This window comes from Sprattus sprattus (genome assembly GCF_963457725.1).
Source record: "Sprattus sprattus genome assembly, chromosome: 6".
Classification (NCBI taxonomy): domain Eukaryota; kingdom Metazoa; phylum Chordata; class Actinopteri; order Clupeiformes; family Clupeidae; genus Sprattus; species Sprattus sprattus.
The window spans coordinates 16208331-16352097 of record NC_137925.1 but is presented as its reverse complement, the minus strand read 5'-3'; the positions used below and the strand labels follow the sequence as shown (position 1 = coordinate 16352097).

General features: G+C 42.9%; 12 protein-coding genes across 15 annotated transcripts; 4 read left to right on the top strand and 8 right to left on the bottom strand.

Moving 5' to 3' along the window:
* Positions 1-9956: 9956 nt before the first annotated feature.
* Positions 9957-25292, bottom strand: cenpi (centromere protein I; the record flags this gene model as incomplete). Its single annotated transcript, XM_080841445.1, has 20 exons — positions 9957-10133; positions 10325-10366; positions 10933-11151; positions 11829-11880; positions 12804-12928; positions 13202-13337; positions 14150-14259; positions 14596-14660; positions 14979-15096; positions 15534-15628; positions 16383-16503; positions 18959-19090; positions 19906-20037; positions 20772-20861; positions 21283-21329; positions 21742-21790; positions 22157-22264; positions 22485-22603; positions 22931-23068; positions 25121-25292. The coding sequence occupies 20 exons, from the start codon at positions 25290-25292 to the stop codon at positions 9957-9959; spliced, it is 2247 nt and encodes a 748-aa protein (XP_080697571.1).
* A 1850-nt stretch (positions 25293-27142) lies between these two features.
* Positions 27143-28710, bottom strand: tmem35 (transmembrane protein 35; the record flags this gene model as incomplete). Its single annotated transcript, XM_080841057.1, has 2 exons — positions 27143-27505; positions 28591-28710. 2 exons carry the CDS (start codon positions 28708-28710, stop codon positions 27143-27145), a joined length of 483 nt encoding a protein of 160 aa, XP_080697183.1.
* A 1457-nt stretch (positions 28711-30167) lies between these two features.
* On the bottom strand, positions 30168-34516 carry arl13a (ADP-ribosylation factor-like 13A; the record flags this gene model as incomplete). Its single annotated transcript, XM_080840844.1, has 9 exons — positions 34416-34516; positions 33897-33967; positions 33151-33400; positions 32197-32302; positions 31637-31842; positions 31370-31463; positions 30897-31173; positions 30601-30714; positions 30168-30295 (listed from the first exon to the last, which is right to left on the bottom strand). Exons 1-9 carry the CDS (start codon positions 34472-34474, stop codon positions 30168-30170), a joined length of 1305 nt encoding a protein of 434 aa, XP_080696970.1. The 5' UTR covers positions 34475-34516.
* A 5225-nt stretch (positions 34517-39741) lies between these two features.
* Positions 39742-47874, top strand: xkrx (XK related X-linked). Of its 2 annotated transcripts, XM_080840532.1 has the most exons (4): positions 39742-40568; positions 40697-40762; positions 45131-45393; positions 46020-47874. In XM_080840532.1, the coding sequence occupies exons 1-4, from the start codon at positions 40426-40428 to the stop codon at positions 46901-46903; spliced, it is 1356 nt and encodes a 451-aa protein (XP_080696658.1). In that variant the 5' UTR covers positions 39742-40425; the 3' UTR covers positions 46904-47874. The 2 variants fall into 2 exon arrangements, with proteins under 2 accessions (XP_080696658.1, XP_080696657.1); XM_080840531.1 differs by having other exon boundaries at positions 39742-40762.
* A 407-nt stretch (positions 47875-48281) lies between these two features.
* Positions 48282-54308, top strand: nox1 (NADPH oxidase 1; the record flags this gene model as incomplete). Its single annotated transcript, XM_080840375.1, has 13 exons — positions 48282-48326; positions 48453-48548; positions 48822-48932; positions 49060-49144; positions 49775-49920; positions 50165-50346; positions 50970-51096; positions 51339-51431; positions 51645-51886; positions 52427-52589; positions 52809-52955; positions 53926-54050; positions 54182-54308. The coding sequence occupies 13 exons, from the start codon at positions 48282-48284 to the stop codon at positions 54306-54308; spliced, it is 1689 nt and encodes a 562-aa protein (XP_080696501.1).
* Positions 54309-55928: 1620 nt separating this feature from the next.
* Positions 55929-66750, bottom strand: cstf2 (cleavage stimulation factor, 3' pre-RNA, subunit 2). 2 transcript variants are annotated; one of them, XM_080841029.1, is made up of 14 exons: positions 66670-66750; positions 66035-66113; positions 65652-65827; positions 64905-65041; positions 64269-64388; positions 63811-63933; positions 63320-63419; positions 62987-63049; positions 60853-61003; positions 60097-60272; positions 58951-59090; positions 58768-58839; positions 56700-56823; positions 55929-56238 (listed from the first exon to the last, which is right to left on the bottom strand). In XM_080841029.1, exons 1-13 carry the CDS (start codon positions 66746-66748, stop codon positions 56701-56703), a joined length of 1539 nt encoding a protein of 512 aa, XP_080697155.1. In that variant the 5' UTR covers positions 66749-66750; the 3' UTR covers positions 55929-56238; position 56700. The 2 variants fall into 2 exon arrangements, with proteins under 2 accessions (XP_080697155.1, XP_080697156.1); XM_080841030.1 differs by having other exon boundaries at positions 65658-65827.
* An 18627-nt stretch (positions 66751-85377) lies between these two features.
* On the top strand, positions 85378-94956 carry bcorl1 (BCL6 corepressor-like 1). Its single transcript, XM_080840341.1, has 11 exons — positions 85378-85475; positions 85780-88392; positions 89216-89363; positions 89874-90365; positions 90785-90987; positions 91291-91539; positions 91684-91850; positions 92228-92373; positions 92811-92888; positions 93364-93541; positions 93862-94956. The coding sequence occupies exons 1-11, from the start codon at positions 85470-85472 to the stop codon at positions 94271-94273; spliced, it is 4692 nt and encodes a 1563-aa protein (XP_080696467.1). The 5' UTR covers positions 85378-85469; the 3' UTR covers positions 94274-94956.
* Positions 94957-107194: 12238 nt separating this feature from the next.
* Positions 107195-109247, bottom strand: mid1ip1l (MID1 interacting protein 1, like). Its single transcript, XM_080840358.1, has 2 exons — positions 109118-109247; positions 107195-108657 (listed from the first exon to the last, which is right to left on the bottom strand). The coding sequence occupies exon 2, from the start codon at positions 108571-108573 to the stop codon at positions 108097-108099; it is 477 nt and encodes a 158-aa protein (XP_080696484.1). The 5' UTR covers positions 108574-108657; positions 109118-109247; the 3' UTR covers positions 107195-108096.
* Positions 109248-110522: 1275 nt separating this feature from the next.
* tspan6 (tetraspanin 6) lies at positions 110523-115767 on the bottom strand. Its single transcript, XM_080840339.1, has 8 exons — positions 115589-115767; positions 114373-114561; positions 114156-114230; positions 113954-114049; positions 113377-113532; positions 112610-112693; positions 112282-112384; positions 110523-111565 (listed from the first exon to the last, which is right to left on the bottom strand). Exons 1-7 carry the CDS (start codon positions 115673-115675, stop codon positions 112316-112318), a joined length of 756 nt encoding a protein of 251 aa, XP_080696465.1. The 5' UTR covers positions 115676-115767; the 3' UTR covers positions 110523-111565; positions 112282-112315.
* A 2237-nt stretch (positions 115768-118004) lies between these two features.
* Positions 118005-127369, top strand: srpx2 (sushi-repeat containing protein X-linked 2). 2 transcript variants are annotated; one of them, XM_080840540.1, is made up of 10 exons: positions 118005-118324; positions 121341-121418; positions 121668-121859; positions 121990-122166; positions 122861-122984; positions 123075-123196; positions 123635-123814; positions 124535-124668; positions 125496-125617; positions 126685-127369. In XM_080840540.1, exons 1-10 carry the CDS (start codon positions 118252-118254, stop codon positions 126863-126865), a joined length of 1383 nt encoding a protein of 460 aa, XP_080696666.1. In that variant the 5' UTR covers positions 118005-118251; the 3' UTR covers positions 126866-127369. The 2 variants fall into 2 exon arrangements, with proteins under 2 accessions (XP_080696666.1, XP_080696667.1); XM_080840541.1 differs by having other exon boundaries at positions 125496-125639; positions 126685-126823.
* Positions 127370-127481: 112 nt separating this feature from the next.
* sytl4 (synaptotagmin-like 4) lies at positions 127482-134913 on the bottom strand (the record flags this gene model as incomplete). The annotated part of the gene is made up of 16 exons (XM_080841442.1): positions 127482-127850; positions 128200-128408; positions 128525-128633; positions 128830-128935; positions 129796-129957; positions 130703-130805; positions 131374-131552; positions 131784-131873; positions 132044-132141; positions 132224-132323; positions 132458-132575; positions 132774-132902; positions 133189-133315; positions 133615-133724; positions 134239-134454; positions 134807-134913. The coding sequence occupies 16 exons, from the start codon at positions 134911-134913 to the stop codon at positions 127708-127710; spliced, it is 2106 nt and encodes a 701-aa protein (XP_080697568.1). The 3' UTR covers positions 127482-127707.
* A 2740-nt stretch (positions 134914-137653) lies between these two features.
* On the bottom strand, positions 137654-140131 carry trmt12 (tRNA methyltransferase 12 homolog; the record flags this gene model as incomplete). The annotated part of the gene is given in 7 exon segments (XM_080840843.1): positions 137654-137710; positions 137714-138067; positions 138461-138488; positions 138490-138595; positions 138735-138783; positions 138785-138848; positions 140079-140131. Coding segments are annotated over 7 exon segments (711 nt in total).
* Between the last annotated feature and the right edge of the window lie 3636 nt (positions 140132-143767).

The following is a 143767-nucleotide window of genomic DNA, read 5'->3' as shown; positions in this document are numbered from 1 at the left end:
TCCTAAGTCCCTGGAATCGCAACTCTAAAATTATGTAATATAAACGGCAAGTGTGTGGTCCTGAGTCTTGACTGAATCATCTGGTGTGTGTGCTCCCTTACCCTCTACCCTGCTCTAAGCTGGTCTGAACTGAAACTGCCCAAATGATCAAGTGTAAGGGGTTAACCGACATAATCTTGTCATCGACTTGATCGGAGTCTCCCCAATTTCAAATCGGTGATAGCCAGTGTGAGCGAACTGATTGGGAAGCATCGCCAACCAAAGCACAGTAATATTATGGAAAAATCTAATCTATGAAACAGCATCTCCATGGCAGTGGAATGTGAGAAAATGTATAGAAACAACAACATTCACGCCTCCACGTTTGCTTGTTGCTTTGAAGTCACAAGACACAGAAGTTTCTGTGAGATCCTAAGTCCCTGGAATCGCAACTCTAAAATGATGTAATATAAACGGCAAGTGTGTGGTCCTGAGTCTTGACTGAATCATCTGGTGTGTGTGCTCCCTTACCCTCTACCCTGCTCTAAGCTGGTCTGAACTGAAACTGCCCAAATGATCAAGTGTAAGGGGTTAACAGACATAATCTTGTCATCGACTTGATCGGAGTCTCCCCAATTTCAAATCGGTGATAGCCAGTGTGAGCGAACTGATTGGGAAGCATCGCCAACCAAAGCACAGTAATATTATGGAAAAATCTAATCTATGAAACAGCATCTCCATGGCAGTGGAATGTGAGAAAATGTATAGAAACAACAACATTCACGCCTCCACGTTTGCTTGTTGCTTTGAAGTCACAAGACACAGAAGTTTCTGTGAGATCCTAAGTCCCTGGAATCGCAACTCTAAAATGATGTAATATAAACGGCAAGTGTGTGGTCCTGGGTCTTGACTGAATCATCTGGTGTGTGTGTTCTTCCAATTAAAATATTTAAAAAGTCATAGTGTCTGATCTCCCACATTCTTAAACTCGGTTAAGATCTAGTGTGCACTAGGCATAAGGGAACGAGGGAGAGTCATGAAGGAGCTTGAAGAAAATAGGCTTCCTTTGACGCAATTAAAGCACTACCTCCACCTTCGCCATCAGCCCTCATCAGTCAGGCACGAGACACCGATCGCTTGCGCTTCAGATGCACAAAGATCCGCGCAATTATGAATGGTGCGGAGTCAAAAGGAGAACGAGCAGGTCTCTGCTTCAATAACTCTCTGGGGCAGCTTGTTATAAATGGGCCGCATTAGAGTTAAATTGCTTTTTGAAAAAGGGGGAAGACTACAGGAAAAGCGATTAATATGAGGCCTCTCATTTTTAATAAGAAAGGAATTATGAGTGTAATGATAAAAAATCAAGACCATACCCCAGAGACTAGGAGGATATGGATGTGATGGATGCGGGAAAACAGGGTAATCACCTTCCCTTCCCAGCTACTACAGAGCATCATCTACATGCTGGAACACCGCTGTTATCAATCCCCAAAGCTTTGGGCACATGCGGGCCAGCCCACGGCTAACAACTGAGAAAACAGCTATATATACACATCTCCCAGGGTCTCTGGCAGTTCAGTCATAATTGAGGTTGAAATATGCAGTATCGAGAGCGCTCAACAGGTCCAATACGTCCTAATTAAAACTGCCTCGACCCAGTCGCCATTCATCTTCTTTCACAAGAGACAGAGAGAGAGAGAAGAGGGACCGAGAAAGAGAGAGTGCAATGTACATCCTTCTGCACATGTGACTAACTGCCGTCCATCCATCCATCGTATGTTCGGAGACACCTATGCAAACGCAGCATCCCCCCTTTGTCCCCCTTTCCCCCTGTATTGCACTGCATTCCGGTGGGCTGACAAACAGAGTGGCAACACATGCCACTAATGGAGCAAGCGCTTGTACGTCCCCAAATGAAAGCAGACAGAATTCATTACCGCGCCAGCGGAGTGACCTTTTCAGTTTGATAAATCATAAAGAGCTGTAGCGGGGGGGGGCCCCGAGCGCCACTAGGCCCGCTGGATGAGTGGGGAAGGCCGGGCCCGTGATAAACGATCTCTTTCCCCAGGTCTGGAGCGGTTATCGACCAGGCCAGCGCACCGGCACACACACACACACGCTCTCTCACACACACACACACATACACACGCTCTCACACACACACACACACATACACATCAGTGAAACTAAATCCAGGCCTGAGAGAGAGAGTCCTTATGTCCATCTTCTCTCCTCCCTGTGTATGGCCATTCGGCGAGGGTCCGCTGTAACCACTGCTCGAATGTCAGCCAACACTGGAAAAGGCACAACACTGAAACACAGCCTTTCCCTGCCATTCAGGCATACTAAGCCCCTCCGAAGGCTACACAACAACGTGAAACCTGTCATGTTCTTTCACCCCCCCCCACCCCCCCCCCCCATTTTTGTCTTTCCAACTCTTGTCTGTTCCGCTCTCTCATCCATTCTCTCTCATTCACTCTGGATTAATGCTCTTTTGGGGAAGCATAAAAAGAGCTCCCCGAAAAGCGCTTCCTTTTTTCCTTGGGGAAGACATAAAATGGGCTTCCCTACCCCCTCCAATGCAATTGTTCAAAGCTTGAGTGGCCTGTTGCAGTTAATTTGATCCAGTCAGCCTTTGAATGGAATATTTCAATCACCACCCAAGTAGAACACTGAACTAATGACATCCACCACTAAAGGGTGGGGGGGGAGACCTTCTCCACTCCATGCAGACTAATGGATGTTTAACAATAAACAACATGCCGAGCTCAAAAACCTTGATTCCTTAGAAGGCGCAGACCGACCCATGCCATGTTATTCGCGCTGCTCCGCAAAAGTCAGTTGGAAGAGCAGATTAATAAATCACAACACGCAATATCTCAATCGGTGCGTGTGATTCGAAGATGGAGAATGTATTTCTTTGTCACATCATGCCAGCCAATGATCTTTAATCATTTCTCTGACAGATGGGCTTTTGAAGACATTTCCCGTAGTCTTGTCTGCCATCCAAAGGCACGCTCACGCTGTTCTTCCTCTCACACACACAGAAACTTTCAACCGATAATGCACAAATTTCCAATACATTTGTTACCCTATTTACACAAAGGGTCATTGTCAAATTGCCATAAAAATGCTCCTTTCTGCCTGAACAGATCAAGAATGGAATTGAAAAGAGAAACATAGGAATGAAAAGCAATTATCCTTCATGTGCACCTCTAGTCACCCATCTCAGAACTTTACGGAATTGCCAAGGCTTTGACAAGAACAAAACATGAACCAGATTACATATTCATCTAGCATACACACAGGCACACACATACACGCTGCCAAGAGCATACTGCGTGAATATCAAAGACAAGAGCTGGGGTTGGCTTGTTTCTTAGAGATGAGAGGTGGAGGGGTGGGCAGGGCAGAGAAGCAAACCAGCTCCATGAAAAAAGAGTTGCCATTCAACTCCAGAATAGTCATATTCAGATATGGCATACTCCGTGTGTGTGTGTGTGCAACAGAGCGAGAGAGCGAGAGAGAGTGAGACTGTGCACCTAAGCTACAATGCACAACACAAGACGAATAGGATGAGACTTAATTTATTAAATACCACTCACCCCTCACCACAAAACACACTCAAATAATTTAGCTTTGTTTAATCTTTAATTTGCACCAATCACATTGTTTAAATATTCATCTGTGTTTGCAGACTAATAGGTTGCTGGCGTTGCTTCCCATGAAAGCCATTAGCAAGGCAAGGCAGGGGCGTCTCCTGCTAAATCCAGAGGCCATTAAGACAAATTAAAAGCAGGCCACTGCGGCAGCCAGCTCCCTTACCCTCTACTCTGCAACCCTGATACTGAAATTGAGCGACCGAACCAGTCACATCGAGGCACTCACATCTCCACAGAGGCAAAGCTGCTCCACTTGAAGTTTCTGTGAACTACAGTTCTCTTCATGCCGCATCTGTGGCCTAAACTTCTAATGATAGAATGAGGGATTTCGCTTTACTGCCCATTGCCAACTAATTATTGCCATTTAGCGAGAGAGCTGCGAGCACCCAAAAATCTGAAACTTTCCATTTCTTTTATCCAGCATTCTGCATTAGATGTTAGGATTTTTTAGAAAATGTGGTGGAAGACGTGTTAGAAAGCACAGAGGGATAGTGAGCCTGAATAAATATATATTCGCCCAGCAAGCCGAAGCATTATTCAACCCCCACCGTTTTTGAAAGGCTGACAAAACGCCAGACGAAAAAGGCGCATACGTCAACACGCCCCGGGGTGGCAGGGGGGATGCAGGAGCACGCCGGTGCCTCACCGCAGCTCAAAGTGCTGCTGTCGCCTGACAGACAAAAGAGCGGATGCATGCCCTGTCCCACGGCTCACGTCAGCGAGGTGGGGCAGATGGGATCTCTCACTCAGAGCACAACACTCCAAAAAATAATGCTCCGGCAAAAAAATATATATCCAGGGTGAATGGGGAAAAAGCAGTGTTTGTATCATGATTATTCTGTGAAATACAGAAATGACTGTTCGCGCTATTTTCATATATCAGGGCTGGCAAACACTACAGGCTGGTAGATAAACTTCTGTGCTTCTAAGCAAGTCCTAAAGAAATAAAAACAAAAAAACAGGAAATGCTAATTCTCAGCTGCTTGTCAATTTCATTCTGCTCCTCTTCCTTCCTGTCACTCTGCCAAGTTCTCCAACCATCCCTCTCTTACTCTCTTGATTTCCATTTCCGCCCTCTCTACTACAATCTCTCAGTCTCTCTCTCTCTTTCACTCTCTCTACATCTGCCTTCTCTTCGATCTCTTGCGGTGAGGGAGCAGAGCACTGCCTCTGCCAGCCACCTCCCTCCCCTTCCAGCTCCTTCACAGCAAGGCCGCTTCTGGCCAGCCCCGTAAATAAGCCACATAAACGTGTCACCACAGACAACTGGCGCACAGCAGCACCATTCAGCGCTAACAGGGGGATGGAGGGAACACGGTGGTGAGGGTGGGTAAGGGCAGGGGATGTCGGTTAGCAGATTTTAAATGACGGCCCCTGCGGTCACCACAGACCCGGGTCACCAGCCCCACAGGCGTGTGGATTTATAGAGTTAGCAAATTGCTTTTCTATCCCCATTCTTTGCCCCTCTTTCTCTCTCTCACCCTCTTTCTATCTCCATCCATCCTCTTCCTATCACACACTAGCCCTGTTTCCACCATCTGGCCATCTTTGGGCCAACGGGGCCAAATAGCCTGGGGCCTCAAGACATGAGAACAAATAGCATTTTTGACAGCCCCGCAGTATTGCCCTTAAACCCGCCCATAACATGTCGCTTTGGTGTAACAGTCAACCATCACGCTTCCCGTGGGAAGTTCAAGTTGAGGTATCATGCGATAAAGTCTGGATGCCAGGCACCTATGACCTACAGCAGAGAAAAATTCAGAAAAATTATATAATGGAAACCAAATTGGCTGTTAATTTAGCAATCCATATCACAGGCAGCCTGAAGACGTAGATATAATAAAAGACAGCTATATTCATAGTTCACTGTTAGATAGCAAGCTAGTCTCAGCTGTCTACATAAGTAAAGTAAACGTTAGACTGTGTTTTTAAGCACACCATGGCTAGCATAACATGCTTATCAATCCTTGCAATAAATTAGCTTTCACAATCACACAATAATTTGATATTAATTAACATCCATACATATTATGTTCATACATATTGAAATCATATATTCCGTATTTAAATACGTTGAGATTTGATCCAAGCTATACAACCAAAAGCCATGTGATTTGTTTTGTTTGTAACAATGGGCAAATTCACTTTTAAGACTTTAGGTCCTGATTCCCCTTGCTGAACAGCTCCACCAATTCTCAATGTTGTATTATCTGTTGTTTATTTGGTAGCGTGTAGGTTATTTAATAGCGACTAGTTATCTCGATTGGCACTGAACCTCTCGGACCATGTAATGAAGCGTCAGAATTGACAGCGTTAATGCAACTGGCCTTCATTTAGCCTCACTGGCTCGCCCGCATTTGGCACGATAGTGGAAACGTGGTTACTGGTTGTGACAGACAATGTCAGAGGGCAGCTGACTGGATTGTTTTATGCTTTCACTTGCTCTTCTCCCGAGCCTGAGTTAAAGCGTTACATATCAAGGCCAGAGAGATGCAGGCACAGGGAGATCGATGTTCGATGACTGCCCTGCCACCTCTTTGTAGAGTGCAGTGGCCACTCGGTACGTCCATCCTCTTGACATGCCTCTATCTCTTCAAGAGGACACAGTCGAGGAGTGGAGTGGCGCAAGACACTGCTTTTTGACTGCCTGCCTGCCGTCAGCAACTGTGACTGTGATGACTAAAGACGTGGCTCTGTCTTGCATCTCCTGAGGGGAAACTTCAGTCTGTCTTGACATCTTATTTCCCTGACTAATTCCACACTCCAAGAAGCAGAAGAGAGGCAGAAAAAAATCCTTAAGGTCAAGAGTCATGACCTGAAGCCTGCACTGGAGTTGGATTGGAGGTGGTGGTGGGGAGTGGATAAACTTTTGCTTGACTTTGTAAGCTACACAGGTGGCTGGAACATTCCAGCACAGTTGGAAGCTACCTGTTTGTCTGATGGTGAGTGTAAAATTAGTAAAAGTGCCTGATAAGATTGGATTCCAGCAGAGTAAGCAGGAAGCCAGGAGAATATCTAATGGACTCAGGAGTGCTTTCAGCCTGCTGGCGAACGCCCACATCTAGGCACCCATTCAAGAACCTTACCTGAGCAATCTCACACAGGAAACGACATTTTCATAGATTAAAAAATGGGCATTGATAAACAACTAAATGTAGCCCACTCCTACTGAGACAAAACAAACCACCCACACACACACACACACACAACAGCCACACCACACACACACACACACAACAGCCACACCACACACACACACACACAACAGCCACACCACACACACACACACACACACACACAAACACACAACAGGCACACCACACGTCATCCATGCAGGCATGAATAATACAACTCTTAAACTACACTCTTAGAATCAGTTCAAGCATTAGAAAACAAAGCTTGTACAGAAAGGGCTGAGCTCAGTTTCTGGGCCACAGAAGCTCCCTGTTTGACATTTTACACACTCTCACTCCTGTCAAAACATGGCAAGCTCTCCAAATAACAAAAAAGACTGCCATTTATTATTAGACGACATTGACAGTGTGGCTCCTATCTCTCTTAGCTGGAGGCTTTTACAGTAATGAGATTAAGTGGTTGTAAAATATTCATCGAGCATATCTGAGCAGTCTCAGCATGCAGAGAGTGAATGAGAGACTTGTGGGAATGTTGAACCTAGGAGGAGAGGCTGAGTGACAACTGCACACACCCTCTTGATGCTTCTGACATGACAAATGAACAGAATCTCTTTTTTTCTTCCAGCATCGTCACTAGAAGAACAGAATAATTAATGTATTATTTGGCGCGAAAGAAACACACAGAAGAACTTGCTTGTAAAGATGCAACATTTCTCACAAACAATCTACATCGCCTCATCCCAATCGTCCAGAAAAAGAATGTCATACCCTCTTCATAGGCCATGGAACCACTTTTTCAATGCTCATAGGATTTCCTTTCCCAGACAGATACAGTATGTATGCTCACCGGCTGCTGGGGCTGAAGCGCCAGCAGCACGAGAGGCTGTCGAGGGCTTTAACGAAGATCAAAGGATGTCTCACAATGGAGTTTTTAAAGAACCTTCAAACCCGTATTTAAAAGCATTGTCAGTCTATAGACACACGTAAATCTTTGAGCCAAAAGTTTAATAAAAGATACATTTCCCACCCCTTTTTACACTGTGTCAATTTATGCTTCTTAATCCTATTCTACACCGTGCCTGCACGTGCGTGGATTGAGGTGGCAATGCATGGGAAGGGATGGCTGAAGAAAAGTCTTCAAATATAACTCAATGTTTCAGTCGTCTTTGTATGCCAATTCGCACTTCAGCGGAACTTCGAAATATATGCGTTTCTAACTAAAATAAATAAACAGCTGTGAACATGCTATCCAAAGAATCTTGCGTTAGAAGCAAAGCCTACGCCAGTCTTTGCGACGCATCAGGAAATTATTGCTTGCTGAACAGCTCCACAGCAAGAGCCTGTGACAAAAATCTGGGGAGAAACCAGTAAAGTCGTATGTCCCCGTGCCATATCTCACGCACTGCATGAAGAAATCAGTGGCATACAGCCTAATAAAGTCCTGAATATTTGAACAGCACAATCTAGCCTACTCCGCCAGTTTCATTAGGCTAAATGTAAATGCGTTCCCTCACGACAGCCCGGTTTAAGCAGTTACATATCGTACATCGCACGGCATCCAGTTAATTTATATTAAGCGTAAAGACAAAACCGGGGAACTGCCGTCAACGTTGACGTATGTTGATTATTTAAGAATGTACCAAATTTCTTTCAAGTACAATTACAAAGAGCCTATGACATTAATTAATCGTGGCTTAGTTTTCATCAAACATCACGACCACTTGACACTTTTATCATAAAGTCTTACCTTGTTCTTCTCAGGCGGAGTATTTCTCCCTTGAAAAACCTCGAAGTGCCATGGAAAATAACTGCTCGCACGACTGAAATAATCTCACATGAGGAAGGCAAATAAGCGGAAAGTGAGGCGAGACTTGCTCGTTGACTAACATTTCAAATAACGGCACACTTCTATTCAGGTCTCGAGAGCGCTGCTACGTCGGAGGGTCTGTCACATCAACGTTGACATCAGAGAGGTTTAAGGTGGATCTTCGTGCCATAAGATCTTCCGTTCCTCCGCGGGATGTTCTCAAGGTTTTTCATCGGCAATGTACTGAAAGACAGAGCCCATCCTTGTTAACGGCGAAATCCTCGGCAATTGCCCATTTGTCTTAATCTAAAATTCAATAGTAGCCGTTTGTGTAGTTTTGGAGAAATATGTGCAATCCCTTGCTGCGTAATCTTAGGAGCTCACCACTCTGTATGCCCAGCTAGGGCTTGAAGAGTATGCCAGTTTCACCCTAAATAGTTGACGAACATAGACTAGGCCATTTCATTTCGGCATAAATTAAAATTCGTGTGCCATTATATCTCGTATTCAATACGTATAATTTTTATTAGAACATTATTGGTATTTGTTTTGGATGGCGGAGGGCTTTGGTAGAAAACTGCATTCTCATGCATTTAAAATGCATTTGTTTGCATACATTTAGTGATCCGTTGATGGTTGGCGACTAGAGTAAGGATGAAATAACGCAAACAAGAAAATTAAACCTCATGTGCATGCCAGAGAAGCGGCTGTGGAAATCCCTTCTGCACCTGAGACTTTCTGTCATCGGTTACATTTCTGCACACTCACAGCACCTTTTCAAGATGGTGTGTTCCTACGAGCCAAGTAATAGTCCAGATGGATGTGTCAATTAGGGTAAAATGCTGTTTTCCAGATGGTTGAGTCAGTGAGTGCAATAGATATTGATGTTTTCCCCCAAATCGAATTTCAGCACATACATTTTTCAGTACAACACAACTCCACAATTCACTGAAAGGTTGCAAGGACCCAAGAGGCAAAAGAAATTAATGTAAAAACACTTTTATGGAAAAGAAAGTTTATTGTTGTTATGATGCCGACTAACTTGTATGAAATGCTTCTAATTATTGCAGTTAATTGACACAAAAACAGTAGGAAATAAGTAGACAAAGTGAAGAACACAAACATGAATATCTCACAGAGCAAGCAGTGTTGAAAAATAATTACACAGAAATGTACACGATACAATACAAAAGCTATTTACACATGGATCTCTCAATAAATAGTCTTTGATGTGACCCCAAGGAGCTTGTAATAAATTATGTACAGGTTCAGAAAACCTGGTGATGTGGTTTAGTCAGGTTGCCATGTTCCATTCCGACTTTTAACTCCAGCAGAGAAAGGTTGAGAGTAAAGTTAGGGTTACTGTTATTGCTCCTACGATGACGACGACGCCACTGCCGTCGGCTGGCTGGGCTGCGCGGGCTGGCTGAGAGGCTGGCCGCTGCTCTGCCGGGCCGAGGCTTGGTTGATGTTAACCTTAATGAAGTCCCTCAGGCCGTCAAAGCCTTGCGTGAAGAGGAACTCCACGTACCAGTCCCAGTACTTCCCTGCCTGGAGAGAGAGAGGGAGAGAGAGAGAGAGAGAGAGTGAGAGTGAGAGAGAGAGAGAGAGAGGTTAGAGACACAAATCAGCACTAGTGACTCTTGACAACCCCTCAGGGGCTGCTGCCGATTCGAGTGCGAAAAGTGGGCCCCTGACATCAGACGTTTTAATAAATGCAAGTGATAATTTAGCAGGGTTACCTTGATGGAGTTCAGGTCCACGTCGGTGCGCTCCGGCCAACACTGATGATGAAGAGAATGTATAAATATTCATAGTCAGTCTCCCTCTCTGCCCTCCTTCTTTTAAATCTCAGTTGAACACTGCTGGATGTTGCAGCAGGCCCAAAAAAGGTGCCTGTATTATTAAACATGACGAAAGAAACTGCTGGGTTCATACGACGGCATGAATAATAAAAAGTGATTCTGTATTAATGGAGCCTTCTATGAAAGATACATGAATACTGCATTCATCTCCATGTCCAGCCTTAAAACTTATTAACCAAACTGGCCTCCGCCTTGTCTCCTCTGGCACAGAGCACCTCTGAAGATCAAAGCCTATAACGACCGGGCCTATCGCGTCTGAGTGGCCTCTGGCATGAAGAGGCTCGCAGACAGCTGCCATGGTTGACTCTGTACTTGAAATGTTCCCCATTTCATTATATATTCATCACAGACAGTGATAAAGACATGGAGGACAGATAGAGCACATAATGAATACACAGGCACTAAAAGGCAGTAACCTCTAAAGTGTACATGTGCAGGACAAAACAGAATTCCCGAACACAAACATATGTACATATATGTGGTACCTGCTGGTGAAAGTCTATGGCGTAGTTGAGGAATGCTGGGTGGTGGATGAGGTCAAAGCTCTTTGAATAGTCGGCCACTTTGGTTCGCTCCAGCAGCGCCTCGCTGACCTCGATGCCCGTTCTCGGGCTGAAGCTCTTGGAATTCCACAGGTGGGCCACCATGGCAACCAGATAGGTATTGAACTCTTTGTATACGCTCCGGTTGATATGAAGAGACAGCTGTGGAACAGGGAAAGGGGTCTCCGTGAGTGAATGCATAAATGAGTACAGCCGCTCACTCCTCATTGAAATACATGCAAATCTGAAGTAACGAGTCACGGTGCAAACATTTTAAAATTCTGTTCCTAATCCCTGCTATTACAGCAAGTGGAGCAGATGTCTAAAACACAGGACATAATTCATGGGCAGCATGGCTCTGGACCCGATGGGTGGCCAGCATCCTGCCTGAACCATGAGAACTTAGAGCCTCTGCATGTCAGGTTTTTTAATGGTAGTGTGCTTTCATGTACAATGGGAAAGGTAAGGGACTACAGCAGATGCCTGAGGGGGCTTCATTATGGATTCATAATGCACAGCTGGAAGGCTTTACAACTTTATCCATTATTACTGAATTATGCAGCAGCTGAACTCACAAAATCACAAAAATAAAAAATGATGTCTGTCTGTCTGTCTGTCTGTCTGTCTGTCTGTCTGTCTGTCTGTCTGTCTGTCTGTCTGTCTGTCTGTCTGTCTGTCTGTCTGTCTGTCTGTCTGTCTGTCTGTCTGTCTGTCTGTCTGTCTGTCTGTGCGTGCGTGCGTGCGTGCGTCTGTGCGTGCGTGCATGCGTCTGTGCGTGTGTGTCAGTGCGTGGGGGGGGGGCTTCTGCTGCTGCTAAAAGATTTGTTTTTGGTTTCTACCTCTCTTTGCTTTTTCTGTTGCTCCTTGGCAGAGGTCAGATTTTGCCTGTACCTGTGAAAAAAAGAATATAAAGGAATTCATTACCCTTTTGTTCCCCGGAAACACATTCACTTTGAACAAAGGGTTAACACTGATGCAATAACTCAGGGAGCACGCTGGTGCTCTCCTGTGTTGCGAACACCAGTAGTCAGTATGTACTGCATGATGGTAAACATTTGTCTCTGTGATTATGGCATGTATAGCACAGCACGCCAGACACTTCAAAAGATGTCCTTAGGCTTTTATTCAATAAAGACAGAGAGTAGAGGTAAAGCACAGCAGTCTCTGCATTTACTCGCTTTTAAGTGCACTGTGCACACCATGGCTTATGGCAGTGGAAGAGCAAAACAATTTGCATCATTCAGGTACGTCTTAATGCATTTGGTCAATGCTAATGGGCTTTTTTAGCAGGGAATGTACAATAATTAGTTATGCTTATTATTCAGTGATACCCTGACACTTGTAACCCCATTTCAATCGAGGCGGATAAAATCATTTTTTTTTTTGCACTTTGTAATAATGCCAGACGGAATTTTTCGGCTGGCTTCCGGTGTCAAGACGAATTAGCGCAACAAGCTAATGAGTCTGCAAATGACTGCACAGCGCTTAGCCTTGACGTGCCCGACGGACTACTTCCGCCGCAACCATGAACTCTGGGGGCAGCATGTCAGCCAACAATTAAGTTCGCCTCACTAATTTCTCCCAGACACCCCCTGGACCAGCAGCGAGGGCAAGACGGCCACCCTCGGGGTTATTTAATTCTCGAGTGCATGCTCATCAAACAGACAATTCACGAAACTGAAACTGAAACTGGATAAAGGTGCACTGTTAAACCATGAATACTGCAAGGGTAAAGGAGTGAACGAGGGTTTGTGCCTGCTGTGTGTGTGTGTGAGTGTGTGTGTGTGTGAAAGAAAGACATAGGCGATCACTACCTGAACATGATGTACCCAAGCCGATCTATAGAGACAGGGTCTGTGGCCAGGAGTGCTGGGAAGAAGACACCGGGGGGCAACATGACAAACAGGGGCAAACTGTACTTCAGGAACATGTCGGACACCTGAAGACAGTCAACGCGTCAGTGACAAAAGAAAGAAAATGGAGTGGACTCAGAGAGACACACACACGCACCTAAGGTAGAGAAGAACAGTGATAGAAGCACATTCTACCAGTAACATTTCCATCACAAAGTACTGCCAAGTCGACTTAACACTAACACGAGAGGAACAGAAGGATTATACATAAATCATATCTAAATATACTACTCCAGTGAATGTTATGAAGGGCAACACGTGATGTAGACTAAATCAGCCTTTTTGGTGGTTGTCATTACCGTCTCATAGAAGCCTAGGGCATGGTGGAGCAGCAGGGTGTGGCCGCGCTCCAGCTGCAAGCCCACGGAGGTCAGGCGGCCCACAAACTGCACCAGCTTTAACACTGAGTCAAGGAAACCCGACAGACTCAGGCTCCTGTAGGAGAGAAAGACACACACACACACAAGCACACACACACACCAAAGAGATGCACTGAGTCAGCTCCATCACACAAAACATAGACCTTGAAAACCCCCTCGCTGTCACACACACACTCCCACACGGACCTTTGATACTCATTCATTCACTCACAAACACAGCATACACAGTCAATAACACACACACACTAATACCTCAATTCCACAATATGCAACAATGACACACTCTCAAGCACTAACTCTTGTATGGCTTCATCCAAGCAGATCTATAGCTCATAGCTTATATTCCCTCACTTAGATTGGGCTTTCCCTTTGACCCGCAATTCTCCTTCAAATGCCTATGGAAGTTACGCAACAACAAATCAAACCAAAAAAGCAGTGTGTGTGTGTGTGTCTTTAGACACAGAGGGAGCATTGAGATATGATGTGCTCAATAACCCGGGGTTAACAGAAAAACGTAGACACAAAAAAAAAAAAAAAAAGAAAGAAAACAGTGGCACTGAAAACAAGGCGGCCGTGTGGGGCAAGGGTGTTAATCATCCATGACATCTTCACCTCACTGTTGCCTTGAACCCGTGGGCCCTTCTGGCAAATATGACACCAGAGGCAAAGAGGCGACCGTTTGTGAAGACAGCCGTGGAAGCACACGCACTGAACTGCTGACCCGGGCTCGTCATGCCTTTCAGCAGAGATATTAATTTCTCCAAAAGGAAATCGAAAAGAGAGCGCAACAGAGAAAGAGTGAGAGAGACAGAGAGAGGGAGGGAAGGGGTCAAAGAGAGAAAGAGAGAGAGAGAGGGAGTGACTTACATGGTGCTGCGGTTGTTAAGGCTGATGTCCAGCCCTTCCTCCTGGGCACAGACGGAATGCCAGGTCAGCCACTTCCGCAGCATGCTTGTCAGACACTCAATGACACTGCACTGCAAGTGGGAGACGGAAACAAGACGTAGGGAAGGGAAAGGAGATGGAGGGATGGGTGGATGAGGAAGGGGGGAGGAGGGGAGTGGGGGATTGATGGTAAAGGTTAAGAGAGATATTTGGGAGCAAAATGAATGGGAAGATGATGATAAACAACAGAGGGGGGAAAGTTCCCCAGACTGTTATGAGTGGACTCTGGTGAGGAGGTCCTTAATAGGGCCGCTGTTCAGCATGAGAATGACTGGAGGGGCCAAGCCAGCCAAGGTAACAGACAGTCTGGAAGTGCACAAGCATAGTGAGTGAAAAGATAAATTAAAGGTGGAAGAATATTAACTCACCTTGAAAAACACAGAGGAGGTGAAGTACAGCTGCATCAAAGGCTCAAAGAGAACATCCTTAATGTCTGCATAGAAATATAAAAACACATGAATACAGAGACTGGACTCACACACACACGTTGCACCCACGCAGACACACACGTAGCACTCACACACACACACACACACACACACACGTAGCATTCACACACACACACACACACATAACACTCACACACACACACACACACATACATAACACACGTAGCACTCACAGAGACACACAAACACACTTAGCACTCGCACACACACACACACGTAGCACTCACACACACACACACACACACACACACACACACACACACACACACACACACACACACACACACACACACAGCACTCACAGGAGCTGGGCACCAGTGGAATGTCGCTGAGCAGCTCCAGTATCTGCGGCCGGTGGAGGAAGCCGTCCCACATGGTGAGGAACTTGTAGAGGAAGCCCTCAGTGCTGGAGAAGCCCTCCTGTCAGGACACACACACAACCACGGATGAGCAGGAGCCTGCCTAACTGCCTAATCAGTTATTCACTAATGTGGCTGAGGATGGCGTTGGGCGTTATTCAGACTGACAGGGCTTACCCACAGGGAAGAGGGGGGCTCAGGTGAGGGAGACAGAGAGATAAACCCAGAGAGAGAACGAGGGAGGAAGAGAGCGAGCGAGAGAGAGAGAGAGACAGAGAGAGAGAGAGAGAGAGAACGAGAGAAGCACACTTTTTCTAGGCCACCTGGCTTGTACAACAACTTCTTGTAAAGGGAGAGAAGTCCAAAAGTACACTATGGTCCCTCTTTGCTGGGTAATGGCTTTCAGGTAAGATATGATTGTCAGAGAGATTTGGGAGACGGCTGTTAGAGGAGGTGGTTGTCAGGAGTCATGGGGAGAAGGTCTCACAGGACACTGACCTGAAGGAAGTGTTGTGTGGAGACGAGCATGCTGAGGAAGTGAGCCGCTTCGGCCATGCTCTCCGAGCTGCCGTCCACAGGACCAAAAAGGAACTCTATTTCAAACGAAGACAAAAGTCAAAAAATCATTATTTCTGTAGTGACGCAGTCCCCCAAATCGTCTATGGTGGATCTAATGCTGTGCTTCTAAACAACATTCCTAAATGTGCTTTTTTTTCAGCAAGTTCCACACTCAATACACCTGAAAATCAATTCTAAAAGTGATTTAAGCGAGTCAGCCATTGGCTAAAAAGTTTTAGTGTACTGCTTCCACTTATAATGGACCTTCTCCTCCCAAGGGTTGGTCACCTGCTTCTGACTATTTTCTGTTGCCAAGGGCAGGAACAAGGGCAGGAGGACAGGAGTAATGTGCATTACTTTGTTTCACTGGCAAAGTCCACTGGGGAACTTAAAGGGATGTTCTCTGCTTGACCATCTGTTACCAGCAGATACCAATCTCATCTCCGATATCTACAGAACTACAGAGGGGAAGTTTTACTTTGCGGTCACAAGCACAAGAGTAGTTCAGGGCAGCATAACACTGTAAGCATTTAATGTAGTTTTATTTGACAGATGACAGTAATTACATCCGGTTCCCACATGTCACATGTAAATAACTCTATTGGAGCATTGTTTCTGGTTTACGCTGGTGTCTGCTTTGTTTGTAGCAGTAAGCATCAGATTTCATAGTAATAAATAATTCTAGCGTCATTTCTAAAGTGAAGTTGAAGCTGCTAATTACATCCTCCTTGTGGAGAGCTCATGTGAAGAAAGAGTCATTCATAAAATGGATTAATGAAGAGACGATACCTTCATGCAGTGCGTGTCCCAGCCAGAAGTTGAGGCGGAGGAATGCAGACTCGTCCTGCACACAGTCCAGGTAATGCAGGGCCAGAGCTGAGCTGAGCAGCGAGCCCATCTGAGCTGGGAGCTGCAATCACAAACAAACAAACAAACAAACACACACACAGGGCGGAATTAGAAATCTACCAACCAATCTGGGGAGTGTGCGAAAAGGTGAGAAAAGTCACTACCTCGAGATAGAAGTACGAGGGATGGGGGTGACTCTGAAAGACAGTTTTGACACTGACTGCAAAGCCATGAGTTTAGGGCCACAACAGCACCTCTTCGCTCATTACACCAAGAAAAAAAAAAGTGGAACTAGAGTCCTCGAGCGATGCACAGAGCTCCACAAGAGCAATGCACCCTAGAACCAAGTGGGAGAGACAGCTCCGTCTGGGGGGCGCGCCCGGCGCTTACCCGGAGAGAAACAACAGCAGTGCTCATACATAATCTCACATTCCACCACAACTCACTGAGCATTGCACTACACCCATTTATTCAACAGTATGCCATCGCAATTCATCTTCCTGATGACCACCACACACACACACAAACACACAAACATACACACTCGATTCGTTTTTTTCTGCAGACAGTCTCTGCCCGTTCGCCAGCCCTTAACAGGCGCTCACTGCTCAAACAGCTGTGTGACAATATGGGTGACGTGTGTTCCGAAATAAATAAATAAATGCGCACGGGTGGCAGATTATCATTGGACATGGGCAAGCCGGTTCATAATGAAGGTACAAATGCATCCGTCATTATTACAGGAGCGGTGGGAAATGGGGGTGGTTGTTGTGTGTTGGGTAGGGGGGATGTGAATCAATGATCCTTAGCTGGGGCACTGTGACTGATTTGTTTTCTGCGCCGAGATGGAGTGCTGTGCGCTTGGCTGCTCTGAATCGCCTCTCCCCATTGAAAGCGGCCTGCAGACGCACAGCAGACAGGCACAGTCTCAGGCTCGGGCAGGGTGTGCGCGTGTGTGTGTGTGTCTGTGTGTGTCTGTGTGTGTCTGTGTGTGTCTGTGTGTGTCTGTGTGTGTCTGTGTGTGTCTGTGTGTGTCTGTGTGTGTCTGTGTGTATGTCGGTTGGGGGATGATGAGAGAGGGAGCCTGTCGCAGAGGCTTTTGGCACGTACTTGGGTGGGTTTGGGGTTTATGTAGCGTGAAGCGTCCCATAGCTTCTTAAAAAGAGATTCGTCAGCTCTGCCCGGGTCAGCTCAGCTGGTGCCAGGTCACTGTTCAACAACGGCCCTCTGATCGGAGTTTACGTGGTTTCATTTTCCCACGACGTGTCGTGTGCTTGTTCTAATCACATTTCTAATTAGTCTACTCATTGATGCATTGCCGTGGAGCGTAATTGATGTGAGGAAGGATATTAGCTGTCGCTGATGGACTGCGGCTAAATACATGCATCAATTTTACATGAACAAAGTGACAAGATGGGCTGCTCGGAATCTTTTTTTAGCCGCTGTTATGCTCAAGAGTGTCAAACACAGGCAGACAAGAGGGGCGCAACATCTCGGTCTTAAAACTCCTGGTGACACAGCGCCATCTTGTGTTTATAAGGGAACATCACAACAGCACATAGTCTTGAGTCCTGACTTAAGTCATAAATGTGTGTCTCCCTTAAACCCAATTTATAGTCGTCCGTTGACAAGGACCGAGACACGGACCGAGACACGGAGACACGCAGAGCCCACTCCGTTGTTGCAAGCCCTCTAGGAGCACCTCTCCGTGCACCTCCCAAGTTTTGTAACTATCCGTTGAAACGACAGCGAGCCCGACAGAGACCCCAGGGCTGTTTACCTTAGATTAGATAGCGGACTCAGAAACCTAGCAAATCCCCCCAGACTTATTTTTCAGTTACAATAACAGTTTTTTTGCATTTTGACACCCACCAACCGACGGAGAACTATAAATGTTCATGAGTCTGTCGAAGCAACTGCGTGACCATGCAGTAACGGAGTCGTAGAAGTATATTAATATAATATTAAATCACAATTCTCTCTCCCTCACACCACACACACACGCATCAAATGCACACAAATAAGTAGACACCCAAACAGCGATGCACTGTAGATCCATCTTAACATGAAACTTTAACAAACTCAGAACGTCTACCACACACACACACACACAGTGTGTCTCTCTCTCACTCTCTTTCAAAATCCCTCCTCCTCATAAGAAGCTGAATAAGATTACATTTTTCTTCCCTTCAACCCTTTCCTTGATCAAACAAGAGCCAATTCCAATTGAAAAATGTTGGTTACAGCTGCATTTCTACTGGCCGACAAGAATAAATAAATGAGAATAAAAAAATACATTTTAAAAAACGTCTTTGAACGTCTTGTGAACTGGGGCTGCCCTCTTCCGTAGACCTACTGACGTCATTTTGAGTTGACTTTATGTCTGTTAACTGGCTCCTTTGGTTTTATGGCTGGTAGGTTGATCAAAATTCACCCTGGTGCTTATTTCCAATCCGAGTGCAAGTGTGTGTGTGTGTGTGTGTGTGTGTGTGTGTGTGTGTGTGTGTGTGTGTTACCTCAATGCTGTTGAGGTTGTCCAGAAGCTCGGCAAAAGAGCTCAGCTGCTGCAAGCACACCCCCTTCCTGCTGTTGGAACGTGAGCTCTCCATCATTGGGGTTAAGGCCGGCACCTCCAGGTGATGGAATTTCTGTGTGAGAGAGAGAGAGAGAGAGAACAAGTGAGTGAGTGAGTGAGTGAGAAAGAGAGATAGTGAGAGAGAGAGAGTGAGAGTGAGAGTGAAAAGAGAGTGAGAGAGAGAGTGAGAGACTGAAAAAGTTGCAGCGAAAGAGAGCTGAAGAACGAAAGGAAGGTGTCAGCAACTCCTTTTTTCCTCCATCTTTCTCCCTGGTATTTCCTCTTCAGCTTTCCTTCACAGGTCATAGCCCATCAACTCCAGGTACTTTGAATTTACACCGCATTGAAAAGATATTAGATGAGCCGCTGAGTTGCAAAACGACTCGCCCAGCTTTCATCAAAATTGAGCTCAAAGCTCAACGCCATGCCTGGCTGGCTCGGAAAATGACTTGCGGCCAGCCAAAAAAAGGTTATCATTGAAATTCCCAAAGGACATAAACACAAAAATCTCCTAGCTCACCTTGTTTTTAAAAGCTTTATAGCATTCATCTCATTGATCAAGGTCCGTCAAGGGGCCATCCACACCGACACGAGGAGAAACTTAAAACCCCTGTGGTTACCTGAGACATAGGCCTAAAGTAGCAGTCTGAACTTTTCAATTCCTTTTATTCACACACACATAAATGCGAACACCCACACACAGTATAAATGCAAACATGCACATGCACATGCACCCACACACAATCTCTCTCTCTCTCTCACACACACACACACACACACACACACACACACACACACACACACACACACACACACACACACACACACACACACACACACACACACACACACGAGACTGTAGTGTAAGTGCTTGCCATCTCTACACACCCTTTTCCTTCGGTGCGGATGCTGCCGGACACCTAGTGTGAGCTCCATGCTGTGAGTCTCTTTGCTGATGTTCCTTTTCTGCAGCGCGGCCAATGCAGCCTTCCATGTGGAGTTGTGGTTTTTGAAACCAGCCTATATGAGGAGAACACACAGCAGGGCTTCAACAGAGCACAGGACTTACACGCTCAGTCTAGCTTAAATGTCTTGGATTTATCCTTTACATACATTCAGAGTTAATGTATGTAACTGCATTGCCGTACACCTACTCTACCCAATACCCTATGCTAGCATCTATGTACAATATACATTATTGCCTCCACCGAAATGTTTCTCTGTCCCTACATCCCCTACCCCTGTAACAGTAACCCTATTGCCACAGTAATCTGGTCTTGTCTGTATCATGTATTTACCACCAGATGTATGTACACATATGTCCAGTGACCAAATGCTGGCTGTGTATTGCCCCTGTTGCTTCCTTTCCCCTTCTGCCACACTACCCTTCCCCTTCCCCCCTTCCCCCCGTCCCACTTTCCTGTCTCCACCCGGCCGACCTCAAGCAGATGGGTCCCCCCTTATGTGCCGTGGTTCTGCTCAAGGTTTCTTCCTGCCTAACAGGGAGTTTTTTCTTGCCCCTGTTGCCGTTGTGCATGCACTAAGGGGGTTCAGGCTCTGGGCTCTGTTAAGCGCCGAGAGGCAATTGTATTGTTATGGCGCTATACAAATAAAATTGAATTGAATTGAATTGAAGTTAAAACAGCGTCTCATTTCAAAAAAAGGGGTGCAACAGATCATGTTCAACTTTACGACATTGACACAGTATGTGCGGAGTTAAGTTAAGTTGAGGAAATAAATTCAAACAGACGGACCCTCATCTTGGACGGCATGGTGAGTGTCACCATCTCTGGACAGAAGACTTTGTAGAGGGCCAGTAACTGCATTAGGAACGGCTGCTTGCCCTGTTTTCGGAAGAACACACAAAAAAAAACTTAAATTCTCCAGAATGAGAGAAAAAAAAACAGGGTCTTTCGATGTTATTTCACATGGTTTGATGAAATAACATAGAAAGTGTTTTTTTTTTATAAACATAACAACACATATTATGATGTGTCTGGAAAAGGCAAGTTTCTCTCCCTTGACCCTTTCCCAAAATGCATCTTGTGTGTTAAATTTTTCATTTTTTTTCTTTCTTTTTTTTTTCTTTTTTTACTAACACTGATCCTTTTTTTCTATTGTTGCAAAATACATCATTCCACTTTAGGATAGCTGTATTTTTGTAGTTGTTAAAGTGCACCCTGAAAAGCCTGTTCATTCAGTGCCAGGGGAAAAATCAATAATACAAAAATAAACACTTTAAAAACCAATTTCAGATTTATTTACCATTCTTCCTTGAATGTCCAACAGCTTTCGAACTCTGAAGGGCTTCACTGTGAGACACAATAACACACGCAGGATGATGAGGCATGGGTGAGAGTCATGATTATGTCACTCAAAGAGAAAAGGAATATATGGATTGCATTGTTGCATTGCTGGCTAGCAAGGCTTGGGGTCACACCAGCTTAATAAAACCAAGTATAACTAAATGCCTCCTTTACTTTGCTGATTACATTACATGAGGCTGGAGGCTTTGGTGATTTTTGATTACATCTATCCAAGCCAATCTAAAAAAGTAACATTTGGCATGTAGTGGGTACAACATTAATCCTACAGACAAGTTTACACACTGGGAAACCAGAGGAGGAACAAAGAACCAAGTCACAATAAATAAATCCATTCCATTCCTGGGCCAAAGGTAAACCATTGCCTACATTAACAAAGACCTTCAGAGTTATTTGTTACCGTGTTCTTTTAGGGTAAGAAGGTACAGCAGGTGGCAGATGAAGGGACACTGTGGGGGAAGAAAAAAAAAGATTCCATTAAGAGCTGGAGTGGAGGACAAAGTGTGTACCAAAAGTCTGCTTCAGAGAAAAATTCCAGTAAAAGCTGTTTGTAATGACTCCCACAAAACACCAATGTTCATTACATAACTTATGAAATCCTGTGCAAATCCAAATGAATACCATACTGTGGATAGCATTTCATGGAAATGTTGAGGGGATACTCAGAGTTGGACCTTTTTAGCTGTTTTAGCTTATGAGCAAGCACGATTTTATATACTTATTACCCAATCTGCATCAGCAACTATCTCCCCATCCCATCCCATCCCATCGAGTGGAGTGGTTGTGGGCCCATTCATAACGGCCACTGGACTTACCATAGTTTCATCAATAACGAAGCTAAAGATGAAACCGTAGATGGCCCTTAGGTTGTCCTTGGAGTCAATCATGTCAAACATGCTCAGCACCCAGCGGAGGAAAAGAACCTGGAACCAATCAGAACAGCAGTTAAGGTCACCAAGAATCACAAAATGAGGTGAGAACATGCAAAGGACATTAATAACAAGTGATCACCAATAAAATCACGACATAGAATCATATTGAAATAATTGCATAATATGTAGTTGTTATTGATAAATAAACTAAAACACGTCAAGATATACAGTACAAAGGCTACAGGATGAACCATTTTAGGGTGACCTTTACCTGGGTGGGCTGGGACAATTTCTGCATGCACAGCCATGAGAACCCTCTGACCACAGCTTCCTGGGGCACTACTGAGGCAGGGATCAGGAACCTCAGCACCCGTGCGGATATCACACTCGCTGTGTACGGAACACAGTTAGCTTAATTCAGACTGCTGTTGCAATCAGCCAAAACAAAAACAAAAAAACAATACAAAAACGACCACTCTTTTGTGCTTCATACTAACGAAGCTCTGTTCAACTGTTTCAGGAACATTGTTGTGAGAACAGTTCCCTCTTGTCAAACAGCATTAGTTCACACAGAGTAGGAAAAATGTTAATATTTTTCAGAGACCATCGTCAGCCATGTTTCAATAGCTACATCCACTATCCCATAAAGGACTGTATACTTAAATTACATGCGCTCATAGTAAAGGGAGGAATCCTCATACAACACCAGATACTTACTCATGCGCAGACTCATGGCAAATTCCAGCATGATGGAGACGGCCTCTGGGGAAAGTCCTTGGGCCAGGGCCTCCCTCTCCACTTGCTCAAGATAGCCATTCAGCTCATCGTTCCCATTCCGAGGCGTACCTGTTTTCACTGAGACCAAAATCAGAAAGCAAACTCAAGTAGCATTTATATTAAACCTTACTAAGCATATCAGGTAATGGTGGAAAAGAGCCAGACTGATTATGATATTCTAAAGCTGAATGGCAACTGTTGTTACTGCAGACTGTATGTCAAAGCCTTTTATGTAGTGCAGTCCAGTCTAATATCTATTGTATTTTCGAGACTATTAACCACATATAAAATGAATGACAGTATTTTTATTTAACGTTATAAAACAAACCAGTGAATTTAAGGTGTGGTGTGAACGCTACTAGCCATTTAAAAGCTGTATAAAGTAGGGATGGGCATTTCAAGCTAAATTTCTACACCTACATCCCCTCCCCACACACACACACACACACACACACACACACACAGGGAGAGAAAACCATTTATTGAGCGTTTATTTAGTGCTATGGGAGGGGGAATGAATGTTTAAGTTGCTGGTGCCCTAGTACCATAAACGATGGCGAGTTCATTACATGCTAGCAGCTGCCAACTGATTAGATGGTTCCCTAAACTAGAGAAGGCTAGTTTAAAAGACTACATTAGGTAAAAGCCCTCTGTGTGCCTGTACAGGTTCATATTCAACTTCATATTATAAATAAGTTCATACAACTACAAGCTGTTGAATGGTTCCCTAAGTTAGAGATAGCTAGGATAGTTCATAGCCAGGTTAATTGGCATGGGACCTCTCACACTATAGCATCCAGTCAGGAGGGAATACACAACTGCTATTACTTTAGTACTATGGAAGACTGAATGTGAATGAAAATGCGTTATCTATCCGATTTAGTTTTTACCTGATTCAGTAATGGGATACGTATGTGATAGGAAGAGAAAAAGACCAGTTCAGGCTTTACCTGGCAGAGTTACTGTGCATGTTAATAACTACCAGGCGAAAACAAACTGCATTCCTGTGTATAGGATGCACCTGAATATTAAAGGGCTGCAGAGATTTTTCAATGTCAATGTATAAATTGTGGTCAATAGTCGGGGAATGATGATACTACAAGTACCAAGCCCTTCATTGACCAATATGCAGTTGTTTCATCTAAATTAATTCCTGTACATGATGCTTTCAAAATACCAATCGCAAATTCCAGTCCTCTGTGATTATACTGAAATAAACAGGAGTCCTGATATGATGTTCATGACATTACAGAATGTCATTTCGAGTAAGTGTACACTGAGCGCATGGTAGGATATTCTTGTCTAACATGTAACGATAATTAAACAATTAGAGCTGTTTACAACAGCGCTAACTACAACAGATATAATAAAGGATCGTATTTCCTGCTATTATTAATATGGCAAGTAAACGCTTAATAACGACGAGCCTTTTCGACTTTTACTTTTTCGAATCTTAGCTCTTACGTGTGGTTTCAATCACAGAGCCTATGAGCAGCCTATGTGCATTAAACCACATCACATGAGTGCATCCCATACATCAGATGTGGGAATCACAACACAACACGCACTCACCCATGCAAATAATGGACACGAAAACATTTGTAAAATTGGAAATTCACCTTAAATATGTCATTCAATCAACTTTCCGTAATGCTGTAGTTAGATGTAACATTTACTAATGCTATGGTTAGCAACGTTAGCCAGACCAGTGACACACAAGGCTAGAAAGAGTGATACACAACGTTAAATACTTGGACGTTGTGGCAGCTTTCATTTGGCTGGCTATAAGCTTACATCCCTAGACATAATATGATGTAAGCTACATTCAATTAAATTATAAACAAAATAGGACAGTTGAAAGTACGCATTAATTGTGTAAACAAAATAGGTGCGTTAAATGCTTTAGCCAGTTTCGTACATGATCCATAGAGTTTGCTAACACTTAAGATTAGCCAGTTAGCTACCATTGGGTGACGTTAGCTGAGCGATATTAGGTCATGTCAAATAATGTGATTTCAAGGAGCAATACAGTTGTTAACAGCAGACACTGTTTACTGAAATCCACTGTTAAGTAGCTGACAACAGTCTCCCCAGAACGTAAAAGACAAATGTGATCAAGAGTAATGTTACCTTGGGAGAAATACTTCAACGCCGACAAAAGAGGAGCCTCCGCCTGACGTTTTTTCTTTGCATTTTCTGCTATACGCAAACTTTTGTTGCTTAAATCACTACAAGAAGAATCATTTTCATTTGAACAATCTGCCGCTCCACCTAACCCGGGCAGAGTAGATGCCTCAATCATTGTTGATAAAGCAAAACGATAACATTAGCCTTTCTGAACTACATCTTCCTATTCTCGACCGAACGAATTCAAACAAATATCAAATCCTTCCCGCGACCGTTTGCGCAGGCGCACTACGACTCCCAATGGTCACGTGGTAATGTGACGTTAGCCTATGTTAGTTCAGTACACAAATTGTAGGCATCTGGTATAATCGGGATTCAAATTTACAATAAAGCCTAAACGGCAAATACTAATGATTTTGCTTTGGGGATATGTACATGATCTTCAAAGCTCTGGTAGGTTTAGCATATTTCATAAAGATTTGTGTCAGAAACAGCCCATCAACAATGGAAAAAGTAGCCTACATTGTGACAGACCTTGAGATTCGTATGTCTATTATATTATAGACATCCACTGCACAAAAGGTATTCAATACATCGAACTATTGTCTTCCTGCCATCAAGCAAACGTATGGGACCATAGGTTATGGGTCGACCTGCTTATCACAAGCAGAATAAATAGCTGTTTTGGTGGGATACGTCTTTATTAGGTGCCCATTTCCAAATGGCAATTGAATGTGGTACAGCAGAAGCATAATTGTTCCCACCTATCTTCCAGTATGATCTATGTATGCTGACCTTTGTAAAAAGTAAACATTTTAAATGATTAAATCTAGAGATGAAAGGGGTTCTTGGTTCAACTAAACATATAACGTTTTACATTTAAAAACAAACCAAAAAAATGATCAGTATGTTGCCTCATTTTCAGTCTGATGTGGAATGAGAAGGCATTGTTTCTTCATGCATAAAAAATAGTATACCATTACGGAGCGGGACTTTTTCAAACACAACATAAAAAAGGAACCAAAAACATGGGTCTAATATCACTGCAACTGTACTACAACAATATGACAAACTAATAACTTTAAATAATTAACTTTAATAATTTAACAACTCAATTAAAGGTACAGTGTGTAGTTTCTAGCAGCACCTAGTGGTGAGGTTGCTGAATGCCAACCAGCTGAATACCCTTCCATTGACAAATGTGTGCGAATACCTACAGTGACCTACAGTTTATGTAGAGTACATAAAAACGTGAACAGCCCTATCTCAAGCCAGTGTTTTGGTTTATCTGTTCTGGACTACTGCAGAAACATGGTGGTGCAACATAACAAACTCCACATAAGAGGATCCGCTCCCTATGTAGATATGAAGGGCTCATTCTAATTGAATGAAAACACAACCATTTGTAGTTACTGGGCATACACTAATGAAAACATAATACATACATTTCTACAAATAGATGCCAATAAAAACGACACACCGTACCTCTAAGTAATATTTGAACCTTGTGGAATTAACTAAACTAAAAATAAAACACAGTTTATTATATTATCAGCGCATTTACTCATAAAACCATGAAGTGTTGTATTTATTGTAAAATGAGTCCCTTCAGCATATAAGTATGACATTGCAGTCATACTTCAACAGTAACAGTTTGAGTTATTTCAACCGCCGGGCGTTATGTATAATGACTTCTGATGAGTAACCTAACTAAATAGAAAACATAGGAAAAGGATAACAGATAAGTTGTGCATTTTTTTTCCCTTAACAGCGCTACATCATTTCAGTTGCCACAGGGTTGATTATCAGAAACAGAGACTGCCTCTTTGATGACCATGGCTGGACATAACACAAGAGAGCTGATGAGTGTGATAACCAGTCGGGCAGGTTGGCCAGGACAGGGCTTTGGTGAATGGAAATCACTCTGGAAACGGTCTTTGTCTGGACACCAATCTCTTTTATCCAGAATAAAATGTCCTCTTTGTGGCCCCAGCTCGTCCACCAGCCAGCCAGGGGGAGGTAAGACTAGGAGAGCTTGACTTTGTTCTTTTCCTGGGCTCCGACTTGCGCTTCCCGGCTCTCCTCCCGCTCTGGCCGGTCGTCGCTCTGACGGGCGATTAGCAGGCGACACGTTAGCAGGATGCCGAACACCAGGGCGTGGGCATAGCGTTTGAGGGGATCTCCCACCAGCTGGTGGAAGAACAGAACAGCCAGCATGACCAGCAGGAGCAGGAAGTTGGCCACGTCTTTGGGTTTCCCTGGAACCAAGGTGAGGACCACACCACAGCTCACCTCCAAGGTGCCGATGATCTTACGCAAGAGCACAGAGCTTACACCAATCTTTTTCAGTCCTGGCAAGGCCTTGGCATAACTCTTGTAGGCCCTTTTCTGCAAATCAAAATTTGAAAGAGTTGATCATCAGCCAGAACAACAAGCAGGCAGGAACAGGAAGTAATCTATTACAACCCATCAGCCTACTCCAGGTTGGATGAGGCCTTTGCTCCTTTTTAAGGCTTTCTGTTCAAGTGCATCACTTAAGATGTACTGCAAAATCTAAACAGGCTACAGTAGCTCCATAATTAGGCATGTCTGGTAGGTAGTTTAGACTAAAGGGAGGGGACAGCCCTAGTGTCCAGCCTTTTCAGTTTGGTCTCGAACCTAATTCACACTGGTGACAGCCAGTGTTGCCTGTCAGGGAAAACTAGTGATGCGGCTTTTACAATTTATGGGCCTAAACCTATGCTCAGCACTATATGTAATGACAGAAACTGCTTAGATGTTTTGGATCCAACCAGTTAAATGACCTGGGTCAGATACTTTTCCACTATGAGCAATGGAAAGACGCATACATTAGTCTTAAGCATGCACATATTCCCGGCCTTGCTCAACAACCACAGTATCAGCACCAGCCGGTGCAAATAGAATTTGCTCGAAAGCGCCGCCATTACAAATATAACAAACATACCAACAAATATAACAAACATATAATTTCCCTGCAAACGTGACAACACGACGACACCTAAAAGCCCATTTTAACCAAATTAAACTTTAAAAAAATCCATGTCGTCCTACATAGTATGACCAATGGCTAACACCATTTAGCTCCATAACGTGCAATAACCTATAAGATCTAGTTTGCATGAATGAGGTTGCTAACTCATAATACGCCTCACTGTAGATTCTGGAAACTGATAACAATTTAGCCGGGTAGATTTTCTTAACCATTTTATGCTACGGGCTATACAGAAAAGAGCATCACATGGCCGTAAAATCCTCTGTATGAGTGCATATTAATAATGCTGGAAATGGAAATAAATGAATGAACAGCAATTGTGGGTGCTGCAAACAAGACAATAATTATAAACGTCACAGCAATTCTTCAGCTGTTCTACGTACAATATATCAGTGACCCAGGTGCACCAGATGTCCTCGATGTGTAGGCTATCGCAAGATGCAGCGCGACGACCACTTACCATTTCATTGTAAGCATCTTTGCTCAGTCTTGGCGTGAGTTTAATAGTGCCCATGAAAACAAAAAAAAGACCCAGTGCAAAAGAGAGGGCGACAATGGTTATTGTCCTTGGTGAGGCCATCTTCGGTTAATTTCCCTGCAGAGTCCTACGATGAAATAATATCCGATGCGGAGTTCGCTCACTGTAACACTAGGTTACCCTCAGTTTCCTGCAGAAGATACATGTAGGGGGATGGGCTCGTAGCGAATCAAATATGGCGACGTGCCACTTTATCACAGGGTCCAAGTGTCCTTTGTTTTGAATGCCAGAATCAAGTTATTTTTCAACATCCTGACGGGAAACTATGAAGCCTATTATTTTAGAGTTTTTTTTTTTATTTTCCAATTGACGTAAATGGCAGCTTATTGTATATCTGGGTGGTATTTAGCAATTTCTTATGGCAGCTGAAACATTAAATACCGTTGTTTACATTTATTTCATGAGGTCATTCCTTGTGACCTAAGGGTTGTCACTGTGACCAACTGGTAGATTAGCACATGTATTTAAATAAGTAATTTGTATCCAACCACATGTGTAACAATTCCAAGAGGCAACAGTAACAGTGACATGTTTCACATTGAAAGCAGATCAGTCCTAGAGAGTATTGAGAATTGAAGCAGATCAGTTATAAAAATTAAAATTAAATTCTAGTTGAAATTAGCTATGGGTTAGGCTGTCTACAAAAACGAGATGGCAGGGGGGGGAGAGAGAGTTTAAAAAACACATTAGCAACTACCAAACAATACCCAAAGATTCACAGACATCTTTAGTTTATTCAATTGGAAAACACCAGTGAAGTTTGCAGGCATCCACTGCCACCATCTAGAGATTTAACATCAGGACTGAATCTGCAAGACATTGTCCTGCAACTACCATCTCTGTTATGGTTACATTAATGACAGTGCATGTGAAAAAAGGCAGCATTCTTCATTTGACAAGTAAAACAACCTGAATGTATCTGTTCTTGAAAAAATGATAAATTATATTATGTATTATATTTATTATAAAATACTTTTTTTTTTTTAAAGACGACATTTACACCAGCATGAAGAACAGTAAAGAACAGTAAAACTTAAATAGATTTCAGATCTAGTCATCAAATTATCAAATGGCCTGTGTACTCAAATGCCATTAGATATTTAGATCAACGCATACAAATGTCAATGTAATGTCATACTGTTTAGTCTTACTACATGACTTGTTTTATGTACCAAAATGCCATATTATATTATAAAATATTTGGTTTCAGGTAGAACATCGATGAACAGTGAGAACAGAGATACTAGAAGATATTTAAATGAGATGCACTTATTTGGGGTCAGGTTGCTACTCGTCTCTGGAATTTGCCTCTAGGAATAAGTCTCAGACAGGCCTCACGTCCTCATGTGTGGGTTTGGCTGGCACTCCTCAGAGAAGCAGATACACCCCGGGATAAGTCACAGAGGAGCTGTGGCATGCTCATAAACCCCTGGACAGCTGTGCGGAGGCCAGCTTACAGGGTCATCACAGCCGAGGCTCCTCCCTGAACGGTCAAGCCGTCATCGCTCCCGCTCCTGGTCCTGGTCCTGGTCCTGCTCCTGCTCCTGCTCCTTCTCCTTCTCCTGCTCCTTCTCCTTCTCCTGCTCCTGTCGGGCTTTTAGAGCCAAAATTGCGGTTCTGTAAAGTTCTATCAGGGACACAGGGAAAATAAAACACGTTTGGTTTCACAGATCCTACATTTTGCACATGGGCTGCCCCCATCTGGTCAAGGAGGGAAGTGCACCTGGTTAAGTGTCATACTTCATTCAGGGTGGTTTCTTTACACAGATGGTTCTCTGACTGCAAATTTAGGCTCACACTGACCAACATCAGCACCTTATCATGGAATGAGCTCACCAAGGTTGTGAATAATGGCATCCTCCTGGACCAGACATTGGGTGCCCACTATTTCTATCACAGTCAACATGGCTACAGGACTAGTAGGCTACTTACCGAAAGTAGTCGAGAGATCGACTGGTTGCGTGTTAGCTGCTGGCACTTCAGTGTTTATCTTGGTTTTCCGCCTCACCTTGACTGTCTTTCTCTTCTTTTTCTTCTCTCCCTTCCCTGCGAATATTTTTATTTTACATGACAAGGGACAAGAAATGATGGAGTAATATGTAGGTATAACTTGCACAATAAATGCAAGTTTCAAAGAGTTTCTCTTGTTTCCAATAATTATACTGATACCAAAACACTACTACACAATGCTAAAAGTACTGTATTGTCAGCTGTACTCCACTGTTTACCTTTGGAGGGTTTGGAGTCATCAGTGTCAAGTGATTCAGGCAGATCCAAGGTCTCTTTTTTCACTTTTGTTTTTCTTTTGGGTTTGGCTTGTTTCCCTGGCAACAGAGGACTGCTGGCTTTCTCCTTCTGGCTGTTGTGCTCCTGTTCGGCAGCCTCACCCTCCTCTACCTCCTCTTCGACGTTCCCATTATCCCCTCTGTTTTTGGCATTCTCCTTCTTGGTTTTCCCCTTAACCTTCTTATTCGTTAGCCTTTTTTTCAGTTTTTCTGAGTTCTCCTAGAAAATTTGAAATTATATTTAGTTCATAAGTTTAATCAGTTTTTAATAAGTTTTAATATATTTGTTTCAGAGCTCTTGAACTTGATTGCCCTTCTGCCCTCTATGACTGCAAACAGAGAAAATAACCTAGGACTGCAATGGATAGGTTGTCATGTAAAAGAAAAAAGCATAGCAGAGAAGCGATATGTTATACCTTATTCAGAATATCTCGGATGGGCTGCAAGGAGCTGGTACTTTTGCTTTTCCTGGTCTTTTCTTGCCTTAAGTCACTTTTGCTTCCAGGTAGCCTGGACAAGCATGGAAAACATATTTTGATACCCTGAAACCCTGAAAACCTCATAACATCAGCTTTGTAGAAGTAGTTTTGTTGGTAAGAGAAATGCATCGTGATTGAACACCAGGAGGCGGTGTTGAGCCATACAGCAGGTAAATCCTCCCTCCAGAGAGGCGGTGTTCTCACCTTTGTTCTTTGGTCTTGCGGCGGCTTTTCTCTGCCTTCCCACGCTTCTCCCTGTCATCATGCCCATAGGGCCTCCGAGAGTCACGTATGACACGCACACAGAGATCGGAGTAGTCGAGACACACAGCCCGCAGCAGCCAGCGCAGACCTCTCAGTGTCTTCCTGTCTGACCACCTCCTCAGGTCCAGTAAGGCTGAGCATGGCTCCTAGGGAGATGAGCACATAGGACCATACAGGACACGGGGCCTTTAGTTCATTCACCTAGCCACATGTACAGTCAAGTCATTAGTTTAGTGTACTGTGTTTAACCAATATATATCGTATTCAGATATCACAGACATGTAATGCAAACTCTCAGCTTATCAATCACAGGTTCATAAATAGAAGCTTTACTTCCAGACCTCAGTGTTTGAGTCAGTGTTGAAAAGTATGTGCAACACTGGCGCGTGTGTTCAACAAACGTATGTTCAACACTGGCACTGACACTGAAAATATCAGCTGATGAACCAGTTGAAAATGTCAAGTGATGATTGTGGATGGGAAGTATTTTTTGAACTCACAATGTGGCATAGAGACCGGCTCTTGTTGACAAGGTGCTCAAGAGAGAGTATTTCAATCAGCTCACTCCCAAGCATGGCATTGACTTTGTCCTGCTTGTTGGCTAACCTGAAGATTGATACATAGACAAAATAATGGCATTAGAGGAAGGGATATACAAGCTCTGTGTCTGCTCTTAGTGACACCGACTGTACATCTAGGAAATACTGCATGCATTTAACCTTACCACAGATGTAAGATACATCATGTCGCACAGGCAAAGTCATGTCGCACAGGCAAAGTCATGTCGCACAGGCAAAGTCCATTGTTCTCCTTCTTTAATGTTCCTTCAAATCTTACTCAAGAGCAGTGTTGTAGTGGTCCTTGGAGAAGTGGGTATACTCTTAATAGTTTTTAAGCAGCCCATACAGCACAGGATAAACGCCCTGTTTTGAGAAGTGGGTATACTCAATGCTGACTGGAAAATAAGTGGGTATACTCCGTATACCTGCGTATATCCTGGACTACACCACTGCTCAAGAGTAATTATAACACGGGTAGATGAAATCAACCATTCTGAGAGTGAGTTCCGGGGTGTGCCTTAATCAGCGATATAGTAACTGTATTTACATCTGTTTACACCTGTTTACATCTACCTGAGCGTTCCATATCAGTGCGCACTAAAAAAAAAAAAAAAAAACAAGATGGCGGCGGCGTGTTGGTAGCCTGTTAGTGGGAAATGTTTCATGTGAATTAAGCTATCTACACGACTTTTTATATGTCTACATTGACTCGGTTAGTTGTTAATGTGCTACACGAATGTTGTAGAGTATTGTATGTTTTAACTTAAGCTCTCGAATATTAATTGTAGGTTGTTGCTAACGCTTAGACAAAAAAATCCATTGAAACACATGACTGAGCTTTATCTAGAGTGCACACATGAGGGTGTACGTGTGTGTTCTCATAAGTTGGCTTACACCAGTAGAGGTTTCCCTGCCACCCTGGGCTGCTTCAGGATGTCCACCATCTCATCCTTGACCTCCTTGATCCGTGCCCGGTCACTGGAGTCCACCACGAAAATTATGCCGTGGGCCTCTCCGTAGTGCGCTGTCCAGGCCTCCCGGTCCTCCAGGACCCCTCCCATATCCACCAAAGTCACCAGGAAGCTCTCCACTCGCAGCTCAGTGCGGACATACCCCAGTGTGGGACCCACCTCACCTGGGGGCACTACAGCATGACAACAGTCATCAGTGAGGTACAAAGCCAACATGTCCATGTTGAGCAACCACCTAAGTTGTTTATGACAAAATACGTGTCAAACAGTGGCATTTCGGGCCATTCTGGTCAAGATCTCCAAGAGCCGCCCCTCTCCAAAAACATAATTTAATATATAAGTTCACTGGAAAGAGATATTTTTTTGTTTTACAAACCCAATAGTGTGTTTATTATAATTAAATACAATAAAAATAGATATTTTTTCAAGGGGGGTGCTGATTAGATGACCGAACAAGGTTGCCGATGCCTGAAATCACCCCTGGTTGTTCTCAATTACAGGACAAAACGGGGGGGGGGGTTTGACATGAGATGTATTGAAAGCAATGGAATTTTTTTTTCCATGCCAGCGTGACACAGGACATGACACCGTGTGTCTCACGCCAACAGGAACCCTGTTTCAGTTTCAGCCTAACACAAAGAGGAGACTTGAGACGCTTTTATTCATTACCTCCCAGCATTCCTCTGATCGAGCACGTTTTTCCTGCATTGTCAAGACCAACCACAAGCACTGTGACTTTCCTGTTTAAAAGAAGAAGAAAAAACAATAATGACGCCAGCATGCTAACAGGCAGCATTGAGAATGTGTTTGTAAACACTCCAGAGAATCCTGCGCTTAAGACCGGCGTAGTATTAATGAGTCATGGGGATTACTAAGCACTAATCCTTCTAATAATAACAGATGACAACTACACACTTGAGGTATTGCAGCACGTAAAAGCAGACATATGGTGGTCTTGATTATGTTTCTAAGCAGGCACAAAGAGTGATGATGTGCTGGATGTGAATAAGATGAACTGCTGGTTCATGATAAACTGGATGTGAATAAGATAAACTGCTGGTTCATGATAAACTGGATGTGAATAAGATAAACTGCTGGTTCATGATAAACTGGATGTGAATAAGATAAACTGCTGGTTCATGATAAACTAGATGTGAATAAGATGAACTGCTGCAAACAGATCAATACCTCAAGGGCTGCTGGAATTTGGAGACCCAGCTGCAGCAGTTGCCAATCAGGTTGAACATGTTGGGCTCCGGGGAGCACAGAGGCCACCATCTTCTCTTCAGATCATACCTACAACACCCCAAATACACAGCATCCTTCAGGAGGGCTCAAAGCCAAGGGTGTTCACAAGAGCCAGCAAGACATAGCTATTGTAACAGCAACCTTAGTTCATATACTGACACTCAACACAAGTCCAAAAGAGGAAGTAGCAGATTATCGATGTTGTCACAAACAAGCATATTGAAATATAGATTCTTTCAAAACTTGGAAACTAGACAATTTTGTTTTAATTAACACCGAAACCATATAAATGTTTCTCTATTATCGTTAAACTATAGTAGTATGGATAAGTAGTTGATATAAAAATCACATGGCATGGAGAGTGTATGGAGAGGCCACAGCAGAGCACATGGCATAGATTAGTCGTCCATTTTTGGTATAATATTTTCAATACATTGAAGCCTAAACTAAAGCAAACACATCTCAATTCATGAAGAATATACTTAAGGTATACCGTTTTTCAGTAAATTGCCCAAAACATTTTACACTTCATCAAAGCACATCAAGGGAACACAGGTTAGGACCATAAGTTACATAGCTCATTACTAGTATCCCCATCTATCCCTGCAAAGTGCCCTCAATCATCCATATACACATTCCAAGCCCACAGCAGCCTCTCTCTCCAGCAGACCTGATACAGTCTTGGCTCCATGACTCGTCTTTGTTTTCCAAACTAAGTACTACAAATGGATTTGCTTCCTGGCATTCTCTACCATCCGTCGGCACTTCAGACAGCCATTGTTCTGTGAAGGCATCACCTCTACCTTGTGAGTCTTAGCTATATTTGGTCTCTTGACACAGTCTTCAGACATGTCGGGCTCGGATAATGGCATTTACACCTATGGTGCTCCAGAGCCCCAAAGCCACCTGTGCCGTTAACAGGTGTGTTTGTGTATAGGGGAGGCAGCCATAGGTTAGGGGCTAGAAAGATCACTCCATCCACCTAAGCCTTCTGTTCCCAGCAGCTGCTCAGCTTCCCTAAGCTTTTCTAGGCTGGTCTGAGAACATTACAGCGTCTCTGTTGTTTCACGACTTAAACACTCATATGACCCATTTTTACTGTTGTCAATACTCTAAGGCCAACAGTCCACTGAATCTATACATTGTTTTTTAATGTATTGGTTCCTGTCTTTTATTTGACACATTAATAAAGAAATAAACAAAACATCAGTCTTGCAGGCAGTTAAAAGTGAATCTGCCTGTAGCCCAAATATAATTACAGTTATTATTTAGAGACTTAATAGGTCTAAATAAGTTAACATTTCCAATAATATAATATAATATAATACTAGAAATAAGTCATCCAATAATGCCTGTGTCAACAAATACCTCTAGGAAAAAATACTCTTGGCTTGGTGTACCTTCTAGGTTGACCTGTCTCTCATTTCATTACAACCTGACAAGTCTGTGCATATACGAATGTAAACCTCACAGTGCACCACCACATAAAAGCATAATTGATGAAAGTAAAATAAAATCTCAGAGCACTTACAGTAACAGATTTGTCTCCATGTGAGTGTTTGTATTTTCTGCTGTAACATTTTACCACACCAACAGAGAAAACTCCTCAGGCTTAAATTATGTCAGTAATCCCCTGGTCACCTCATGTGGGCGGTGCCATGCATGATAGTCAGTCACAGCATCTCAGCCAATCATGTGAGGTCTATTAACACTGGCCATTGCTATTGGGGGAATTGCACAGTGATTATTCAGGTGAGATCTATTTTCTCCCACAGGTTAGCTGTAAGGATGATTCTCCCACGACGATAACATGATGAATGGCTTGTGACTTCGGGTGATTCACCAGGGTCAAGTGAGTGAAGTGGTGTGGATTTCTGATTAGAAAGCCGACCTGACAAATGACCACACGACTCTGTAGTTAGTGGTCAGTGTTGCCCAAAAAAGCAACAGATTACACAGCAAGAGAACAGTGGGTTCCAACAGTTGCTACACGCCATAACGTGTTCTTGAAATGTTTCGCACACACTGCAGACTAATTCCATTTATTTTATTTAATGAATGCTAGATGAATGAATGCTAGATTCTTTTTTCAAATCACATATTTCAGTTTGCAAATGAGTCTATCAATTAATTTGCAATTTTTGTCCATGGTTATTATTTGGGTGGTTTGGCTCTTTTTGATTTTGAAAGCCCAAAGGAAAAAAAGTAATAATATCTTGAAATCATCTTAATCATTTTATAATCTCATTATGGCAATCACTACATGGATGTGTAAACTAAATTGCATTGTGTTATAATGTAATAATGCTCTGATTCCATGTTATGTTGGTATAGTCATTAAACCATAGTACTAATTGTAGTACAAATTGTGGTGATATATTATATTTTGCCCTGTGCTGGTCTTGCCACTAGAGGGCTGTAAGCTTGCCTTCTTGAGAGGTGATTTTTATTTGGCAACTTTATGCCATTAGACTCAGAGCTTTTAAATGACTGGCATTTACAGGAACTGATCTTGCTTCCTGCTCAACGGGTCCTTAGGCTTAAAATGGAATACAGCCCCTGTTTGGATGTTTACAGCAACGTACCCAGAAAGCCCTCTGCAGACTCTACCACTAATCATATTAATTTGGTTCTGGTACCTGAAATCGGCAGTCCTGCAGGGTGTGATGTCATCAAATGACCCCCAAGAGTCCTTTTCCTTTCTTTCTTTCTTTGTCTCTCGTTGTGTTTCGTTCTCTCTCCACTTTCATCCCATTAAGTCATTAGGAAAGGAGCCAATCAGAGGGCTATTTTATCGACTGACTACATCGGGCGGGTCTGTGAGCAGATGGGCCAGTCATCCAAACATCACACACATGATCATACGGCGGGATCGATTAGTGGACACACACACTCTCTCTCACACAAACACACACACACACACACACAAACACACACACACACACACACACACACACAAACACACACACACACACACACACCACACTCACGGTCATACGGCGGGATCGATTAGTGGACACACACTCACTCTACACGTGCACAGGCCTATCTGCTACTGCATTCTCACTGTGTCTGGCATTTCATTTCCCATAGTCGACTGAATTTAGGCCTATCCTATTCCACTTGAATTTTGCAGTCATTTTGTTATCTCAAATGTCTTCTTCTTCCTCTTTTTCTTCTTATACACATTCTGTGTTCATTTAAGTTAGAAAAAAACCAGACCATATATAGCATGCATGTACAAATTACATTGCACCTTCCTAACAAACCCCAGCAACATACTCTTAGCTGTTCTTTGTGTGCAGCGAGTCTGTGTTTACCTGTTTCTCCAGGGTGTATTGTTACAGCATACTTTAACTAGATTAAGGCTTAGCCAGAGGGCTGAGTCCAAGCTCTCATGTGGAAACCTTAAGAGGGGCGGAACAGTCATCATTTAGAATGCCTGGGTGACACAAGAGTGAGGGAAGTGGAACTGCCGGAAGACAGGCAGTTTCAGTGTGAGAATGCCCCCACCCAGGTCCTAACCGCCGTTGCATACCCACAAGTACGGGATCTTCCGTTTTCCGTGCTGACACACTAGCTTACATGGCAACGCTCTCCACCCATAAATCAAACAAGCGCCACTTAGCCCAGCCCACCTGAGCTAATAACTCTGAATCCATTCATTAGAAACCACACTCACTCACTCTAAACAGGGGTGAGAGAGAGGGAAGAAAAGAGAAAACAAATTCATCTTTTGTGATTTTTTTCTTCCAAGCTTCTCTCTAAAAATGTGTATTTTTCCTTTCTGTCTTCTATTTTTCAGAGTATGAGGAGATATGAGGGACTAAAAGCAGCATGTACAGAAATACATCTTGTTAATAAAAAATACTATAAAACCTGTATGTTTATGGATATGAACTTAACTTTTATTGGATAACAAGACCAAATATACTTAGTAACAGTGCATATATGATGACTGATTCATTGCCTTCCTTCTCTGAATAAATGAACTTTAGCTTATTACTATACCTGAACTGCTCATGCAAAACACATGGGCCAGTAAAAGCTCTTATTTGTATTGAATTAGAATAACAACCACGCTACAACAGGACTGAACAGGTGGCAAGCTTAATCTTCTTCCCGATACAGATTCCTCCTGTACCAGGTCATGTGTGCTTTGTCGTGGTTGTGCAAACACAAACTCGATATCTTAAATCCATATAAAAAAAAAAATCACTTTTCTTTTACATTCTCTCTCTGAGGAATTTAGTAGTTTAGCATGCTCAAATCTCCTCACTCCTCCATGGGAAAGCAGAGTGTGCGAGAGCCGAAGCGATTAAATGCTGAGAGCTACCAGTACAAATGTTTTGATGAAAGTCAACTGAGTAGGCCGAGAACTGTCTGGCTGACTCACACGGCCCTGACATTGAAGCTGAGCCAAACTCTGTCAGACGACCTAAAAAGGAATCTGAGGATAGCATACCCCTCCTCTTTGTGTACAGAGCCTACAACCTGTCTGACAACACAGACAGATAGGAAGTATGTGCTTGCCCAATATTTCAGGTCACAGTGAAATGTATTCAGTCATTCCTCTGTTTTCAGTTCAAATGATGCTAGTTTAAAGTATGCTGTCTCTGAACCCACTAAACTAGTGATCTCCTTATTGTGGAATGATAAATGCATTTAAATATTTGTAGGCGTTTGGGGAAGGACTGGTGGACAACGTCCATTTGTCCAGTCCAGTGCCTTCTCAAGAGACATGATCAACGCGGGGGGGACAGATAAACCATCAAGGAATTTGTCAGAGTCTATGCCAAAGTAAATTGAGCCATGATAAAGAAATGTGTCCCTGAAAGTGCTTGAATAAGTGCTTGAAATCATGCCTTAATATGGAAATGTGATTTACTTTTCTTTGTCCTCTAATACTTCTTGTAAAAGAACCACTTCTTGTGGTTCTCTCAAACCACAGTAGGCATAGCTGGTTACAATTTTTAGCATTTTGAGAAGCATTCTAACCCCAAATAGCATAGAGGAAGACGATTTGTAACACTTCTCATGATTAGTTCTACATTTGTCCTAATTCCTCGCCACAGGCAGCTTTAAACTAAAGTTTCACTGAACCCCCTCTCCTAAATATCTTGGCATAAAAATAGATGCATAGTGTGTTCTCTGACAGCTGTGCGGTGTAGCCTAGGCGAGTTTAACACACAGGGCACTAGGACCCAATGGAGACAGGAAAATAGATAATTTTGACTTGTCAGTGCATGCAGAGTGGAATCGGGTAGACACCTGATCTTCAAGTTTGCCTTTCATTTCGCACTGTGAAGAGTTTCTTCTTGGACTCACGGATACATTTGTGGATCTGAGATTATTTGGCTCACAAGTGGTCATTTAGTAATGACATGCATGGAACGGACGGCTTGTCGTTGTAATATTATGCGAACAAATGAACGTTGAAACTTTTCTGTCTTTTTGTGTAAGACCGATGGTGCTTATAGGCTACTTCATGATTCTGTTTACATGCATTAAACCGATGCAGTGGGGAGTGCCTTCATTTGATCGTTTAGGTGACGTCATCTTAAAATAAGCGAATGAACAATGCCGTCTTTTCATTTGACGCCCCGTCAAAGAATTGTCCCGGTGACTGACAATGTGAGCTACTATGTATCAAGCAAACAGCTGCGGCAGTGGATCAATCTGGATTTCTGATACTTCTCTTAGTTACTTGTTTATAAAAACACGGCCTGCAACAAACTTTCTCGGCACAGAGCCCGCATACGCTTCTCTGTGTATTCATTCAACCGCTAAAGTGCAATCTTGTGTGTGTTTTAAACATGACAGGAGAAACAGTAAAGCCTGGGACTGTTAAAAACGATGGAACCTGTTGAATGACGTGGTCGGTTTTTCGGTCAGCCAGCCACATTTTTGGAGTGCCGTACTGTAATGGAGAAGAGAGACGAAGCCGAAAATGAAATCGTGGAGGTCCAGCCGCAGCAGCACCCCCATTCGGCCCCCAAGACCGAAAACGGGGACGTTGTCCTGGTTATCAACCACAGCCACGTCCACCCACCCCTCAGCGTGGTACTTGCCACTGTGCTTTACTTTGCCGAGGTAGTTTGCGCGTCTATACTAAGTAAACAGTACCATGACAGCGACGATACTATTTGGATGGGTTTGACCATCACCTTCATCCTGGTACCGGCGGTGCTGATACAGCTGACGCTGACGTTCATTCACAGGGACTTGGACATGGACAGGCCTCTGGTCCTGTTTATGCACCTGCTGATGTTGGGACCACTGATAAGGTAATTAATTAATTCAAGACAGAGGCGTTGTAGTGAATCAGCATGTAACCTGTAAAACTGTAAAACATGCGTGGAGACGATAGACTTCCTATCACAAGCACTTCACTCCTACTGTGTAGAACTACTACTGTAGTTTACTACTGTAAAGTATATTTTGGTATCTTTAGGGTCCTTCATTTAATACTACATTTAGTTTGATACCCTCCATTGCAAGGCCTTGGCTATTTACATTTCCACAACTCCAACACTGGTTTTTGTTGTGCTTGTAAAATGTGCTCAGGCCTGTTGGGTCTACATAGTGACTCATTCAGGTGCTACTTTCAGGGTGGAGCCAAAAGTCGTTTAGACCTTAACAAGAAGTAATGAACAGTATCAATATGTAGCCAAACAGCTCCTGGCACACTGAAACAGCTGTCCTCAGGTATTTTAAGAGGAACAGAATCAGCATTAACATCATCAATGAAGTGTGACTATCTCATCTAAAGTAAAGCAAAATTCCTTAGACTTACAAGTGAAGTCACTCAGGAGGAATGTATCAAGATTCCTTAAGAAGAGACTGGCTGAAACTCCCTAACACAGAACCGACCCAGGCCTCTGCACTATGTAACGCCCAGGGCCGGGATATAGAGCGTTAGTTGCCGCTTACAAATGTGGCAATATGCTGTGAAGCCTGTTGGTAGCACTCAGCTCCTCCCACAATAGTCCTCAGTAGATATTTGAATATTTTGTGTGAACCCAGCTCTCGTTGCACGCTGTAATTGTTTCCACTTAGAGGACAGCTGGTCCTGACATGTCCTTTCCCCTCAGTTGGTTTCGCTAAGGAGGCTTAGTCTGTAGTAGAGTGCCCTTTGCGTCTGATCACAGCAGTAGAAATACAACCGATAACTTGTACCAGTGAACCGAGAAGCCAATTCAGCTTGCTGTTTTCAGGAATGAACGCGACTGCAGTCTGAGAATCAATAGTCGTTAATGTATATCTTATGTCCATGTTAAATTTGCTGGTGATGAGGGTCGATTATATCCATAGCCTCTTTGTTTCAATATGCCTGGAACTGTTCGTAGTGATTTTTCCCATCTCTTGCCAGACCTCTTGTAGGAAGGCAGAATGTTGCCCTTGCAGTTCATAATTCATTAGTAAATGATAAGTGGCTCCATTACTCTAAGAGGTCCACATGTCAAACCTTCATGCAGTACACTGTGAGTCTAATGTTTGATTAGATCTGCTGACCAGCCAGAGACAGCCATTAGAGGCCGGGTTTTAAGAGCATCCACTGCATTTCGCTTGCACAGAGAAAAATACATTTCAGGCCCACCCTTCCTTTTACTGGTTGAAGGAGCCGCTGAACGTAGAAGTGAACAGGGAGTGACTGTGGTGCTCAACAGATAGCTCTGTAATTATATCCACCCACCAGTCAGGAGGTCTGGCTGGACGCCATTCTCTCTTCTTCTCCAAGGAAATCCCATATCATAACCAAGGCAGAACTTCCTGCTTCAGCTCTGGTGTCACTCTGCCCTGAGGAGTTGGTGTAAAGCTGGTGCAACATATTAGCAATATAAGCTGACAGTTGAATGATAAACATGTCATGTTTTTTTTCTCTTCTTATCAAACAGAAGTTGCTATTGTTAAGTTATTGTGAAAATGGCAACTACAGTATGGTGTCTGTTTCTCCAATTGGCTATACTTACTTATTTTGCGAAAGACAGTGACACTGTTGTTTCTGTGTGATTTTCTGGCTATGATAATGTAACACCAGTCCAGTCCATTTGGTGTAGTTTTCATGGTATGAGAGCCAGGCTTGGAAGGGCACCCAAAGGCCTCCCATAGCAGTCTTCACAACAGACTTAGTAGCCATAATCCTCCTCTCCGCAAACAAAACATTAGCTGAGAGACTTGTTGCCTTGTCCTCGAATACAACTCCATGCCACAGAGTTGCCTTTGTTGCTGTTTGTTCCCGCCCGTTACCTGGGTAACACCAAGGCCAGATGTTTCACAAGTGGCCGTTTATGCTTGTTTAGTACTATACACATGTTATTTCATTGGTTAAGGGTTGAGCATTTAGATTGTGTGAATGAAGTTGAAGATGAGATGAATCTTGACACAAGTGCAAACATAGCAACAGGTCAGATTGAAACACCATCCTTTAGGCCTTATCTCACATGCCATGGCTGTGAAATTTGCATGTGTGTTGTGTTTCAATATCAGGCAGAGCTTGATGTAATGTTCATTATAGAACAACCTGTTATGAATATGCTGTTGTTGGAGTTAGTATTATGGACTGGACACTTGCTCTGCCATTCTGTATGTCCCTTGACTGTTAAACAGTTAAAAATAAGATTATTTGGCTAATGTTGTCAGTATTCATTAGAAGTTTGCAGGTAATATTTGTTGATTGCAAATACAAGGTTCTCCACTATCTACTGCCAAATCCCAGCCCATGACCGAAATGTTTCAACATCATCGCAATCTACACGTCTCTCTTAGTGTGTAAGGATAATGTCACTTGGACAAGCCAACATACCTGTATTTACATACATATGTAACTTATGTAAGTTAAAAAGATCAGTTGCTGGAACTCTTCAGGGAAATGGGGAGTGTATCCTGTTTGAGGTTAGTGTGCAGGCCTGTGTCTGGCGCATAGGATTAATGTGTTTTCGCCGTGTTCTGGCAGGAACCATAATTAACCCCTGCTCTCTGAGCCTTCCCTTCCCTATGGCCTGAGTGCTTTTAAACATTCCCTGACATGGACTTAAATACTGGATTGAGTTCAGGTATTTCATCCCTTAAAGGTCACATTTGTTTACCATTCCTGAGATAGAAGACAGGTTAAGTTGATTGGGTGTTTTTGCCCCCATTATTCACACCAGGAGCAGAAACCTTGTGGTATCCATCCAGTTCAGTTGAATATATCTCATTGAAGTAAAGAATGCTGAACAATATTTCATACTGCCCTTTTTTAATTTGAGAGATCATGTGAGTGATTAACATATTATGGTGACATTTGTCATCCTGATGTTTACAGGAAATGCTGAGCGGTAGCTTTGTTGTTTCATTGCAATATCAGCATGGCATGTTGCAGAAAGCCTTTGCACCACACATAGCTATAGCATTCAGGGTTTTGGCAACAGTCTTATTTATGGGATGAATGTTTTGTCTCATTTCCTTTCGGGTGCAGCTCAAAACAATGCATAAAAGTTCTTTCACAGATCAAAAGTCATACAAATACAGAAAGTGTTTGTATGTCTTTCCCTTTTGTGTGAAATCATCCTCCTGCCCCTCTTCTTCCCCTCTTCTGCCCCATCCGCCTGCCCTCACCTCAGAAGAACATTGACCGAATATACATGTTGGTCTGTGATGTCTGTATGGGGTGAAACGGTGCTGTAAGGTGTGGTTAATGTGTCACTCCAGTTGTGATTAGCCACTTCTGTCTCAGCCGTTAAACCATAAAACCCAAGATTTCCGTAATCTGTTCTTCTGAAGAAGGAACCATGTTTTTAATGTCAGGGGTGTATCTGTGCGTGGGCATGTCTACACAGCTGTAAAAAAAACTGTGTCCTACTCCCATGACGTAATTTGCTGACTTCAGTGAAAGCTAATTTGCTAATGCGTGTGTTTTCAGCAGAGATTTGCTTTTGCAGCAGATCCATGGACTCTCTTTCCTTGTACTAGTTGCATTATATACTGTCTTGAGGTATTCATGCTGATACTGACTTGTTTAAGTCCTCACTGTCCTTGTCAACTCGCATTTGCTATAATTTGCTGTATAGTAAAAGTGCAAGGTGACAACATCCCCACACAGTTCCTCCATCTGGAAGAACAGGAAACATAATTGACAGGGAGGAGGCCTGGTTGCCACTTTCAGTTAATCAAATTACCCTGCACGGAAGAGACAGTGGAAATATCTTCAGAACAGAGCAAATTACTTCAGGATAATGCTCATAAATTATGCATTTATGTCAGCGTAATATTGTTATTGGTAGTTGTGCGGGTGAACTTATTACAAAGCTGACATTTACTGTCAGCTCGCTCTACCTCCTAAAGAGAAAGAGAGAGGGAGAGGTTGAACACACCCTTGCCTAATGTTTCAGCATGGATAAGGATAGGAGGAGCCTGAGATGCTTTCATTTGTTGCGTGTAGATGCCCTCTTGTGGATTCAAATGAAACCACTCATGCTTGGTGAGTGACTTTGATTTGACTATGATTTTTGAAATCCCATAAAAGATAGACTGTCTATAGTACTTGTAATAGCATCAAAGGCTAAATCCAATGTGCATAGAACAAGAAAGATCTATTGAGCAGTGCAAAAACAAAGAGGTCCTCACCACAACCATCCTCTGACGTCATTCCCTTTGTCACTCGTGCCACGCAGGTGCATCGAGGCGCTGGTGACGTACTTCCGGGCGGGCAGGCAGGAGGAGCCGTACGTGACCATCAGCCGCAAGATGAAGCTGAAGAAGGACAAGGGCCTGCCCATGGAGTGGGAGATCGGCCACTCGGAGCGCAAGCTGGCCGTCCACCGCAACGCCTTCAAGCGCACGGCCATCATCCAGGCCTTCCTGGGCTCCACGCCACAGCTCACCCTGCAGCTGTACGCCGCCATCCAGGAGAAATACATCTTCCCCTATTCCAGATGTATGTGTCCATACATTAATGCTCTTGCTGTGATAAGTACAGGAGGGTGAATTGGGAAGGGGCTTTTACTTAGCTGTGTTCATATACATAGTTCCCTGGTCCCCACCAAAATAGAAAATGCAATTTGGGTTAAGGCATACTGACATATTAGAAAAAGGAGCAGTTGCAGTCGTAGTTTTTTTTGATACTTGTGTATTGTCTCTGAGTCTCTCGTGAGTTATAGAGGTGTCTTTTCAATTTTTGTATCCTTGTTTTTCATACGTACTGTACCCACAAAACCATACGATGCTGGTCTGTATTGTGACCTCACTTTAGCACAAGCAAAACAAGACTGACCTTTTAAGCTTTGGATCTTGTTATGCACAAAGGGCTCAGTTGGACATGATAAAATGAAACCAAAAGATATGCACCAGGATTTGGTTCAGTCTAACCTAACTTGATGTATGTGAGCACAACCACAGTCTGCTAGTTCCAGTCTATTTCCAAAACAATACTGTCTTGATGAATTTAACTTTGTACTAGTGGTTGTGCTGCATGATCGGACCTGTTTAATAGTCTCCAATGCTCACTTTGAGGTTTCCCCTCGCCATATAACCAACCCCACTCTCTTCTCTTCCCATGCCCAGTGGTGCTGATGATCCTCACGCTCATCTCCATCACCTACGGTGCCCTGGTGTGCAGCGTGCTAGCCATCAACATCAAGTACGACGAATACAAAGTGCACGTGCGGCCCCTGGCCTACCTGGTCATGATTCTGTGGCGTGGGCTGGAGATCGCCACGCGGGTTGTCTCTCTGGTGCTCTTCAGCACGGCCCTCAACCACTGGATCATCCCCGTGGGCCTGGCCAACCTGCTCTTCTTCTTCTTCCTGCCCTGGGTGGAGTTCTGGGCGCGCAAGGGCTCACTGCCCCAGAACGTGGAGAAGAACATGAGCAAGCTGGGCACCGTGGTGGTGCTGAGCATGGTGACGCTGCTCTACGCGTGCATCAACGTCTTCTGCTGGTCAGCCGTGCAGCTCAACCTGGCCGACCACGACCTGATCGAGAAGAAGCCGCGCTGGAACCGCGTGGCGCTCTACTATTCGGCACGCTTTGCAGAGAACGTGCTGCTGACCGTGCTCTGGTACTTGTTCAAGTCGGACTTCTACGAGTACGTGTGCGCGCCACTGCTGGTGGTGCAGCTGGTGGTGTGCTACGGCCTGGCCGTCTTCTTCATGCTCCTCTTTTACCAGTTCTGCCACCCGTGCCGCCGCATCTTCCACAGCAACGTGGAGGACTACTTGCGCTGCATCTGCTGCCACCGCCAACCCAAGGCGGAGGAAAAAGCAGAACGGCAGGAACCCTTACCGCAACCTTCTCAGGAACATCCGCCAGAGTTGGTGGTACTGCTGCTACCAGATGAGGCACCCGCACCTAACTCCCACACTGATCAGCAGGGGGAAGGTGAAACAGACAAAGTCGAGGACCTTTTAGACACAGCTGATCATAACTCCGTGGTGGTAGGCTCTTGAATGAGGCCAGGGGCTTCTTGCAGCCTGAAACCGTTTGAATGCACAACAGAGAGCCTGGTATACTAAGGACCATCACCACTGTCTCTGAGAGCATTTGGTGGTGATGGTACAGTGCTGCCACCTGCTGGAGTCTAGGAAGGATAGCAGGGGATGACCTCAGGGACCTGAGAGCAGGGGATGAATTCACACTATGGAATTATCTTTCGGTTGGTTGATGTTATGTTAGTACACTTTACTGAGGTGATTTGCTTTTTAATGTTTAACATAGCTTGCTTCTAGTCCAGTAACGGACCACAGGAAATCCAGGAATGTTTCAGAACTGAAGATGCACAAAGGTGCCTTTCACAAAGGGTGCTTGGTGTCAGGCTCTCCAGTCCAGGTGTGTGGGAACAGAGCCAAGTCTGGACTGTTCTGAAGGGAATAACCTGGTAATCTGGGGCATCCCCCTTGAACTACTCCTGCCCACACTAATACCAGTAGACAAGCCAAATCCTCAGAGGAAGGCCTCTGCACTCTATCTCTGAAAGCACTTTGAAGTTGAGATTTAACATGCCATTTGAGAGGTGCTACAACAAGATTGTATTCTCACAGTTCAACACTGTCAGTATAAAATGTGTTGTGTGCCTAAGACTACATTAGAGAGGGGAAAAAGCATATTTCAAACGCATGCGCTCGACATTCGGTAGCAATTGATATTATGTAATCAGTGGTCTGAACCTGTCTTAATATGTAACTGTAGTGATTTTTTTAAATAAATATGTGTATAAAGGCTATATTTGTGACAATAACATTGTGTTGCTGTTGATCCAAGTAATTGGTATTTTATGTATATATTTGTAATTATTGAATCTGAGTTGATTTCTATTTTGAAGGTGCCTTGAAACTTTATTAACATGTGTCTTTATGAATGAAAATAAACAGATAAATAAACAATACAATTGCTGTATTGTGCATTACTTATTTTACATAATGGTATCACTCATACTTATAACACCTTGATTTCAAATAAAAGTTTTCTCATGATTATGATTTGATGTGTGGTACACTTTATGGAACCAAGAGGGAAATGGTTGTAAAGGCATGTTTGACCATTTACCTGAGGGTGGACAGGAAAAAAAGACTACTTAAATGCAAAAAGATAACTTCTGTTGTCCATTGTGCCAAAGATGTGAGAAGAATGCAACATTGGCTTTACACAATGAATATACTTCCTGCATTTCGCAACGGCATTTTTTCCTATCTACCTTCCTCGTTCGCTTCCAATCAATCTCAGGGAGTGACTTAAAAGGTGGAGTCGAGACAGGGCGGCGACAGGTAGCATATAAAAGACTCGCGTAAGGATGCGATTCACCTCTAAGCACTGATCTGGGTAGCGAAAATGGGAAACTGGATTATTAATCACGGACTGACCGCCTTGATATTGGTATACAATTTATCTGTCTGTTATGTCATTATCCCCGCGACAAGTTCAATTTATAAACTTTCAAACTTTTTGTAAGGAAAGGAGTTGTTAGGATCGTGGACCTAATTATCTTGGTATTTTATGCAGGTGGTCTGGATGGGCATCAACATATTTCTGTTCGTCTACTTTTATTTCTTTTATGATCTGGGAGATCAGTTTATCTACACACGACATATTTTGGGGGTAAGTTGCATTCATTTTTAATATTGTGAGCTTCAAAATTAAATGTAGGTCTACAAAAAATGAACACTTGGAATAAATACAAAATGAGTAAATACTATGTGGACATTCATTTAAAAGTACTGCAGTCCAGGACTAATGAAGAAGCAGTTGTGAAAATAATTTTCATATAAAGAAAAACATTGATGAACATACTTGCTACGATAAAATCATTATGTGACATAAAATTATGTGACATTTCCAGTGTTCTACCAAACAAATTATTTTTGATTGCAGTCTGCGCTGGCCTGGGCTCGTGCTCCCGCTGCTGTGCTCAATTTCAACTGCCTGCTTATCCTACTGCCCGTGTGTCGCAACCTGCTCTCTCTCATACGAGGATCTTTCATGGTGAGTGGATTGGTGCGTCTGTGTCTGTGTGTGCGTGTGTTTTGACTCCGGGGTGTGTGTTTTCGTGTGAAAGGAACATGTCTGGAAAAAAAGTATGTCACCTTTCCTTCTCTTGCTTACGTCTTAGTGCTGTGGGCGAACCATGAGGAAACAGCTAGACAAAAATATCAGTTTCCACAAACTTGTGGCTTACATGATTGGTTTAATGACAGGTAAATATCTGTTTTACTTCTAAATTTCCCTTTAAAAGTTAATTTCTATCTTAAAATGTTTTCCGGTAAAAAATGTGAAAGATTTTGGGAATAAAAACACATGCTTTTACGTCTTTTACTCTTAATTCCTCTTCTCCTTGTGATGGTTAAACTGCAAGAGTTCAAAGGATTACCAAACCCTAAAGACACCCAAGCCAAACATTGACCAAAGTTGCATAAGCAACAAGGCTTATATTATTTAATGAATGTTAGGCATATTTCAGGAATGTGTTAGTAAAGGATGAAAGGCTCTTTTAAACCCTATGTTATCAAACCAACACAGTTACTTAAGAACTTCTTCCTTGTATTGGATCAGAATTTTAAATTGACTTTCAGCTTTTAGGCTTGGTGCTCCTGAGTAGTCAACAAGCGTCACTCTTTGAATGATCCATTCAGTCTCTAATCTGCAGGTTAGGGTAGGGTTAGGGTAGCATTGTAGCACCTCTGTAGCATTAGGTAACAATGAGACTAAAGGTCATTCAGGTAAATGCCCTTCCATATGATTCAACTATTAGACATTGTTGTAAAAGAAGCTTCATCCAGCAACAAAACTTGGATCACACCCTCTACTTCCTTATATTTTGTCTTTAGCGGTCCACACAATAGCTCATTTGCTGAATGTGGAGTGGTACTACAACAGCTTCCGGGGGGAGTATGATGCCCTGAGCAATGCGCTGTCCGCTCTGGAGGACGGAGAGAACACCACCTACCTGAATCCCATTCGATCAAACAGCACTGTAAGATTGGAAAAGTGAATGGGGGTTTTATGCCTATATGTCTTTGGCAGTTGTGCTGATTTAACTTGGATGAACCTGTAGCTCTAAGGCCCACAAGAGTACTTTTGAGTAAATAAGCTAGATTCCATTTTCAAAATTAACCCTGATCTAGGTGAAATCGTATAAAGTTGTCATGGATACTACTCCGAGGCTCTTTCTTGGATTGCCCTGTACATGTGCTTTGCTCTGGTCTCCCTCCACACAGACTCCGACCCACCTTGTGTTTACCACCTTGGCTGGGATCACAGGTGTCATCATCACCCTCTCACTCATCCTCATCATCACCTCCTCCATGGAGGTCATCCGCCGCAGCTACTTTGAGGTCTTCTGGTACACGCACCACCTCTTCGTGGTGTTCTTCATTGGGCTGGTCATCCATGGAGCAGGGTAAGGGTCAATTGTGTTTGATAACATGGTGATTAGAGGAGCGTGAAAGCATCTCGAGATTCCCAGACACAGCAAAATCACATTTTTTTTTTTTACAGTTTTACCCCGTTGTCCAAAACTAAGGGTGCAATATCAGAACAGAAATAGTGACATTGTGTGACACAACTCCTGGAGTCAAGGAGTTTTTCCCTAGTCATGGTCAAGGTCAACTGAGCTTATTACAATTTTCCCATTTTTTTCCTTCCAAAGTTAAATTATAGTATACCTCATTTCATGTGATAAAACTTGTTTGACTGACTATGAGATTAAGCTCTAATTAGTTCACTAGTGAATTTGGGGCAAGTTGTCACAGTGACCAGGGGACAAGATGTCATATCTGTTGTGTTGACTATTCAAGGCCCTGGCAGGTTTTCTCCCATGATTTGGAGATATAACTGGTAGCGTGCATCACTATGTCAGTGGACATACCTTGGTTTATTGGAAAGTAGTGCAGCACTCAAGGTCTTTCATTTGGTACAATGATTGAGAAAAACTGAAAGTGTAACATGCCCCCCCCCCCCCAATCTAAAAATCTTCGCATAGCTTGGCTACCTTGTTAATAATCCCTGTGTGTCCTCTTCCAGGCGGATTGTGCGGAGTCAAACCACTACAAGTCCTCCGCATAACACATCGTTTTGTTTTGATAAACCTGACCAATGGGGCAAAATCTCAGAGTGCCCAGTGCCTCAGTTTGCTGGAGGATTTCCACAGGTGAGGCCAAAGAGAGTCCAGCTGGGGCCTCATGTATACACACACACACACAAACACACACACACACACACACACACACACACACACACACACACACACACACACACACACACACACACACACACAGACAATCTGCTTAAACATGGGATAGTAGATCGTACATATGTTTAGTAAGCATTTAGTCATTTTGTCATTCTGCCCTACCTCCTGCTTTTAATACTGTTTTAACTTGTCTCACACAGACATGGATGTGGGTGATTGGGCCAATGTTCTTTTACCTGTGCGAACGTTTGCTACGCTTTATTCGCTACGTACAGAAAGTCACATACAGAAAGGTGAGTGTGTCCTGTGGTTAGACAAAGCATTGTTGTGAATCAACTCAATGACCTTGGTGTTTGGTACACCATTCTGTAACCAGCAGAGTTGTATAAACATTCACGTAATAGTGCATATTTGGGTTATGAGCATGTTAGTGTGCATGCCATAGTCATATGCCATGTGCCATATCCTGTGCATATTATCAATGTGCTTCCTTGTCACCACCTCAGATTGTGATCCGGCCTTCCAAAGTACTCGAGCTGCAGCTGGTAAAGAGCGGTTTCAAAATGGATGTCGGCCAGTATGTTTTCCTCAACTGCCCGGCCATCTCACCGCTGGAGTGGCACCCCTTCACCATGACCTCTGCCCCCGAGGAGGACTTCTTCAGCGTGCACATCCGCTCCGCTGGAGACTGGACAGAGAAACTCATCAGCATAGTGGAGCAGCTACCTGAAGGCGCAGAGGGACCCAAGTGAGTGTTAAGGCTGATTTATGGTCAGAGACTTAAGTGCAAGAGGCCGCGCAAGCCCCTTGCGCGTCTTTTCACGTCTTGCGTGCGTCGGCCCCTTTTTCTAGACTTGCGCCATTTTTTATGTAAGCCTATTGTTCTGGGTGTGAATTGCTTGGCAACACCCGCAACCATTTAGGGAGCATGAATTCCTATGAGAAAATTTTGCGCAACAATGTGACACCAACGCAGAACCAAGCAGCCGCCTATAGGCAACTTCTGCCTATATGATTCCATATGATTAGGGTTCTATATGATCATGTTAATATGCAATAATATTGTATCCCTAAAAACCAAAAAACTAAAAGAAGTACATCATATTACATGTAGACTCCAGTACTTATGAAAGCCATGCTTTTTCAACAGCAAGACATACAATTAATGCATTTGGTGTATTACCAATTTTCAGGTTTCATTTTGTGGTCAATACATATGAAACTAAAGAAATAATACAATAAGCATGACAGAAGGCTTTGACTCAAACATGTACCATCTCCCTCACAGAATGGGTGTTGATGGCCCATTCGGCACAGCCAGTGAGGATGTTTTTGACTACGAGGTCAGCATGCTAGTAGGGGCCGGGATTGGCGTGACTCCTTTTGCCTCCATCTTGAAATCCATCTGGTACAAGTTTAAAGAATCCAACCCCAAGCTTCGCACCAGGAAGGTATGTGACTTTATTAGATGTCTGTCAATAAGGTCAGAGAGGTTGCTCACAAACATGTTGTCCAACTGGTCTATGTGCCAGATACCAGAGCGAGACAAGGTCTTTCTGTTCAGTCTCCAATCTGTTAATGTGTCAGGATGGGTGGATGCTCTGCACACAGTGGCTCTGTGACATGTAATGTTCACAAAAGACATTTTGGTATCTTTTTCCTGGTTGCAGATTTACTTCTACTGGTTGTGCAGGGAGACGCATGCCTTCGAGTGGTTCGCTGATCTTCTTCAGGTGCTGGAGGCGGAGATGGAGGAGAGAGGCATGGGGAACTTCCTCACTTACAACCTCTACCTCACAGGCTGGGACAAAAGCCACGTAAGGTTACATAAACATAAGCTGCTGTTAGGGTTACAGCTTTGTGCGGATTGTGAGACACCAGCACTCTAAACTACCTGCTCCAGATGCGAACAGGAAATAAGTGGCAACTTATTAACAAAATGTTGTTATGGGGAAAGTCGGGTAAATTGAGGTGTTTTTGGGCCAAACACACAACATAAACACCAAAATGTCACATTCTGTATAATTGCAAATGTTGTAGCCAATGACAAACACACTAACGTGTCACATGTACAGAATATGCTATTCAAAATGGCAGAGTGAGTGATGCTTCTATGTCATCCACAAGAAGGTTAACTAAAACTAGGGCTATTACACATGACTGTGGAGCCTCTATCTGATTTTCTAATGTAATTACATGTCATGACCGCGGTTATGCTACATCTAAAATATGGAATTTAATGTCAGTTACTCATTGTTAGGATGCAACACTAATTTAAACACCAAATATTTGACTTTTAACTTCATGCAAGCAGTTATTCATCTTACCTCTAAGGCTCTGGGTCATTTTGCCCCACAGCCACCATTTCGGGAAGAGTGTTTAGTTGAGCAACCCTGCACTACAATTCTGCAAACTCAGCCAATATTCCAAAAAAGAACATTCACAGACAAGCAACATTTTTTGTGAAAATTATGCCTACCACTTCACCCACATGGTTCTTTCTTCCACTGCAAGATTAAAATGGAGAATCCAAACTAAATTTAAGGTCACATGACAACAAATGTGTAGGTTTGACCAGATACAGGTGGTGTAACTTATCCACTGTCCCATCTTATCCCACTCTTCCCTACACAATTGTCTTATTTTATAGTATTAATAATAGTGGTTTGGCATATATCAAAACCCAGCAGTTAAGTAATACATACTAAACTGAACCTTCTAATATGTACTAAACCTAAAATTGATCCATTAGTTTCACACCTGTGCTTCATTGAAATATATTTGTAGGCAACTCATGCAATGGTCCATTTTGATGAGGACACGGATATCGTCACTGGACTGAAACAGAAATGCCACTATGGCCGACCAAACTGGGACAAAGAATTTGAGCAAGTTCGCAAAGAAAACCCCAGGTAGGTTCCCCCAAGCTGTCACATTACTGGTGTACTTCACCAGAGAAAAAGGCATGTAAGATATAAAGTTTGTATATTGTATTGTATTTTATGTACCCTAATGTTATCTCATGCAACCTTTCCACCTGCAGCTCAGTGGTTGGTACTTTCTTATGCGGTCCTGCAGTCTTGGGCAAGACTCTGGAGAAGAAATGCGTTAAGTTCTCCGATGTAGACCCACGGAAAACTAAATTCTACTTCAACAAGGAGAACTTCTGAGTGGCCATGCGCTGGCGACACTTTAAAAGGAGGATGTTGTTGGCCCTGCAGTTCAACCCAATGCTGCCTGATTGACTGCCTCTCCACAAGAACAATATATCCACCTGACTGTGTTTACACTGTGTGCTGTGCACACAAAGACACTCATTATTGTTTCTGGTAGAGCAAAGACTTCTGGCTAAATATCCTAAGTGAGTCATTCCATGTGAAGTGTGTCAATGGCTCGCACTCGACCGTCTTAGATTTCCCTGAAGAATTCAAGGTTATTCATACACTTCTCTAAAGGTGTAGTCCCAAATATTAGCTCTCTACTCCCAATACTTTTGTCACAAAAGGTGTTTTAGCAACTATCTCAAGTGCATTTTCAGACGCTTTTTTAGCAGCGTTTTCTGAAGAGCCATTTTCAAATTGCCATCACAAAGTATTTAAGCTAGCTCCTTCAAACTTTCTAAGCTTAAAATCTGATACCATTACTTGAGAAATATGGACTTGGCTTGGGTATATCATAGTATTCGGGGTGCTTGAATTTGCGCGAAAGCATTTTACTCTACGCTCTGTTGCAACATCTTTGAAGGCCTGTGGAAAGCTCAATGTGAAAGCTAGAGACTATTATACACATACCTTCCTATGTAAGCTCTGTATATTGTATTTTTAAAAATACTGTCCCTATGGTCTGGAAGATATTAAAGCTTGAAAATGGATGAAAACATATTTTGTTACATTTTTAGCATGCTACAGCATATAAATTACAGCATTTACCAACATGAAACTAATTATTTTGGAAAGATCAGATATTTGTTAACATATCAAAAATATGTGATGGCGTTCTGCCTCATTGTCTAAAAATATTCTTTTGAAAATATGGGAATTTTGTAGACGCCCAGCATTCAATGGCCTATGGAAGCATATTCAAATGGTAACAAAAGGTACGTTTATGACACAGAGCTTAAATTGCACAAAATGCTTCGAGTAATGGAATAGCTCTGTAGTAGTTACTATTCCAGTGTCTAGAATGGCTAGATTTTGTGTCAACTATGAGGTGGAAGAGGTTTCAAAGGGATTCCAGATCAGCGACATGACACCTGGCAAATATATAACCTGTGTTTATGATGGTCATTGGTGGGTTAGAAGCCTCTAGTTCTTATAGAATTCATGCATGCAGTGTACGAACAACCTTGAATATTTTCAGTCAAATCAGTGCTGATCGAGTGGGGAGATTTTCTTAAATTGGTACGCTTGGCGTGGAATGACTCAAGTGTAAATATTTTTTTATGCAAGACCGATCACCTTAGCACCACAATATTTGACATGCCATACCAAACCACTTCTAGGTACAGGTTCTTGTGTAACACATGAGAAATGATACATTACACACTGTTAAAGTTTCCAGGATGTATTCAGGAACAGTGATGCTTTAATTCCTAAGAAGGAAATGTAGTGCTTCTTGGAAACTGTGTACACCCTTTTCATTCGGTCATTGGAATTTCCTCTTTGTGGATGTCTAACAGTCTGTTGTTTTAATGCTTTATCTTATGATACTCACACTCCTCAAATCATAATTAGACAGGCATTTTCATGTAATTTCTTGGGTCAAATTACAGAATATAACAAGACAATGAGTTTGGTTTTCTCTTTTTATTGACAAAATGATCTCCAGAGAGCTGAGAACAGTTTCCAAAGACAAAACGAAAGTTATTTTGCAAACAGCACGAGTTGTATGTCTGTCCTGGTCTGTTAAGACCCGGAGGTGAACCTCATACGTTCCTCTTCACACTCCCATCTAAAATCATAAGACTAATATACAAAAAAGAAACAAACACACTACAATAAAACATTGATGAGAATGTTATTGGAGCCAAAATCAGGAAGTAAACGTGTCTCCCTGGATGTTACAAAATGGATTCAATGTCTGTTGAATTGCATGACACTCCTGAAAACAAAGACCAAAACATACAGTATATTAGGATTGCTTGATCACAAGTAGTCAGTCTCAGAGTGAACAAAATATTGTGATGGTATAATATTGTTTGCCTTTGTGACGGATTCCACCCCTAGTAAAACTGTGTACATAAGCAATTCACCCAATAACAGGAGCAATTACGAAAGTGCAGCCTGAGAAATGACTGAGATGGAACCTGCAATTTTCCTGTTAAAGGATACATTCACTCTGATCCGCACACCGCAGTGCTGTCATTCAGAGCATAAAACACCTCGTCTGACAGCTTCTATTTTCTTTGTGTGCTATTGTGCACGTCCTGCCATTGTTCTAAATCCGCCTTGTAGTTGTTATGACAGTAGTAAGCAAGAATGTGGCTTCACATAATGAGCCTTTAGAAAGCCAGCATGTTTCATGACTGGGGCGTGTGTGTGTGCGCGTGTGCGTGTGTTTACCTCAAGGTGCTCCAGCAGTCTTTTGAATCTGTTCTTTCAGGATGAGGATACTTTGCCTTTGCTCTGGAGGCAACATGGCAATCTGTTCTGGGGTAAGCTGCAAAACCTGCATGATCAGGGCAGCCTGGAGAACACACACACGGACACAGTTACCATACCATTACTGGGAGAGGCTATTAGAATACTGGAAATGTTAAATAACACTGACACCCAAAGTGCCACCTGAGGTGTAAAACAGGACCTACGTATCATGCACAGGTTTTTCAACACCATGAGGAACCACCGAGTAAAAGCACAATATATAAACATGTTAACTGAAAAGCTATAAAAGTCTACTTTCAATAACTACTAATATTGGTCGGTTATTTAAAAAGGTTATACATTATACGGCCAATAAAGGCTGGGGGAAAACCTCACAGAGAACAAAAATCACACTTGCAGCAGCTCCTGTTTGAGACTGCAAAAAACACAGGGTTACAAAAAGAACAGGCATAAACCAATACACATGCAACAAAATCACAAAACAGACAAGAAATAGATGAAAATAAACGAATAGATGAGAGCAGCAAAGTAAAAATCGTCATCAACCAATTTAAAACCAAACTCTTCTACAGAGGCAGCCTATGGCAATTGCAGAAGTGATCACATCTGATCACTGGTTACAGTTGTGCAAGTTGTTGTCTTGAGGGCAATTCAACCTACTGAATAGGCCACTGGCGTTACTGTTTATACACCATCAGCCAGACCAAATATCTTGTCTAATCACAGCATACATAAAGACAGCTAAGGCTACTCTGTGCACCAAGATGACAGAGGGTGAACTGAAGTTAACCATGTTAGTATGTTCCTCACTTCTGTCTGTAAGAGGCACTCGATTCACCCGACTCATTATTAAGGCCCCACTTTCCATCGTTGAGCAGCCCCCTGCTGAGGGAGTGCCTAACTGGGCTATCAGTTTCAGAAACCCAAGCCTTACAGACAGGATGTGACGAGGAGAAGCTTACAAAAATAGGTTGTTCTGCAATGGCCATAAAAAGCAAATAACAAGAGGTACTCTGCCAGGGATGACTAACAGGTTATTCATGTTTTTCTTTTGGATGAGAGGCCAGAACTAAGGCTTTTGTGAGACTTTTGGGACAACTACACACAGCCTCCTCTCACAGCCTCCGCTCACAGCCTCCACCTTCCCGTCCTTCTCCTCCTCTCATAGAGAATCACACTCAGGGATAGACGCTAATATTTGAATCACTCGCCCCATAGGCCACCAAGCCCTTGCATTTGATGGCCCAACTGTAAACCCACGTAAAACTACAGAAAAGGCTGTTTAACGTGACCCAACAAAGCCTTCCAGGGAAAGCAGTGAACAAGAATTCATTACGTACAGAATAACATGCAGCGTTCAAGAGCTTGATCATTTTTCTCCAGCGGTCAACTCTTAATTGGAGGTACTTGTCTCTTCTTGAGTGTATTTAAGGTGTACAGCTAAGCATTTTGGGTATACAGTTATGCACCAAAATCGTTTTCCCACAAATTATGTTGCGTTGTTCCCTGAAGGCATTGTTTTCCAAAGAAAAACAAGCTGAACTTCACACGTCGCAGTAAATCAGGTCCTTAGATTCTAAGTGTCATACTCCAGCCTCTTCCATTTGTTATCATTTCGTTTTTTCCTACTCCACCTTTCATGTTTCTAGTTCTTCTTATTAAACCCATAACGTTATTTTGGTAGCCCGGACATACCTCTAGATACAAGCTACAGTACTCTTGCAGGTCTCTTGTGCCAACAGTAACATCACAGTACTTTACGCTATTCTTGTAGCATGTCGAACTAAAAGGCTCAAATCATTTGGGGTGTTTTCGGAACTGTGGGAATGGAGATGCGTGTGAAACTGTTAACGTTGCGTTGGTGAAGGCTCAGGTCCACCTACATGGGATTACGGGTGGCCACACAACTTTTTATGGCCCCATGATTAATGTCCAAACCCTGACACTTTGGAGGCAGACAACAACAGAGACACATTAAGACCCATTTAAACAGTACAGAATGAAAATGTCTTCCGTCCTCCCATACCTTCTCCTGGTCCTGAGACGACACCTGGCTTTGGCCCGGACTGAACCCTCCAGACTGAGGCGCTCCAGGACCCTATTGAAGCACGCACACACACACACACACACACACACACAATTATTTCATACTGACAATTTAGGCTTGTTAATTGCCCAGGAGTCATACCAGGGCAGCGGAGTGTTGTACCTGTCTGCTGGGGGGTGGGGCGGTAGCCTGCATTGAGTGTGGTGCTGGCCCAGGCATACCGCCTGACATGGGCACTCTCTGCCCTGCCGGAGGGCCCCGTGCGTCCACTGCCCTGGGGTCACGACCTCCTGGCATTGGTGCTGGGACGGGGGGCAAGAGAAATCAGCGTCCATTACTTTATAATGTAGTTTTCCTATATTAGACTACTAAGGTGCAATAAATATGGAGATGATTGCTTCCGAAAATTGAATATTTAGACACATTAAAAAAACTGGCTGTGATGTTTAAATTTAGGCTTTTCACCACTGACACATTTAACAGCACATTCAGGTCTGCATGTCTTTAATGCAAGTTGGAGGCCTTGGGTTTTCATCTGATGATGCATGTATAGAGCACAATCCTGAGTAAGCAGCCTAATTCTGTGTGTTTGCATATAGATCACAATGTCCTCCAACAGAAATGTAATTCCCTGTGCCATTTTGTTACATTTACTATACTACAAAGAGAGGTTATGACTATGATGATTTATGATTCGCTCTGGACAAAGCATCTGCCAAATACCATCACCATTTAGTGCCGTGTATGATACCGATGAAGGAATTCAACCCTCTGCTTGTGTAACTGTGTTCTTTGTGCTGGGTGCGTTTCTGAATGATGAAAGGGTATTATTCATTTTGCACACATCTTATGCAATGTCTGTGCGATCAACCTAGAAAAGAATGTATTTATAAACTACGTTTTACTCAACATACTTTTTTTAAGGACAGAATTTATAGTAAGATTGTCTTAAGACTACCTTTGTGTTCCTGCCACAGAACCTGACAATCCGGTCAAAAATGAACTGTACCTAACTGGTTCTCTCCCAAACAACAGTAATGTTGATGTAGTAGTGTAATCTGACTGGTAAGAAAGTGGCAGTCCAAATGAAATATATGACAAACATTTCACATCGGGATTTCTCTTCTATGTTGCTTGCCAATACTTGGAGTCCTAAATGAATTTGCCAATGTTGGAATCCTGTAGTTTTCATGTATCGTGTGGAGTTAAGGTCAACATTCATTACATCTCAGATGCACACAAACCACTAGTTAATCTTAATGACCCTTAATACCCCCTGCCCCCCCCCCCCGTGCTGGCCTGTGTTACCTCTGGCATCCATGGGCGGGCCTCGTTGGTCCATCATTGGTGGACCTCTGGGTTCTCCCATCATGCCTCTGGGCTCGCCCATAGGCGGGCCCCTCATGTCGTGTGGCCCTCGCATGTCTGGAGGTCCCATGTGCATTGGTGGGCCCTGGTGTGGTGGAGCCCCCATGAAGCCACGGCTGGGTTGACAGACACAAACAGATCAATCCCATAACCTTCCAACCTTCACCCATAAACTCAAATTAATGACACTAAAATATCCAACTACAACTGTCAGTGTTTCTCTCTCATTCAGTTTAGTTTGCTTGTTTATTTCTTATAAGGGATACAGACACTGGGGGCTCACATTAACATATAGAAGATAAAGTAAAGCACCATTGCATTGGACTAAGGCAGTGGTTCCACAAGAGTGGACGGGCCCCCCAGCCATGAAAAATTGGGAACCACTGGAGTAAAGATTTTGAAGATGTGCTGTGTACTGAGACGCAGTCATTCTAAAGTAAAATCCAAATATCACATCTTGACTTGACTTCAGGTCACAGTGCACCCTTTTTAAAACAGGGAACTGTAACTCTTGACAGTATGTTACATTTCAAATAACCCCGTCAACAACATATTAACTAGTTCAATCTTCTGATTATAAATGTGAGGCCACAAAGACAAAAACACAGACACACACACACACACACACACAAAAACACAGACACAGACACACACAGATCTTTTCTAACTTTCACACACATATGCTTGTAATCATACCTGGGCTCCACCACATCACCGGTGACGTTGAGCAGCGTCCCCCCTCGGGGATCGTTGGGTCCATCGCCCAGCAAGCCCCTGGGGGGAACGCCGGTGGGGCCAGGAGGAGGGACACCGCCCCGCATGGGCGCCCGAGGGTCAGACATGGGCACTGCGGAAAGAGGGGAAAAAAAGAGATTCATCTTTCAATGATACACACATCAAACACACATCTGAGCTCATTGTGGGAAAGAGCATACATCACTCAACTTGATACATGTGTTAAGAGAAGAGCACCAGCCTCGGAGCAAAAGTGATGCATAAGACTTTCAGTGTAAGAATACTGTTTTTTGTAGCCATTTGCATAGAGCTGTGACTTTGCCTTGGGCCATCTTTCCCAGAAACATGTCTAATGACTAATGATGCATAATTTGAGATACAATCCCATATTCATGAAACGCTGGTAACGATTACTGCATTCACTGTAAAGGCCTTCTGTCAACACACACCTGCTACTAGGGAGAGGTTTGTTCACAGTTCCACATAAACAGACACAAAATGTTTAACAGTGCTCAGATTTTGAGCAAAAATATTGGATAAATATTGCCATGAATCCCGTTATTAAAGCTCAGGGACATGCCTTCCTTATAACTTCGGACAAAAAAAGGGGAAACAATTGACACACGTTTGAGTAGAGCACAGCAAAACATGACACAACACAACACGACACAGCACAACATGACAAAACAGCCAGTTCATATCATTACAGAATAAAACGGAGAATCACTGGCAATGTTGGACTCTAAAATAGACTGCATATAAGGAAGCCTTTGGCTTGGAATATAGATGAAACCTATAGATCTTCAGCTCTGGATTGCATAACTAATGACATAGCCCGTGTGAGAACAGAATGGCAACCTGAGTGTAAAGGAAAGTTCAGACTTACTGAACAATGAGTTTCTGCTCCATCCCTTTCGTCACCATGCCAGCTATGATTCACTGTGGCATCCACCATTAACTCCTCCACTGCCTTATACTTAACTGGTTCTCAGGCTGGTTCTTGTAAAAGATGACCCAGATAAGAGCATTCGACATTTAAAAAGGACGGATCAGGACACCAGTCTAACCAGTTGCCCTGCACAAATATCTGATAGATGATCATGATACTCATGAGAACTTCTCACAATAGCTGGTTTTGTGAGCAACTGTGGTAGAAATGGACAGGTGCCGTGAATGAACCATGCCAACTTCTGACCTATGACTGATGATCTGTGGAACTGTCAAACACTGAAGTTGCCATAGGGGCGATTCATTCTGCAGATTGCACAGATAGACTCTGTCTTCTTGTGAAGCGCTGCACAGCTTTGACAGATAAAATATCCAAGTCTGAGAAAAGTGGGTGTCCTGCCCGCGCTTGTATCTCGTTTTTTAAGCATGAGGATTCGGCCCTGCTAGCCAGGCTAGGGCGTGTCAGTGATACCTTGAGGCCGCTCGGCAGCAGCCTGGCTGGCTGCTCCCACAGGCGAGTCCTGAAGGCTTCCTGGGGCCAGCATTGAAACAGAGAGGAGAGAAGAGCAGAGAGCTCAGAGGGTGCATTAGAGCTGGCCAAGAGCGATGGGGCAAGGGGAGGGCGGAGAGACCATGCTGATGGAGAGCACCACAGTCAGGACAACTAAGACCCTTATCCCTCTGGAGGGGAGGGTTGAGTGAGGGAGTGAGGGGCTGAAGGACAGCAGTGAAGGGACAATGAGCAAGGGAGGCTGGGAGAATGTTGCCCTTCATGGCAGAGTAGGATGGACTGGGGTAAATGTAAAGGTGAACATAAGCTCATGCTGCCCCCTAGAGGATAGAAACATGCCGACTACAAAACACAGAGACTGAGACTGTTCGGAGACTGAAGGAGGGAAGGGATGAGCAAAGAAGGAACGGAGATGAATAACAATTACATAAAGCTGTGCAAGCGGACGCTTGGCATACAACACAAACAGCATAACATATGACACATCAACATGGTTTACAGTTACACCTTGTGTTTGATTGGATGCCCAGTAACACAACTCACAGCTCTCATGCTGCGTGTGAATGAGGTATGAAGCACAAATAAACAAAGTGGTGAAGACAAGAAGCATGTAAAAAACAAGGTCAGAGTCAGTACCTTGTCCCCTGTCCATAGGCATAGGGCCGCCCTGGGGCATTCCCATCTGCGGTTGCATCCCTCCTGAGGAGAAAGAGAGAGTGTCCCTGTTTACAATAACGCCCGTGCATGTCTTTAGGTGCAACAGTAGAGAGCCGATTTGTGGTTGTCCTTGTAGATTACCAGTTTTAATCTAGTCTCGACTAAAGACCAGACAGATTCGCAAAGAGGATATAAAGTAGGAGTGTGTGGCAAGATATCGCCATAGCACTGCATGGATGTACAGCCTCCATCTTAAAAGATCAATGGGACTTGATGACAGACTAACACTGATTAACTGAAGTGTGCTCTCACCTGCTGGCCCCACTGGGCCTTGTCCTTGCATGGGTCCAGGCACACCCCCCATCTGAGGGGGCTGCATCATCTGAGGGGCTCCATTCACGTGCATCCCAGGCTGAACCAAGACATAGAGAAGCATCAGTGGAATAATGCATCTCTGCACTAATCATGAAGCTTGTTGTGTACATACATTACAACTAAATATCTTTATATTACCATGAAATTTAAACATTTTAATGAGACACCATAGGGGTCTAAAAGTGTTCATCTTTTGGACACGAACAACCCATATAAAAATTCCCTGGATGATTTATTTTCCCGTTTAGGACACTGTGTATGTGTTCTGTTTTGCTCATTGCATCTAGGTCCTCAACACTTGGGGGTGGGGGTAATTCGATGTTCCTAATAGCATCATTCAAGTTATTAACCATTGAACTCGCTGAGTATCATCAGGTACTATGGAGGTTGTCTTGGAGTGAGGGTTTGAGTGGGGTAGGGGTGCTCACCATGGGCTGAGGCTGGGAAATGGGGACGTTGGGCTGCGGAAGAGGCTGGCTAGAGGTGGGGGCTGCTGCAGACTGCCCGCCAGGGATCAGGGGCTGGACTGGCGCCTGGCGGTGGAGCATTTTCTGTCCAGTGAAAAAAGCATGTAGGTTAATAAAGACTCAGCATTTTTGAGTTTTGTCCAAGTGTTCTGAAGAGGCGTGCTGTCAGCTGGAGGAGTACACACACACACACACACACACACACACACACACACACACACACACACACACACACACACACACACACACACACACACACACACACACACACACACACACACACACACACACACACACACACACACACACACACACACACACACACACACACACACACACACGTCAACAAGGTTGGAGTAGGTCAGTGGGCTCGTATCAGGATAACAGTGTTGTAGCCCCATAAACGTAGAGCATCATACCAAAGCGATCTCTGGGTCTACAATCCTCATGACCACCTGGGCCTGGAGCAAGGCATAGGCCAGCTGGGGGTTCTGCAGCAGCATGTTCCTGGCCTCCTGTGGGCTGTTTTGCACACAAAGCTATACAAACAAGGTACAAGGTAAAAAGGAAAATAATCAGAACCATTTCCTTGCAATTTCCCCTACACAAGGAACTTAATGGTCATGCTGTACACTGAACGGGGGGGGGGGGAGAGAGATGGGATACATGCCAGGCCTGACGACAATAACGCTTAACCCTTAGAACAAGGTTGCCGTGCTAGCAAAGTTATGTGCTGCAAACAAAGTAATTGAATCTCCCCTGTGACAATACATGCTATAAAATATAGCATTTAATTTGATTACAAAAACATTTTTACTGACATGAGCATAGGGGAGAAACAAACTGTGGCAAATATTTAGTTCAAGGAAGTAGTAGCAGGTGTTGTAGTACTTACGAACGAATTGAGTCTTAATGCTCGAGATGAAAACATGCTTCATGACAAATATTCATAATTTAAATAGCACCTTGCAGTTAAAACCAAAAAAATTGTCTGCAAATTATTTTTGTATTCTTGCAGGAGGGAGGTGAGGGGCTTCCCTCCCTCCCCGACACACCTTCATCTGTTTCATCAGCTCAAACATCTGCTCTGGGGGCAGGCTGGCCACGGCTCGGCTGATGGACTCAGGAGCCTCCTCTGCAATACAGCCATCACCGTATGGGGACTCGATAATGGGAGCACCTGTTCCCAAACCTGAAGGGGACGACAGCTATACACTGGACTTCAAAGGTACAGGCTGTGGCAGGTTACTACTGATGTAAGGGATGATACTTGAGAAATGCCAATTATAAGTATCTAAATTTCATTATAGACATTGACAATGTTTGATTTGGCAACAAATATACAATAGAAAGCCTTTTTGAACAGAGTAGGCAACTTCTTGGTTGCTCAAATACTTTTCAGTAGTGACTAGCTATCAGGACAAGAACACATCCAATCAATCCAGATAAAAATTGTCAATAATTTCTCCTTACTAAAGTGGCTTGTATGCAGGGACTTAAGGAGAGAGACTTGAGGTGGAAGTGATTGGTTAGTGAGTTTCAAAACAGCCAACAGCTCCCAAAATGACAGTCCATGGGTTTAAACAACAAAACAATACCAACATCCAATCCACATTACAAAACTTAAACATGCCTTAAAGGCATGAGTGGAAATGTTACAAGACAGATGTCTTGAGGCAAATAAAAAACAATATTGTAGGTGAATGCAGTACTGGAATGACTTACTGAGCACTGAAACCAAGAAAATAGTAATACCGGTGTCCACACTTTCAACCAAAAGTAGTAAATTAAAGTGTACGCACACATACTTTTCAGCTCCTCCTTGTTCTTTTCACTGGCAGCATTGTCGACACGCAGAGCTCTACCGCTGAATTCTCTCCCATTCAGGTTCCGCATGGCACTAAGGGCCGTTTCCTGGTCCTGATACTCACAGAACCCATATCCTTTCGGCTTGCCAGTCTCTCTGTCATACACCAACCTAACAACAAACATTTGATAGTACATACTATATAGCACTGCAAATATAGCACTGCACTGTGACATTTCAATGACTATGTCATAAATGTAACACTGTGCATTACAGCAACCACTGAACAGTGATGTAAAAAAGTGAACTCTTTCTCTTTTTAAATCGGCCAGGCACATGTAGGCTTACAATCACACCAACTCAACATTTGACCCTTACCTGAAGCTCACAACAAGTCCCACCTCTGAGAAGATATCTTTCAGTTGTTCTTCTGTGGCCTCGTAAGGTATGTTTCCCACTAACAAATCACACACAGATTTGAACATAAGCCAGGCTATCAACAACTTTCGGATATTTCTGGAGTGGGACATTTTATTTGTTTTTTCTTACATCAGTTATGTTAACGGTATATGAGATATGTCAAGACAAATTGGTGGGAAAGCACGGTGGCTGTAGTGTCACTTAACGTGAGATTAATTGTGACAAGCTAACTGTGTAGGTAACGCTCGGTAACTTTAGCCTCACATTATTCCCGGTTAGGCGAGTCAGCTAAGGCGCTAGCTAACAATACATATTTGTATTCAAAACGTTGAATTCAACTAAATATGGGATGATAATATTTACCAAGCGCTGCCTGTAGAAAATAGGGCTGCTGGTAAACTCTCTTGGTAAACAGCTAACTTAACAGCCTAAATTAATAATCAAGTCGAGCATTCAGGTAGTGTAGCTAGCTACATGGAATGATTCGCCTACCAGCTAGCTAGCAAGACTGTCCAAGAAGGACATGTCCTTTTCACAAAATAACTTCCCTAGGTCAACGCTATCAAACAAGCTGGCATTGCACTCTAACTTACCAAAAACTGAACGCAAAGAACGGTCCACAGCGGGATCTCTCGCTGCAGCAGCTGCAGCGGCAGCAGCTAAGTTCGCCATGTTTCAAACTATGAATTTGTTGCTCGACGCGGAAATACTGCTAGTTTGAGTGTAACTACATCCGGGGTTGATAAGTTAGCAAATTAAGGGCCCGTAGTAGCACTTCCACAATTCGTTCATCGTGAATATCGAGTGTTGGGCAAATGGTGAAAGTTGATATAAGTCCTAGTGCACTTTTAAAACACGGAATCGAGCTCATTCAAACATATTTTCGTGACATATGGTCGACTACCTTGGTTTTGGAGAATGATAGTCGGTATAACATACCAAGCATTCATTGGGAAAGAGCAACGCAATTCTGAACCTGTTTGTTGGAGAATTAAGGCAATTACTCCAAGAACTAGAATTCACATGTATTGTCTTCGCTTTTGTCTTCATCGAGGTTGGAACATCTCTCATGAAGAATTATAGATTGAGTGATACAATATTTCAATCTAACAGCAGATGGCGCCCCATTACAGGGTGTTATCGAACGACGGAGCTAAACCAATGCATGTATTCTTTACTCAATGCATACATGTCTGACTGTGGCTTTAGAGATCGCGGGCGCAGTTGTTTTATCTTGGATAGCTATATTATGTCATGGCTTAGAGACAATAGCAGACACCTGCATATTCTAGCCACAAACGCTATGGTCACGCACGCTTGCCATTTATTCTCCAGAATTGCACTGTGTCACTACTATTACCAACTGTTAAGGTAAGTCACCAACATGGTGACGAAAAATAGGAGGGAAAAATCTTTGGTTCCACTGGGGCTCGAACCCAGGACCTTCTGCGTGTAAAGCAGACGTGATAACCGCTACACTATGGAACCTTGTGAACACTACAGGAAAGAATGACACTATATAAACATCATTCATTTAGTGCTCAGATTAATTCATCAATAGCTTTATTTAGGCTGACTCCATGCTTCCGATCTTAAGTAAACAGCATAGATAGCCTCTAGTCAAACGTGCCCTCTAAGTCTGCCACGCAGAATCTTTGCCAGTTGGGTAAACAACCGTTAACCTCTGCTGCATTCTTCAGGTTAACGTTGTCAATGTTATGTTGTTAACCTCAACTATAGCTATTTTGTCAAGGCAGACTATAAGGTTAACGATATAGATTATCGTGTTGCAAGCACGCGCTTCCACGTGCTAGCCTACAATATGATAGTCTGTATAACATACCAAGGGTTCTATAGCCTATAGCGAGGGTATTTGCATTAGGCTACAGCCATATCGATAAAGCGCTGCCGCTAGAAATACAATATTTTATGCAGTCTTTTTGCGTGGCGTGGAATGATTGAGTGCAATGTAATGAAGACATTTTGCACAGGCCTATATTCCGACAACAGCAACACATGTAGCATACAACCGCATAAACCACATGTTACGCTGTTTTCGATGTGTAGAGCTAGTCGACAAGTACCTGTAGAAGGTGAATCTGTGAAGAGCACTGACGGCCTACATGTTGAGAAGTCAACAGCGCTAGTTGCAACGGACTACAGATCGAGGCGTGCACGTGCTGATTTCAGATCACATTAAAGTCAATAGACGAGTGAACGGTGGAGAAAAGAAGGCCTATGTGCTCAGTTTTCTTCGCCCTTGTAGGCAATGGTTTCTTGGGTCACTAAATAAATATTTGCTGCATGTGCTATAACCTCCACCGCTTCTCATGTAGGTAGCCTACCTTACAGATGTAACATACATGTAACCTGTTAGAGATGTTCTGCAAAGAAAAGAGAAATCCATAACACAATTACTCAAACGATCTGGAGTGTTGTATCAACCAAACTCTTAAATTGACTGTGTTTTCTAGGGTAGATCAATCCTTATAAAAAACCCTTTGGTGCTTTCGAATTCCCTCAGCAGTGTGTACATTTGGGAAGACATGTAGTTACTCGGGAAAAGATACTCGTTATGACGTCCTTTGTACGTGTCACAGCATTTATCAGAATAGATACGGTAGACCTACTCCTCCTACATTGTTCGGGAATGCAGACTATGCAGTGAGTAGTAGGCTAAATTGAGGGAAAGCGTAAGGACTTCCGCAGCTCTTCAGTGCCATGCATTTGCGTTGGACACGTACATCTTTCCATTTGTAATTTGGCACAAAGCAATACCATCTCCTCCAACAGGCAAAAGAGGAAGTGGTAATAACAAGGCACTATAACTTTGAGCCACTAGCATTACAAAGACTGACGGTTACAATTCTGTAGAGCCAAAATAGACACAAATCGATCATGTTACATGATCGTTGTAGAGATTGTGACTATAGCCTAGTTCATAGTGCAGATGTTGCAGACAGACTAAAAGCAGCCGTTATTAGGCCTGCGTGCTAATTTATCGAGGCTGCAATATCAGATCTTCGACGTGGTCCACATTCATTTAGCATCATCCTTATACACAGCAGTATCCAGGGCTGCAATATGGCCTACTATTTTGCTGTCCAATTTAATAGACAATGATGTGGTCATACGATTTATGAATTAAGTCATATGATTATAATAGTATCATAATCTGTTTCCCTTTTAGATAAAGGCAGAACGCAGTCACTGTAGGATAAAGTGTTTTTGCCTATTTAGTTAGCCAATATAGTTGAGAATGGGCCTGAAATGTTATTATTTTGAGATAGTTGCTGGGTGAAAATGATTTGTCTGCTTGTTTGTTTGTTTTGTCAGATTGGAGTTTTTTTTTTTAGAGCCTTCATCATAATCTTTAAAATTCCATATGCATGAAGTGTAGGTTAATTGCCTCAGATTTGTAGCACTTTCTAAAGTTTGATGACTTGGGTCGTTTTGATGACACTGATGTTAAGGGATTTTGTATGTTTTCAAAGCCATTAACGATTTACCCTACCGAAGCCTGCATGTGTCCGGAGGACGGCCTCAACCTGCATTTATTCACCTGTAGCCGGGAGTGAGCAGGCTTTAGGACCCAGGGTCCGCGATTTTCCTCTCCAGCTGCTGCGGTCTGAAAACTGGCGAAGAGGGAAGATCGAGCAGAGAAACCCAAATTTCACACCGGATTAAATACACTTGAAAACCACACACCAACCCGAGCCGAAAGTCGCAACTTCGAATTCCTCATCTTGTACAGGTGATTCAGACTCACTTGGAAACCCAAAGGGAATCCATTTGGGGCGTAAGGTAAGGCGGCGCAATACCATGCGATTACTAATAACAAAGGCGCTACTGGCGAGCGAGGGGGCATTAAAGGGGGCATTGCACAACGCCATGGAGGGCGACTGTCAACTTTATACTTTCATACGAGTACCCTAAACTCAACTCACGGGTACAGAAATATGACTTGATATGTTTAGACGCATCGAAAGGGGGTTACACAATAACCAACAACTATTGAGGGCAGTTCTACTCGAATTTCAGGGTAGCCTAAACGTGTGTCGGGCTGAACTATATTATTGAGAATTTTAAGAGACCCAGACAAATGAAGTAAATAGGCTACTGCACTGACTGGGAATGAGCTGACTGTGCTCGTTAACTACCGCATGTGACCGTTGCTTATTTTGAACGCGTCTGCATCAGACATCGTTGCATCCCATTCAACCTGTCATCTATAGGTATGGTAGCCTATTGAAGAGTAAGTTAGCCGACAGTGGGGGTTTGGTTGGTCGATCCGTTAGACTGGGTTTAATACTAACTCAGTGGTTTAGTTTTGCGATTTGATCTCTGCAGTAAGGCTGGGAAAGAGTTTTTCAGACAATTGAGAGTTTTCTCAGTAGCCTCAACGAATGTAATTCTAACACTGGGCTGGGCCATCATAGTCTTGACTATAGCCTATCAGCCAGATCTAGATTTGGCTTTCTGGTCATTGATCATAATATGCGATATTTTGTACGTTCTGTTTTTGTGTAGGCTGGAACACAGACACCGATAAGGCCTTGGACCATATTAAAATGATGCTGTCTAATCCAGTCCGGCTCAGACGTGGGACTTTGTATTGTTGTTTAGCCTACGTATCAGGTTAACAAGATAATATCAAAAATAGTTCCCTTCAGCCTGCATAACTGAAGTAGACCAAGCTATTGACTTCAAATGTTCGACAAGTAGCGGGGTAGGCTATCCTCGATAATTGGGGAAGCTTCGCGCAGTCGGTCACTGCCGGGATCGCATGCCTCGGTTTGCCTGCCATTTAGCGGACTCGGGTAAATCTAGTTCCTGCTAACGTTGTGCACGTGAGGTCTGCGGACCAACAAACAGGCAACGGTGCATTCTCACCTTCAGTTAGAGATCGTTACGTTTGACCGTCTCCTTTCGGTGGTTTATCAAAATACTTCGTAACGTGTATGTGTCATGCCAGCCATGCTATCGGTGACACGACAGACTGTCATGAAGTCTGATAACCTCCAAATAGGCTAATATAGCCTATTTATTTAGCCCTTCGCGCCTGTCGACGGCACCAACACAACCTGCATAATAAGCTATAGCTACTTTACGGGTTCGCTTTTTTTCGGTTCCAAGTCATTAGCCTACATAAAAAAAAAAAATCGGTGGTGCACTCAGGAGCCGAGTTCGGAGAAATAGGTCATCGTTTGGAAGAATTGTTTATTTTGATAGTCATTATTGGCATTCCCTCCGTTGCTGCATAAAAAGTCGAAAAGTTATTCCGTATCTGACAAACCCTCACCTGGCTATAAAGGCGATGCCCTGTAAATGCCGCTTGTTGGTTACACTTGCTTTCTCAGCAGAATTGGCCTATTGACCTCCCGCCTCTCCGTCATGTTCTTTCCTGGTGTAAACATTTGGTGTGAAGGTGTGTGAAACGGCCCCTGTGGAAGCAAGTCTCTGCGCCCCTTCACAGCCCTCCTACTCTTCCATGCTTGACCTTGCACATGGGCTGAGACTGTTTTGTCTGAATTAGTGGGCTATGCAAAACAAACACACACACACACACACACTAAATCATTTTCGACTGTTCATCTTTGATATCACTGGTTTAGACAATACTTGCATATGCATATGTGTTTGGGGAAACCCTTGAGTTGTTCTGTTCTGTTGTTTCCATTGTGGACATGCTGCGGACTGTTAACTTGACCATGTTCATTTAAATGATGACCGAAATGTGACTTCACTAACTGGATATTGGTGCTAGGTCACACATATCTATCAATTACACAAAAATCGTGAGAATATTGGGCTCACAGAACTGCAGTGAAGTCTTTTCCACTGCATATTTCACAGAATTCAACACACTATATATGGCATCAATAGTAAATTTCTGAGGACAATAGCCTATATTACAAACATGCAGGTGCTCAGAAAAGGTTACCTTCACTAATAGCATTCTGATTTGGGGTAAGTGTGCAATGGTTGTCCTTGACTTTCAAGTCTTGTGGGTCTATCACATGTTGACTCATCCAGTTAATTACCCCACCTACATTTTGTGTTTATTCTTTTCTGGTGGAAGATGAATCAGTATGTTGGAATAAAACCCAAATATGGGAGGGGGGTACTTATACATGTTGTTGAGTTATGACTTTGCTTATGGGTGTATATATATACAGTGGTGGTCAAAATGATTAGAACACCTGACAGATCTGAAAATATTGACCTTTTTTTTGCCTCAAACACATTATTTCACTTCATAATGTTCATGAAACATGCCGATGGTTGTTCTGAGCACAACAAATATCAGATGAAATCAGTCCTACTGTTTTTATCCACTTTTAACTTTAATATTTGGTACGTCCACCTTTTGCAGCAATTACAGCAGCACATCTCTCTGGCATAGTGTCAATATATTTCCGAAGAACTTCAACACTAATGTTATCCCATGCATTCTGCAACTCAAGCCAAAGCCTTTTCTTTGAATGAACAATAGATAAGTCCAGTTTATTTTCCAACTCGCCCCAAATTTGCATGATGGAGTTGAGGTCCAGACTTTGAGGGGCCAGTCCATAATTTTCTATATTCCAGCAGATTCCTTCTGTCACAGGTAGTTCCGGCAATAGTTAGAAGAATGTTTAGGGTCATTGTCCTCTTGGAAAATATATCCAGGCCCTATAAGACGACTCCCAGATGGTACTCCGTGCCTCATCAGAATGTTGTGGTATACTTTCTTATCCATGATGCCATCAATTTTGCCAAAGTCCCCTGTTCCTGAGGCTGAAATGGCACCCCACACCATAGTACTACCCCCTCCATGTTTAACTGTTGGCAAGAGACACTCATTTTTATTTCTCTCCCCGTACCTTCGTTGCACATAGACTCTTCCCTTGTCGCCAAGCTATTCAAACCTGGATTCATAAGTCCATAACACATTATACCAATCTTTCTTGGTCCATTTCTTGTGTTCTTTTGCAAATTTCAGGCGTTTCACTACTATTTTTCGCTTTCAGTAATGGTTTCTTTAATGCTATTTTGCCAAATAGTCCCTCTTCTCCCAGTTTCCAACGCACAGTTCTTGAAGACAATGTTGAACCCGTTGTTCACTCGTTAGCTCCTTCTTCACCTAAGCCATGTTCAAAGAGCAACGTGTGCTTCAAGTCTACTTCTAGATCAGTGGTTCTTAACCTGGGTTCGATCGAACCCCAGGGGTTCGGTGAGCCACTCTCGGGGGTTCGGCAGGGGTCAAGACACACGCAGTATAGCCCGGTTTACACTAGCAATGTTGGGCCTTTTTTTTATACATATCTACGTTTTGAAGAAATCATATTTTATTTTTAAAATTACGAAGGGTTCGGCAAATGCACTGATGAAGCTTGCAGGGTTCAGTACCTCCAAAAAGGTTAAGAACCACTGTTCTAGATCCTTTGAATCTATACCAATTGGTGGTGTGGCCTCAGTGACAAAACCCTGATGTTACCAATCACTTAATGAGCAGGATACATTCAAAAGTACATTCAAAAGAATCACACAACTGTGTCCTAAGACTCTTGCATCACCATCAATTTAACCACTATCACATCTGACAATGGTTACACAAGTTATTTGGCTTCTTCTGTGAAGGAACATGTTTGTGTGACATTGACAGTGAAATAGGCCTAGCTTGTTTGTTGTAAGGAAAATGACCTAAATCTCTTTAAGATGGCTCTATTCTATGGTTTATAGAGAATAATGATGACTAAGAAGATATTTAATTCGTTTTATGGGTATTTTAATGGCCAATTAACTGAAACCTCTTAAATATACCAAGTGTTCTAATAATTTTTGCCACCACTGTATATACTTCATCTAGGTTCTGCTCAGTTCTGGTCATTTTAAAGGGATTTTTGTCACATACAGCCCCTCAAAATGGCTTTCTCTAAAAGTTTAAGCATCCACTGCTCAAAGAGTACAGGAGTAAGTTAGGATATTTCCTGCTGTAAAACAAACTTTTGTGGGTATCTGTGCAGTTTCAAGGCCATAGGTGATTTAATCTGGCAGAACCTAGCCTGTAAAGATGGCTCCAGAATGAAAATGTCAAATTTAGCATTTTTTCCACAATAACAAATCATATGTTAAAAAATCATATAAATTCCTATAAAGAACAAAATCTGGCGTATAAATAATTCAAACAAATCTAAAATATATCTATTTTCTGCTTTTTGAAGTAAATGAATGAAATTCCTTAACATAACCTGTTTATTAAAGGTTGTATTCCACATAAAGACCTTCCAATAGGCATCTTTCACCTAAAAATATGCCCTTTCAAATCCATAACACTTTATTTCAAATTCACTGGCTGATGCAGTTGCAAAATATTTGTTGTGTCAAATTGCAGTTGTAAGGTTTTTCAACACCTGTACCTCACAGCTTTTGTGACGTGTTGTCACTAAGTCAGTCGAGACACAGCATCTTGAAGGGGACATATTATGAAAATTCTCTTTAGGTATCTGGCATGTCCACCGACCCAAAAACACTGGAAAAAAAGAACTCCCGCGATTTGTTATGGTTCTAGTACGTCGGAAACGTCATGCTTAAGTGACTGCGAATGAGCTTCCTTATTAGTCTCTCGTCTCTATGATTTGGGAGTCTCTCTAACATGGCCTTGGCCTGCACCCCATCTCATCCCCCACCCCCCCTACACTCACTATAGATACAATATTTGCCAACGCACTTCACTTCGTTTTTGCAAACCTCCGATACACTTGGAATAGCTAGCTAGCAGCATGAAGCAAATTAAGCCCTCAAGATGAGCTGTGGTCGGCTGCACAGATCTGTACATAACGTCCCAGCCTCAGAAGACACGAGCGAAATGGATTGAATTCATATTTACAAGGCACACGTGACTAGTCTAAGGGATCACATAACATCCCCCCCCTTTTCAACAATGGTAACGTCGCTAACCGCCCACACTTAACGGTCAAAACTTTTTTAAAGTGTATATGACGCCTCAATACAAAAAAATTCAAATAAATAGAACAAAGGTGGTATTACACAATCGATACATATGTTTACGAAAAATATACACGGTGCGCTTGTTATTATCAACATTTGAACACCGCGCCACTGAGCTACCGACTTCCCAAGTGACTCACTTCCGCCTACGTTAAAAACCGTAAATGACCTAAGCGTAGTAGCTCTGTTGCACTTGGGCACCATTTTTCCTGACAGAAAATTTTGCAAACACATTTTCTCAGGGAGCCTCCAGCTATTTCTTAGGGATCAGTTTGTTAATATACCTCCACGGTCTGTTGCAGCATATTGCTCGAATGTCAGTTCCCCTTCTCTTAGCCTTTTCAAATTTCAGACAGGAAACTCTCAGAGTAAGTAAAAGATTTTATTAATGTAAGTACAAGGTAGTATGTTTGGTCATGGCGCCCTAGATTTGCTCAAGCTGCTGCTTCGAGATAAAGTTGCACATTGCAACTGCTGCAGCAAGATAAGTTGCACATTGCAATTGCTGCTTAAACACAATTTACACTGTAAATTACTGCCACAATAAATACAAGCAGGATTTAACGAAAACCCCCTTTAACTATAAGCAGATCTAGACAGGTGGAGCTGGGGAGGAGGAGGAGGAGTCAACTCAAGACTGAGTGAGCCTGGAGACCGGAGGATTTAAACTAGCGCGGGCGTATGAGAGCGAAGGTGATTGGATAGGTTGTGTTGTCACTAATTAGGGGCGTCTCTCCCGTTTCCTGTATGAACTTGGTCATTTCCAAAAGACGATAAAGTACGCGAGAAGTGGGTGCAGAATGTGCGTCGCACAAGAGGTCCTGAACTGGGAGGGAAAGAATGGACGCCGACCCCGTACTCTTCGCTGTTGTTTCGATCCTGTCCCAGGGATAAAGAAGACGCTAGGGCTCAGTGTGTAGCACGGTAAATTGACATTTACATTGCTTCCGACCTCTGTTGCTCTCTTTGCTGGTGGATCTGAGTTGGAAGTGCCTTCTCCAGCAAGCTTGAAATGACAACTAAAGTAATTTGCTATGAATTAATGCTGGGAGCGTGGCTCTCTATCCATTAAATAGGGAATGTATGTGTAGAACCTATTTAGAATGGCTGACCTTACATAAAATGGCAGTGAAACAGCCAAGAGACTGGAGGCAAACAGTACCTTTGCCTCAATCAGCATGCTAACGTTATACTAATTAGCAGCGAGGCTAGCTAGCTACTATGTTTTTTTTTAATGGATTTTTGGTCTAAGCGTTAGAAGCAACCTAACAATAATAGTCGAGAGCTTCAGCTAAGACCTACAATACTCTGACACATTTTGATACTTTATACTTATATAAACAACAGGAACATCGTCAATTCGTCCTTGACATTCTGTGTTTTGCAGTCTCTGGATATCTCTTGGAATTTCGCCGTCTGCTTCAGCTTTTCCGTGCCCCCCATTCACATGCACAAGGTCACGTTTCTCATCACTGTCAGACCTCGGCTCTTCTGTTGGCTCGTCTTCCAGATACGGCTTGAATTTGTATGGCTCAATGCCCCACAATCTCCTGTACAAACTGATCAGGATCGTAGTCTTCCTCAAACTCATCTCCGCTCTAAGCCTGTGTCCAAAAATTGCTCGAATTCTTCACCATCCATCGCTAGTTGTGTGGCGTGGGAACAAATGAAGTCTTCCTAGCTGACGTCACAGGGTCACTTGACGGGTTTCAGGTAAGCTGGCTCGGCTTGGAGAAGAGCGTTGTGAAGACTTTGTAACGCCGTACAAACTTAATTATTCAATCATTGGGTTTACACATGACTTCAAAGTACTATGTTTTATGTATAGTTTTGATACTTATATGCCTTTTACCTTTTTTTTTTAGGTGTCATATACACTTTAAAGATACTTCCAATTCCCTCGTCTGTACTGCGACGACTAGATGGTACCGAACCCGCTTGCAAGGTCAATCTTTTTGCCAGTCCAGAATTATATTGGCCCAGATTGGTAGAACAGCCCAATTCAAAGTGGCTTGCGCACACCAACAGATTTTTGCCAATTCTTAAATATGAATTCAATCCATTTCGCTCTTGTGTCTTCAGAGGCTGGGACGTTATGTACATATCTGTGCAGCCGACCACAACTCATCTTGAGGGCTTCACTTGCTTCATGCTGCTAGCTAGCTATTCCAGTAAGCATAGTTCGTTTGGATGTAATTCCTGCGAGAATTTTCGTTTGCATCGGTATATAGTGCCTACCACAAACAACAAGATTTCTGTCAACTAGTTTGGTAGTTGAAGGTTGTCGAGATTAATTGTTGACGCAAAATAACCTAAATAATGGTAGACTTTGTGTAAAAGTTAGCGACATTAGCAAGTTGTAGTGTGTAGGAGTCAGCTGGTGTACAGCAATCGCTAAAGATGTGGCCAACGCATTTTTGTGTGAACAGGGGGAGGGGGGAGCTGGCTTGTTAGCATTTAAAGGAACAGACCCTCAAAACAGGTCAATCTGTGTAGGGCTGTTTTTGACAGGGTGGTAAAACCGTGCTGTTATAAATAATTTATATTATAAATTCTTGTGGGATTTATTTTTGACCAAAGTATGTTACAGACATTTCATTAAGACCCCAAGGAACCATATCAACTTGTGGTAAAATGGGCATACAATGGGTCCTTTAAGAGAGTTTTTGTCCGAGGAAAGACAGAACTACTTATTAACTTGATTTGACAACAGTGTTTGTACCCCATCAGCCAGAAAAGTCACAAAAAGAAACATGATTCGACTGACTATTGACTAGTCCACTAGTTAGCTAACTTTGCAGGCTAACTAACCAGCTAGCTAGTTCATATCCGGTTACAATGAGTGGTGTAACAAAAGCATTGTTCTGGAACCATTGGTGCTGTTGCAAGCAGTCACAGCGGTTTGAACCCCCAGACAAGTTGCAGCAAGTTGCTGGATTCAAGTAGTTGCAATTAGTCTCATTGCGAATCTTTGGTCTGAACTGGCTTGAACAGAACAGTTATATAGTCTTTAGTGGCCTCTGGTGGTCAATATTAGTCCAACCCATGCCCATGGCGATATAAGATCAGTGAATATTGCTGATTTATGGTGCGTTCAATTTACTACGATAGATCGAACTTAGAGAGGGAATGATGTCACACCTGAGGCCACGTTTCAGTAACAAGTCGGAAAACAAATGCAATACCAATTGTTGTTGTTAACAATTGTTACCAGATGTGAGCAATACCAGTTGATAACAACGCATTACGATTTATTTTACGCATACAAACACCATAGCAATATGTCCACAGATTGAAGTTAGACAATAGTCTGTGTACAACTGATTGTATTGAGACACAATGTGCGGGGCAGCCATCTTTGATTTTGAAGTGGGGGTTGGTTAGCATAATCGGACTTTCTGAGTTGGAATTCCAACTTCAGGAGGGTGTTCTTGTTGAAACTTCCGACTCTAAACTAGGGATTTCCGACTTTGAGTTTGAATTCTGTCTTCAAATCCCCCCCCCCCTGAGTTTTTTTACTTAATACATAATTCCCCCATGGCTTTAACATTTGGGATTTTTCCGTCATATTGATTCAATATGAAAAAAGGTTGAGGTGGGAAATCTCTGGTTGATTTGTCCCTGTGAGAATTCTAGTAGACTTTGGATTAGCCTACATACTACATAGACGGTTTGGAATGGTGATGCTCATGGTGACATCACATGGCATGCTTGGCATGGACATATTATGTACTGGCTGGTTGAGGTTTGTGTTGTTCAGTGGCTTGGTGTGATGATGATGAAGGGTAAATGTGATGCAAAATACTGCAATGAGGCAGACAGCACATAAGGAAGAGAGAACACGACAGGATGAAAGAAGAAGTAGAATAAGGGAGTGAAGGTCAGTGTTAAGAGACTGTAGGGAGGCGTTTAGGGGGGGTATATTATAAACAGATCCATGTAATGGCCAGAAAGTGGTTTACGAACCAGCCGGCTCAAGATATAGGCTATTCCTCAGACTAGTGTGATCTGGGCTGATGTCACGCTATCATTGTTTTTGCCCTCTTAATACAGGACCTATCAGTTGTCATAGTGTCAAAACAGAATCTTGCTGTATACATACATGTATAGATGTTCAAATATAGTATGGAACTAGTATGTATTGTATTCTTCCTCATAAGATACTTGTAATAATGTCATGAGATGGCTCATACCCCCCCTAATTCTGTCTTGCTGATTGAATAGACAGATTGTGTGATACTGCACCATTGTCTAAATCTGGTACATTAAGTTTTTGTGGCAGAAACAGAGGTCTTGAACATATGCAATGCTAAATGCCAGGTCCTGGGTGTCTCCACCATGGCCTTTCCCTCTCCTGACAAGATCTTGTCTTTTGTTTATTTGATCCATCCCTGACAATTGATTTCTGATTCAGCAGTTGTACACAGCAGTTGTACACATTGTGTACAACAGTTGTGTTCTCACAGGTGAAAGTAATATTTTATTTAACTTTACATTTGCCATTACATTTTAGTTCTGAAACCTGTGTTAACAGTTTTGAGACTATACAAAAAATGAACAAATGAAAAGAGGTATACAATTCCAAAAGCACACTTCCACAATATCACTTTGGATATGGTAAAAAAAAGTTAAAATAAAGATAAAGTGGGCCCCATTTTCATTAAATACGCTTTAGTAATGAAGAAAGCCTTGAGGGAACATGGGAGAACCAACATCATTGATTGGAGATTTTAACTGGATGACAAGTCAGTGTTGAAGCAGGGAATTCAGACAGAGTAAATATCGAATAAGTGTGTGTGTTGGATCACTTTGGCACTGTTGACAGATCTGAGACTGTTGCATTGTGTCATTTATGCTTGGCACTTCCTGACTTGTGGTTCTGAATAAAGAAATACATGTAGGTATTATCAGGCCTGCTGCTGTCAAGGGGTGGGGGCTGGGGGATGGGGGTCAACGGGTACACATGACCCCAGCCCAAGGCCCAGGGGGGGGCTCATGCAAAGGTCTATGATTAAACAGTGTGTGGGAGAGGAGCTGTTTTGCTGTGTACAAATGGAACATGGGTTGTGCTTTTTGGCCAGTTACTGATCTCAGGTCTGCACCGGTCGTGGAGGGAGGGGGTTTGGGGGACGTTGGAGGTCATCTTGTCACCGGACCCAAGCAAGACACATGGCAGGCCTTGGTATTATTAACACCTAAAATATACATATTTAAATGATCATCTGAGACTGTTGCTTTGAATCAGTTGTTCTTGGCACTTATGGGGCACTACAATGATCCTAAAATCCCGTCCTGTGGTTATGAATAAAGTAATACATACTGTAGGTATTATTCATATTAATACCTAAGATGCCCATATTAAATGATCATAAGATTTTAAGGTTTTTCTTTATGCCAGGATTTCATCGGTATATCAGTAATCTTAGAAATATTCAGTTCAAATGGATAGGTTGTCTCATTATTCAAAGCAATGGCTGTTTCAAATCGAAAAGAAAATAACATGGGTGAGGTCTTTACTGAAATAAAACATGAAAACGAACTATGCAGAATACTACTACAATACAGAGAACACTTCATGCTATGACCCTTCATCAGCATTTACTCCAACAACCTTTATAATTCAGTGCTTCAGTCAATCGGTCAGTCCGATGTCTTTGTATGAACATTCAAGAACTCTACATTATAAATATCAAATCCCTTTGCACATTATCCAGGCTCATATAATCAGAAGGGAGTTTGTTGTGGCCAGTTGATTGTTTAATTAAGTATTTTAATTCCCCGCTCAGACATTCGTTTTTCGAATGGCAGTGGGGGTTGCCATGACTGAATGAATTGGCTGAAGTTTAACAGAGAGTTGCGAAGACAGGTTAGGCCTATTTCAACTTCTCATCGACTTGGGTCACATTTTGAGGTTAATGCTTTTGACTGTGTTTGTGTTAGAAGTCTCACAGAAGCTACAATAAAGGCATCACTAAACCCCTGTCGGGAGAGCAACATGTAGTCCGTTGATTATGTGAGTGAAAGGAACACCAGGAGGATTGCTATAGGGATCTTATCTTCACCCTCACCACGTCCTCGCCTCCGCATGTGGTTAATTACGTTGCAATGTTTGGACACACCACCTCTACCTCCCTCAAACTCTTTTAATGTGTGTATGTGTTTGTTTGACCCCTTGGAGATGTTCGCCATACGTTGCCTCGTCTATCTGTAAAATAGCAGTGTTTGGGTAGCCTACTCTGCTGTCTATGTATTAAGCTCACAAGCCAATTCGTTAAAATGGGATGGTCCAGCGAATACTATATGTATTTTCACTTTGCTACTTAGCTAAGCTTTCTCAGTTTAGCGCACCGTTGCGATCCCCTTTCCCCTTGAGCGGCTGGACTGTAGCATTGCATGCTGGTACCTGCAGTCCCTACTCCTCCCTTCTTATGGTTGCCGGAGCTAGGGCGTGTGTAACGGGATACTACAAATCCCATTTTGAAAATCCTCCATCTGCCCCTCTCTCCCACCAGACCAGAGACAGATACGGTACGGACTGTCTTGGCGAAACCCCCCCGGACTTTCAGAACCGAAAACCGACGAGATTAGTGGACTGCAACGGCCAAGAACCAGAAACGTGAAATTCGCACATCTCCTGATATATGCATATCTTCTGTACACAGGACGAACGGGTTGGTGGTTGTTCTGCAATTTGACATCGTTATCTGGCTCGCTAATTACCTTTTGGAATTATTCAGTGTTGTAGACGAAAGAAATCGCTTGTGGTCTCTGTCGTCTGGGTCTTATTATTTTTGAATACAGAGACGCCAAGATATGGGTCGTTCCAAGACTGTCTTAGACATTTTTCGTGTCACACAGTCGGAGACGGCTTGTCTTAACATTGCCCAGCAATGTGTAATGCAGACCGATAGTCGCTTCGGGGAGACTTCGCTGCGCAGGGATCTGAAATTTGTTCGTGTGTTATTTCAAACATCTAGGCTAAGTAAGGTTACATGTTGTTCTCAGTATGTCGCACGCGTTACAGTTACTAGTTAATAATAAGTTGAGTGCTGCATTGTTGTTAAACATTCAGTTAGTTTTCTAACACTTCACGAGGGAATGAGCTCGAGAGGCAGGCAAAGTGCGATGTTTCCTCATGCGGGCGATGTCAACCTCTTGATATTGTCTGACATTCACTCGTCTTTTTCCTACGAGCTTATTATCAGCAAAGACGTCATAAAGACTGTCCGGCCTCGTGGTCTTATTGACGGATTGAAAAAGATGGTTATTGGAGTTTGGAATGTTTGCTCAGGGCTATTTGGCGCTGCGTTGATGTTGGCCACCGTATTGGGGGAACGTGTCGTGTAGTTTGGCTCATTGTGGTCTTGCGAGTGTGTGCATCTACGATGTGTTCGATTTAGCAAAGGAAATCCTGTTTGGCAATCGTCTAGTTCCAGATATCTCCCCAGAAACACACGAGAACCTATGCAGCACACCTTTCTAATAGATTTGTGATCACTGCCGAAACTGAGTATTTGCACCACGGTTTGACTGACTGAACACATCGTTTCACCTGAGAACTGGCGTGCCCTCGTATTGTGTGATACGATTGTTCGCCAGCCCGAACGAGCGAGTGGGCTGGTCAGAGTTTGAGCAAAAAATATAGTCACGAAAAGACCATTTCTAATCACCCTATTGGCCTACCCTCACGTCCGAATAATTCTTCCTAATATAGACCACTCGCCTGTCGTCGACCGTGACTATGTTTTCTGCATCATCTATCGCAGACTTGTCACTCGGATGCGTCTCCTTTGTGCATATGGGCTTCAGGCTGCGCTGCTGACTGACCGGGAGGGATCGAGCAGCTCCGGTCTAGAGGAAAGCACTTAGGTTTTCTGGACACTGTGGACATGGAAATAAATTTTCTTCAGTAGCGTGAACCTCTATATTTTTATATAGATTAGAGAAACCAGACATCTTAATAATGCTTATAGGCTATGGATTCAGTGACACCAATATCATATGGGAAGACTGATCCTTTTGATTACCCGACAAAAACAAATGATCCTTTTCTCCAGTGGATCAACTTACTCTACTTTACCCTCAGTAGCTTCAGCTGCTTCACGTTGATATAAGAGAGTGCATTCTATACGCTATAAGGTGACCTATATGTCTAAGTAATCTTCTGTCTGATAGTTAGCCGACGGGTCAGTTTGATGAGTATTGCTTTCCCCTCGGCATAGTCCATCAGGAGAAGACAAAATTATATAGAGGGGAACCACACACACACACAAACAAACAAACAAACAAACACCGACGGGGGATACATACATACGTACATGCATGCATTCATATGCATTCATTCATGACTTGTGCGAGGGGATGTAGATTTTTTGACTCTGGGGAAGTGATGCCAACAATGTGGTGTTTCCATATCGAGAGGACAGGTTCTCGCGTACTAATTGCTCGGGCTGTTCATCGTCAAATGCCTATTCTCAAAAGAGCGCTGTCAACCTAACGGATCACGCCGTCTTTTGTGGAGGGAATGTTTTTATTTTGGCTGGTGTTTTGTTCGAATTTTATTAATATTGAGACATCTTTTTCTATGCCATTCTGGTTTATATTTCCATAACCAACTCACCAGTCCTCTCTTTAGTTTCGCTGAAAGTGTAAGACCACAGCAGCACTGGACAGTCATATTTTAGCCAACCTCTATGATCACATACCCTTAATTGGCCCTGCAATTAACCCCGAGAGAGGCGTAGACTTTCCAGGATGATTTGAGAGGGCTGTAGCAGTTGATTTCTACCCTGCTATCTCTCTCTAGTGTGCTCTCTCTCTCCTCGATTGCTATGATGAAGATGGGTTTTGTTCCCTAAAGCTTCTCTTCTCATGTCATTTCCTGCTTTGCTCTGCTGCTCGGCCCTTGTTCTGTGGTTCTGTGAATGAGGCTGTGGCCATTCCTCTCTACATGTGTAGGATGAGCAAGGTCACTGACTGATCACAGATGTACATTCACCTCCACCCACCTTCCTCTAGTGCTGGCTGTCACAGACACGTTCAGGGTCAGGAGAGAGAAGCAAAGGGAGAGCGCAGAAGCTGAGGAGATTTTTTTGGGAGTCGAGCCTTGCCACTGTTATGATTGCAAAGGGCTCCACAGGTTTGTTAAGTGAGTTGTGTTTAAGAAAAACAACATATATATTTTTTAGAAACATGGCACATCTTATCTTAAAAAATTGCTGTCCCTTGTCATGAAGCTGTCACATATGACTTTGTATTTGATTGTAGAAAGCTTTCCCAGTGTTGCTTTTATCCCACTTGGTGTTTTTTTTATTTATATGTATGGGGGCATTAAAAAGTATTGCAGGAAGATGCTGTCCTGACTGTTGTTCTGCTTCTCACTGTGACTCCTGTAGCTTATACTGTATGTCCATTCATGCACTGAATTGAAACTTTTAGTAAATTGAGACATCCATTGAAAGGAACCATTTCTCACTCAGAGGAAGTTTGGTAGTCATCTCTTGCTGTGAAGCATTGCTTGTTACAAAGTGTGAAAATTGATTCCCACAATGTTTTTGCAATCCAGTAATGTCCCTTCATGTTTTTTTGTCAGTATTTCACAAAACATTCTGTGTTAAAATGCTAGTACAATTTGTTTTACACAAACAGTGAAAATTGTGGAGAAAACTGTGTTTATCTATGTGACAAATGTTAGGCTATGTAGTGTATGTTTGATAACACATCTTGAGATCTGGGTTTGTTACTCACCTTCATTTAGGACTTACGGCCCCTCTGAAATGTGTAGTTTCTGCACTGCCCTGGGTTGCATCCTCCTGGGGCAATAAGGTCAGCTGCCCATAGGCAGTCATACCCTTGCATCCTCCTGGGGCATTAAGGTCAGCTGCCCCTAGACAGTCCTACCCTTGAAGATCCCATGAGAATATGCAGTGAATGAAGGCGTAAAGGATTGTAAAAAGAAATGAGTCAGTTGTCGTAACATAATCGTTGTTTTTATTTTTCCTGTGAAGAGATGACAGTGTTTACACAATTAGTTGAAGGGCTGCAAACCTATTCTCCCAGTTAATTAACGACATGTTTTTAAATGTTTATGTATATTGAACTAATTGCTTTGGCGGGTCAACACAATGCACAGTGGATGTTTGTCATTTCAATGGAGCAAGATGAATAGAATTTTTAACATCTTTCTGCTTTTATATACAGTCCAGGTTGTTGTCTTTACCACTTATGTTATTGCAATAATCTGAGATTAAGATTTCATCAGTTTTGGCATAGTGTTTATGAGTTTTCAGGTTTATTCATTTATTTTTCAGTGCTTGGCCCCGTACACAAAGGACATTTCCCTTCAGTTTGCACTTGAAGTCCCTCCACCATTGAGGAATGCAGTGTTAAAAGAACGCATATGCAGGTATATATATTTATTTAATTATTTATTACATTAAATGAAAAGGTTTTTTTATGTTCTATTACTAGATAAAAAGCCAAATCTGTAAGAACATAGCTTGACAAAAAAGCCAACCCGATTGAAATACAAACAGACTATGTCATTTGTGTGAAGTTAGTTTTAAATTAATGCTGTATTAACATGTTGATGTAATGACAAAGATTATTGCTCTAGATGCCTGGGGCTTTGTGAAAAAAAGCAAACAAATCATCCTTTGAGAAAAAAAAAGTCAGTTGAGATCAGCTTACAGCTGTGTGTATTTCTACAGGTGGATCCCTCTCCAATGAATATAGGGGATGGAGGTACTGTGAGCAGAGAGAGCAGAGCTCCGACCAGGGCGTCCAGTACCATGGTGGGCAACCCCCCGCAGACGCTGCCCCCTGAGCTCAGAGGAGACGTGCCGCACAGCCAGCAGGGAAAACTGAGGACTGCCCCAGACTGCAAGACACTGGATGCGTGTTCCGAGGCCACTCACTCCAACCACTGCTCCGACGCCCTTCCCCCTTCCCAGAAGGCCCATAACACTCCTGTTTCGGGCTCGCCAGCCATGAATTCCACTTTACACGAGAGAGCAGAGTGCCACAAGGCCAAGGCCGACAGTGGAGCGGGGGTCTACCCTCCTCACTCGTGGACTGGTGGGAAAAAGGCTGGCGTGGAGGGCCCTGTAAATGCCAGTCGTGGGGGGATAAGCTTGAATAAGAAGAGCAGCCCTCCAGCCCCCTCAGTCATCAGCCTGCCCCCGGGCTTCCAGTGCTCCACACTGTTCCTCTCCTCCACCAACTTCACTTCTCCACTCTGTAAGATCACCCTGCCTCCTGGGACTGGGCAGATCGCTGCACTGAGAAAAGCCACAGCCAGCCAGTTCCAGAAAGTACCTGAGGGTGCCCCGCAAAATCCCCAGAACGCCCAGAGCTCGGGTGTGGCACCTCTGCTGCACACGTACCCATACCACTTTCAGGCAGGGCGAGGCCCTGCTTCCGAAAAGAGACCTCCCTCAACAAAGCTGAGATGCGATGCATCCAGCAGTAAAAACTCTAAACTGGGAGCAGAGCAGAAGACTCCCCCTGCTTCTGCAGTCTCCCCCAGCATCACCGTCCCAATCCAGCCCCAACCACCCAGCTCTGCACACCCAGCACGCTTCACTATCTCGCCCTCTGCAGCCATCTGTTGCAGCCCTGCACTGGCCAGTGTTACCACTCAAACTAAGCTGCTAAACCTCAAGGATAAAGGTCCTCCTTACCGTAGTGTTGATAAGGCACCCTTAGCATATTTGAAACTGAAGTCTCCATCTGCCACAGAGGAGCACACTGTTGGATGCTCCATTGAGGAGAGGGACGTACCTCTGGATTTGTCCTCCAAGTCCAAACGACAGAAGAGCAACAGCAGTGACATCCCTGCACTTGCCACCGAGCATCGCCCTGTTGATGACGGTCAAAAGAATGTCCCAAATGCCGTGAAAAGGACACAGGCCACCGGTTTTGGTTCAGCTCCTTATTCCATTCTACCCGAAAACCAGAGAAATGGCGCCAATCCAAAGCCACCCTCATCCAAGCTGTTCAATCATCAAACACTTGAGCCAGCAACATCTTGGTCCAAACATTCACCCCAAGGTGCCATCAACACCATACCTGGGACCTATGTCGGTGTTGCCAGTCCAATTCTAGCTTCAACTCTACGCAGCAAAGATGGCAAAGGGGCAGCTTTTGTAGAAGACCTCCAGAGTTTTGCTAAGCAGGAAACCATCTCCATTGTGGACCAAGGGGAGCAGCTTTCTCCCCTTGGGAAGGAGTCACCATTTGCTGCGAAGAACACCCAACACAGCAAAAGCATTAAACACCCAAACAGCACTAGCTCTATTGGAGCACAGGCATATCCATCCAAGGACACTATTCCCTCAGGTCTTTCACCTCCGGCCAACTCGCATCTTCATCGAAAGTCTGCCAGCGGTAAGGCCCAAATCTCTTACCCTCCAGCTGGCATCAAGCCACTGTGGGAAAAACCTGCTGTTCTCCCTCAGGGGACCTCAATCCAGCGAAAGGCCATCCAGGGAAGTCCCAAAAACAAGGCAGCAGCTAGCTGTGAGGGAACGGTGTTCCACCCTCCTCCCAAGCTGGAAGATGAGAAATGGGGGAAAAATAACAAGTCTCCTCTGTCCAACTTGGAGTCCATTGTCAAGCAGAAGGCCCTAGAGACGACAGCCCTCACTGGTGAGGCTTACTGCGGTCTGTCCTCTGTTGGGTCTCGGAGAACAGAGATAAGCTCTCTCACAGGGTGCCAGAATTCTCAGTTGCAGCAGCCAGCCACTGCTGGAATCCCACCTTTCAGACCAGTGGAGAGGAGAGACTCAAAGCCTGAGAGAACCTCCTTTCCAGGGGAGCCCATGCAAACCAGCAGACGTGCTGAAAAACTGCTAGCTGCAGGGCAGAGAGAGACAAGTATGGAAAAGCTTGGGAGGGCAGAGGAGAGCAAGGCCGGCAAGGAAAGCGAAGTGCCCAGCAAAAATTCCCGTCCAAGCCAGTTGTCTAGTGGTGGCAGTCAGGGTATCAGGGAGGAGATGGAGAAAGACGTAGCTGAAAAAACAGCAGGAGAGAAGGAGAAAGATGACAAGTTATCAGCCCAGAAGGACCCCTCGTCACAAATAAAGGCACTGTCGATGCCCCAGGGTCAAAGTGCAATAGAGACAAAAGTGGAGAGGAGAACCAACGGCACCAAAGAGGCCTCCCCTTTCAGTGAAAGAAGCGCAACGGGCAAACAGAAGAAGGCCAGTCCGAAAAAGCCAGGGAAGGAGAAATCAGCACCGGAGAGGCCGAAGAAGACTCCGCCTAAGAGACCAATGGACAAGGACAGCCCTAATGTGAAGCAAGGGAGTCTTCTCAAGAAGGTGAGTTCTGCTTATTAAATGTCTCTGCAAGCTTTGATGTTTTTTTTACATCCCTATTCAAAAGTACAGCAGGACTGCAATTAAACTATGTCATTTTGTTATCTTGTTATAATAGTTTTAATAATATAATTGGATTGCAATGACTTGCATCAAGCATCATAAACAGACACAATTCTGTGTTTTTCAGTCTCTCTGTTTATTTTCTATGAATTTTACTTAAATAACTTTTTCTATATTTCATAGTATGGATATTTTCTAAAAAGTAATAGAACTTTTTACCTTTCTGTTTTTTTCTTTTTATTATTTATTTTTAAATAGAATTTTTGTTGTTTCAATTATTATTTTAAATCATGTGTGCAGTTGGGTGAAAAAACACAAAAGATTCCTAAACTTACATAACAGACACAACTGGCTTTGTTTAGTTGTATTGCAGTTGCAAGGCAGTTCAGTACTCAAATGCCATTTTTGTTGATTGATTACAAATATAATATTTTAATATATTTAGTATAATATTATTTATATTTTTATATTAAAGTCTTACTCTTTTTGTTCAAATAAACAGCTTAATGAATACACTTTTAACCTTACCCAGGCCAACATAACAAGCTAAATAATGCAAGTTTTACATTACATTATTTTATCATATGGACAAAAATATATATACAGTATATGTTAAACTGTACCAAATCCTTTGACGCATTTTCTGTATTCTACACATGAGAAATGAGCACCTTAATCTAAGACCTCCTTACTAGACGCACGGTCATTTCAGTGTGCATCCACCTGCCATAGCCTGTCTTGTTTGCTTGTGTTGCTGCCACAGAGGAAGGTGCTGCCCCCACCACTGGACCAGGGCTGTGAGGAAAAGGCCTCCGCCCCTCAGCCAGAGGAGGGAGCGAAGCGCCGTAAGGGGAAGAACGCTGACCCCACCTCAGCACCAGAGACTCCCGGATCAGCTTCCAGCAAAGCAGGTAATTCACTAGTCTGGCAGAATAACCAGGGCCTAAAATGCAGTGTCTCTTATAGCAGACATTTTGAGATCTAGTAGTGTCAGTCAGTTCTACATCTATATATTCATATATATATATATATATATATATATATGAGACACACACACACACACATACATTGCAGGTTCACATGTAATTAATTTCATTCATCCCAAGTGGCTTGCAAGTGAGATAGCTACTGTAGCTACGTGCAAGTGCCGACTGATTAAGTATCATACTCATATAGAGGTATAGTGGCTGCTGCAGAAGAGATGGATTTTTAGATGTTTCTTGTGAAGGATTCACCTGAGGAAACTCAGTTCACTGAGTTGGGCCAACTTTCCGCAACCAGAAAGAAAAGTGTTGGGATAGAGATTTGATACCATGATGATATGCAGATCTGAGCAATGATATATTTGTTGCTCTAAGTTCAGCCTGTTTGTTGGAATAAAAGGCATTCTTTAGAGTTCCTGTGGTGTTCGTGTCCCACAGGTGGTGAGCGCACCCCTGCCACCAGCCCCAGGGGCTCCTCAGAGAAGCAGACGTCCCACAGCAGCCCCAGTCAGCCGGGCAAGGAGACACCCGCCTCTCTCAACACCCCTAGCTCCAGGCCGAGGAGGGGCAGACGGCGCTCTGAGGATACGCTGCGGAGCGACTGGAGCTTTGCTGCCCCGATCCCCCCTCTACCCCCTCCTCCACCCCCAGATCCCCCTGTTGCCACACCTCCGGCTAGTACTCCTCCGGTCCCCATCCGCAGACCCAGGGGCAGGCCACGGCTAAACCCCCTGCCGGAGGATGCAGACCTGGTAAAGGTGAGGCCAGCCCCGGCCGCCGAGGCAGAGACGCCTTCCATGAAGAAGAGACGGCGATGCAGGAACAGGAAGTACCAGAATGGGGAGTACATCACAGACAAGCATAAGGCTGTGGACGGAGAGAAGGAAGAGAGGTACACCTCTACCAGACAGAGCGCTCGAATGGGAACAGGTAGGTGCTCTCTCCTCAGTTACCTCAATCATTTAAATTTGGTTCAGAGCAGTGATTAGGCATTACCATGGATTAATACTGCATATTCTTAAAACTTGAGAGTTGGGTCCATCTGGAAATAAATGAAATTGCTCATGCATTAAATATCATGTCTAGTAAAGGTTGCCTATTGTGCTGTATAGATGGACAAAAAAAGCGAAGGGAAGATTAGTTTTCCATGGGAAGCAAACTTCCTGTTGATATAGAGCATATTGGCTGGATATATCACTATGTGACATTGCAAATGCAGGAATGCATGTGTGTTTGAGTTTTTCAGTGATGTTCAACGTGACGTGCATAGTCCTAAGGAAAAACATTGCATCCCTTTATATTTGTGAGCCCTGGGTCCCTCTGCTGACTGATGTGATATGTTGTCACAGATGCGAGGACTGGCATGTACCCACGACTCAGTGCCACGTTGACCTGCCTATCACCCAGCCCGGACCTCAGTCCCCGCAGACCTCTGTTCACACGCTCCGGGAAAAAGGATGGTCAGACCCCCACAGAGTCTCCCGACAAGCCGGCAGGGAAGAGGAAATTCAAGAGCAAGCACTTAATCACTGACTCTGAAGACCAGAAAAAGGTGAGTAGTAGTAAAGGCAGTTAATCGTTACCCCGATTGCATCCAGTTAAAGTCTCGATCCTGTGTGTGGGGTGAGCGAATGGGTGACACGGTTGGTATTGTGCTGCCTCCCTGTGGCGTAAATAGTCACTACAGGACAGTGGTTTTATTCCTCCCGCTCTCTCCCATGAGGCAGGACACTTCACTTAGCGCAGCCTGTGTGCCGACCGTCTTTTGTGATGACGCATCCTCTGCTCACGCTTACACTCATTCTTTTAATTCTTTCTTTTTCCACTCCTTCCCCTGCCTCTCCCCCATCCCTAGCTGAAGACCAAACGTGGAAGCTTGGTCAAGGACGAAGAGAGCCCTGTGGCTAAGAAACCAGGGGGCCCTTTGGCCTCCCCCAAGGGGCCGTCCTCGCCGGTGCCCGTCAAGAGAGCCGCTTCAGGGAAGGGAGGAGGGGCTCCTGAGTCGCCCCCAGGTCGCCCAGTTCCCCCCGAGGTCCGGCGGCTGATTGTCAATAAAAACGCGGGGGAGACTTTGCTTCAAAGGGCCGCCCGCCTGGGCTACCAGGTACACCTCTGCCAGTTCAGATGCCACTGTCTGCATATTTTGTACACCCACAGTGTTCCCTACAAACTAATTAAGATAGTAAAAGTCCTAATCTGCAACGGGTGTTCACTCTCTGGAACCTCATTCTCTGCTCTTTTACTGTAGGATGTGGTTCTTTATTGCCTGGAGAAAGACACACAGGAGGTCAATCGTCGTGACAACGCTGGGTACACAGCGCTCCACGAGGCGTGTGCCCGTGGTTGGACCCATATAGTGCAACTGCTCCTGCAGCATGGGGCTGACGTCAACTGCAGCGCCCAGGATGGCACACGGTGAGTGGTAGTAGGACGCATTAAAGCTTCATACAGGACAACTGCCATTCTGTGTGTGTGACCCTGGCTATGTTGCTATGCGTTAGCTATTTGAAACAAACTTGAGTTTGATCCATATTTTAGACTGACATGAGCTCCGTATACAGTAGAAGGTGTGTGAAATTGTATTTTAGTTTTTTCCTGTAGTTATCTTGATCCAGTTGTTTATGGCTCAGCTGCATAGCTTTGGTGGCAAGTTGTTGAAATTCACGTAATTTGACCAAATATGCATTAGAAACCACAGATTGTGAGTATCTATGAAAGTGTTTTTCCTTTCAATGAAACCAAGCTGTAGTACATGGAGTGCATGCATGCGTGTCAACATGCATATGTTGTAGGCCGATTCATGATGCTGTGGCGGCTGATAACCTCCCTGCTGCGTGGATTCTGCTAAACCACGGGGCTGACCCCACGCTGGCCACCTACTCTGGACAGACTGTGACCAAACTGGCCCAGAGCCCCACGATGAAGAGCTTTCTCAAAGGTGTTAGGCTGCAGCATGTTGCTTAATTTTGATGTTATGTCATGAAAGTCTGTGTCTCCTGTTCTAAAATCACAAACAGTTAAAACACAGTTCAGTTGGCCAATTCAACAGATAGTATTTCACTTGTCTGTATTTAAAAGCATGAAAAAATCCATAAAACTTTCAATGCGTATTATGCAGTGCTTGTTGGAATTGGATTCAATTTGCTTTGCATTAGTCAGTGCTATCCAGGTTATTGTCTTGTAGTATTTCTTATTATATATACAGTATATTTTCAACATTAGTATATTCTAACAATGCATGATCCTCATGGGGATATATCGGTAAACCTGGTATGGTTATGTTTTGCTTCCCTCTGGCATTACCTTGTGGAGTATTTTGATGTGGGGTCATGTTGCTGTTCTGAAGTCATTAACCCAAGGTTTGTTCTTCGGCAGAGTATTTTACTGACTTGGAGGGACGCACTGACCAGGACCCAAGCCTTCCGTGGGAGTTCTATAGCAGCGCAGTGTTCGGTGAGACTTACTTGTTTTGTTGTTTCATTCCATTTCAGGGAGACACCTTTCTTCTCGCTTCATCCGTGTCACGGCTAGCACAAGATTAAACTGCCCGTCATTTTCATTATTTGTATTGATCTATTTAACAGAGACAGTGCACATTAATGACTATTACTGTAAATATGCCAGTTAGTCAAACAGGCATATTTTCATCTGTAGTCCCCAGCGAGATATTACAATACCTAAGAATAAAAGCGAAACAAAACAACAACAAAAATTATGTTATTTGATATAATACCGTGACATTTCCTGTGTCTCCATTCCTTCACACTGACCATGTGTTCTCGATGCGGGAATGGTTTGTCACCTTTTTGGCGATGTTGAACGGAATATGAACCATCCACTAGAGGGAGTGTTAGGCACGTTGGAAACATGAGGTATGAGTTGCAATAATCCACTGGGTGATGTGATCTCCTTCTCATCGCCTTGCCAGAAACGGACGAAGACCCGTGCTGGGACTTCTTGCTGTCTGGGCCTGATGAAGAGGACGGTGGGGAGGAGAGGAGGGAGCCGGGTCGAGACGGGGATTCAGACGCAGACTGCCTGATGTTTGAGTTCTCCTCCGAGCCACTCCTGCCCTGCTACCATGTTCAAGTAGCACTGACACAAGGGTGAGTCCCCTATAAGCCAGTACTCAACAGCAGGGCATATCTCTGATTACACTATTTGTGTAGTGTTAGGGTCCATATTTATGGTTACCATAGCTGCAGATCTCAAATGTCTCCAGTAATATGTCTTTCAACTATGCGACTATTTTAAACACATTTTGCCTCCATATTTAAGTTTAAATGAGAGACTGATCTCATAGGTTTTCAGTAATACATTTCATATGTGAGGGTTAGATTTCTGAAATAACTTTGTCACACTATATTTTTTAGGGGATGTATAAAGAACGTTGTATATGAATGAGCGTGAACTTTGACCCATGTAGGTTCTGCAACTGGTTCCTGTTGTCTGACGTCCTGAAGCGGCTGAAAATGTCGGCTCGGATCTTCCGTGCCCGATACCCACACTTGGAGGTGGCGAGCATCCTGAAGGTGGAGCTGAAGAAGCAAGTGTCCATCAGCCAGATAAACTCGGCGCCCTCGGAGGTGCATACGGATGAGGAAGATGAGGAGAGGGAGGAGAAGGAAGAGGAGGAGGAGGAAGGAGACGAGACGGGCGTGGTGGTGGACCTTGTGCGCTGCGTGCCTGAACTACAAGAACTACTAGGCTCCTCCCTCCAGCTCCTTCGAGCAGAAGACGAGTGCGACGATGAGGAAGAGGAGGAGAAGGAGAGAGTGGACGAAGAGCGTGAGAGGAGAAAGAGGAGGAATGACAGCAGCAGACTGTGTAGTCGGTAGCTGTACCCCTCACCCACCCCCACCGAACCCGAGCCGCACCTAAACCTTGAACCCAAACCCTGCCAGACCTCGACCTTACTCTTTCTCCAGGCTCCCCCAGAGAGCATTAGATCAAAATGAATCCGTGACTGAAGTGCCGTCCGTTAGTGTGACCTTGGGAAAAGACGAGTGTATCCCATATGGGGTTAGGGTGTGTGTGTGTGTGTGTGTATGTATGTGTGTGTGTGTGTGTGTGTGTGTGTGTGTGTGTGTGTGTGTGTGTGTGTGTGTGTATGTGGGGGGAGGGGGGTTATACTATGGCAACCAGTTTCCTGTTAACCAGTACCAGCACTTTCTATGTTTCAGCTACTCCAGAGGAGAATATTTCTGTTTTTTGTTTTGTTTTTTCACAGGCTCACTGTTGACCTCTGACTTCTGTATTGTAAAAAAGCAGGGGTCAGGGGGAAGTGGTCAGAGATGTCACTTCTTTTGGCAATGCCACTGAAGGATTGATGGGGAGGGATGGATGATGTTGGGGAGCAACTTTCAGGTTACCTTCTGTAGGTAATTTTTCATGCCCTGACAATTAAAACTCCAACCTGCAGTTTTATAATAATCCATATGTGTACTTGTAAATATATTCTGTATGTATATCTTGCCAGCAGGGTGAACACATTTGGTCGTAATGTATGCTTTATATTTGTTTTGTGGGGGTTTGGTTTTGTTTTCCAATTGTGTTGTTTTTTTTTTTTTTTCTTCTGGGGAGATAATCCAAGGCTTTCTTTGTTGTGATTTTTTTTCTTTTTAATTGGTCAACTCTTGTGTGCAGCTAAGGAGCTTACTTTCAGCTCACTGTGGCAAGAAAGGCCACTGAGCCAGATGGCTGACGGTAAACCTGTGTGAACCCGGTGTTCCGGGAAGACCCAGGCAGCGAGAAGACAGTCGCGTGCCACCTCATCTGAAATCAAAATAGCCTCCCCCAGCCCCCAGCATCACCCTGTGCTGAGGGGACTGGATTGATGAAAGCATTGTGCCGCCTTGCACTCGCTTGCCGTGCTTCTGAATTTGGTCCTGTAAAACATTATTTTTCTTTTTTTTTTTAAGTAGTTCTGCAGGCTTGTATTTATTTGAGGAGAGAATGATGAAGCTATCCGGCCTTACCTTAATGCCCACAATAAACAATTTGTGTCTCAAACATCTTTTAGGGCTGATTTAAGAGATGACTAAGGAAGTGTTGGCTCTCCTGCTTTCGCTGATGAAGATCTTTGAAATCAGTGAGAATGGGACATTTTGGACAGCATTTTTTTTATTATTATTACTTCAGAGTTAAAGCAGGCCATTTAGATTAAGATGACACCTATGTTCTTTACCCGGTCCTGCCAATCTCCACTTCTCTATTCATTGGTTTCAGGCATATTACACATATTTTAGTTGACACTGAACGTTGTTTTTTTTTAATGCTTTCCTTCTCTCCTCATTTTGTTTGCAGTGCATTTATATGAGCATCATTCTTGAAACATGACATAATGCAAATGTTTTGGCGCATACACAAACCTAAATATGACGGTTTATGAGCTTGTCTAACTGCAGATTCCAAGACGTCATCCTCAAATTTTGTTCTTGTTCACCTCATGAAATGGACTTATGGTGATCTTTTTTCAGACATCCCCCACTCCAAAAACAAACAAACAAAAAACAAAACACATTCAGTCAACACTGAAGCCTGCACTTTGCTCCGCTGCAACACTTGCAAGAGGGTTGGAAAACAATCCAGCCCTGGATTCAACAACTGTCACTCTCCCATCTTTCCAACCGAACCACCCCCATCCAGTTGGCGAACAGACTCCAAAATAATGGAGTGCGTGTGTGTGTGTGTGTGATATATATTTTTTGTCTTCTTTACACTGTTAAATTGTCATTTGTGCTTAATTTAATAGTCATTAATATATTTGACCTTTTTTGTGTATTTGAAAAATGATATATGGAAAATGGCTTTGTATGGTTGGTGCTTTATTTGAAATGTACAAATGGTCATTTTGCCCAGAGATTGGTTTTTGTTCCCCTCTCATTGCAGACAGTATTTTAACAAGCGAAGGTACAGTTTTATTGTACTGGTGCTAAGCTAGATTTTGTGTTGACAATCAATGATGTTTTGTTTGAAATTTAAGGAAAAAAACAATAAATGATATTTAAATGAAGAAAAGAAAAATAATGAGACTAAGGATAGTTTCATTATACATGGAACATATGGAAACTTACATATACACATGTAATTACAGTTGAAAGATCCAGAAAAACAGATGGCCAAGGAACCCTGAGCAAGGTTATATAATTTGTCAGATTTTCACCTGTGAATTCTGTGGTATTACTTTTGTGACCTGTTACTTTGTAATTGTGCAATCGGGGATGAAAATCAACCTTTTGTTGGTCTACCAAAAGGGTGTCTACGCCGTTGTTTAAGTCAATATTTCTGAGGGCTTTCACAACGGTTCAAATAAAACCAGTTAGAACTAAAAGGCTTCATTTAATAGAGGCGTATTGCTGGTTGTCGACCATTAAGAGAATTTCAGGATGCGGCCCAGTCATGTTCAATACAATTGCTTGCATGTGAATGGCGTTTAGTAGCCCACTTGGCCTACTTCTAAGGAGTTAACCAAAGAAATGAGTCTGCCCAGCCAGCTCCACGCTATACTATTTGAGGGAGTTAAAAATCGCTCTTGTGCTTTTTCGAGAAATTGCATTAGAATTGGCTTTAAATAGCGTGATATCTTTAATTGATAACTAAGTTTAACTGTAGGGAGGCTAACTGTATGGACATAGCCTACTATTTAAACTTGTTGTAAACTATCTGGACGGGCTTCGCCTGAACTTCTAGCAGCTGCTACACTCAATTTGATGTAGGCCTAGTCATAGACATGTATAGGGCCTAGTTGCTACCGACATCGGTTTGTGACTGCTCTGTTATCAAGCCCGAACCAGGGGTAGGGGTGGGGGAAGGAATGTTTTATAAACTACATATCCAGGCTATTGACTCCGTCGTGTGGTGTGTAACCTATATGCGCCAAGCAGCTTCCTCTTGGATTACTTAGGCCAAGCAGTTTTCATATTAAGCATTGCTGCTTGAATAATAAGTCACAAAGACATATTTAGCATTAAAATGCAGTCTCATTATGAAGCATGATAGTTAATAAAGTAAGCCAACATATTTGTTCGCTAACTAGGCTTTAAAAATAAACTTGATTGAGACTAACACAGGCTAATGTTACAAACGTTACTAAATAAAATAGGGCCTAGGCTATGCATTTGCAAATTTGTTCTGAAATGTTTAATAGTGTATGCTTGTTCGTGGCATTTTTTTTTTTTTTTTTTTTTTACCAATGATGTATGAATGACACAGCCGTCCCTTCATCATGACCAGTTTGTAACTGTAGCTGCAGGCCTACATGTGGTACCACTTTATTTTAATCTTTCTTGCAGATATTGTCATGTCATTTACCGAATGCTGTGTGCCTTTTGTCCGTTTAGATTCCAACGATACAAAGTATGGAGAGGGAGGGGCAGCGCACCCATGTAGCCTACTCTCTCAACTCACACATCAGGCACTAAAGAAGTTGTAACGTAGCCAGGCGGACAGTCTGATAAGACATTTTCATTCATTTGTATTTATCTTAAAAGGTTAAAAAAAAAACGAGACCTCGGTGACCTCATAACTGGTAACGGTCATGATAATCATAGCCCTATGTTCTGTAGTAGGAAAGAAAATGATAAGCAGCCTATGAGAAATGGGGGGGGGGGGAACAGCCATGGCCGCCCGGGCTCACATAAATGAGGATCCCGAGGAACCAAGTGCAATATGACTTTGAAATAAAAGCAAGATTAGCAGTTACATTTACATAGCTAGCCTGTTATGTAAAACAAATAGCACTGGTGCACGGAAGAGTGTGATGTGATGAGCAGAACAGTAGGCTATAAAATCGTATTTTGGAAGAAACCTTCAAGGGGGTTCTGCGTGAAAAACATAACAGGGATTTAGATAGCATATTTATTTAATTACATTATACAGTTATTTAGGCTTTTTGGTCAGACATGTGTGTATGTGCTTTATGTTGTTTCTTGTGAACAGAAACACTAAAACAAAAGCAGTTATTAAGAAAGTCTCTGGGACAACGACACCTTCTCCAGGGCTTCTCAGAACTTTAGAGCAAGAACTTAGAGACACCCATGAGACCGCATAGAGGCGCTAGTGATTCACTGAGCGTTTAAATTGGTCCAGAGTAATACTAGGCTATTTGATTGGGTAAGACGTCCTTAGCATTTGCAGGGGTATAGTTTGTAACACCATAGACATTTCAAAACGATATGTGTATGCTATTTAAAGCAGTTCGTATATTTCACAGCGAATTTTGAACCCGGTTACATCCTACAAAACGAGAAATAGGCCTATCACATTTCAGTGTTACGGCAGCCTCAGCATGTGCGGTTGGGGACTAAGATAAACGTCACCAAGGAAATGTAGTCTAAATTGTTGATAGTCATTTGGGTAAAGTGTCAGAGTCATGCTTTTTGAAAAGTGTTAAGTGCCCTCCGGTGCAGCAGACAGACGGCAAGCGTGATCAGTGATGATGCAAATCAAAATTGTCAAATACTTTGCCCAGGGGCACGAAATTTCTCGCATTCTCGAAATTGTACGTTCACGAAAGAAATACGTTTTGCCTGGGAGCAGATCGGTATTGCAAGCTGATTTACCCTAATTATTGTAGCATATGTAAGCAGTAATAGGCTATAAATTAAAGCTCTTATCAGAATTCCTTTTTAGATAATTTGATTCGTGACTTTATGATGCTGATGAGGTAGATTAAGATCTTAACCACCAGGAGACAGTAGTAAGGCCTATAACAGACGGAGGACAATGGGTGTTTTTGTTGTGTGTTTGCATGTTTTGGGAGCAGATGATGCTTTTTAAGCTTTAGCCTAAAGCCAACTTCAGATTTGTCACTTGATGGACAATGAACTGGGTTTTACCTAGTGCTCAAAACGCCAACCAGGAATATGTTTAAAAGGAGAGAACTGGCAAATATCTTCAAATGAGTCTCTAAAGTAATTATTTTTAAACAGTTATATAAATAAGGATTGGCATATTTAAATGTAACAATAGAAATGACTGCAAGACAGCCTAATCCTTGGAAGCAACAGCTGTTTAGAACATTACGTTAATAAACAAACTATATATTTTACAGTAACCTTAACCTCCTGCAGGTCACAGTACATTCCTCAAAGCATTAATCACAGTTCAATTGAATTTCATTTATATTGGCTGATAACATGTAATTCCAGACCAAAGCAACCAAAGTAAACACAGCCTACAATCTGGAAAAGAGCAGTTATCAGCTAACGTTTGTCCTCGTCATGAGATAAGAGGGGAAACTGTGCTGTAGGACATCAGGCTTAGTATATTGTGACCGTGAGTCACCACGTGGTACTGCACGCACACCCCAAGCCCACGTACGTCTTCCCATGCCATAATCCTACATGACACACCAAAGACCACCGGATTGGTGTCTGGCCTGCTGCTGTTCAGATTGTCACACTCTGGGATTGGTTTACACAGCAGTGCAAAGTATGCAAGGAAATGTGCGGGGTTACTACAGGTCGTGTGGTCGTCTTCAAAGAGAGGAAGGCTTATGACTGAAAATCAGATCGATCACAGAATAAAACCACACAGAACATCAATGTGTGTATGTATCAACATCAGAGAGATATTTGTTTTTTGGGGAGGGAGGTTGGTTGCTCTCACTGTCGCTCAAGTTTAGAAAACCCTTTTAGTTTGCGGTCTTTACAGACAACACAGTGTCCAAGCCTTGGTTAACTTGCTAAGGGAAACGACACACGTATGGCATTTTAGGTTCAATCCGGTTGGCTGGCAGTTGGGACTTCTAATAGACCAACCCAGTGATCTCATACACGGATTCCAATTTCAGAGGCACTCCTTTATCGAGCCCCTGCAATTCTTGTGTAGTGATTGGTTATCTACAGTAGGGCAGTGGGTTCTTATTGGCCTAAAACTGGGACATGTCTCTACAAGACCAACAGGCAGTTTGTAATGGCAGCGTCTGTAGAACAAACACATGGGCATTCCTCAGCACACACTACATTTTCTGATCTATATTCCGTTGAGTAGGTTTACTGAAAACATGTGGCATCAATTTTGTGTGTGCTTTTGTATAAAAAAGAATGTCTTTTTACTTGTGATTGTTGTGAAAGGTTTTATGAAGATGAACTATTTTGAAAAGAAGTACCACCACAGGCCTAAGTTAATATTTTTTAAATCTAAACCCAGGGTATTTTCAATTCAAATAATCTGTGACCAGACACGACGAGCCAAGAGGAAGCTAAAACTGTGATTGGTGACTAAATAAAGTCCCTCTGAGTCTAGTGTTAATTACCTTGCCTTGGGTTTAACTACTCTTACAGCACATGGGGTCATCACAATTTAACTGGATAACACTGAAGAGAAGCTCTGTGCACTTGTTTAAATGGCTCGAAGGGCATTGCTGGTGTGAAAAGAGATCACTGGCCGTGGGGAATACAGAATTACTGATCGGTCCACCAGCCACTACTCTGTTTCACTACCCAGTGAAACAACCTTTTACTTGTACAATCCAGACAGAACTTAACTCCTTAAGTACCACAGTGAATATAAATAAATAAATGTATAGACCAGACACCAAGTTAAGGAACAGAATAACTTTTTAGGACTATGAATCCTCCCTTACATTTTTCGATAAAGTAGGCTACATATGTTGGTCAATGTATCAACAGATTTGATTTATAAGGTATTGACATGTCTGCACGATAAAAACAGCACTTCTCCCTTAAGCCAGAACTGAGCCGAGCAGCTTGATCTTGTTGCCGTCATCATCTGCTTAACTGCTGTCTTACACATGGAGTTTGTGGAAAAACCAAAACAAAAGTATCTTTCATTACATGTCTGCACTTTGAGTGTCCATTATCAGAATGTAAGATAATGGATGCTGTATACATGTATAAGAGCTCTCACTCTTGTCTGTCTTGGGAAAGTTCAGTGAGTTTCATTTCCTGGACTGTGATTATGTAACTACTTAAAATACTCACAAAGGGGGGAGCCCATGTGAGCAAGTCTCAGCTCTGCAGCTTAGAAACTTCCTTTACAAAACTTCCTTTTCAGCCATTTTCCATTCAAGCTGCGTACCATTACTTGCTCTGTCCCACTGAATACAGCATCTCAATGTGACTCAGACCTACACTGAAAACACTAATGTGCAATGGATTCAGAATGTCATGACAGTACAACAAGGAACCACAAAGCGGGTCACTTTCACCTGCATTGTATAGATATGGACAAGAAACATGTTTTCAGTACCTGATCGGGAACTACCTCTGAACTTATGTAACCCCATGTGATTTCACTAAAAGCACCCAGCAAAGGGAGCTTTATTGTCCAACATTATGTCATAGAGGTGAGTTGCCTGTAAGTGTTCGCCTGAACAAATGAGAGGTTAACCTGGTTAACCAATTTACAAATGGTAGATTATCTGTCACTATTTCTGTCCTCTTGGCCATGTCCAGAGTACAACTATCCCTGGAGACTAAATTTAGCAGCTACTAAGAGCCACTGCCAGTCATATATTGCCACCCATCACAGTCTGCCGGACCAGATCATACCCACGAGCCAGCAAATGTTTTCACGATCCTCACGTGTACAGCCATGCTTGCAGTCTAGACAGTGATCATGGTCTAATTACAATTTATAGGTTATCAAATTCACCCTTGCCTTAATGCTCAAAATCAACACTTTGACCTCGGCCTTATCATGTTCATTGCTTTTGCTATCTAAAGAAGGGAAAGAGGGAGACAGACATGTAGATAGACAGAGAAACTGATGGAGAAACATAGGTTGATTAAAAAAAAGGAAAGAGACTGTGACCATTTCTTTACCTTGTCATTGCATAACAGACAGAGCCAATACAAATCTTATTATTGCATGTACATCATTTACGCATATCCAGGTGCTTAGATTAAATGTGTTGTGATAAAACAGGCAGAGGCAGTTGAGAGTGGGGAAACATTAAGCACAATGACTGAGTGGGTATGATGGATCTTTTACAATCATAAAACATTTTCCCCCATATACTGTAAAGGCCTCTGGTCAAAACAAATGAAAACACGTGGATTTCACGTGTGCCTTTCCCTGATTCCCCTGCTTTTACTACAAATACAAACCCACTCCTGAGGGGGCGTCATTAAGGGAGCACAGTGCCTGGGGCAGTGCTTGTTATGCAACTGCAAACCCGAGAAAATGCTAGCCGCCATTATCTCTACGTTGGTGACAGTTGTTAGACTAGCAGCTGTGGACAATTGTGACACGCCAGTTAGAAGGGGTAATGGGAAATATACGGCAACAGCCATGCGTTCTTCAATCCAAAATAGTGGTGGATAAGGGTTTTTTTTTTTTTTAATGCCAGTGATAAAGTCTTTTACAAATCAACCAAGGGCATCTCATTTTCGCAAAAGTGGATAGCCTGTTTCATTTGCTTGCGACTGGTTGCAGCCGATTATAATTCATGTTCGTATTGTCCTCAGCTGTCCTCTGCTAATATTAGATGACATAACTGGAATATAAGATTGTATGCAGCTGATAATTATAGGCCTAGGCCTACTATAGTTTGGAACTGAACACAACTGAATCACTGAACGCAACCACCTGTTACTGGTGTTCCTGCCAAAACGCATCAATTGTTTAGTCAAGAGCTTGCGCAAAACTTAAAAGTTTCGAGTTCCCACAGAATGACTTCAATCTATCACTACTGAGATTGAGACACAAACTGAACATAGCATGCTGATTGCATGTGTTGTTTTGAGTTTTCATGGCATTACATTAGACACGTGCTGAGTAATTAAGCAAGTTAAAACTGTTCACGTGTTACTTTACCTTGTCTTTCCTGTGGTGATAAGTGACGAAAAATCTCTGGGCACAAATCGTGGGATTGTGGGTACACATGGCTCGATACAGTTATGCACAAAGATCAATACATTTATCCCCACATCTGATAAATGACATTGATTCTTGATTAAACCGCCATGAAAAAGCATTGATAACTGTTTCTTTCATTATTTCATGTATACTGCAAGTGTGCAAGGACCACAAAAACCCTTGAGCATTCAGGTAAAAACAAAAAGCAGTTTTTGAAATTTACAACACATTGTCTGAAATTGATTGCAGGTCACAGATGTGAGGTTGCATATCAGTATGAACTACTGGCCTAATATAGTAGGCACACAGGCAGAGCCAAAAAAACAGTATGGGGAACTATGGAGACGGCTAGTGTAAGGCAGTAAACAGCCCCAGCTGGTCTCCACGCCCATCTGTCTGGTTACATAAACTCGCCTGCGAACATTTTCAGGGTATAGTTCTTTAGTGTTTGTGGTGTGGGCTGCCGGTCATAGCCATCCTTGCTGATGAGGTTGTCTGTGCATGCCTATGTGTGTGTGTGTGTGTGTGTGTGTGTGTGTGTGTGTGTGTGTGTGTATGTCTAAGTGTGTCTGTGTGCATGTATGACAGTTGGCTCAGTGCCAGCATAGAACATGCTGTGTTCTTTCACTCCACCTTGGCTTTTGCTCAACACACTTCTGCACGTACTGCTCGGGTTGCTTCATTGTTTGCCCATCGAGGCTTGATACGGAAGCGGTGGGGGTGGCTCTGCATCTATTCAACCGGTTTAGTTGTGTTTGTCTGTATGCATGCCAATGCGCCATCAGAGAACATCTCAGCCTTGACATAAGTAAAGCACGGGGAAGAAGTGTTAACCCAGGCACTATGGAGGCTGTGGTTGCTAAAGGAGAGGGAGGGGTGGTGGGTGTGTGTGTTGAGGGTGAGGCACCACAGCCCTGGCCTGTATGCAGAAAGCTGCGTAGCAGTGGTATAGCTATCTAAAAAATGAGGAACACTGTGTTCCAGGGTTCACAGCTGTGGCCGGACAAAAGATTTATCGTATCACTAAAGGGGTGAGCCTCACCAAAACAGGAAGTGTTTTTGTTTTTGAAAAAATCCTTAATGTTTTGTTCCTCAGACTGCCTGGACTAGAGTATGCTGGTTTTCTCTTTTATCACCAATTAGTTCAAATAATATCACCTTTGAGTGATATAGTGACCCACAGTGCCCATCTCTCCCTTCCAAAAATCCAAAGCACTTTGAAAGATTAGTGTCTGGGTAAAGTGCCTAGATCAAGGGACAAAGTTTAAACCAATAGTTTAACCTACAATGCCACTCCTTTTCCACATGAAAAACCCCCCAGATAGTTGCAATAAAATGATACAGCTTTATGGCTGTGCTGTGTTGACTAAATCACGTTACCTAACCAGCTAGTACACGGCTGCCATTTCCCTCTAGTTTCAAGTGAAGCATAACTGCTTCTTCGGAAGGACTATGACACCTTCCCCCCTCGCCCTCACCCAAAGCAGGGAAGCTGTGCTGATTTCTCCACACAAGGCGGCCCTTTGTGAGGAGTGGTGTGAGCAGGAGCATCAAACCAGCTGATCTGATGTTGTGTAATGGGGTGGGCTCTTCAAGCGTCACTAACCGTAGTCAGGCACTGGACATTACTGTAGTAGCACAAGCCATGTCTGTCCGGCTGAACAAACCTTTTTGATGTTTACGGAGTTGTTTACAGCAACATCAGTAATGACATTAAAGAGAGAATCACAAAGACATGCATGTCTCCAACCAAAGTAAAAAAAACAGGCTTAAATGTATTGCTTTTAAATTAAGATATTAAGCTATAAGATGATGAGAAAAGCACATCAATCTTTGGGTCAGCAAATGCATGTACATCCCCAATCAAAGTAAAGGCTGGCCCTCATTTTACTGCTTTTGAATTAAAATGTTTTGAAGGGAAACAAAATAAATCATGTGAGGAAAAAAAAACATGACAAAGGCATGTGAATAAATAAATATTGTATGCCGCTCGCTTTTTCGCTTTTTTTTGTAGCTAAGCAAGCTAAACTATACCTGTGCTTGGCTGGTGCCTAGAGAATGTTGCGCATTTGAGATGCGTTAATTTCGCAAGGGAAAACTTGGCCTACATGGAGTCATATCTGTTTATGCACCTCGTAGATCTTGCCTATTGTCTGATAGTGAAGGCAGCTGTAGACAGTCATAATTTACCCTCTGCCAGATGCCAGCTTTATGGCAGATTGGGAAACCCTGACCAGTAAATGTCGACATGGCAAGTGGGCATGACAAGGGCAGCTGAGCAGGACGGGTTTGCAGGCTGAGGAGCGGTGCCAAGACTCATCATGCTGCCCATGCAGTGTCTGCGTGCTCACGGCATGGGAAGACTACTGTGCCAACTTAGTACCACAGCCTTGACATATTCACAAATGCTACTGTTTGATTCCACTCCTGTGATGTGCTTGACTGAATCTCTTGTTTCTGCTTTTACTGTATAATTACATGGCAGTCTACTGATAGAGGCCTCAGATGACACTCACATTGATGTGTTCTTTCAGCATGAGTTAAGGTTCAGTTTAGGTGGGTTTTTTTAAAACTATAAACCTAAAACTTCTTTATACTATAAACTCTTTCCCTTCATCTGAACACTTTACCCACCAACTTACCTCATGACCCCAGTTCAGTCTTGCAGTGCAAAATGAATCTGTGTTTTGCAAGCTCATTTTCACACCACCACAGGAGCCAAGTTGGATGTCCTTCAAGGAGACCAGAGTCTGTGCCATGGCGCAACCAAAAGTGGACAGTGACCCTGGCTACTAACAGTCATGGAGGATCCTCAGCAGGGTTCACACTCACTCATTGTGCACAATGTGACTCGGAACCCTCATGTTCCCTTGAAGAACTCCTCACATTCTGGAGCGCCTCGCCTTCATGAATATTCTACAGAAGCCACACCAACACAGCATGCATAATAACTATGATGAGCGCAACCCTAATCTCCACTTAAATTTCATTTGGGGGATTTGCGTTCAATTTAGAGTGGGTTTATATCTCCCACTCCTCCCCTTCTTCTCCGTAAGCCTGTCTGCACAACAGATGCCCTGGTGAATTCTTGTTTTTTATTTCATTTGTGTCCATTCAGATAGGCTTCTAGTGGCCAACTGGCCCAGTTAGCATGCGGATGAGGGTGACCTAGTTCACTTGAGTGGGCAGCCAAGGGTCTTGACTAGCATTCTGCCCTCTGAATTTGTTCATTCAACACTTTCATTGAGTCACTGGTAGCTTCCATCATGGTGTCTGGATGTGCGCGGCTTTACAGAGGCGACATTATGGCTCAGCTGGTTATAATGGGTTGACTTGTGAAACTATGGACCATGGTTTTCTTCCCACACTCATGCAGATATCCATTGCTCTTTCTCTCTGCAATTACTGTGCAACCCTCTGGAAAGAGAAACACATTTTGTCGACCTCCTATTGGCTACTGCTTCTGAGACTGTTGCTACGGAAAATATATAGACTACTATATTGAGCTGTATGTATCTAAGAGCCAATATAGATGTGAGAAACCTTGAGGGGAGTCCACTTTTTAACTACAAGCTAAAGCAAAGTGTAGTGCAGAACAATGAAGGGATTTTCAGAACAATTAACCTTGGTCACAGCAAACAGAAGAAACTTAATTTTGTAACCACAACACACACTGAATGAAGTCACGGCCATCAAAAGATTAGAAGCAAGAGATAGACTTAATATATTGGCCTTGCAGCATGACTAAAGTGACCTCAAATGTTGAATCCAGACCATCAGATGGGTTGCCCTAATCACCATCACAGATGAATCGCAACAATAAAGTGTCAAAATGAGAGCAAGCACATCTAGAAACTGATTTGATGTTCTACAAATAGCAACACAAAAAGATCAAAACTTTTCCAGCTGTTGGAATAAAGGGGGGGAAAAAATGGGTTTTAATGCTTTATTCAATAGTTGTACTGCAATACAGTTCAATATAAAACTTTGAAATATTTTAGGACAAAAAAAAAGAAACATAGAAATTAGTGGTTTTACAACACCATGACATAGGGAGTGTGTGTATCTGCATAAAATGATACATCAAGTCACATGTAAAATGTACACAGCTGACAGGACATGGGTACAATAAACCAAGGCACGCTGTATGACATCAGGAGTGTTTCAGAGTAACCAGGAACAAAACAAAACATGTAAGGGGGCCAAGGGCTATGACAATCAATACAAAGGAGGTAAATGATTACCAGCATTTAATTTCATGTAGTCAAAACCATGCTGACCTGGACGTGGTTTCCCTCATCCCCACCACCCACCAGGAGTGGCATATGAATATAAGGAACACAAACGTTGGGTGAACCATGTAGAATCCTGAGTGCACAAAACAGGGTGCTGAAATGCAGCAAGTTGATGTAGGCTCCTGCTGATGGCACAGATCAAGTTTTATGGTCTAAAAAACAGAAAATAAAGGGACATGGGGCTTTCCTGATCTTAAATCACAGCACCTTTAATTTTCAGTGACCTGGCCATTACAGAGCAAGCTACTTCGGTCGAGGCTAGATTAAGAATGGTTTACCGTTTAAACACTTGGCAGTGTGTGGCTTGGTAGGAACACATAAGCAACTGAACCACCGCTTAAGCTGTAGCAGAAAATAAAACGAAGTCACAGGTTAAATCATTCTGATCAGCTGTGGCCAATTGAATGGTACAGAGGAATCTACACACAACCTGTGCTTGCACTGGAGTTACAACCCATCCCCCCCCCCTCCCCTTCCTCCCTCCTTTAAAAAAAAGAAAAGGCTCCTAAAAGCAGTGTTCCAACGAGTAACGGCCATTTCTATCTCATGAGGCTTCCGCCTCCAATCTCCCTCTTGTAACGATTCGTGAGATGGTCTGCTTCCACTGTGAGCTTGGCCAAGACTCCAAACAGTCCCCTTAGATGGAAGTGAAACTGGCCCTCCAGATCAGAACCATCCTCGCCAGTCTTGTCCTGGTGCTCCTCCTGCTTCACTGCCATTTCCAGGAAGCTGGCACCGTTGCTCATCTCCCGTTTCAGCAGCCCCCACTCCATGTCATTTCTGAGTGATTTGAGCAGAAGATAATGTTCGTACATGTCCCTTTGTTTACTCGGTATCGCCGGTTCGTTATTGTTGTGATTGACGGGCTCTTGACTCTCCTGTTCCTCCAACGGTAGGTCCCTTAGCAGGCTTGGCACCATGATGGTCTCGTCCATGTTGTTGGCTGCGGCCATGAAACGGTTCATCACGTTGAGGAGGGAGTGCTTGTTGCAGGGGTCGCTGCTGATTTGCATCATGGTGAACTGAAACTTCGGGTACAAGCTGTTCTGAATAAAATGGAGACTTGAGTGTAGGGCTGGTTGCTAGGTCCAATTTAAAGCCTGTAATAAAATACAAAAATGATATATAGTCGATAAGCAACTCGAGTATACATTCACAGCACGCAGAACGAGGTCCTTGGTTTAGATTAAACATACATCAGCCTTTACATTTTAAGTTACAAAGCACATTTAACCTAATATATGGAATCACAGACCTAGAGGCTAAAACTGTGTCGCAGGGGCATTAAGAGCTTATCCAGGTCCTATAGGAACAAATACAACAGCGTCAAAGCCCATTGCCAACATGGGAAGTTCAATTCAGACCCGATAAATGCACTAAAAAGCGTTTTTAGAAATGCAAAAGTATGGCGACATACTTCAGTTACACCCTTCAGTTCCGGGAAAAATACCAGCTAGCTATGTCAGATGGCACAAAATGTCCTCGATTTATTTGACCTTGCAACCCAACTGTACAAAAATGAGTAAAATCTAAATAACACGTAACCATTGCAATTCTTACCTAGATCAGATGCTGTTCAGAGAGCAATGATGGTAACTCTGGCACTTATTGGAGTTGCTCTAGCATATTTTATGATTACAACCAGCCCTGGAGAAAGACAGTCAGCTTCCTCGCTTTCGCACCGTTGAGCAGCGGGCTTTATAGGGGGGATGCCGGCAAGATTGACTGCCGCCATAACCAATCAGAGAAGACATGGATGGCACAGTTCCACCAAAGAGGATACAAAAGCCGAGGGAGGAAAAGTAATCGAGTCGCCCCCTGGTGGTAGAATACCTAGCGAAATGAATAGGATTCTTCACAGAGGCGATTTAAAAAAAAAAAAAAAAAAAAATCTCGGTCCACATCCAAAAGTTAGTGGAATGGCTTCCATGACAAATGCTTTGAAGTACACTTAATTTATTTTGCCAATCTCAGTTTATCGCACAATTTGATTTTTTTTTGTAACGAGGTGATAAAGAACTACAATTAATATGTCGTATCTGGCGACGTCACCGGTTTGCGCGCCTCGACGAACTGTTCAAATTTGCCGACTTGTTTTGCTTGGTTGATCGAATATTTAAAAAAAAAAAAAAATGCATACCGCATGGTTATAACGATTATAGATAATGGCACGTGAAGAAGTGCCGTTACTCAGGGATAGGTTACAGGTAACGGTCACGCTTTCGTTGTAGGCTACATGCACGTCATTTTCACCCTTTGTCTTGCATCACACATATTGAGATAATGTCCCGTATTTTCATTAGTGATTCGATTTTTATAATCGCCAGAAATAACACGTGGGAGCGTTCTTTTACCGACCCGACGATTATGCCGTTGTGGCATAGTTTCTACTCAATTTAATAGCGCTAACGCAGCAACCTGGCTCATCAAAATTCAACATAACCGGGGTTTTGGAAAAGCATCGGTTTCATCCGTTGGTTGCGAAGAGAGCCATAAAGCCGGGCATTGGGAGGCTTACCGGTAGTAATCGAACTGCAGACGTGGGGTTGGTGAACTAATCACAAAAAAGAACTTTGCAGATAAGGTGATATTGATATACCATCATGGGTCATATCTTTCATCTAGCACATTTAGCCTGTATCCTTTATCGCTTTACAGCTGTGGAATCGATGAGGGCAAAGTAGCCCTATAGGTCGAAAGGCAGAAAACTATGCTTCTTATTCAGTAAGAGACATTATATCAAAGTTTTAGGTTACCTCTCAGTGTTGGTAACATGTCCCACACAAACTTTCTACTTAGACGTGTGGGCTACCAATGGATTGGATTAGAAGGCTAGCTCTCTCCTGCCCCCTTCCGCAAATTCTACGTTATACTTTTTCAGAACTTGGACGCAGACAAAGGAGGGACCTCAAAACGAGCTCATATAATCGCATACAAACAGATATCGACAATCTCATATAAAACATTTGTTTGAAGAAAATTAGTATTTTAATTTTCTCAAGTATTTTTGTATGCCTTTTCCAAACCTGAACACATAATACTGAAATGAATTATGACAGAGCTTACTTATTAATAATACAACAGTCAAAGAGATTACATCAATCAATATGAATGTACATCACAATGAAATGTAGAGAGCAGAAACGTGAAATCATCTGAGAGACATCCCTTTTATGGAATCTGGTGACATAGCCTACAGATTGAATTTGATGTGAATGATGTGTTAAAGAACTCTGATACAGTCCTGTGAACCTGCTTTCTCACCACAATGTTCACCACTCACTGGTGTACGTCATCTTTGGGAAAACATGAACAGCTATCCTGTCTCCACCAAATTCCTCCCTTACCCCCCAGATTCAGACTCCAGTTCCTACATCTGCACAAAACATTTCACATAATTTACAGCTACAATAAATTTGCTTGTTATAAAGTAACGCCATTTGTCCACCAACACAAAAAAGCTCAAGTCAATTCTACATATTTATCTATATAACCAATGTAAACTCTAGATACTTTTAAAGCTGCACTGCACTTTGTATGGATGCTGGAAGGGGAAAAAAAGAAGAAAAAAAGCAGGACATCTGGTGTTCAATCCCTCAAAGTCAGCATTCCTTTCAGGCAAGGGACACTGCAAGCTAATGCGTGGAGAGCAATTACTCCTATATAAATTACAGTAACGCATTGATCACTTACTACCTTCTTTCATTGAGCACTTGTTGCAAGCAATCAGGACAATCGACTCACAACAAAAACAAATTATAATCTTTGCACATATATCATAGCTAATTACCCACACATCAGATCCCTTATCCCTTATCTGTCTATTCCGCTCCATACATACACTTCTAACTGGATGACACTGAACTATATTCGTCTTTTTTTCTTTTCTCTAAAAAGCAGCTGGAGTATTGTCTAAAAAGAAATGGACGGCTAAGGTGTATACGTATAAAAATTAAAAGACTACAGGTTCCCTTTGTGCAAGCCTCCATCTTGTGTAGCCAAAGAATCCTAAAGGGAAGCAGAGAACAGGGGGTTAGACAAGTCTTCTGCCAACCGCTCTTCTCCAACCACCCCATAAGAGCACAGCAAGGCAGTACATTAGATCTTATTATACATCGACCAACCTTTGAAATGACAAGATACAAAAAAGTGTCAACTCTATCTTGTAGAAAAACGCTAAAATCTTCCCACTGGATCCATCAGTTTTACAGTTAACAATACGCATTATTCAAAACAAATGCATTCAAGGCATCATTGTTACGTAAAATAGTTGCACTGAATCAGTGACTAGATGTGTTTTTGTTTCTATAGAGGTCCATTGATGGAGTGATAAAATGCAGGTAAATACAGCTTTACTCAAATCTAGGCTTTGGAAGAATGGATCATGTGACATTACAGGTACAGGCACAGTCCCTGGCCTTCTAGTGAAATGATGATGATATCTGAGCTCAACAGCCAATCGAATTACACCCCTCCCTTCCATGCTCCTGAAGCAACTTGTTGATTGGCTGGAATAGAGTATGGCTCAGTCCGATTCACTTTGTTTGGTGTTTGTGTGCAGTCCTGAGTCTATAAATGGCAGAGTTTTTTTTTGAGTGCACACATAGAACTGACAGCTAGAGGACCATGAGGAGCATTTCAAGAAGTGTACTGGATAAGAATAACGAACTGGACTTTTAACCATAAAACACACAAACAAACAAACAAACAAACAACAACCTTACCAGCATATTATGGTGTAGCTGAGGCAGGGATCTGCTAAACCATTTCATACTGGTTATTGGTAATGTACCGAGACAAGCAGCAGGCCAAGAATATTCCAATGAGCTAAAAGGAAATAAGAAAACAATAGACCTTTGCAATGAGCCAACAGAATGTCTACAGAATGAATACAGAATAATTTACACCCACCATCATGAACCTGAATTTGTAGTTTTTAACCATTGCAATGACTCCAGTAGATAAAACACCATAGAATAGGGCATATGAGCACATTGTAATCCATAGAAAACCAATAACACACAAAACACATCATTTGATTGATTTTCTTACCTGGAAGAAAGCAATTCCAAAAGATATTCCAGCAATGATTCCAAGGTTGGACTCCATGACATTAGTCACGCTTGAGAAACACCCCTGCAAGGGAAAGTAAAAGACATACACATCACTGCCTGCCACCCAAACCCTCCACAAGACATACCCGTCAATCTAAGCCCATTGAAATTGGTGTTTATACAAGAGGTCACAAGGACGAAAGGGTGATACAATTTAATCAGAGAACTTCTGCTGTGTGATTGCAATAATAACCAATAACCTTTTAAGATTTATAGATGTTGAAAATGTGTCCCAAATGTACGCATGTATGTAATATATTTCCATTTTCTCTGTTACTCTTAACACCACTGCATGCAGTAGCGCACTTAACAGCCAATAGTGGGATCAGTGTTAGATGATGTAGAACGGCTGGAAGTAGGCAAACTACAAATCCTCAAATAAAGATAAGGACTTCAAGAAAATAGTCTGTTGACAAATAAATCAGAGGCTGCTTGCTCCTAGAGCTTAACTGCTAACTGCTGTAGCAAAGAGGATTCGTGAATGTAAAAGGTTTAAAAAATAACATCTAGTACATCTAAGTGCGCTTTTGATTAGGACTGTGAATTTGAAAGGGCTGTTCTGTGAAAGGATGTATTTCGGATCAGTACATTTCCCAGCCCTGGGGACAGTTGTACTACAAATTCTAAAAGAATGGGAAATAACTATTAGAATAGATGTTGGAAAAATAGTAAAATAGTCATCTTGAAACAAAACAAGGCACATACATCCTGGTTAACCACTTTCGCAGCTTGGTCTAGGTCCTTGAGCATCTCAGGGTTACAGGCAGAAACGTCTTTGCAGCAGCTCTCTGGGATGCCATGATGCTCAAAGTATGGCCTGATCTTCCAGTCAGTGTATTTGTGCAATCCACAGCACTTCAACTGTACAAAAACAATCAACACTTTGTGAGGGTTTTAGTAGAAATGCGTTTAGGCTTGCTAGTCATTTAAAAAAAAACACATTACAATAAATTAAACGGTCAGAATCAGGTTGACCATTAACCCATTACTAAACTTTAAGGAAATCTAGAGAGCAAGCTATATATTAAAAGTCTTGGATAACAAAATAGTAAAAACAAAGTATAAAACTTGCTGCAACAGAAATATATACAAGGAGGCTCCCCCAGTCTTAGACCACTACTACACATATTTAAGCTTAGCTTTAAATATAATCATTCAGCTATCACACCACAGGCACTTGATATGAAAGTCGAATCACTCTTAATACTACAACACATACAAAGAGACTGTTAATTGACCAACTGACAAAAACCATATATATATATATACACAAGTAACCTACATTTATCTGAATTTTATCCACAGCCATGCTTTTGGTGTCTGTTTTGTTGTAGGAATTTAGAGCATTTGTGTAGACATCCTCTAGGATTCCTTTTATCTGAAATTTGAAAATAGAATATCTCATTTAGTGCAGTTAGAGGGATTTCAGATATGGAATGGGTTATTCATGTGACATCGAGTTATTGTATGCAGTGGGACTTTACCTCATGTCTGAAGATGAAACCAGAGATGCCCGCCACTAGTTCAGCAAGGAACACCAACACCAAGAACATTGCATACTGAGGAAATGGACAAATAAAAAAATGACCATGAGTTGCTTCAAATGTTGAAAATATATAATTCTGATTTACAATATTTGCCATTTTAAAAGACATGCATTTGTTTAAAGCACTGGACATTGCAGTTATAGGTGATTCTTACCAGTTTCAGCATCCACGGACTGCCTCTGCATGTGGCAAAACAGCCGAACAGGCCAAAGATGACGATGATGGCTCCGGTCCCGATGAGAACATATGGTGCATTGGTGCTGTTCTCTGTGTCAAGGTGGAGATAGGGCTCCAGGTTCACCTTACCCCATACCCCTACTGCCAGCAGGATCACTCCTGTGAACTGGAAGAGAAAGAGAGGCGGGCCCATTAGGAACACAGTTAAATACTAGTCCCTAAGGGCATTTTCCCTGTACTTCTGAGTTTAAAAGTGAAATCTTTCACCTCAGGCCAACCCAGTTTGATAATGATACCCTTGGCTAACCTTGTTATTTCTGCTATCTAGTGCTGGCTTAACGCAGAGAATTGTGTATTCAAAGTCAACTCAAGAATATAAATTTACTTTCGATAGTCTTCATTTGCCTTCTTTTACTTAGACGAAGCTGTTTGCCTTTCCCAAGCTTCTGATAAATGTTAACTCCTGGGGCTGTTTTGAAGCGCATGTCTGTTCAGGATGTCATTAGCACGAAGCCATCAGGCCATCTGGCTCAGCTGATAATGACTACACAGGGCAATAAACGGCAGGGATGAAAACTTGCTGCTCTGCACTTCGGACCCCGAAAGCCACGTTTAATACATGATACAAAAGTAATTCCGGGGGTGTGTTACAAACTAGTGATTTGTTTTGATGTTTTGCAAGTCTTTGGACTTAATACGCCGGGAGAATGTTTATCCAAACAAGATTTTTCTGCATAGGGGACAAAATTCACATTGATGCAACCAGCTCCTGCTGAGGTCAATATGCACACAACAGCAGACGACCAAGATAAGTTGCATGAAAAAGAATGCCATATGGATCTGATGCAACATGAGTCGTTTAAACATCTGTGTTGGAAAGGCAACCCACAACATCTGCGAAATTCTTTCTCTCGCTGGCTAGCTAACATTTTATTTTCGGTTAAAGTGCTGCGAACTAACAAGTGGTTTGAAATGTATTAATCTCGAAATAAACCACGGAAAACAAGTCCTAATCCGATTTCCTAAGATAAATTCCTACAAGATAAATTGGTCCAGTTATTTCCTTAAACAGCTGTTTGTTCGATAGCGACGCCGAAAACTTTAGCCCATTGTTTTCTTCTCCAAGCCATCAATGGTTGTGCTAACAGCTTAGACTGCTGGCATTGATTGTTTATTGAAACGATTACACTTACCCAAAATATGAGACTGTACGAAATAAGAAACGTCTTGAGACATGTTATCACAGGCTTGGTTTGTAGCCTTCTAGATGGTGGAGACATCCTGCCTTTTAACAAGTTTGACACAGAGGCTAGTAGAGTAGGCTTTAGGTTTAGAAGAACCTTTGCGAATGTCTTTCAGCTGGAAAACTTTTTTTTCCGTCGACGCTTCTAAGAGAAAGGGAAATGTCGTCACGAATGGGGATTCGGTTTCCGGCGAAAAATTATGTAGCGTAGGTAGTAAGTGTTTGGGTCATTAATGCTGTTTCAGATTTGCGAAAAAATGGCAACAAATATTCTTGCAATCCCGTGTTACTTCTTAGTTTATATTATCCACATACTAATCACCAGTAAAACAAACAGGAATGAAATACTTAACATCAGAAAGCACTAGTGCAAAGACGACCCCCCCCCCCCCCCCCCCCCCCCCCAAGGTTCTAGAAATAGTCAACTTAACTTTATAAACATTACATAACTCTTAATTCAGACATGATATCTCCAAGGGTTCCAAAGAGGTATCTTTCTGAATTGTTAAGTAACCTTTATGTCTTTACCCTGTGTGGATATTCTGAACATCAACACTGTTTTTCATAAAGAAAAGTACAGCCCAAAGAAGCATTAGGCTACCTCTTTTGACCATTCAGCTAAAAAACATCACCTGTCTTCCATATCGTAGGCTACCACCCCATTGTGCATAAAAAAATAAGCATAGCAACCATTTGAGAGATTCATAATTTTAGATTCCAGTTATTCTAACCATCAGGCACAGCCCTTCGTCACAAAAGTTGCCCTACAACTTTTTCCTCCCTCAGCCATTTTTGACTGTTTCTTGTCTTTGCAACATGTCCTCCCACAAAAAAGTTCAGACTGCTTTGCCAAAGTCTATGACTGTACCTCATCTAATATACAGTGTGTCTGTCCATCGATAGTCATAAATCATGCTTTCAGACTGTTAGATAGATAGATAGTGAGAGCAGACTCCATGACCACATTTTCACCCCCCAAAAAACATGTTAACGATTGAATACATGGAAAGGTGAATGGCCCCCCAACATTTCTCACCTACTGTATATCATAAACTCTTTACTTGTCAAAATGGAGATTTTAGAATCAGTAGGCCTAAATGATGGGCCTACATATTGTCCTGACAGACAAGAGAGAGGCACAATAGCACTCCCCTGTTGCGTACAAGAGTGCTACTGTATATCATAAACTCTTTACTTGTCAAAATGGAGATTTTGGAATCAGTAGGCCTAAATGATGGGCCTACCTACATATTGTCCTAACAGACAAGAGAGAGGCACAATAGCACTCCCCTGTTGCGTACAAATACACATCATTTATTATTATTATTCATCAACATGTTTAATTTCAGTGCGTATCGTTTTTATGATTATCTTTTTATTGTTCTGTCTTACACTTGGTCTTGGCCAAAATAATAATAATAATAATAATACCTTTTATTTATATCGCGCTTTATCAATGACTCAAAGCGCACAGTCATACCAGTGACGGAGAGCGAGGGAACCAAGCCCATACTTATTCTCTCGCTGACATACTCACTCTCTCTATCACACGCACACGCACTCACATACTTTGGGCTTGGCAGTCCCCCCCTCCGACCACCAACATTCATTCTAACAATCAGTCTTACAAGCATACGATGCATGTCTTTATGATGGTGGGGGAAACCGGAGTACCCGGAGTAAACCCACGCAGTCATGGGGAGAACATGCAAACTCCGCACAGAAAGGACCTGGAAGGAACGGGATACAAACCCCAGAAACAACCAGGATTCGAACCCACGCCCTCAGGGCCTTCTTGCTGTGAGGCGACAGTGCTAACCACTGTGCCACCATGCTGCCCAACTTGGTCTTTATCTATTAGGCAACCATAACAAAAGGCAGAAAGCTGTTTGTTTCTTACATAATCATATCCTGTGATTGATCTTGATAGGCCTAAAATCTGCACACAATGTTGTAGTGTTCATCCAAATTGCCCTCCATGTTTTATTTTGAGGATAGCCTGCCAACATTCTGGAAAAGGTTATCAGCATTTGGTCTCCATTTGAAATTTGCATTTGAAATCTACCAAAAAAAAAAAGATAGAATCTCTTTGTCTGTGCCCATGACAGAACTGAATAAAACCATTTGGTTATCACATGGCTGTATAATCAGATTATTCATTTGGAAATATTTGTTTACATTTTTCATTCTCTGAACTCTGTTGGACTTAAGCAGATCCGCTAGCATATAATGAATTGATTGAAACTGTGACCACACAGTCAATGTGAATTCAGTTAGTGGGAGCAACCGCACGCCAAGCCAGCGCTTACCCTAGCGGCAGAACTCTCCAAAGTTGACAGACGACGGAGAGGACGAGTACCGAAGCCGTTACATTTGCTTTTGGGAGTCTAGGCAATAGTATTGATCTCTGCATCAGTGATATTAATAACATAAACAGTTTCATTATCTTTCCCAAACGGCGTGCCACAATGGCGTTTCCGAATATGCTTCAATCTGGCGTTATTGTAGTAATCAAGGGCAACTAGATCGTGTCTGCTTCTTTGGAATTCTCCACTTGAATCTCAGAATTTGCAGCAAGCGGTAACAGTTACCGAAGACACAACGCTAGATGTGATGGCCAAACTCTACATAATTTTGTTGTTTGAGGCGCAGTTTGTATCCTGGATTTCTGGGCATTACACTGAAGGTAGGGTTTGGCTAAATGTATCACCCAACTTTTTGGTTTGTTTGCTTTTTATTCTGGGAAAATATTGATCATTTCCACCGTTAACTTTTTAACGTAATTAAAATAGTTAAAGGTTACACAGTTATGGTTGCCTAATAGATAAAGACCAAGTTAAGCTACGTGAATAGACTTCAGATTGTGCAGTGGCGTTTTTCGTGCAATGAAGAAATACCTCCATCACCACAGTAATAATGCTCGTATTAGAAGCAGCTGTGTTAAGTTGATCTCACAATGAGAAGAAGAATTCAGAGGAACATTATGCTAAGTATTTCCTCTGGGGATATTCCACAGGATGGCGGATAGTGCGCAGAATTTTGCCCATGTCAGGTTTTCAATCCTGTATCAGTGTAGCTTGGACATCTAGTAGTTACTTTATTCAAGAAGGGTAGTGATAATGAACGTTCATTAACAAAGATGTGTGCTGTGTTCTTCCAATGATATACAAAGACTGTTATGGTTGTGTTCTGGATGAAGATCAGGGGATCTACATTGCTTTCAAATTCATAACAGAAACAATGTGTCAAGTAATCTTGACGACAAGTATATAAGCCGGGTACCAGTTTTTCTGTTTGTGATGGCGGGGCATGTCAGGGTTTGTCTGTCTCAACTAAAACCTGAAACTAATCTCAACAAAGAGCCCCATAGAACCTTGCATGCTGGCGTCAGTGGTATCACTGTTGCTGTTTAAAATAGTCTGATACCTGCCGTGTCAACTCTCCTCTCTCCTCTCCTATAATTAGACCCCGATTTTAACTATTCATCACAAGCAAATTACTAAGTGCTCAAAAAAACACCTGTGGGGAAAACACCTGTGGGCACCTCAAATTAGCGTTCCACTACACCTGTTTTAAGTAGTCAAAAGTTAAAGCCTACCTAAGCGAAATTGAGATGGCTGATCACATTTCCACGCATTGTCACATGGGTGCAATAAATTACCGTGAGCATTTTCATTGACATAGAGGGATTTTGTCTCGCTCTCTGTGGTTGCTCCTTCTATTTAAAATAATGTCCTCCACACACTAGACACAGATGTATTTGAGTTGTATTTTTCCAGAAACCTGTGTCATGAAGATGGGCTGTTAAGGTATTAGTTGTGATTTATATTCTAAACACCCTTCAGCACAATAACGACTTAAATTTGAAATCTGTTATTGATTAAATGTCCTGTGTCTGGATCCTGCCAACATTCTGTTCTGTTCTGTTTCTGAATGCCATCATATTTGGACTTTTTCATATGTTGTGCTCCACTTTGGATGGTGTCCCATAGCAAAAGTTGGCCTCACATGCTTTCCAGGTAAAGTAAGCAGCACCCTATTAACAGCCTGCTTTGGATGTTTCGTCTGAAGCAGGCTGCGTCATAGTCACGGTATTTTACAGCCTCATCAGTGTTGGTTCGGCCAGCCCCAGTGACTATGTGGCCAGCCCCCCAGTTACCTCTGTGAGCTGGTGCGGAAAATGGAAAACTGGCAGGAGGATTGCCTGAGGGCAGTCAGTGCTTCAAAACAGTGGTGTGTCATACACAGTCACTCTGTTCAGACTAGTTCATGGCTCCGTTCTACGCCCCGTCTGACTGCATAGCTGAGAACCCAATAAAACTGAACATCAATGTAGACCTCCTCCTGATTTTCACCTTTCACATGAGAAGTTTGGTACCTCACTAAGTTTGGTTGTGGAAAATGCAATCCGGCTTATGCTAAATGTACGACAGAGCGACTTTGTGAGGCTACAGTATACTTTCAGATACCACTAGGATGGATCTGTTCACATTGATTTGAGTATCATCAACACCAATTGTTTTCCTACTGTCAAGATAAACGGCTAAATAGATTGTGAGGATGTTTTCATAAACACGCTCTGTCAACATGTGTGACATGCTTTCTGAATATTAATAAGTTGGCCTTGGCAGATGGGTTTAATCAAATCCAGGATGGAGCGTAACATTGCAGTAGAGGGACCAAAATACAGCATTGTGCAACTACACTGTAACTATTGTGTCTTGGTATGTTTAATGGGGAAAGGAGGAATACCATTTCACTATCTCAGTCCGTTTTGAACTCCTTGTTTACTTGGCTTTAAATGTTTGTAGTTGGCCTGGATTGTTCCACTAAAGACCTGTCAAACTCGTCAAACAGTGAGTTCATATTACAGAACACATTATTTTGCTGACTCTCAGCTCTCCTGATCGCTCCCCTCGTACACGTACCACAGTGATGGAAAATCCTGAATGTGATGACTCACCCACAAAAGCTAGTGAGAATCCCACTGGTAGCTGTAGAATGAAACAAGATCACTCTTAGAAGGTGGAAAAAATTTCTATAGAATGTATCATGGAAAGGAAAGAATATACATTTCTTTTCTCCTTTGACTAATCAGACAACTGATCAGGCAGAAGACTAGGCTACATTCTTTCTACCAATAGCATATCTGGAAATTACTGGAATTAATCATGTCAATGAATCATGTGAAAATACAGTACCTTTTAGCTTTACACAGAGTATGTAAGTATTCAGAGCATGAATAAGCAGGACAAAGTGCCTTTGGGTTGCTGTGGTCTCTGGGCGCCCCTAATCACAAAACCATGTGCTTGTAGTTTTTTCATCTATCAGGCCTACATCCTCTAAATGGGGGGGTCAGTATGGGCTGCCAAAAAGGTTGGTTTGGAACAATCTGTGACTTCACTAAGATCCTTCACTGGCCTCCATTTTCTGGTCTGTTAGTTGTAACATGTCAGTTCAGCATGTCTGAGAAGAATATTGGAGTTTTGCTTTCTAAAGCTTAATGCAGTGCTTCAGTTAAAGACCTTTAACACAACAGTGTTAAACCTTCAGACTTTCTGCAGTACCCCCTTTCCCCACACTATGTAGTCAGGTGACTAAAAGACATGTTATAGTATAATTCATGTGTAACAGTTCCTCTCTGTGTCATTCAATAACCGCTGGTCAGTGCCGTCAGTAGTAAGTGGTTTCTTGTTCTGCAGTGACGTCACACAGCATTGACAATGAGGTCCTGCATGAGGAGGAGGAGACCTACTACACCCCCCAACTAGACTACAACAGTAAGTACAGTATATACTAACTTCTCAATCTGTTCACTCCATCTCCATTATTACCATGTACTGCTGGTACTTCAGTAGCTATTATGCTATTACTGCTTAGTGTCCTACATCTGGTCCCCTTTTTAATTGAACTAAGCAGTATCATGATATAAGACGTGTCGCTTCATCCAGACTCACCTGTGTCTCCGGGAGAATGACGGGAGTGTGTGTCTCTACGGGAGAATGACGGGAGTGTGTGTTGTCTGACAGATCCCCGTTGGTGCCACACTCTAACTTTGCCGAATGGAGATGTATCCTGCTCCTCCCCGCGCCACAGAAACCACTACAGCTCCCTGGGTACACGCTGTGAGCTGTCCTGTGACCGTGGCTACAAGTTGGTGGGGCGCCAGTCATTGCAGTGTATGGCCAACCGTCGCTGGTCTGGGACAGCCCATTGTCGGAGTATGTGTTTTTGTTTGTTTGACGGATCAGCCCATTGTAAACTGAATCATAAATTGCTTTTGAAGTAGCCAGTAACATTGACATTGTAATATCATATTGAAATTGTCCTCTGTCTGTTTGTGACGGCCAGGGATCCGTTGTCACGTGCTGCCTGTGATCCAATATGGTACGTTCCACTGCTCGGACAGTGTGATGGTGGACTCCAGGTGTGAGTACCTCTGTCACCCAGGGTACCAGCTGGAGGGAGACCGTGTGCGCATATGCCAAACCGATGGGAGTTGGACTGGTGCTGAGCCTATCTGCGCAGGTACTTCCTCACACTGAAGAACTGGTTTAACATAATATGTAGGTAGTGCTGTTACAGCTGGAGAGACAAATACAAACACATTTTAATAACGAACTACAAGATCAACACTGCATTCTCAGACCTGTCCTAAGACTTCTGATAGTATGGTTTCTCCTACAACAACACTTACCGTATGGGTATCCCATTTTAATAATGTAAGTGTTTCCTTACAGATAGATTGTGTATATCACCCATTACACCCATGAACTGTCGCTAGTGATAGTATCTCTAAGCCATTGTTTTCATTTAGAACTTGCCTACACATTAGTCCACCTCTCCCTTGAGCAGACCAAATATACTCCTTAAAGACTTAATGATAAGATGTTATAAGACTTTCAGACTATGATTAAATAGTTGAAGACTAGTGTGGTGGAAATACTGACTTATGTATTGTTTTGTGCAGTTAATGAACCACCCTTTGGCACATATCCAGGGAAAAGCAAGCATGGTTTATGTTGCAGCCTTTTAAGATGTGTCAGGGAACAGTGTTCTAAGTGTTCACCCACACATATCTTGTTGAGATAGCTAGTGTGAAGTAATTGGGTGCTTTCCCCACAGGATGTTTACCTTATTGGAGCCAACGTTTTGCCAATTTTCTTCTCTTATACATGAACAAATCTGCTCTGAGTTTCTGCTTACAATTGCCTTTTTCCAGACCACGAGTCTCCAAAAATAAAGTGCCCCATGTCCAAGGTTAAGGTGGCGGAACCGGGGAAACTTACCGCTCGGGTGTCTTGGGATCGACCTCACACCTCGGACACCTCTGGCAAAACTCTTGAGTAAGGCCGGCCTAACAATACCATCTCATTAAAGCCAAATTCTGTGCCTGCTCTTCTCATTAAACTGATGCCTGTCTGCTCCTTGCACAGCCTCATGCGTGTGGGCCCAGAGTCTGGATCGACACTCGCTGAGGGGATCCACATCGTCCGCTACCGAGTCTACGATCAGGCCCGCAACAGAGCTGCCTGCAAGTTTACGGTGCATGTGGAGGGTAAGTAGGGAAGATTCCGGTTGAGTTAGCTGGGAAAACAACCTGTTCACGGACGCCAGCGATAATTATGTAATTCTTTCAAGGCTTTTGTTTTGCAAGGTCTTTGTTTATATGTAAGAGCTGGGAGTGTGTGTCTTCGTAGACAGGCTTCGTCTGATTACCTTGCCAGTAACTGGAGACTTGTTTTGGATGCCCTAAGAATGTATATTTTGGATCTGTGTTGTTATTGGTAATTGGAGTGTGGATCAAACCCAAAGAAAGACTGCAATTATTTTTGTAATATAATACAAATAGTGAAGCATTTTAGCAATGAAGCAAGTATATTCTGGCATACAACTACATGTGTGCTGAACAATGGTTTCACAGTCTCTTTGAGGTAGGCTCTCTTTGAGGTAGGCTAGTTAAGTATTAACACTGTCGGTGTCTCCCTCAATACAGTCAGGAAGTGTCCACCCCTCAAGCAACCTCTACATGGTTACCTGACGTGCTCGTCCGACAAGAACAACTACGGTGCCACATGCGAGTACCACTGCGACAGCGGCTACGAGAGGAGCGGTACCACCACCCGTGTGTGCCGCTTCGACCGCAGCTGGTCAGATGAGCTGCCACAGTGTGTGTGTGAGTGCCTGACAGCGCTAATGAAGGCTGCCTCCTTGGCTGGCTTGAATTACTCATCATCCTCTGACATCGATGACTCACACTGTTATGCACACTCAGTCTGTAGGCAAACATGCTCTGTATAGCTAGGCAGATCTCGACCACCTGCAACCATTTACAGAGAGGGCTGTGTAGGGGAGAAAGGGGAAATTGGTCAACACATACACGAGCTTGGCTGGTGGCATGGTCGAGCAACATAAGTGGCATATCCGACCCCAGGTAGTCAATACTTCTATGGGGTTTTTTTCTGACACTAAATTAAATATAAAAATATAAATATAATTAAGCAATATAGCACGAGTGGGAGTGGGGTTGGTAAGGGATAATCCCACGGGTGGTGTTCCGCCGTAGCCATCGAGTGCCTGCCCACAACATATGACATTTGCATGTACACAGGTTATGTGCTCTGCTGTTTCACTCTTGTCTGTATACGTTCTTGTTGTTTCACTCTGTTTTATATGTTATGCTTTGTTAAGGGATAATCCCACGGGTGGTGTTCCGCCGTAGCCATCGAGTGCCTGCCCACAACATATGACATTTGCATGTACACAGGTTATGTGCTCTGCTGTTTCACTCTTGTCTGTATACGTTCTTGTTGTTTCACTCTGTTTTATATGTTATGCTTTGTTTATGTGTGTGTTTATGTGTGTGTGTGTGTGTGTGTGTGTGTGTGTTTCACAGTGATGCAGATCAAAACAGATGTGAAAACTGCAGCTGCGTTGCTCGACCAGTTCCATGAGAAGAGGAGACTGCTGGTTGTATCCACTCCTAATGTTGCCAACCAGTACTACAAGCTCCAAAATATTATGCTACAGGTAGGTCACTGATGCCTATTTACTGCATCTGACAATCGGTACTCCATGTATAAGCACCTCAACCTCATGAAGCGAAATGCTGGGAAGAACATGCAAGGCCCACCACCATTACTCCCGGCTGTGACTTAGAAAGGTATATTGCGCCTCCTTCAGGTTGGGCATTGTCAGTGCATGGGCAAAACTGGTCTGACTGACCTTATTAGATAAGTGTGCACACCTGTGGAGGTATGCGTATAAGCGGTTCACTTCTCTCTCACGGTGGGTACTCCTTTCTCTGTTTTTGGACCTATTGTTGTTAACACTGGCTCTCCAACTGAAATAGTTTTGCCTTGTAGTTTAGATCACACCTCATCCACAAAGAGGCACCAAGTGTTGTTTACCATACTCAGTTTGGAACATCTGAGTGGATTTCCTCTCCGGCATTGGATTTATTTTGGAGTTGTGCCCCTTTTTGTTTATTTAGTTTGTTGCTGCCAGTTTCCCAGTTTTTCAACGGCCCGAGAGTTAGGCTTAGGAGGCGAGCCGAGTCCGCTATTCGTCACAGGAGATGCAACTTGGGCTGGCCCAGGGCCTTGGATTTAAGATGGTGTCCCCTTGCACATCCATCCACGTAGCTTCTTAATGACTGACATGTCTATTGCAAACGTTTAAGTTAGGGACTCAAGTTAGGGTTTGGACTAGCCTTTGGTTATGAGCCAACCCAGGCTCACTATTGACACGCACACATGGCCACTTCACTTGCCCTAGAATTTTCTTCTTTTGGTAACTTTAGTATTTTGACATTAAACTATCTCTGCTGTCTGTATACCCTTGTGTGACCCACACAGAAAGCAGACTGCGGGCTGGATCTGCGTCGTGTGACTGTGATAGAGCTTCTGGGGGTGGAGCCTCGGCAGGTGGGGCGCATTAAGGGCCATTACCTGGACTCACATGTCATCGAGGGCCTCAGGTAATGAACCCTTAACACGGAGGTCAGTGTGTCGCACAACAGACATGGGCATGCGGTCGCAAAGTCTGTCCTATCACCTTTTCTTAACCATTCTACCTCGGCATTGATGGAAAACATCATGAGGTTAAGGAAAGTTGTGAAGGAGAATTCATAAGGACTTAGGAAAAGACAACCGTGGTAATAAGAGAATCCGAGTGCACTTACACTTTAGTTTATGCAAATATGCGAAGGCAGATGGTATTGACATGGGTCTTTAAATGTTGCTGCTGTAAGGAATTGTGGGATGGCATTATCTACTTTTTCATTCATAATGGACGATCCAGTGTAGCCTATGCTAAAGGAGATAAGAAAGGAAACATTGAAACGCCTTTGTTAGCGTTAAGAGAATTTGGCCAGTTCTTATCATAGCTGGCACTTAGAAACCGCTTGGTCATTTCATTAGGCGCCTCCCTGATTAAAATCAGACCGCAGCAATGCATTGCTCACCAGTTCCCTTCCCAAATCCCATCAGTAATGTAAGTTTATCACTGAGGGTCTCAGAGTAACAAAGTCCTGTAATTAACTGGAAGGGAAATCAAGTGCCATAAAACAGACCTGTGCTGCTCATCGATGCCCTCCATCTGTTACAACTCCTTTCAGATGCACGTCTCTGTATAGTGAAAGCTTCATAAAGGAGAAGTGAAATTCTGCAATTTATTTGAAGTTCTGTGTTTTCTCTTAATTGAATTCAAGATACAACCACATAACATTTTCTAACCAGTAGTTCATTCATAAGAACATAATCTCATTGAAAACCAAGTCATCTTCAAGCGGTCACCTACTGTATTAGCAGTCAGTGATGTATGTGTTTGTCAGGCAAGCTCTACACAAACAAACGATATACTTAAGAATGGACATCTATGTGTACAAATCATAGCACATTTATGTAAATGCCAACTTACAAATCACGAGTAAGAATTTAGTTTTTGTGGATCGCAAAACACATTTGTAAATCGTGAAACATTTGTGGATCATGGTACTTGCATTTACGAATACTTTTGAGACATATCTCTCTCCATATTTGTCAGGCAAGCTCTGCACATCTCCACCTCGTATTACTCCATGGTGCTGGTGGATGAGTACGGCGTGGACCGGGAGCGCTTCATGAACCCCACCACCTCCATGGAGCTCTACGCCTACATAGAGGACTACCTGCTCGAAGAGGACGAGCGAGAACGCCTGGAGATCGACAGGGACCTGTGCGAGTGAGGGCATCCTGCTGGGACCACCTGTTCCGAGGCCGAGGGACCTCATGTCCTTCTGACATAATGGGGGACGAGCTCTTGACACTAGAACCATGCTGATGTAGCACAAATAGAGCAATGCAGACCAAGGATGGGGGGAATTGGTGTTGTAGAAATGACAAAAGCTCCTTTTTGCTTTTGTCTCTATAGTGGTTACTGTTAAAGCATATCATCATTGGTTTAAAAACCTGTATAAAACCAAAAACATACTGAAATAGTGAAACCAGTCCCAAACCAGTCATTAGTTTGGAAGAAAAACCAGTCAAACGTCATAGATTGTTGAATGTTTATTATGTTACTTTTGAGGTGAATGAAATATGCTGACAAATTTAAAAAAGGAGAGGAATGTGTACTAACAGAATGACATTTACGTCAAGTAACTGGTAACCTGTGCAAGCAACAACAAAAACAAATAAATGTAGAAACATAACATGATGAGAAGATATACTCTCTGTGTAGTTACTTTCAATGAGCGCAACCCATTTTTCAGGTATTTCAGGTTTGCTTTGTACTTTGGCCATGTTGAAAGTTAAAAGCACGAATATGTATATACAAACACTATAACTCAAACTCAACTCATTTTATTCAACCTAAAGTTATGACACATTTCAAAATAAAATCTGCTCCAACAGAATAAAATCCCTTCAACAGAAATATATATTATTTGTAAAGCTTAATTTTATAAAATATTTAACTTTGGCACTGTTGAACTCTGCATTACCAATTATAATCCCAGCTCTCATATGCAACACTAACTGACTGAAGGGACAGGCTCATCACGAGCCTCTCTGCGGGGGAAGGCTGTCCTCATTTGCTCTTCCCCATGGAGGCGCGCAGGAGAAGAGTGCCCTCTGCCCACGAGTTGGGGTACTGCATGACACGCTGCCACAGACTGACCTCCTCTGAGGAAGACTCTGCTAGCCACTCCTCGTGGCCCGACTTCAGAGTGACTGCAGGATAAAAGGACCGGAAGAACAACAAACACTCAGACACAGGCCTCAGATACAGAGACAGACTTATGCACATGTGCAGTAGATACAGTCTACAGGGTTTGACATCATGACAGATGTGCACAACGTACAACATTTTAATATATATTAATTTCAGTACATAAGTTCAGTCCAAGGTGATGAAGTCATATCACAAACGACAGTGAAGTACCTTCAATTTCCTTCAAAAGGGTTCCCCAAAAACCATTCCCAACACAGTAAAAGCTGATAAAGATCTAGCATTACAGTTATATTGCATTTATAGCTTTCAAAACTTAAATGAACAGTGAGAAGCCAATGGAGTACTTACCTGTCCCGGTGCTCAGGCGCACGCCTCCCAGAAAGTCGTTGCTGGACAGCGCCTCCCGGTCCCACACGGTCAGCTCCAGACACATGGTCCTCAGCTGCTCCACACTCATGTCCTTGTAGATGAACGTGTGGTTGTAGTGTGGGTTCAGCGTCTTCTTCACCACCGGGGTCTTCTGCTTCATGGATTTGTTTTTGGACGGCAGCAGATAACTAGAATGTGGAGAATAAAAAAAAAAAAAAAAAAATGTAATTATTGGAAAAAAATAATAATAGATAGATAAACATTAAACGTATTGCACAATAGCATCAACAGTTGAACTTCCAACCTTTTTACAAATGAGTCCGATGTGCCTCCTGCTTTCATGGCCGTTAGATTCTTGGCCCCTTTGATCAGGACATGCAGCTCTGCCCCTCCCTTGGTTTTCCCCACCTTCCCTGCTGGAGGAATGGAGCAAGAGATACAAAGTGCTCAGAACTCTGCTGCAGCAGAGGCCAGAAATATCTCTTTTTTTTTTAACATTTTCAAAAAGCTCTAAAAACTTTAGAAAAGAAAAATATCTTTATATTTAATAATTATACGTCAAGCCATGCAACAGTGTGAAACAATGACTAACAGCACATGAGGTAATACCTTTAGACTTCTCTGCAGACAGTTTTTCGGCTGTGACGTACATCAGAGAGATCACCAACTCCCCTTTGTACTGTGTGAATGAAGACTGTTGAGGAGAAGAGGGCACCTGCAGCAAATGGACAGGAGGATATTGTATTAACAGCCTACCAACGTTCACCCCACTGCAGAATGAGGGCTGAAACACACCAAGCGCCTTTCTAAAACCGTGACGCTAGCAAAACCATCGTTTCCTATGGTACGACGCGCCTATCGTGTGTGCGCCTTTTATCTGCCGTGCGTCGCCTCTTCCTAACGTTTTTTAGGTGCGCTTAAAAGTTGAAATATTCTCAACTACTCAGCGCAAGGCGTTGAGGCACACCGCTCATCAATGTCACACTCGGCCCAGGCAGTTTGCGCACGCAGGTCTGCTTCATAGGCGCCGGGCAAAACAGCCTGGTGCGCCTGCGGCTGTTTTGCCCACCGCACTTTGCCAAGATGTTTTTGAAGCGTCCGGCCCTGAGGGAACCTGGAGGTGGGCAGCCACACACTCAATACGCCGGCCTCATGGACTATCCCTGTGTTGGACAGAACAAACTGGCCCCTAGAGCTGGCCAGAGCCCTTAAACCCACTGTCTGCTGGCCTTCACAGGCATGGCCTGATGCCTGAGCCCAGTCTGCCTTCTGGGTTCATTAATTATGGATGCCTGGATTTCGGTGGGATTGTATGTAATACAAAAAGTCACAGTACTGAAGAGAGCTTGCAGGTCTTTATATTAAAACAAGACTGAGCCCTTTATATGTAAATAATCAACACATTCTTGTTATTGTTAGGTCACAGTGTTCATAATTAGTATGGATTGGGTGTGATAACTCCTATTGTTTCAGTGTCTCTTACTAACACTAATTAATTACATGAATTCCTAATGTGCCACCTATGGGAGAGCCATTAAAAGCCGCTGCTGTGTGTGTCTGGTGCCAGGTGCTCACCTTTCCCCTGAGGGCCACACACTGCTGATGAGCTGAGTCAATGTCATGGCAGTCCAGCGGGACCTCCACCTCTCCCAGGAAAGCGTTACGGCTAAAGCGGTCGTAGTGCCAGACAGTGAGCTGGAGGGTGCGGGTGGTGACCTGAGAACGATTAATGGAGTACTAGACACAGAGAGAGAGAGAGAGAGAAAGAAAGAAAGAAAGAGAGAGAGAGAGAAGGAAGGGAGGAATGAGAGAAGAAATTCAATAAAAGAGAGAAATGGTATCAAATACATGTTGACAACATTGCTGAATTAATTATTTTCTGGCTACAGTTGTCCATCAGAAGGCTTTTGTCCTTGTTCAGGCATGTGGCTCACAGCCCTTCATATCAAGCCACCACGTCCTGTTTGCTAGGTGGATTAACAAAAGGGCTGCCACAAAAATCAATATTTGTCTACTGGTCATGCCTAGTGATAACCCTGTACTTATCGTCAATTTCAACAGCGCTCCAGAAGCCTGCCAGAGGTCAGCTAATTGCCAGCTTCAACACTAGCCGTCATGCAGACCCAGTAATCAAGCGTTTATAATTACAGCCTGTCTACTGCATCGTGTCCTCAGACAGTGGCGAATCACTGTATATTTAGTGCCTTGGTTTAGTTTAGAAATAAAAGCACTGTAAGATCTTGTCCACAGTAAGATGAACATATTTTTCATGGAGGCAATTAATAAGATGCTATACATGTGTGGAAAAATTAGTTCCCATCAGCCAGTAACTATTCATATTTGCAAACCATCGTTCACTGAAAGGAAAACGAGCAGTGACTGGAAATCCTTAATTTGGAATTTTTTTGGAGGTTGCCGTTTAGTGGAGGTGTGATGGTGTGAGTGAGGCATCAGGGAAATATCGCTCTTCAGGCACCAGTACCTTCAGGGTCTCGTTGTAGACGGGTTTGATGGTGTTGCGCTTGATGGCCGTCTTCTTCTTGCCCTGACGAGACTTGTCTGGCAGGAGGTAGCACTTTACATACCTGCACAGACCGGGGTGAGATACATCATGTCAATAAAAGGTGAGTGTGGAGAGAGCCTCAACAACCTCATGCTCTCAATCCCCATTCTCCACCCAAAACAGAACCACTTGTGTGTCTGCAATGGCTAAAAGAAGGACATTTTGTGCTGATCCCAAGAGCCATAAGAGAGAGAAAAAAAAGACTTATTTCTCTGGCAGGGTCCAAATGAACTCGCCTGCTGAGTGTAACCTTTTAAACAAGTTAGGGATATTTACAGAGGAAAGACAAATAGTACATAGTGACTTCACTAGAAGAGACTGCTTCAAATTATGCCACAGTCTGAAATACAGAGAGGCAGCTACGGTCTTACATGCTGTAGGTTCAGTCCCCCAGAAGTAAAAAGATGTGCTTATGGATATGGATCGAATATCTAGCAATACACATCAGTGACTGATGTTGTCTGTGTTAGACACGGAACACGACATTAGGCGTAGGGGTGCTTATTCTATTCTATTTCCAGTTCTGTGTTTAGTCCCCACTGTACAATAAGGGCTGCTGCCATTTGTATTTTGCTGAGTGGGCCACTCACGGATTGCAGCGCTGTTTCGCCGCGTCAGCGTAGGCCAGCCCCCTGCATTCCTTCACCAGGATGGAGAGGGTCTGGCTGCGCTCCTGGAAGCTGATTGAGAACATTATGTCTCCGGTCACCTCCACACTGTCGTAATCTCCTGCCTCACTGTACACACTCATCATACTGCCCAGAGTGCTCTGTGGGGGGAAGCAACAACACCAGAAAACCACAATTACATTAATATTACAGGACACATAAAAAAAAACACTCTCCTGTCTGCAAAGGGCAAAAAAATTAAACCATCACTACTTTTGTATCAACCTATGGCAAAATGATCAAAACTCAATAGTCAAGCCATGACTCTTTACAATAGGCACATTAGTCGTTGGATGTGATTTTTAAATAATGAACAAAGAATCTGTATTTACTTTGGAACTTCGTAGACTTGAGCTGCTATCGCCCATTGTCTTTCTGTGGATATTCACCAGATTATCAATATCATCGTCTTCCTCATCGTCCTGTTGGTGTAACACACCAAACACAACACATTTGGAGCAGTCAAAAGCAGTTCCGCAAAAATACATTCAAACTAATATGCAAATATGAAATATCATCTGTAACATTTATGGATGGTCTGTTGTGGACGTGTGCCAGATTATGATGAGAACAACTAAAGCTCCTGATTTACGTTAAGGCCTGGTACAGACTTGCTCCTGTCCCCCATTGACCCCCCTTTGGTACTGGCACCCTCTCCACGCAGGTCTAGTGTTGACGTTGGCCGAAAGCCTAAAAGAAGCGGAAGAGGCCGGTGGTGATCAGATAATCTTTGATGGCATTCAGTGTGAAGTAGCAGGATCCAGGGAACTACCTGAGATTTTGTGCACCCGTCGGACGCTTTTCTTGAACAGGCCATCGACCTCCGGGTCCACCACTTCTGGGGACGGTTTCAGCTGATGTGTCAAAGAGGCCTGAGGGAAACAATACAAATGTTTCACAAATGACAGCAGTGTTACTTTAAATTACTGAAAGAAATAATCACCATTTGGAGGGCAGAGCAGATGGAGGAAGGACCAACTGGATGGCTGGATTGCATGATTCTTACTGTCTCTGATTCAGGGATGGGACTGGGGGACTTGCTGGATTTGGCAGGTGCTATGAGGCTGGACACTGTGGACGCTATGGACCCTGCAGGACTGTGCTGAGATGACTTGGGACCTTTCCTGGTGGAGGATAAACCCAACACTATTAACATCTGGCAACGTGGCATGTGCTTTACCCCTCCGCAGCAGCACCACCAGCTTCAGTCACAACTGATTTATTCCGCTTTGTCCTTTAAAAGCATTGCTGGTGACAGATGGACACCATCATTAATTAATGGGCACAGCTGGGAGACCGGTGTTTTGGCCCCACACGCTTACCGGGGAAGGGCTGGAGTGCTGTGGGACGACTCGGTGCCGGTGTGGCTGCTGCCCAGACTGGACTTGTCTGTCGACTCTGTGTCACTACGCTGCTGCACCTCTGGCTGCTCGGAGACGCCCGACAGCTGCCTGGAATTAGAACAGCATTCATCATCCTGCAGTGCACACATACTTATCAGTTTGCATCACACCACTGGCTTTCATCCACAGTGATGGACAATAGAAATATTCATCCAGTATTCTACTCACTGGGACTCAAGCCTGCGACTACAGTTTTGTTCCATCATCTACAGACTGTTGCGAAATGATTCAAACATTATGGAAAGCACCCCCCCGCCCCCGCCTCATTCCAGTAACCGTGTATGGCAACGCAACAAATTCCACAGCGCCACACAGAGTGCCCTCTGGCTCTCACCCCTTGTTGGAGGCTCTGGGTCGTGGGACAGGAGCAGCTGGAGCAGCAGGAGAAGTAGGAGCAGCGGGGCTGGGCTTTAAATCAGTACTGTTTAGAAGCAGCTCCCCAATAGTCTCTCGCTTCTTCACTAAAAACACAGTGGAATAGCTCTTTAGTTGAACAGAGTCATGATTGATTTTATCTTGAAACTTACACCATCGGCATTACAATTCAACTAAGGTACAGGTGTAAACAAATAATTATGTTACACTGTTTATTTTGTCATTTTACACCTAATTCAAAATTAGGTTTTCATTTCAACTAGTGCGACTCAGGGGAATTTTTTAGAGGAGAATCTGTTCCATCCACTGCATTCCACAGGAAGCAGTGAGAGCGGTTCACACCCTCCTGCTCGCCAGAAATCACATGGACTCTTCCTGTACTCACAGGGCGGGCGCTTCTTGAGGGAGGCCCGGACAATGTCGTGTCCTGAGGCCGTGGAGAACCGGTTCACCTTCTGGTCGTAAAACCAGTCACCAGAGCACTTCTTCAGATCACTGGGAGAAGCACACGACACTGGTCAAACAGTAAAACATTTACCCAGCATGGAACACCTCCTTTTCCATTGTAGTATTTATTTTCCACTCTAAACTGGGACACTTTAGGGTCTCTTACAGTGGGGGTGGGTACTTACAAAACCTAATTTTAGGTTAACTTTTTGTTCACAACCTTTCATTGTAGTCATGTTTTCCCCTTTAGAACCCACTTAGATACGCATGTACATATGAGTCTTTTGACAGAATAATACAAGGAGGAGTTGTTCTGTTGTGTGCAACAGAAACAATTGAAAGTTCATAAAGTTACATACAAGGCTAAAAAGAAATAACAATATGATTCTCATTGAGTTATCTAACCCCAAAACTAAGCTGAGGGATAGGTAATGTGCCTGTGCTTAGCATGTCCCGATGAGAGTCTCAGAGGTTCTTATCCTACTAGATATAATCCCAGTTTGCTCAACAGCTGGCACTGTCATGTTTATAAATACATCAAAGGTAAGAGAGGCAATCTTACGCTTCTTTGGCACACACAGTGCACACCCATGCTCCGTTGGGGTGCACCAGGCGGCAGTTCCTGCAAACATGGTGTTTGCATACGCGACACTGACTGGCATTGCCAAAGAGTCTGCCCAGAGGCTCCTGGCACCGCCCACAGCTGCGCTCGCTGTACTTGCCACTGCCACGCTTAGCGCCCCTCCTCTTCATGTCTAGCACCTCCAGCTTCATCTTCCTACAGCACAACCCAGGTTAAACTAAACGTTATCAATGTGTTTCTGTTGTCTAATGTCCTTCTCATCTAAAAGTTACAAATCCTTGTTTAAACAAAATGATGCAAGAGTCAAGAGACTCCACACTTCAAGAAATTATTTTAATATGTGGCTATTAGACAGACCCTTCTAAACTAAAGGTTACCAATATCTGGGTTTGGGCAGGGGACCATTTCTTTAATTATGTTGCACTTGTCAATATGGATTTTCTCAAAACAATTGTAGCTAAAAGATCACATAAAGGCTGCATAGTGTTTTGAAGAGCAGGTTGAGTTTACGGCTCCTGCATTAGTGCCCAAAGGGGGTGTCTCTTACCTGACCCTTTGCTCCTCAGCCCGCCTGAGCTCCTCATCTCTCTTCAGCACGTTCAGGATGAGCTCCCGCTCTGACTCGGTCAGAAACGCCACGTTCACCTCCAGCATCCTCAAGCGCTCACCCAGCTATCCTTACTAACACACACACACACACACACACACACACACACACACACACACACACAAACACCTCAGCAAAACATCCTCTAAAATCATAAATCATAGAAAACTTCCGCCCCTAATCCTTCACATGATGTAGATACTTTACAACATACACCAAGTAGGTCTACAAGTGTGATTCACATGTAAACAGGTTCTGCTGGTGTTGCCTGCGTCTCCATATGTAAAGGAGAACTTTCCATCTAAGGGTCCGAAGGAGATGGCAAAGAATGGGTAGAGACAGCACTGGAGGGGAATACCAGGGCTGGAGTGACCTTTCCTTCTCTTTACCATGCAGGGAGGCCTCCATGCAGAGAGACTGCCGCTGCCAGCCAGCCAGGGGTTTGACTCGCTGCCCTGCAGGGGCTGGGCAATTAAGATTGCAATGATAACAAAAACACAAGCCTTGAACAACATGCCCAGAACAGCACTGACGTGTCAGGCAAAGGTTTGTTTCAACGAGAGGAATTAAAGCGCTCACATCCAAATCGTGTTTGGATATACAGTCAGATTAATGATTCAAACAGTTTAGGAGTGGTATTAAGTTACAGATTAATACAAAACGCTGGCTGGATAAAATTCACTTTTAAGGCACAAAAAGATGTATACTGAATCCAAACAGAAACTGGAAATCGGAAATTGGACCATTTAATTCATGATGGGATTCCATTTGAATGACACCCTACCATTTTCCCATCAAATGTATAGCATTTATTTTCTCCCACTACTAGTGCCATAAATGGAAGGAGGTTAATGATTAATTTCCAAAAACATTCCAAACAACAAGAGGCAGGGGGAATGAAATATTGATCCAAGTTAGCCAACGCTAAATAATTGCTAAGGACTGACCTTCATGGCCAGCAAGTAAAAGTCATATTAAACTCTGGGTAATATAGTCTGAAAGATCCAGGGCAGGGCATGGGAATATCGCCATAGGCTGACCTAATTTCTGCCGTCAAGCAAATGGTCACCGCCAGAACTTTATGACTGATGGTGGAATTGGCTGTGCCCTTTCCCACAGGGACAACCTGGCAGACGTTCTCAAGAGGGCGAAAGCAAAAACAACATGAGCTCAGCAGCATATCACTAGGTTGCCACCCTCTAAGGATACACAGTCAAGGGTGGAGTGCCGTGTATAATTATTTATTCAGTGCTGATATTTCGTTGGAAGTGACAGCGTGACACGCACGGCGTCTACTTAGCTGCCAGGACAGAGTGACTATCGTTTGTGCAGTAGACTATTTTGATTTCTTTGTGGGTTCTAGGCTTTTAAGACCACCACGCCAGTTAAAATTATTATCACCACCCAAAAAGAGAAAATATTTTTTTAAAGAATACGCTGCTCTAACTAAAAAGTAGCCTACTTAGAATGTATCAACTGCTCGTTTACAGGGTTGCTGGCAAACCTATTTAAATACAGCTTGTGGTTGAATAGGAGGTGATGCCAACACTGCAACCTGGCAACACACCACAACGGACCCCTGCCGCTGTCAAAATGTAAATATTTCAAGTTGTGGAAATATAACAGAAGCAGTGACATTGTTAGGCTACACAGTGTTACTAGAGTGCATCTTAATTGAAATGAACAGCGTGCCTTACACTTCAGTTATTTGGAGTAATATATGTTCCTATTATCGTCAAGAATAAACGTGTGCACTAGCTTCAAACACTAGAAAGCAGAAAACAAGCCGAAATCGTTAGGAATGAAAAACAACACAGATTCCCTTCAACACCAATTTAAGTTGCCGACGAAACATCGAGGAAATATGAACATTGATTTCCGTAACTCGCTAGTTCTGATCACCTGGATGAAACTCACTAACCAGCTATGTTATACAACAAGAATCAAATTGTATGCAAGTGGCTACCGATAATTTAAATTCATGACAAGAAATGAAAATGCCGAACATCAGTTGCCTAATCGACGCCTGCTCAAGTGAACTATTCTAACAATGATAACACCTGCCTAAACCAAAACCCTCATAAAATGTTTCCCCACTGTAAAAAAAAATGTATCATCTCTGTTAGTTATTCCAAGTCGTTTTACTTACCAAAGCCTTTCAGGTAGTCCGTCTACCACTTCCACACTCTCCCTCTTCCTGCGATGCCCACGAAACCACCAGTCGTTAGAGCTGCGCCAAAACAATCTCAATCCCGGAAGGTGGACAACTTCTTCCCCTAAGGATACCGTAGTTGTGCTATGCACCATGAGGTTTTGTACCAGGTGTCAATGATGAATGGATGAGACTTAATCTGCAAATGAATACCACCTTTTCGGTTAGATATTTCTTACAGAGTATTTACACAAACGTATTTAAATACATACGTACTTAAAAGATGCATTTCCCAAATCTGTACATAGAATATATGGAACACTAATTTAGATTACCGTATATTTCTGTTGCTTCTCTACTTAAATAGAGATTTTCAATAATATCTACAAGAATTTCATATTTTCCACAATTAGCTCATACATACCAGGACTTGGTACACCTTGAATATTAACCACATAATAAATGCACTCGCAATTCCACACGAGAGGTATTTAATTTAATTTAATTTAATAGTTTAATTAAAAAGTATAAACATACAATATTGTATTTTTAAGTGTAGAACACATCTGACACCGGTAATCACTTAATGAATCATATAAATAGTGAGTTTGCTGCTGAATACTTTTCAGCATTTGTCATAAGGGTTTGCATTCTAAACCAAGCACTATATGGTGAATATGTGGGGCGTAGGACTACACATTCTCAATATGCTTAATCTGAGTCCTCCATGACCTTCCAACCAAGGCTCTGAATAGTTCAGCAATGCGGGTGGCTGTTTCCTCGGCCCAAGTGTTCCAAGCTAATCTGTCTCTGTTGGTCCCGCTGGGAGCATGTTGTGAAACCTGGGTCTCTTCGTCAACCTCAGCTCCGCTTTCTCTATCTGTGGCAGTATCGTCTTGAAGCCTGGTATCCGTGCTGTACACAGGTGAGGTGACGTTTTGGTGGATGTGCAGAATTCCACCTGTGTCTCTCCTCAGCAGACGGCACGCCACTGTCCAGCTTTCTTCTGAGCTGGGGATGAAGCCCAGATTCACGCGGTCAGCCAGGTCCTACAGAGGGAGCTTTAGAAGATAATTATGACATGAAGTGTCCTCCGTCCCCACAATGAGGGATATGATTTGCAATGTTTTTCAGGTCAGAAGTTTGCCATAGTACATTTTGAAGGTGGTCCTGAACAGGATTCTAAGGGAGACCTTCCCTTGCAACATCTACTATAATGAAAGTGGAAAGAGCTTAAGAAGGGATAATTACCAACATCATTGACGTTCCAAAGGCTAAACTGGTGGAGCAGGTTGCAAGTAACAAATAGTCTATGGATCAAATTCCCAAGGAGGACATATTGTCATAAAAAGTACTGTAAGTCCCTTTGTAAAAAAATCATCTGTAACGTACATTTAAAACCATGTATATTTTATGTCATAATCAATATTGTTGACAACTACTTGTCTGTTATCTCCCTGGTGGACAGTGCTGCAGATTCCTCTTTAGAGCTTCCACTGCATCTGGGTTCCATACACAAGCATGGATAGGGGCGGCATCTGTATGCACCAGGTAGGGAAGTGTGAAGTATCCGATACCTGTACAGTTGGGTGAGCACAACATGAAGTCAATGCAAACAAGGAAGTAGTTTTAAAACACCAAAGGCAATGCAAACAGATTCTACATTTCAAGTGGATATCAGTACCTTTCAACTCCATGTATCTTAAAAGGTCTTACCTGCATACAGATCCACAACTGTTTCTCCACTGCAGTTGAATGAAGCCAGCTATCCTCAGTTTCTCAGTAATGTTCCCAAATGAGAACATACACTTGGTAATGTCAAACTCATACCTGAAGTACAGTATAAAACAGTTTAGGCAACTGTCAAACAAAATTAATCTCTTACATGATTTGTAATACTAGCACTTTAAGGTGACCTAGTCTTGTAGTCTGGAGACTCTAAATTGAATTATAATTGGATTAGCCTAGAGTCCTGAAAAAGAGGAATCTGAAGAATAACATTTGGGGTGACTGCATCAACATTTAATAAATCTCCACTGAATCTTTCCAGAGTCACATATTTTTTTAAAACAAAACACCTCTTTTTAATGGGATTACTTCCCCCTTGCAAATCTGTTAGTTATAAAGAAAATCTGGGTCTCTTCCACTTCCAGGTTAAACCCTAATGCAAACTGACCTGAGATGTCTGTCAGAAATAGACAGAAAGTAATCTTGTACATAATCTGTAGTGTTGTCTGCCTTGTTTTGAACATCAAGTAGGCCCTACTTAAGATAAATGTTTCATGTCGTAAAAAAAAAAAAAGTTTTACCTTATTTTGTAACATAGCTGCTGTCTCCCAGCAACCATCCTTGATAAGAACCAAATCACCATCGCAATGCCAGCTTTGGGGGTAGGTCATTCTTCAGCTCCTCATTCCAGCTCGCTCCATGAGATGACAGTTGGTCCTGTAGAGCCTCATCAAGTTTTTCACTAAATGACTTTGAGTGTTTCCTCTTGGAGAGCCGAGGGGCCTATAGTATTTCAGGAAATAAACCATAGGAAATGCATTGAATTACAGCTTCATATTTTATAACTCAATAGGCCTCTATAAGTTGTACAAACATTGCGTGCTTATGTGTAGCCAAATTGTATTAAAATAATTACTTAAATCATTCTTTTTGTTGGCGAAAAACACTGGACTTGACTGAGTTTTTCTCTGTATAGTGGCTATTTAAATGTAATTGCATCACCTGGATTTGTACAATTTCACACGTGCTACCATGGGCTACACTGGGTAGAATAGTGGATAAATGAATATGTGCCAATGAGGATGGCTAAGGTCACAGCTCCGTCCGAATGCTTCAAATGCTACATGCAATGTACGTGTGGAAATTCGTCCTTTTTTCCTACTTGGTGACGGTCAGAGAGGAATTAGGACTAGGACTAGGACATGCCTAGGACTCATAACCATTGCAGTGTAAAATAGATAATCAGGTAAAAGCTATCTTCTGGAAAGTAATCCAACTGTGGTTAGCCTAGCCTGCTGGCTATAACTGCAGGGGGCGTAACCGTGCACTGACCGGTACAGCTGGGCTCCGCTTTGAGGAACTTTCAACGAAGGGACCATGTCCATATTCTACTTTAAACTACATTTAGAAACGTGCATATGATAAGACAGGCTCACATATTCCATTCTACCGACAGTTAGTCGTAGTAGTTGCGTAGCTGAGGTGGGAGGCTAAACACACCTTCTGTTGCCCCTAAACCCGGAACATAAACAGTGTTGCACACGTGGTTTGTATTTCAAAAAACTTCAGGCAATTTGACATAATATGCTGCTTCTGCTTTTCTTCTCAGTTTCTTTTCTAAGTATGTTCACAATTTCATGTCTCTAGGCTATGTAAGCTTTACTACGCATTCATTTTCATAACCGGAGACGCATGTTTAGAAAACATTATGAACATTGCAATTTTGTTCACTATAGGCGGAGACAATTTTATTTAGGCGCTGGCAGTGGATGGATGGAGTATTTCATTGCATTTGGTAGAGGTATGCTAATAACGATGTCTCTACATAGTAGCAATAGGCCTTAATCGGGCATCCACCGAGGATTATCTAATTTCATGATTGGCAGTCATGTATTTGAAATTGTTGAAGTAACTGTGCAAGTTAACAATAACAGTGTAAAAGAGGTTTACTCTCAGATGAATAAATGTAGGGGAAAAGAACATTTAGTTCCCACATTCAACTCCTCATGTCCCTCATGAACTTCACCAAATCCCAACACACACAACAAACACTAGCCTGCTTTAAAAGTACATGTTCACAGGGAAGAGAGGGCTTTTAAGAAATTCATGAAATTATGTAGCCTATATCCTGTTCCACAACAGATAAATAACTTATGTAAGCCTCACTGGTGCAGACATAATGACAGAAAACTAAATGGCATGATGTCAATGCTGTGTAGGCCTCTTTAGGTCCATAAGAAATCAACTTTTATGTAATACCATGTGATGAAAGTACAAATGTGTTATTCATGGAACATTTTCGTAAGCAAGTTTCAGTTTATCAAAATATTGAGGAATATAGATGACGCTCCTTGAATTGCTGCCTGTTTTTCCATTATCGATATTTATAATTTATAATTGCATTTAGAAGTCTGGCAAATATTCAAGACTTTGGCCTCATTATCCGCTCTGAAGGGATTGTAATGCAGCCTTGAAGACTGTTGCATTGTAAACAGTGAATTATCTTAATTTCTGGGCTCTTATATGTTATTGTATAGTATTCAGTAGAATCCAGGAGAAAAATGACATTCACTGATGATATTGAGTGGTATATAACTCAATGGACTATTAAGCTTTCTTACATTTTCAAGACACAGGTTTCTTACATTATTATGTTATTATATTATTTGTATTATATATGTATAATGTGAGCTGGGAGAACCAATAACATCTCCTGAATTTAGTTTGATAGTTTAGGTTGAATATAACAATAAAGGGATGCACCTTAGGTAGGTAAAACACCTTCACTCTCACACCAGGAAGTCTATTCTTCTAAATTCTCTATCTATGAATGTATTGTATGTGTGTGCTGATCAGTGAATGAGATATGGCTTCTCTAACAGAACATGAATGTTTTTTCTACTGTCTTAGTCCTAGTCCCTCCATTTATAATTTTTTTTTGACTTTTCCTGGGATGTCATACATTGCTGACCCTGATCATGCTCCACAGAAGAGGAGGTATGTGTTGAAACCTTTGGAGTTCACCAGTCCCTCTAGGATGCAGGAAAAATGGCATATCTACATGGACCGTCTGGATCCTGTAGATGTCACTACAGAGCAGCGGACCCTGGCTACCTCAGTCACTAGGGGGCATTTCAAGGGACAGAAATGCACAGCGCTGGGCTGGGCATATGCCTCCCATGAAACCTCTCAAGATAGGAGGCCTAGCCCTAGAATAAGATGTAACATTAACTTCTAAAATAGGATAACGGGATAAGCGGGGTGTTATGGTAGAAGACTGACCCAGTCAGTGGGTGCCAAGATGAAAATAAACAAGGGCATGCTATGATGATTTATAAATTGTAAATGTTTTATTTTGAAAGCATTTTTCTTTCTGATAAAACACATGTTTGCACTGTCGCACAAAAATAAAAGTGTGGTCCTTTTTTCATTAAGAGTGGTATTAAGAGTGGTATTTCTTTTTAATTAAATAGAAGAAAAAAAATGCCAATGAAATAAAAAACAGCAATGCAACATTTGTGGTAAAGACTCCGATTTAAGAAAAGCAATTTTGGTGCCACGTTTTTCATTATTTAAGCATCAAATGGAAATGTATTAAATGAATTAATAATAAAAAAATCTGGTTAAAAAGAAATGTGTGCATCTTTTACATCTTTACAGCCTTGATAATGGCAACTGATGTTGTTGTGCATTATGTTTTGTGTCTGTCTACATATATGTAACTGCTATGGTCTAGAAACAAAAACACCAGCAACCTGCCATTCAAAAGTCCCCAGCGTGTCTGACTAAATGTAATTCAGTGCAGTTGTGTGTAGCACAGGGGGTACAATAAGCTGCAGTTTTTCAGCTCATCCTTGGCAGGCTCCGACAAGTCATAAATAACCCATGGTCTCCTCGAGCAGATTTAAATAGAAAGAATCCCTGGTGAAGATACAGAGATGGAGGTTAGAGCTTCCATATTACCAACCTCTGGTAGCTCCAGCCTTTGTGGGAGGACAGAAAGATGAGGATGACTTCCTACCCCGCTTGTCCTGGCCCTCTGTAATCATGCAATTTATCAGTGATGTTTCCGCTGACGTCCACTGAGCGTGGATAATTATGTTCATTTTCGAGGGGGTCCACATGGCCTGTTGTATAGCTGGGAACATTTGCGTTGAATGATACAAGCTTTGACATGCCATCAAGCTAAGATAGGTGACTGAATTGTGATTTGATGACTTGAAGGTAGCAAAGGCTTTAAGGCTAGAGCATAATTTTTAGAAGGATGGGCTGTTACAATATCACATGTTTGCCAATAACAAGACATTTTAATTATGTAGGCCTAGGTGTAAATATTTATGTGCGTCTTGGACAGAAATGCTTCGGTCTGTAACAAACATTCGTGGTTGCTCACCGCCTTTGTTCTCGGTTTCTTTCATAAAGCTACTGGCCCTTTAAGAAAAGACATTTCAATCTAGGCGTGTTTCCTCCTCCCATTGATTAGCAACGAGCCCAGTTCCCATCCAGTGGGGAGGTAAACCGCTCCTACGAAATCTTTTTGTCGCAATTTGGTTGCAAATTGATTTTCATAAACTAGATAATTAACGACGATGTAAAACATTTTTTGGAATACATAAGCGAAAAATATTAAATGTGATAGAAGACTCTAAACCACGCTATTGGACCTGTACAGGACGGCTCACCGAAATGGCATGAATGTCAACTGGTCAAGGTCCACTCTTCTGATGCGAGTGTCAAAATTTACCAACGTGCGTTTACCCGAATAAAGACCTGCCTTGCTCATCTAGGCAGCGAAACTGTGGTAAAAGCAGAGGTATTCTGGTAATGCCAGAATGGAAGATTTATGAGCACCGCCTGAATTGGCGCATTGGGAAGAACTTTGATTTAGAAGAAAATATGGATTTCGTTGATCATCCAGGACCAGATAGACTACATATTGTGGCTCTAAAGTGCTACAGCAGAAACAATTGCACATTTTCTGAACGAGGATGGAAATTTGCTATTTGAAAGATACGGCCGTG

Coding starts and splice junctions, on each gene's coding strand:
- xkrx (XM_080840531.1), top strand. CDS start 40,401: ATGGAGAAGAGAGACGAAGCCGAAAATGAAATCGTGGAGGTCCAGCCG. Junction 40,763..45,130: donor ATGTTGGGACCACTGATAAG/GTAATTAATTAA, acceptor CGTGCCACGCAG/GTGCATCGAGGCGCTGGTGA. Junction 45,394..46,019: donor CATCTTCCCCTATTCCAGAT/GTATGTGTCCAT, acceptor TCCCATGCCCAG/TGGTGCTGATGATCCTCACG.
- cstf2 (XM_080841029.1), bottom strand. CDS start 66,748: ATGGCGAACTTAGCTGCTGCCGCTGCAGCTGCTGCAGCGAGAGATCCC. Junction 65,828..66,034: donor GGACTTGTTGTGAGCTTCAG/GTAAGGGTCAAA, acceptor GTTTGTTGTTAG/GTTGGTGTATGACAGAGAGA. Junction 58,840..58,950: donor CCCCACCCCCCAGCAGACAG/GTACAACACTCC, acceptor GTGCTTCAATAG/GGTCCTGGAGCGCCTCAGTC.
- bcorl1 (XM_080840341.1), top strand. Junction 89,364..89,873: donor ATCAGCTTCCAGCAAAGCAG/GTAATTCACTAG, acceptor CGTGTCCCACAG/GTGGTGAGCGCACCCCTGCC. Junction 91,540..91,683: donor CCGCCCGCCTGGGCTACCAG/GTACACCTCTGC, acceptor CTTTTACTGTAG/GATGTGGTTCTTTATTGCCT.
- mid1ip1l (XM_080840358.1), bottom strand. CDS start 108,573: ATGATGCAAATCAGCAGCGACCCCTGCAACAAGCACTCCCTCCTCAAC.
- tspan6 (XM_080840339.1), bottom strand. CDS start 115,675: ATGTCTCCACCATCTAGAAGGCTACAAACCAAGCCTGTGATAACATGT. Junction 114,231..114,372: donor GTCCGTGGATGCTGAAACTG/GTAAGAATCACC, acceptor CCATTTCCTCAG/TATGCAATGTTCTTGGTGTT. Junction 112,694..113,376: donor CGAAAGTGGTTAACCAGGAT/GTATGTGCCTTG, acceptor TTTCCCTTGCAG/GGGTGTTTCTCAAGCGTGAC.
- srpx2 (XM_080840540.1), top strand. CDS start 118,252: ATGGCCAAACTCTACATAATTTTGTTGTTTGAGGCGCAGTTTGTATCC. Junction 118,325..121,340: donor TTCTGGGCATTACACTGAAG/GTAGGGTTTGGC, acceptor CTTGTTCTGCAG/TGACGTCACACAGCATTGAC. Junction 121,860..121,989: donor TGGGACAGCCCATTGTCGGA/GTATGTGTTTTT, acceptor TGTGACGGCCAG/GGATCCGTTGTCACGTGCTG.